The sequence below is a fragment of the Harpia harpyja genome, chromosome 2, assembly GCF_026419915.1.
Source record: "Harpia harpyja isolate bHarHar1 chromosome 2, bHarHar1 primary haplotype, whole genome shotgun sequence".
Taxonomy (NCBI): domain Eukaryota; kingdom Metazoa; phylum Chordata; class Aves; order Accipitriformes; family Accipitridae; genus Harpia; species Harpia harpyja.
Window position 1 is genome coordinate 4,630,820 of NC_068941.1, and position 144,179 is coordinate 4,774,998.

Here is a 144,179-nt window from a genome sequence, read left to right on the forward strand (position 1 = left end):
CTGGCATTACGGTTTCCTCTTCATTAACACATCTCTAACTATGGTGACGATTATTAGCAGAGCAGCAAAGGAAGTGCCTAGTCCAAACTGGAGCTCCTAGCTTTCCCACTCAGGTGTGAGAAGATATTCTCCTGCAGTGCTCAGCCTCTGCAGGTAGGACAGTGTCGTGGGAAAGATTCCTGTAATCCAGACACACGAAACTGTAGCGTTTTCCTTTGCCCTTTTATTACACAGAAGAAGGATGGCTATCTGCCCCAGAATTCAACTTGTCTTGGAAAAACAACAAAGCTATGAAGGAATAAATTATTAAGATAATTAATTAATCAACAGGTGGCAAATGAAAAAGGCAGCCAAAATGAAATGGAATTATCTGTGGACAAACGAGTCATTTTATATTGGCTCTAAGCTTTGTAATTGAAGGTGCAAGAGTGCAAAACTTATCATTGGAAGAAAACCAGAAAATGGATGTACTTAAGGTTGGGCATTTATGAAAGTAGTTTTATTGCACGTTACCAAATTTTATAATGTCTTTATGGTGTCACTGTTAAGTGTCCAGATTTCTTCTTGTTTAATGAGTAAAATAAAAATGTGCTTAATGTGCCAGTATTAAATAGGTCCATGGGAAAGACAAGGCTGCAAAGGATATTTCTACTTTAGTACTCCGTATTTTGTCAAATGATGTCTTATTGGAAGACATGGAAATAGAGAGCAAAGAGTGGGTCGTTGGTAAATGCTTCACTTCATTCTCCCCTGAGCTGAATTCTCCGGGGTGGTCTTTCTGAAGGAGGACAAAAATTAATTTCTCTTTTACAAAGGAGCAGCGTAATGACTGGCACAAAAATAGCACTGACAGGCCCACGTGCAGGTGTATCAGCGACTGACTGCAGAGAGAAGGGTGGTAAATGTCACAGCATGTAGTTTTCTGACAATTTCTAATAGCTCTAGTTTTCAGACGAGTCAGAGCTGTAAAGCCAGTGAGGTCTTAGTGTAAATTTTATAAACACAAGAGCTTACACAATTATCTTCTTTGAGGATTTCCCTTTAAAATAAGCTTTTTTTTTTTTTTTTCTGACTTAGAAAATCACCGTCAGAGCATTTTTCTGATTTCTGCTTCTGTTCTAAGCCCATTTATTGACTCAACCTGTGAAAATCACCAGTGATGCTGAAGCAGAGGACCAGCTACAGCAGCTCTGGGCTTGGGGGGTCCTCTGTGCCAGCTTGGGGTGTGAACACGTCTGTTTTGGGGTTTAAAGAGCGTGCGTAGCTTTCTCTCACCGGTTGCAGCAGGAGGGTGGGTTCAGCCCTGATCCTCTTTTTCCTGTGGGATCACTGCTTGGCTGCCATGCACATCTGTCCTGCGGGGCCGGAGTGGATGTGGTTATTAGTGTGTGATTCTGTGATTTTTGGACTCTTTCTCTCTGCACAGTTCACCTCGTTGCCTGATTAGTGGTTGGCTCTGTTACATGAACGTGCTAAGACTTCAGTAAAAGTGCTTGGGGTTTATGAAAATATAGAGCTATTCTGGAAAAAAAGTCTGCAGCACTACAGAAACGGTGATTTAGGATCCGCACTAAAACCTTCAGCTGCCAAGCAGGCTCCTGTGGTCGTAAAAATTCTCCGTTATACAGATGTTTCCCACGCCAGACCAAAAACACTGTTGCAAGATGTTACCGATATAAAACACGTCTGTCAAAATTTTGTGTCTCAGCTTGTCCCACATGAGGGAAAAAAAACCCTTGCTTCTCATGAAATGGGCTTTAGGAAGACCACAACAACATGGTCTGTGTTATAGCACTTACACTATAGTTTCCTACAGTCATCCAGGCAAGCCTTGAAATATTTCTTGTTCAGCCAGATCTTCTAACATGGAGGGAAAGAAAAGAAGTGGCTTCCTGGCTGTGCCTCTGACCTTTGGAAAAATGAGTTTTACTGTTGCGCTAAGGTGCTTGTCCATTCTGATTGTTCCGGCTGCTTTGGATTGCCTCCCTGTATCTTCCTAAGCTGGCAATGTTTTTATCTTGAAGTATTGGATCATATCGTTTAAGAAGATTGAAGGGAATTAAGTCTCCAGGCTCAAGTCTCTCCCCTTCCGAGCAGCTGACAAATTTTATTTTGTTCTGTGTGGCAGTTACTGGAAATAGCTGAAGTCTGCAGAGGATGGACCAGGATCCATAAAATTGTTCTTCCTGCTTAAGAAGACAATTGATAATTTAACTGCAGCTCCCAACTTAATGATGGCGTATTTACACACGGTGCCATCCAACTCTGCCTTGCTTCAAAACTGAGTAGCTTCCCTGAATTGATACTGGGCATCTGAACAATCGGAAAAGCGTGGAAATAATTCAGAAAAGCTAGCAACATCAAAGAAAACCTCAGCATGCTCCTAGTACTCGTTGTCCTAATTAACTAGGATATTTAAAAGTAATTAAAGCAAGTATGGTTTAGAAAATGAAAGATGATGCTTACTTGGGAGATCTGCGTTTTTTCCTCTGTGAAAGCTAGGAGCAGAAGAAATTAGTACAGAAAGAAGATCAGCTGGTATTGAAATTTACAGGTAAATAATAGATCTTGATGATGAGAAGTAGCCCCAAGGAGGGTGGGTAGGTGGGAAGAAATGGAGAGGAAGCAGGGTACAGTATAGCAAGGAAGAAGGCCTTTTAGGAGGAGAGAAAACAACAAATATCTAAAACTGGAAACTTTCTCCTTAAATAAAAAATTCATGAGCCCTGTATATCCACATAATAAACAAGTGTAAGTGAAGACTATTTCAATACATATTTTTATTTTCCTGTATAAAAAGCCCTTGCTTCAGTTCATATTGTTTTTTATTGCCAGGTGCAGCATAGAAATCTCATGCAATAGTAGATGTGATAACTCTCAGGGACTTGGTAGGCTCTTAATCTCCTTCCCAACCCTGCGGAGCAGATCAGAGGTCCCCTCACAGAAGGGGATCCACCTTCAGTCCCTGGATTTAGACATGACCATTAAGCAACCGCTCCGGTGACTTTTACATCTGGGTATTTTATGGAGGGGGAATCACAAAGACACAGACTGCCAAATACAGCCAGGGCACTAAATGTAGGACCTCTTAAACCACATTTGTGGTGTGCCATCTTAGATGTGCCTCGGGCTGCTGGAAGGCACGGATTCCCTGCCCAGAAATGAACCTGAGCAATAGCAAGTTTGGCTTTGGATCTCGATCTGAACGTCTCTCCAGCTACATAGTGCATGAGGAATTTCATATCAATAAAATCACTGGGGTTATTCCAGTCCCTAGCCATGATGTGGTACCCGAAAAGTGATTTTTGCCACCTTTTTTTTTTTTTTTTTAACCAGATTGCTTATGAAATTTTAAATGCTTCACGTTGCAGAACAATTTTTCTTTGCTTACTTGGTGTGATTACACAAAGCTCTGCAGGAAGATGTGCTGTAACTACAATGTCATTAAATAACATTTTCTGTTGGTGGGTTTATTCTCTCCTTCATGAGAATATTTAATTGTCATTGGTGCTAATGGGAATTGTGTGTCTTTCGAGGGCATGCAAATTAATACTGAGATGATTCCCTGGCCAAGGCAAATGCAGTGAAACAGAAGAGTATTAAAGAAAAAAAATCTGTAAATAAATATCTGCCTCACAGTAAGTTCTGTGAAAACTCATCCCCTCATATATCCGGCTTTTTCTTGTAGTTCAAATCATACTATGAAGGGAAGTTAAATTACCCACCAGGGAATGTGTCTCACAGATAAGTTCTGCAAGACAGCAGAGCATACACCAGAGTTAGAAAAGTAGCAAGTACAAAGTCAGTTGAATGGCATGCAATTATCTCCCAAATTATAAAGCGCATTTTTCAACCCCTGTAGATTTTATGGAATTGCAAGTTAGATTAAGGAATCCCACTCCACCCACTGCTGACCTTCCTCTGGCTGAAAATAACCTCTGAAAAAAAAAAAAAAAAAAAAAGAGGGATGATTCTAACTACCAGCTCATAAAGCTAGTTGACCTTCTGTGATGAAAACAGGTTTGTGTATTAACATGTCACATTCCTATTCCCAAAGAAATAGGAGTGCTATAAAAGTAGCCCATGTTTGGTTAGAGTTAGCTGTACCAGGACAAATGGCTTTGTAAACCCGAAGTGGCAGATATGGGTTTATTTAGATATTTTAAATGTTTTTCTCCCCACCCAACAGCTGCAGCTGACAGAAATGCAAATATCAATCTGGTTTCCCTAGGAAGTCTTTAATTCTTCATGAATGGAAATATGAGTATAAATTACATGTAGAATTAATTTCTGTAATTCTATAAATCAATTTCTAACTGGAATTTGGATATTTACATGCATGAAAAAGCGGTCTTCCTCTCCTCACAAACTGCATATAGAAAAAGCCCTCTTCACAAACAGATCAGCTCAGAAGTTTATTTAGTGCTTCTAGGTTTCCGGTAGTCTGGGAGGGAACAGTCTGATTCCAGAAGCTAGAAGGGAAAATGCAAACCTTAATGAACTTAATAGAAGTGGTAAATCTTTGGAAGAACTCCGCTATCCTTTTAGTAGATAAGATTCAGGCAGGAAACTCGACTGAGCATGGAAAGATTTCTGTTTTAAGCAAAACCCGTTCAGGTTCATTGGTGGGTTTCAGCCACGATTTCCACATGGCTTCCTTTCCTACCCAGGGAATATGAAGGAAATACAAGAGGTGGCCAAGAAGGGACAGGGATCTGTGAGTGACAGGAAAAAACTGGCTGTATTGTATTTTTTTTTTTTTTCCCAGTAATCTCTTCATTTAGCTGTATAAAGGCATTTGGGACCCAAAGCAGCACACAGGCGAATGTCTGTAAGGGCTTTTAAGGGTGCCTAACTGACTCGGTTGATAACAAATAATTATGATAGAAAGCCAATTGCTTTTTAGTTTTTAAGGGTTTACAAGTAATTTTTTTTGAAAAGAGACTTAAAGTCCTAAATTATTTTGAAAATTTTACCTACCACGTCCCCCTTGTCTGAAAGCGTCAAGCAGATCCGGAAAGAAGGCAAAACTGGTATTAAGATGTCTGTAATGTCATTTCTGATTTGTTTAAAGATAAAAGCTCTAGCGAGGCGTAATTTGCTACTGTGTAAGGGTTATACTAAGAATCCTTGGCTTTGATATGATTTAACCTCCTTCTGACACAGATCTGTAAAACAAATGAATATTTTGAAATAAAAAGTGAAAGCATTATGATATCTTAGGGGAAAAAAATATTAGTATCTCGTAATTCTGAGCACAGGGTTTAAGCCACCTTCAAGGCAATTTGCATCAGCTGAAATCAGGTCCTTTTAAGATTCCTCAAACAGGGCAGAGAAAAAGCCTGGTGTGATAATTAGAGAAAGAGCTTACACAGGGCTGTCTGAATATCCAGACCTCTCGTTGAGTGCAGGCGGGTCATACTTTCAAAAGGCAGGCCCATAAACGCACGTTCCGCAGCGTAACAAACATAGAAGTGTCAGACTTGCCTGAATTAATGTTCCCTGCCTGGGAGGTGGAGGAGGAGGAGGGAGGCAGAGGTTGAGGTCGATGGCACTTCCAGCGCCGGTGCAGCTGGGGCTGTAAATCCCACGGCGTCGGGGCCGCTGTGTCGAGGCCGGGGGAAAGCCTTGAGGAGTTGCCGAAGCAGAGGAAGCTGAGTCAGTGCACCACTTGAAATATATGGCAGAGGTTATTGAAGAGCAGATTTTGGCTCGGAAAATGGGAAAGAGGATTTAAGGAAAGAAGAAAAGCGCTCTCTGTAATACACCATCAGAAGTGTTTATTCTGCGGCAGTGAGAAGAACCAATAATAAGGTGTGTGCACATCAATTTTTTAAAACAATTCCAGCAAATACAGACTTTGACCTCCCTCACCACCCCCCCCAACAAAAATACTTTGAGTGATCAAAATTTATTTTGATTCCTTTTTCTTCAACACCAAGTATTTGTTCAACTGGATTTGCTGTCGTCACGTAGGAAGGGAAAGAAAAAGAAAAAAAAAAAAAGAGCTTGGGCAAGACAGTGAAGTTTTTCCTCAGCTCTATCAAGAGGATGTCTTTTGTTTCGAAATACTACAGAAATGATAATAAGTCTTATAAAAGTTATCCAGTCACTGGAGCACTGAACACTTCAGAATCTGTGTCGCTTGCAAATCCTTATTTATTTTTGGTAGCTTTTCTAGATAGGATAGTGATGGAGGAATCGAATCCATAGACAGGTCCACGCCTTTGCAGTCACGCTAAAAGGATGAACTGGAAGGAAAAGAGAGAAGATAAAGACAATGTAAGAAATGTTGTCTGACAGGGAAATTCCTATCCTAAGAACATACACTTAAATAAAAAAAAGTCTCCGAAGCAACAATTCCTGGCAGATGTAAGCAGAGATGTATGAACTAATATAACGATGGACAGACTGACTGTTAAAGCTAGATTTCATGATCCGATATCGATGAGGATAAATATGGTGAGGTGATCGCATGAGATTTCAGCTCTTTCTCAAAGAGAGTATCCACTGGTAAGAGAGAGATGGCACTGCAATCCAAGAGCTAAAAAGGCAAAGCTAAATTGCATGTGCAAAGAGAGCTTCTCCTGACACCAGTGGCAAACTTAATCTTACTTAACTACAATAAAATTAGACACTTAGTCTCTGCTGATTTATATACCTGTGTTGTACCTGTTTTACACAGCTGTCACATGCTCACACACCTATTATAAACATCAATTTTAAACCCATTATAAACATAATTTGCTACTGATGGAAACTAAATGACTAGTTTGGACTTGATGTCTAATTTTAAGGTGGCCCAGCTTAGGGGAAATGAGCACCCTGCACCCAATTTATTCTCGGCCAATCATTCTGGAGATGAATAATGTTCCCCCGTCTCACGAGCTCTGCCCGTTGCGTGCTTTTCAGATGCACTACGCTGGCTCAAAATTTAACACGAATGGGAAGGAAAAGGAGGAGGGGGAAGAAAGAGGAGAAGATATTCAGCTTCTGCTTTTGTATTCAGAGCACGTCCCCACTGCTTTATTATCACATCAGAGAGTCTGGACCCATCAGCGCTTTCATTACGCAACATTTTCCTCCCCCAAGAATTTATAATTCCGCCATCTTAATTTGTTTTGGGGACACTCAGCAGTCTGATTCCCTATCAGAGAGAAAATCTGTTTTATTAGAAAACATCTATGAGCAGTTAATCCGGCAACTTTATTTTAGACCTTGAGAGGTCAATGCATAATTTAGAAGGTTTTGGATGCCGTTCTGATTGCTTCTCACTCGAAGACAACCTCGATTATACAAGCTTGGTTTTCTGAGGGCCAAAGTCCTGCTTTAATCATCAAATATGCTGCCATAGACCCTGATGCCTGTGTCTGGCCCGTAGGGTTTTCCATTTCTCGTAGCCAGCGAGGCAGGAGGATGGAGCGGAGAGGGACCTGCGTGGCACGGCGAGACCAGAAGTGCCGCAGCCCCACGGGGTGCTGGAGGTGGGGGACAGCTTGAAGCTCCAACCATGGCAGAGCACTGACCAAGAGAGGTGGTGGTGGTGGGGAAATAGCTGCTCAGTGATCGTAATCAAATTAGCGATGGATTTCCAGCAATGATAGGGCTACGTGATGCTTGAACCACACAGAGTGTGCCTTATGAAACCGGCTCTTGGGGGCCAACTGGGGTCTGCTGGAATTAATAGGAAGACTCCCACCGGTCTCCACGGGCAGTAGGTCAGGTCTTCAGTGCAGCAAGGCTCCTTCAAACCTCTGCAGGAATCCATATTTCCAGGGGAATGGGAGCAAACTGCAGCTGCAGCCCTCCAGCATGTAAAACTTCTATTGATTTACAGCCTGCACCACATGGAGGTATTGTGGAGATGATTCCTGTAGCTTATGAATAGGAAAGAAGGGCCAGCATTATCTTTCCCAGCTACAGCCCCCTTGCCATGAATAAATGTTTCGTTTTTATTGCATTTGTTTTGCTGGTCTTTAAGAATCCCAACAATTACGTGGTCAGCGATATGAAAGGCATAAAAGAAATCAAGATCATTTACAGCTAGTTCACAAAGGCTCCTCTATAATACGTGGTCCAGAGATAGTCTGTGTTGATGGGTCCTATTACAAGTGGAAGGAATGAAACTTTGAAATACTGTTATTTCATCTTTATATGACACATAATGAAGTCAATTCAAATGTCAGTTTTCAATGGAACACGAGATCTCTCGCAAATGTGATGCCCATTCAAACTTAAAAAATAACAATGAAGTATAAAAATATCCAGTGTGTTTTAAGGACATGATGCTATTACAGAGCTGAGAGTTGGAAAGATTTTTTTTTTTTTTTTTCCTAACTGAAAAGGTAAGAACAAGAAATACTTTTCCAGATTTTACGGTATTTGTCTCATTTCCTTGAAAACCTCCTGAAGCCAATTTCATGTTTACTTAGCTTTTAATCAAGAACTTATGAAGTCATCTTTTAATTAATGATGAGCCAATTCTAATGTATATTAACAGCTAAAATTTTATCAAATGGTTGATTTAGGTATTCTTCACTGACCAAGCCTTACTTATCCAAAACTCTCATCAGACTAGTCATCTTTGGCACTATCAATGCTAAAAGTTAAAAGAGTGTGAATTTGCAACAAAGTATGTAACTGATTTCCCCCTCACTCCCTGCAAAAAAAAAAAAAGCCCCAACCCCCCACATAAGGTTCGTTTTATTTGGCATTTAGTTTGCCCTAGCTCATTTTGAAGAGTCCTCCTGGTCGAAATACGAGAACTAGAAAAATTACTTCAGGAAACCAAAACAAAATCAAAGCCTTCCCTGAGACCCTCCCAGCTCCCTCTCATCTTCAACAACTATAGTTGTGAGATAAAACGCCATCTCCTTTTCAGCTCACCTAATTTTAGACCTATACAGCCAAGCCCTTCCTCTGAACGAGTTGTCTATTGTCCTTTAACGATCAATAGAGAGGAAGAGGCAAGATTAATCTCACTCATTTAAGAAGTCTGCTTTGTGATGAGATGAATGGTGTCCTAGAAGCGCTATTTCCCTTCATCACCTATAAAATAAAGTAGATGTCTCACTTATGTGAAATGAATCCCATTTCAATATTTAAAAGCAAACACGAGACTGGGCTTTCGGGCTTTCCTGTACATTCCTGTACATCCTTCTGTGAGTAGGCTAGCGTGGCACTGGTGGGGCTGGGCATGCCATGCTCTTGCGGCAACCGGCAGCCGTTGGGCAGGGGGTACCCGTCCTTGTCCTACTCCCACCCCTCCTGTGGGTCCTCCTGCAGAAGGAGTGAGGGCCGAGGTGGAGAGCAGTATCACGAGGGGCCGTGCGGGGACTTGGTGCCGGTGGCACCTCAGCCTCTCCTCCGTGCAACCCCATGGGCTCTACGTGCGGGACCAAGGAGGGCAGTGCTGGGACTGAGAAAAGGGCTGGAACGCTGCGGAGGGAAGAAGCAGCCAGGCACGTTCAGATGGTGGAGGAAAAGTGATGGAGGCCAGGTGAGAGGAAAGAGCTGGGAGCAGGACGGGTGGTACCAGGATAGCTCTGGGAAGCACTGGACTTGTCAATCCAAAATAAGCTAGTGTCATGATCTTGGTGGACAGTCTCAGGGTTTAGGAGTTTGGAAATGCTAAGATAGCTATCTACATGTATCAACTGGTTTGAAGCCTAAATTAATTCGTTTAAGTGCTCTTGAATACCATAGTCCATGATGTGCACTGATTTGTGCTCCCTGAGGCTAGCTCTCGCTAATCTGAATTCATGGTGCAACCCCAACGTCCAGTTCTGTCTCCTGAGCCAGGAGGTAAGGATCAAGTTCGTGGGGAGGGGAAAGCACAAAGCCTCTGCAGCACCTGAAATAGCTTGTGCCTGGGAACTAAGACGGGGAAGTTTGAAAACTAAAACCTACTCCGTTTTGCACTGCATAAAGAACATGTAGCAAAGCTTTTGCCAGCTTTTGTTTTCTTGAGAAAAAGTGTTACGAGGCTAAAATGCCTAAATGGTATTTGTTCCCTCAGCTTAAATTTCCCCGCGAGTTTCTGCCCAGTCTTGTCGACCTTGCCCACACAGATCTAAGAAGAAAGAGCAGTTCATAACAATATTATGTTTTTGGTAAACAACCCTTTCATTTACTTATGGGCACAAAAAGCAGACATTTAAAACTAAATGTATGTCTGATCTAGATATACAGTAGGTAGATATGCAGGCACAAAAATACATCCATCATATATGTATATGTGATATTTAGTGGATATGCTTGTCCTTTCAACTTGATTAAAAGAAAGAGTTTATTCAACAGACTGTAGTTTGTTTTCAAACCTTAACAAATACCTTTGGTCATTAAAGTTTCTTTTCTGTAATAGCTTGCAGAATGACACCCTAAATGACTAACCCAATTTCTTACTTTGAAGGCTTCAGAGCAAAAATATTGCTTTTCATATAGAAACAAAGTTGTTGATATTAGGTTATTGTCAGTAGACTGCTTGCACAGCCTGCTTAGATTTTAAAAGGCTTTGATAGTGTTTTAAGGAGTCCTATGGCATTATGACAAAATATTTGATATGATTTCACATCTCAGAGCTCTGTCACAGCTGCTGTAGGAACCCAACAGATGCGATGAAAAACCTTATCAGGGTGGCAAAGTAGCCACGTCCAAAAGACAGGTAATGGATTTCACTGAGACCTGGGAGGAGGGCCACCTCGCTGCCTTGCACCTCGACAACCCACATGACGCCAGTAAATCAGGTTATATCTTGTTGTGAAGGGAAAAAAAAACCCAGCCCAACAGAAGAAAGAGCACAGACTGTCATCAGTTATTACAGGAACCCCAGGGAAGCAAGTTAGGTGAGAATTTAGCCCACCTCTTTCTAGGGAGAAAGCAATGATGGTGCATTAATACTACACATATCATAACCGTTAGGGATCCCGACTGCAAAGTGCCAAATATCCCCCTATAAAACTATAGGAAAACTTGCAGGGTTGGGGGAAAAACCAGCGAAACCAAATGTGGAAAACCCCAGCGGATGACCAACCTCACAGTCCAGTGAGAGATGTTCCCATCCTTTGCTCGTGTCCTGACAGACTGCAATTTGTCATGTACACTGAAGTCAATCCGTCCTACACACAGTTTCTGGTACTTCCTGATGAACAGAGGAGCTAGGCTATGCACGAATCCTGGTCTGGATAAAGAGTAATGCCACGTAGCTCTGTATTATTTCCTGGAAGCTGACAAAAGGGTTCGATGCTAGTAACTGTCAGCGCGTGCATATAAACAGTTGTCGGGTTTCGGTTTTTTTATTCTTTTGTGTTTTGGGTTTTTTTTTGTTGTTTTTTGGGTTTTTTTTGATAGAAAGAGTGTTATTTATGAGGTCCTCTACTGATGATCACAAGTGAGTCGGAGAAGCAAGGGGTCTGACGGTGAAGGAAATCGTCCTTATTTGGGTCCTCCACCCTTGCATGCTACCTGACCTTCTGCAGCTCCTGTCTCAGCCAGGAGGGCAGGGGCTGCCCCAGCCTGTGCAGCAGCTTGGACAACTCCACGTTGTGGTCTCTGTAGTAGCTTGACAGAAACGCTCGAGACTGAGAAGGGTGAAAAAAAAAAAAACCAACAGTCAAAGAAGGAAACCCACCCAACAGCAGATTTCGGCAGGTGTTCCTGCCCAGGAGCTATGCACTGCTCCCAGAGAAGGGGTCTTAAGAGGGGGCAATTAATATCCTGTCATTCAAAGCTCATTAAAAGTTTCTGATTTTTAAAAATATCAAGCCAATTAAAAAAAAAAAAAGGATAAATCAGTGTGTTTATTTTAGGAGTCAAACACAAGGTCAATATAAAAAAATGTTAACTTAAATCTCTGGAAAGCCCTTACCTCTTGGTCCATTGGTGGGTATTTTCGACCTTTGCTTTTTCCCAGGCACTTTGTTTTCCCTCCTTCCAATAACTGGCACCAAAAGCCTTTCTGAGGGTCAAACCTATAGAAGATTATATTTTTTGAAAGACCTCACTACAGAAGAATCTCCCAGCTACTAAGACATGAGTGTTAGCCAAAAATTATTGCTGCACATATCTCTCTAGATGACTGAAATACTGAGGACAGAGTGGGAAACAGCTTTCCCCTCTTGTGAAAGCTCTGAGAATTTATTTTTTTCCACAAATTTGCCTTGGGAGTGGCTCAAGGCAAAAAGCTTCTCACATTTTGCTTTGCCTACGCTAGCTAATTTTTATTCTACTTGTCCAGCATATAGGGTACAAATTTTAAGCATTGATCTGTAGGATGCCAGTCAAGGTCCTGAGCCTCAGTCTCAAGGATTTTACACAGCCCCACTCCAGACTGTGACTCATATTTTATTGTCTGGTTTTGGTCAGAGATTTTATTCATGTCAAACTGCTCCTTGTATCCTTGTGGGATGCTAATGTTTTGATCAATTGACACTTGAACAAAGAACGTTTTGTTGAAAAAATGACTAATCAGCTCTTTTCCTGGAATTAGATGCGCTATAGTCTCAAGGACATTATCACCTGTGCTGAAGGAAAGCTCTCCATACAGCCAGCTGGAGCTGATGCTATTGTAGGTCAGCACTGTCAAGGTGAGAGTGGTTAAAAAGGGCAAGCGGATTTATTTGCTGACTTCAACAGGTATAGACTCAATCCCTAAGTCTGTTTATACAGAAAAGCGTGTGATTGTTGCAGGACTACAAAACAATGAGAAATATAATATTGAAATGTTTTATGTTCATTTTTGAGTGAAATAAGCAGCGTTCAGGTCTACCGAAAGAACCGCTGGTTGGTTGTTGATAATTTAACTGCACCTGAGCAGTTGGTTGTTCCACATCATTAGATCTAAATATCACTTTCATTCCAAAGATGGCATTATAGCACAAACACTGTCTTAGCAGTCTTATCTGAAATACGCAATTTGATTTTGATGTCTAAAATTCAAAGGTATAGGAATTTTAGATTAAGGCTTTAAAACACGTACTCACTAAGGAATGAACAACACGCAGTGTTAAGTTTTGAATTTATTGCTATGGGACTTGCAGCATGCATAAAACATCGAAAAGGTTCGCGTTTCTGCTATTCAGCAGATGTTTGAAAAGGATGAAGTATAATTGGCTGGAACATGGAGTTAATTAGTTACAGACTACCTTTTTGCCCTGGGTCTATCCGTACGACACAGGTGTACCTGCAATTTGCTGCTGTACATAAGTGAACTAATTTCTGGAGAAGGGTGAACCTTCTTCATATTTTTTTTCTTGCCCAGCCTATTATTGCAGGCCTGACCCTTGTTTCCTAAATTGTCTCAGTAGCTGTATCAATTAAAAATAAATAAATCATTGATTAAATGGATATATCGATGATGGATTCATTTCTACTTTGGCCTTTTCCATCTGCTCATTGCATGGTGAAGTACTTTAGCTGGCTTGCACTAATTTCCCAAGAGAAGCAACAATATAGTGTGCTGGCTAAAAGGAAAACTGCAAAACTGTGCCCCAAACAATATTTCTGCCTCAGAAGGAGCATATTGAACATTATTAAGAGAATGTGCAAATTTGGGCAGGGGAAAAGAGGGTAAGACAGCTCCGGCTGAATTCAACCCATTGTGTTCAGGTATTATGAAGCTCTCAGGACTCCTGAAAACGTAATTGGGCACAATGGAAGTATTTCTTTAAAAACAGTGATAGCCTTAAGGCTAAAGTTAAAAGTGAGGTTTTAAAAGCACTCAGCAGAACCCTTTTCTCCATGTCCAGTTACCTTTTCTTCCCTTGCAGAGTAAGCCTGTGGGAGATGCAGGGTTGAAGCTGGACACCCGTACGCCCACCCCACCTCTCGGAAGTCAGTACCCGATGCTAGAGATGAGGAAGGTGGCCGCGAAGGCAGGGCTAAGCAACACCGCCGTGAGGATCTTTCTCATATTCCCTGACAGAATGTAGCAGCACTCCAAGAGAAAACATTTTCTTAAGCATGCTCCCCTAATCCTGTGTTTTCCTTCCCGTCCTGTTGTTCACATGAGGGAAAAGGAGGGAAATCTCCCCCGCGAGGCTGGATGTGGAGCTGCCTCTCTGGGCAGAGCGTGGCGTGATGCGCCAGGCTGGAGGCAGCGGCATTTTGGCAGCCCTTTGCCAGAGCCATGCTCTGTCCTGCCTCCCTCATTTGCTGCCTGCGGAGAAAAACGAAGGAAGAAGGGAACCACTGGCCCATGCTACCCCGGACCGTGAGTCATCTGAGGGTGTTGGGCATGAAATACATCGTCCTAGCAGTCAGTGGAGCTTCGGTAGGGCCATGCTGTGATTAAAAGGAAAGGTCTTTTGTGACTTTAGCCCCATGTGTCTTAGGTTTCTGTTCATTAAGTTCAGATACTTAAAAAAATTAAGCCCTTGGTTACTGCCTGTGAAAACGAATGGGCGGGGGAAGATGTAGGAAACATCTCTTCAGTGCCGTAGTGGGAACTTCATGAAGACCACTGACTAGTTTCCCTCTCCTAGCACTTTGTGCAGGGATCCCAAAGCCTTTCTGTTGATGGCATTATGTGTAAAAGCCTTGCAACATTAGTTGATTTTCCCCCTTTGTTTTCACTACTCTCATAAAAAGTGCAGGTCATAGAGTCATAGAACGGTTTGGGTCGGAAAGGACCATTAAAGGTCACCTAGTCCAACCCCCATGCAATGAGCAGGGACATCTTCCACTAGATGCGGTTGCTGAGAGCCCCATCCAACCTGGCCTTGAATGTTTCCAGGGATGGGGCATCGACCACCTCTCTGGGCAACCTGTGCCAGTGTTTCACCCCCCTCATTGAAAAAAAAGTCTTCCTTATGTCTAGTCTGGATCTAGGTCCTCTTCAGCATTGTGTGTAAGAAGCAACGACCTAGTTGCCCGTCTCAGCTGTGGCTCTTACTAACCCGGCGTGATGTGCACTTCTCTCCAGATGCCCGAGCCCTGCCTCTGTCTCCCCTCTGCTCTCTTTCCATGGCTCTGATTAGTACCTTCCTTCTGCCTGGCTTGATTTTACTCTCCTATAAGACATCCACATAATTACTCAGGGTGATGAACTTGTTGCTCACTAGTGTTTGCAGGACTGGGTCCTTAGGCTGCTTTGTGACAACTTTAAAAATGTGTGGTATACAGTTATTAGGCAGTAATGACTAGGAACGATTCCATGCAATCTTTTTTGCTTTGACAGTCCTACCATGAAGCAACTACATTGTTTAATGCATTTTTCTCTTCCATCCTAAATCCGTACGGAAGTGTGTGCTTCCACAGCACATTTGCATTCTTGATGCCTCTAAACAGTGATTGCATAATTTTATAGATCTGTTTACAATCCCTTTTTCCTGTCCAAACAAATATGAGAGGCCAAATTTTTTCCTGGTGTGTGACTCCACTGACTTTAATTTAGTTACAGAAAGGAAGATAGATGTGTGTGGGTGTGTATTTTTGAAAACCTAGCAGAAGGCACTGCAGATGTGCGGCAGCAGTTGTTCAAACATCAGTAGTTCAGCTGTGTATTCAAACTCCTCCTCTATTCTGTCCGCTTCGGAAACCGATGACTTAAAAAATTACATTCTGAAATCCAAAATTTTTCCTCTAGAAAAAGATTTTGGCAGAGGAACATTCTTAAGACCTAAAGAACAACAAGCACTCAAGTCTCACTTTATATTATATGAATAACAATAACCGTGCCAGCAGAGGAAACATTAAACAATAATCACAGGCAGAGAGGAGGCGGTGTAGGGTAGGTGGAAAGTCCATGGTCTCATTTTCCCCCAGTTTTTGTGGTACCGTCCTGCAGGGAAGTTGAGGTACAGGCTTTTCTACTTCCCACCCCACGCGCAGGCTTGTGCTCTCTGCTTGCACACGGACTTGGAAAAACCTCCACCGCAGCCCACGGATATCCCAGGGCTCTCCCAGCCCAGCGCTTCTGGCTGGAATGAGATGATGCTCCTCATACGGAGAGGCTCAGTGCAAAAGCCTCTTACAATTTTCTGCCGGACTAAGAGGGGAGAGAGAAGTTCAGCCCGCTCCCGCCCCTGCAGAGACTCTGCCTTCCTGCGGGGAATTGAGAAATGTCAAAGAGAGAGTGCCACACAGGCCATTAATCCCCTTTCATGGGGAAAGCCTCACCCTCCGGGTAGCGAGGATGAGAAATGTGATCCAGGCTCATCACAGCTGCCTTTGCTAGATCTGAACCCGAGGCTGTGGGCAGTCAATCAAAGGGCTTTCCCTAAGTTCAGGGGACCTTGATTTGGGCTCCTGCAGAGCGCCTGCAGTTTGGGCACCGACACGCCAGGCCGTGAAGAGTCAGGCTGCTCAGTCTGAGGGTTTTGTGCTTCGCAGGCAAATACGAGCTTCTCCCCATGCTCCTGGTGCTGCGCTTAAGCCCGGCACTTCCAGGTTAGGGATCTACTATTAGTAACTTATAATTTTACCAAGCGTACAGACTAAATTCTGCTGTGCCGTGTGCCTGGCTACCACCGGGTAAAAGGTCAGTAGAATTGGCTCAACCATATACGAAAATGGGCTTAGGGAATGATATATTTGGTCCGCGTTAAAAGCAAACAATCAAAGAAACCATGCAACCAGATGAATCTTATCATACTGAGTGCTTCTAATCCACTCCCTGTCATTAGACTCCTATCTGAATGTGATAAGAACATTTAAGCCAAACTTTTCACACCTGACACTAAGTGGTCTTCAGCTTCTGGAGACTGTCATAAGGTTCAACAGTCTGATGTGCAAACGTGTGCTGAACTCTTACACGCACAACTCACATCAAACGAACGTTACATTTTAAACAGTGCGGCGACGAAAGCGAAACTAGGTACCCTGAGAAAACAAGTCCTGGACATCTCCGATCAAAGACTCAAACTTAGCAGACATTTTTTACATGAATCTGGGCCTTTGTTCTTCATCTAATACAAGATACGAGCAGTCCTTTGTTCTCTATGTTGTGCAAACTAGAGTTTGCATGTGGAAATGCATGCAATCATGCAGTTAAATTCTGTAATGTATTATATGTATACAAGTTAAGGGAAAACTGGACGGGCGTTAAACTGACTTTAAGAAAACCCCAGACTCTGCAAAATTATCATTGTTGTAATGTGGTTTTTCTTTGTTTGTAATTAATGATCAAGTGATCTTGGTAGGAGGGGATGTACACCGTGATCCCATAGGGCAAATAGATAATAAAGGAACAGACTCACGTTAGAGCTTCAGAGTAATTATAGTGAGGAGAGACTCCAAGAAACTTCTGCACTTCATCCATCACGGTAGCTGGGTCACTTCTTAGCTGCTGTCCATCAATAATAAGCAACTGTAGGGGTAAATATGCTAGCTATTTAGAAACAGGACTAAGGTTAATGAAAGAATGACATTATTTCCCTTCTGTGACAACATGGATTTAAATTAGCATGTGACTTTGTACAGTGCTAATAATCATATGGATGAGCTTCTTTTTAGATTTGCCTTTTACTTTATTATGTTGAATTTGTATAGGCGGGCACCTCGTAACTCTGTGTGTGCACATTGTTCAAATGCAAGTGTTAAATCTCACAAGCCAAACCTGAGTGTCAGAGAATTCTGAGAAAAAGATATAAGGAAGGAATGTAAAAAATATTGTTGAGGTTTACAACGTGTCCATAGAAAATCTGGCATGGAATAAGAAAAAGAACAAACAGCTCATATATATATCCTAGAATTAAATGTTCAGAAACTATACAATTACATGTTCAAAAGTGATGTCGTGGCAATTTATTTGAAACTCACCACCAGCCTATCAACCATATAGGCTTGCAAAATTGTTAGCAAAGGGGTTTTTTTGTTTTGTTTTTAATTAAAGATTGATGTCATGTAAAGGTACATTTACCTCCGGCAAATGTTAAGACAACGTATCAAAAGTTTACGGGAGTACCAAGCAGTATTACTAATAACTATTCTGGGCAGATGTGTTTTATATTTATTGTGAGGGCTTATTATGAATTATTAAGTTTTTGAGTGCACAGGCCGAGTGAATGCATATTACTGAGTGCCCATTAGTAAGCACTGTGAGTGCACTCTCTGTGTGCACCTTATTAAGAATGAGTGCATTTTGTTGTGTATCTTGTAAAATTAATCACTGTAACTATGAAACATGAGTGGTTACCGGTTTTACAAGAAATATGTCAATGTGTCCCTGAATGTTTAATAAGAGGGCTGCACTTTCTCTTCGCTACGGCAGGAGGAGAGAAGTATTTATGAGAGGGGGCAGCAGCCCCAGGTGAGGGCGGAGAAGGGGCACAGGTAACAGGGCACGGGATGTTCGGCACCCTTTGTGTGCTCCGAATTTGCCGGGACAGCCCCTTGTCCTTTGGAGGAATAAGTTGGGATGTGGCGGCCGATGAGGAGACGTGCCCTGTTTGCTCCTAGGACAATACTGCCTGGGGACGGCCCTTGCTGCAAGCTCAGCTGCTTTAGGCAGTCCTCCTTCCCCATTTATGAAGGAGTAGAAAGGCCAGAGATGAAAGAAGAAAGTAAATGACTAACTGAGACTTTCTCCTTTCTCCTGGAAATAGGATTGACCTGCTTCTCCTCTTTGTAGTACAGCTGAGACTGTATAAAAAGAAAAACGAGGATTGCAAAAAGACAGAGCTCCTATTTCTTTTTTTTTTTTTTTTTTTTTTTTTTTCCAGGTCCCTGACTAAATAGGCAACACTCAGTTCTACCTCCTTTCAGCAAAATTCTGTCCCACATAGAGCAATCTCTGGAGATACTTGTTCATTATGCTTACTCGTTAAATACTCTTTTACAACTTTTTCTTACAGTAGGTAGACATATGAACTGTGCTATGGACCGTGTCCACGGGTAAAGAGTGCCCAGGCGTATATTTTGTAGTACTAAAATGCTTGCTTTAGGTTCCTATCTGTAAACAATTTTTTTAGTAATGGGAATTTTCTTTAGGTCTATGTGTTTATGTAAATTTTTCATGGGAGATTATAAAAGACAATTCAGTAAAACATCTGAAGGAAGATGGGGCAAAAGAAGGAATTTCTGCTCTAACACTGAGGAAGGCTAATTCCATATCAGGATCAAACAAATGTGAAATTTTCTATGAAAGGGAGTGAGTGGGAAGCGGAATGATATTTCTTTTTAGAAAAAGCCCTGGCATTTTCTTAATGAATTTGTCAAACCTTCCCACAACATCTCATGCTGCAGCTGCTTGTTTCTTGGGACCCAGAAGCCTTGACAACCTTGGCTGATCCTGGAAGGAAACCCCAAAGTCCCCCATCAAGCCCATGTGGCCACAGTTCATGGCATTTTCCTGTTGCATCTTTTCCATCAGAAGACAGAAAAATCAACGCACTTCTGCCAAATATCCTGATCTTGTCAAATCTGCATTTCCTAACAGCTAAGAGTTCCAGTGGGAAATATCCCATCACCTGTAATCATGAGGCCATACTGATTTGGGGACTTTCTGAGTCGATGAGCTCGGTGAAACAACAGGTTGGAAATTACCTGTGAAGCAGGGTAATGAGTTAACCATCTTTCAATATGGACAGCATACCATCCGGGTGTCAGGCATCTCTTCTGGAGAGTCCTTATCTCCGAGGGTGCCCAATGGCTGGATGTAATGACTTCATAAAAATTGAATTTCAGGGCAGCGGGGTCCTCATGGGATCGCTGATGCTAAAGGGAGATATTTAGACACATATCACAAGGATGCTGAAGATTAAGCTGTAAGCCTCCTGAGGGCTGTGCTGGCATGGCCAGCCCAGCTGCAGCCCACAGCAGCCCCTTGGCTCCCCACCAGTCCCACTTCTGCTGGGTGGGAGTGGGGGACGGGCAAGGAAGCAGGATGGGGCCACCATTCAGTCAAGGGCCCTCCCGGGACAGGTGGGAGGGGAGCTGAGGAGCCAAATTCTGCCAAAGTAGGCACAATTTTTTTTACTGCTTTGCATTTTGCATCAGCAGTTGTAAAGGTGCAAATGAGATATCAAAAAGGGTGCAAGTTGCAGCCCTAGGCCATGTTTTGTTCCTTGCAGAACTCATAATACCAGTATCAGAAATGGTGTATGTTATGCTTATTGTGACATCATAAATTTGTGTCTGTTTTAACACTGCTTTTAGTATTTCCTTTATCTGTATGACTACACCATGTTTTACATGCATGCTTAAATGTCTCTTTAAAAATAGCTTTTTTAAACGGTGCAGACTTTGTTACGGAAAGGTGTGGGCTCAGTAAAAGGCAAGAAAGAGCATCCTAGAGCTTCTTTGGAAAAACAACAGGCTTTCTTTTGTTTCCAAAGAGAGAAAAAAAACCAACCCCAACTCTCCAGACACAGCTCTTTAACTCATTGGAAACTTTAGAAGACACTGCATACATTTATACACCACCGCATATTGCTCAGCTTACATGCTGGAGGATGGGATGAGGTACCAGATTCTCAGCATCAAGAGCTCTGATTTTCTAGTTAGGCCATGCTCATTTTCCCCGTGTATCTCCCTGGGCGAGGAGCACTGCCTTTCCTCTATGCAGTGTCAGCTGTAATTGAGATTAAACTCTTTGTTTACAGCTGGTGGCAGCTCTGTGCTGAGAAGTTTCATCGTTTATGACACTGGTGTCACAGGTGCCAACTGCAAAAGCTGGCATTCAGCATCCTTCCACTTCTACGCAGCGCAAAAGCTTTGCAATAAATCCCATTCTTGCTCAAGGACACAAATTCCCACTGATGTTGGCCATCATCCCCTGCCATTGGTTTCACTGACCTTTTCTCAAAGGCAAGGTCCGTACCTGGTACCAGGAATAGGCCCGGTCAGATGGGTCGATGAGGATGGTGATGATCTTGGCCTTGGGGATGAGGGAAGCAGCTCGTTTAGGGGCTTCCTCAGAATGGAAATAGTTGGCACTTTTCTCAAAGAGGAGGTCGGTGGTGACATTAGGAGGAGTGGGGAAGAAATCCATGTACCTGGGAGGTGAAGATATTCGTTAGAATTAGCAGTTTCACAAATGGGTCATACCCCTGTGCTTCCCATTTCATGGTAGGTGAAAAGGTGAATTTTCAGACATAATTCTCAAGAAGCAAAATTGAATTTCTTGGCTCACTCTGGAACTGGAAGAGGTGGAACACATCTTGGCTCTTACATGGCGCTGGTAATAGCTAAAGCCTCCATGAAGTCAGGTAATCAGCTTTTTCCTTTGATGGATGGGATTTTTGCTAACAAGTTCAATGTCAAAGGGATATCTTTCACTAGTTTGGAGTGAGTTCAGTTTTAGCTGCAGAAAAAAATGGGAAAAGCTTCAAAATGTCAACTATTTAATTTTAATATTGTTGAAATATTTCATTTTGGAACTAACAAATCTTTTCTTTTAGACGTTTTCCGAATGCAAGATTTGCATTTTGGCTTTGAATGGCATTTTCCACTTAAAACTGATTGGAAGTAAAAGTAAGTAAAACACAAGGTTCAACTGAAAGGGTGAAGAATTCAAATGAAGCAAAAGATGAAATTGTTTTGGAGGCATTTTTCGGTCGCGTTAGTTTTGCTGAGCACTCCAGGAACTTCCAGTTTTGGTGGGACTAACTGTTTTTCGTGTCCTTTCTATAGAAAGGAAGTATGTGGGGCTTCACCGTGCGCACAGAACCCTACTGACTTTTGAGCCTGCAGACCAATTTTGGTGAAGCGTGGCAGATGAGGTCTCCGAGAGGCCAGCCTCTTCCTCTACATGTCGTGCAAAGGGCTGCAGAGGAGAGACACTCCCCGTCTCCGCTCCTTCTTCTCCGAGTGTGTTACACCATTTACTCTATGATAGCCACAGGTGATCTCTTTCTTTATGCAGTATGGAAAAACAAATGCCAAACATTTCTTTCCCTCTATTTTTCGTGACACCTTGAACTGAGAAGCTGTTCTCGCAGCTGCGGGGACAGCCTGCTTTTATCGGTCAGCCTCGTTTGCTCCGCACGCTCTCCATGCCGTACGTGGGCAAGGGAAACCGCTCAAGATTAATCTGTTTCTGTGTAGCGTGGTGTTTGTCTTATATTTCAGTTTTCACACAAGGAGGAGAACAGCTGTTCCCTGTGGAAATGAAAGCCTTACCAAAATGCCTTTCTTAAGCAAAAATAGTAAAAGCAATATTTAAAATTGTGATAGGAATACCAGCTGAAATGCTTTACAGTGGGTTTTTTTTCTCATGAAGAGAAGAATCGAATCTTACTTCATGAAAAGTCGCTTTTGAAGAAAAAGAGTATAATTCAGTATGGATACAGTTATGAAAAGACAGAGATGCTATTCAGCGCGAAGACAGACATCATAACTAAGTTGGCTATTGTATTCATTTGTGAAAAAAATAAGAAAATTGTTATTGTAATATCTAAAAAAAATTAAGGACTTGATTAAATGTCCCATCATTACAAATTAGTTTCTTTTTCTGTCTGATAACGCCAAGCATAACGAATTCATCGAGTAATTATGTCGATGTCATACATGCTTCTATAACTGTTCCGTTGTGATTTACCATGTATTAATAATGAATACTTCTTTTTTTTATTCTTCTTACCAGTCAATTCCCTTGTGATAGTTGTTTCCGTTGAAGAACTGAACTTCTTCAAAAGTTTTTGGACTAGGGAGATTGCTGATAATGGAAGGATGCATCAGAAGAAATAAATAAAGAGCTGTTGTTCCTACAACAACAAAAAGAGATGCCATTAGGAAACAGAAAAAAACCTCTTTGACTTTGTTCATTAAAGAAAGTACTTTAAATCAATGCACGCTGAGATATACAGGAAAATTAGATTACCTTTTATAAGAAAGTTGCCTGTTGATGAAAGGCCTATGTAAGCACGAGGGGCTTTCAGAGGGAGGGGGGAATACGTGCAGACTTCTCTGCTCATCGAACTTTTCCCATTTCCAAACTGAATTCTGCTCTCCGATGCAAGCATGATATTGCTGTTGATGACATTGCTTGCTTGACTGTGTATTTAACCAGTGAGGGAATTTGGCCTGAACACATTTGTTTTCAAACTGTTTATGTTGCACAAAACTTTTCAAAAGCCCTAACTGTGGGATTATGCTTTTGTTGCTCCCAGAACCGCACTTTCATCCTCTGTGTATTTTTCCTGGGGGTCTGCTACTGAGGGATAAATCATCTATTTCAATGCTAACAAACCCGTATGTCATAAGTATGCTTTAAAATCCCAGTAACAGTACTATTTTGTTATTTGTTTGACAAAAACAACTGGAAATTATGTATGGTGGTAAACGAAATTTTGGAGAATGTGTCTTCAAACTTGCTCTTCAATGATTTCATGCTATGCAAGCTATCATTGGACTATGAATCAAGACCTGCTGTCTCTGTCACTGTCACAGAATTTCTATATGATCTTGGATTAGTCATTTATTTCCCTGCCTCAGCATCCACTTTCTGTAATATGTCCACAACTGTAATAGCTATCTTGGGAGTGGGAATATGTGGCTTAATTAAAAAAATGCCCCGAGACCCTCAGAGGCCTGCAAGGTGGTAAATACATTTATTGTCAATTAGGTTCTCAAACGACGTTGAAATAACTTGTCAAAGAACTTAATAACAATCTTAACACAGGGCTGCCTGACAGCATGGGTTTTTTTATTGTGAGTGAATGCAATTTTACTATACAAACAGTTACCCCTTTCTGTTGGCAGTGAAGGAGTTCCTACCTGAATCCCGTAAGGATCAGGAGTGTACCATGCCTATAGCAGGGAGTTGGCTTCAGTTTGCAGGACACAAATACACAGATACAAAACTGGGGGAGCTAGCTTCGGTTACAATTTCATTACTTCTTACCTGTTTTCTGGGGTCCTATCACAAGAAATTTGGGTAGGTGGTCACAAGTTTTGTCTCTGGACCAAATATCCCGGTGTCGTTTATCATCACACGGATTCTGAAGAAGAAAAGGTGGTTGTGTAGATCACGCTGAGGCTATCCTAAATGTTTGCATGCACGCGAGTCTTTGCAGGATCTAAATGTTATGCGCTAATGCCAGAGCCTTACACTAAGTAGTAAAATCCCACATTTCCTCATAAGAGTTTGCTCTTGACAGATACTGAGCACTCCGGTATGGATCCATGGAAGCATTCAGGTACACAGGGACCAAACTCCTGGGTATCCTTCAGGACCAATCCTTCCAGGGGTCCCAGTGAAGTCAGTAACGCTACACAGTTGTGCAAATCCTGGAAGGATTGGTGTCAAAATCCACACCTTGTGAGATGACTGCATTTCCTTCTCTCTGTTAGTCAGGCTCATTTAAGAAACTCAGAGTCCATAGGCACGTAGGTAGGCACGTATGTGGTCCCTCTGACTAAAATTCAATGTCTATATAATGGTTTTGCATGACTGAGGATTAAGTTCAGTCATTAGGAAAAAAAGAAAAGAAAAAGAAGAAAAAAAAGATTAAAACATTGATTTAATCAAGTTTTCATTTGAGGTTAAAATGGAAACCTCTGTTTGAATAGCTTCAAGGCATTACTTTCTTAGGTGACAAAATGGTTTCAGATGCATAGGACTTAGTGCCGATTTTAATTTACATAAGAACCCAGAAGGAAGGACAAAATAGAAATGTGGGATATTATTCATCTCCTTATCTTTCTACTACCTAAGAATGCAAAATAAAAATGTGTGAACAAAAGACCCTGCAGAAAAGGTTAGGATTGACTGCTCTTTAAAGCAGTTATCATATAGATACTGCTTTTGCATAGTATTGGCTGGTAATAGAAGATACAGCTTGCTAGTGAATAAAGTTAACAAAATATAATGGAAAAAAATCATTAACTGATGTGAATCACTGCAGCTCCACTAAACTCAATGGAAATATTATAGATTTATACTTCTTTTGCATCTGGGCCAAAAATAATAGGGAAATATTTTGCTCCTTTTTGCCGGTGTAAGCCTGAAATAAGTCCACAGATCTCCGTGGTGTCACTCTGGATTTATAGCTAAAAGCACAGCATGGCACATCATATTCAGAATAAGATATGTGTAACAATGATTAGGAAATTACAGTGTAGAGATTACAAGCGGCACTATTGTGCATTTGAAACAGAGACAGAAAATAGTCAGTCTGTGCAGAAACCTTTTTCCATTCTTAAAAGAGCTGCCCGTTCTGTATTTGCTGCGCTGACCCTTCCTGCCCTCCCTTTTCCTCACTGTGTCATCGCAGGGGGTTCAGATGTTGGGAGATCCTCCTTGTAGCTGCAGTGATCCAACATCAGTGATTCCTCGTCAAGGGGTGCAATGAATCGGCATCGTTTGCCTGGAGATAGCTCTCGCTATCAGCTGGCTGTGGGCATCTTACCGATAGCGCGACACTATTAGTTAACACGAAGCGGTGCATCAGGAAAACTGCAAGGCAGGAGGGATGGGAAGGGAAGCTTTTTCTCACATAAATGGCAGTTAGGTGCTTTTACCGTGCCTGATTTGGGGTGAATGGAAGCTAAGCCATTTCTAGTCGAAAGCAGTGGCCTCTCAAGAAAATTTAAATAATCTAAGAAGGCATCCAGGAAGAAATATTGTATCTGAATGTGAAGTGGGATTTTTATTTTTATTGTTTTTTACAGGAAAAGATCCTTATTTCCACAAGCGGATTGTAATTGGAGGAGGAAGAGGATGGGACATCACCTGCCAAAGAGGGTCCGTCTGCTCCGGGAAGAGCTCAAAGTACTTCTGAGCCAGCTGAACGGGGGGCAGCGTCTGCAGTTTCAGGTTAGTCGAGCTCTTAACAAAGTTGGCCAGGTTCGCAAAGGTGTATAAGCCCAGGCGGTCGTTCCCGTAATTAGACAAATGGGTCATGAAGATGCTGATCTGGGAGGCAAGAGAAACCTTTCAGTTGCAGGACAACAGGAGATGGCAGCGTCTGGCTGGAAGGGCAGGCACGGGGGCTCCCGGGAGCTTTGCCGAACCCTCTCCCCCCCCCCCAACCCCAAAAGACAACGATGAAAATGTTAAACTACTTGCACCTCCTAGCCCCTCTGTGAGGGTCAAATCTCCAAACTTGTCACGTATGCGCCATTTCTTTAAATTCCCCCTGCTTATCTGAAGGGATGTATCACTCACGGGCTCCCCAGGGACTGACATTCAGGAGATGCTTTCTGAGATTTGTTTTTATTCTTCTGTTTTGACTTCTTTTTACAAACAACATCAAAATTTATGCATGCCTCCTGTTTACTTCACTGTTCCTTATCCCTGGACAGGCGTCTGGGAGGTGCTGGCATACGTGACCCCTCGGTTAGGATCCCCGGCACCTCCGAGGGAGCCAGCTCTCCGCTCCTCAGACGTGTAGGCAAAGCTTAATTTCAGGGCTGCTCTTTATGGAATTAACTTGCAAATCTGACTAATACGCTGCCTCCTCGGAACGCAGGGTTGGCTAGTTTGTTTAAAATGGCATGGCTGTAAGTAGGTGAATAAGTTCTGAAACAGAAAAATTTCAAGCTTTGCTGAATGATGATATCTCAGCTAAATATCACTGTCATTGTTTTCTCCTTAAAGCCAATATAACTTCTGCCTTTTTATCACCCTTACTGTGGCTCCCCTTTACACGGCCACTGCTTTGTAGATCTCATAATTTCTTTCAGAGGGATAAAGACAATTTGTAAGAATAATGTGAAGAATGTATTTCCCAGTATTTTTTTTACATGAGGTGATTAAACCCAGCTCTGCAGCTGCAAAGGCCTGGTTTATCTGTAGATTGTCATTATTCAGTTTTATGAAGATTTTATCAAACTGAGTGTTGGTACTTGACTGTTTTACTCAGTACGTCGGCCTAAGATAGGATGCGCAATGACCGTGGAATTTAATTACACTGTTATCAAGATATAACATACTAGTGGTAACCGAACAGCATATATTTTTCTTCTTTTTCAGCACCATCTCCAAAGTTGACAATCAATAACACGTGGCAGGTTGCAAAAAGTACGAATTAACTAACGTGACCACCGCACTTAAACAGGACGGCATGTCAGGCGGTGCACTTAATGATATCGTGCTTCAAGGGGGCCTTGACATGAAGTAAAAAATTAGAGGCGTAATGTCGGTTACAGCAAACTCCAGGATATGGCGGTGGGAAGTTTAGCATTTTGCTGTCCTGCCATAATGCAGGAAATTTCCAGAAAAGGAAAATAAAGCATCGGCTTTGTGAAGACCACGGGCAGCGATCCATTCACCTTCAGGTCGGGCTGGGTTTAGGAAACGGACACAGGCTCAGCGCTCTGTCTCCCAGCCTTTTTGTGCCTGATTTCAGTTAGGTAGCTGGTTCATAAAGTCTGGGGAGGGTTTGGTGCCTGAAGACTGGCAGGAGCAGGCTGAGCCTGCTCAGCCACTTGTATTACCTGCATTACCCAGCTAGGATGCAGGTCTGCAGGCAGGGGTAGGGGTACAAGCGACACATATTTTGGGGTCTGAAGCACCTGACTCTGAAGAGAATAGTCATCAGCAGTGAGGACACCTGATTCCCAGGTAAATTGCTTGCTTTGCAGCTAGGGATCTATGTCCAGGTGAGTCTCTTTTTGGATGATAAGGAATGGGAAAGGACAGCACAGCTGGGGGCTGGGTGTGGGCTTATAAAGGCAGCAGAGAAGGGGCTGTAGGAGAAGTAGTATGTGCACCTTCTTTCTTTGAGAGCTGTTGCAGGAGATCTGGGTCTCTAGCACCCTGAGTGCGTGCTCAGGTCAGTGAGCTTTTTTTTTTCTTCCCCCTGTGTCTCAAGGGAAGCTGGATGCAGTTTGAGTGATGCCTGGCAGAACCCAGACAGGGGGGACAATGTTTAGGTTGCAGTCTTTCGAAGCCTGAAGCGTACGTTAGGTATGCTGGAGATGTCAAGGTATATGCTGTCCTTGCCAGGGGTAGGTTATGGCTGGGAAACCAGGTAAGCTGTCCTGGCATTCTGGGCCCTGAGTTAGAGCCCTGGAAAAATGTGTCTCAGCTGGGTGGCAAGAAGGTTCTCCAGCAGATAAAGTGGTGGGAAGCGCTGAGTCTCAAAACTTGGGACCTTCACGCCTCGAACAGTTGCGAAATGCCGTGGTGTCTCAGGAAGGTTGTTATCACTGATCTACGTGGCTCAGTCCTGCTGACTGTGCAGATCTTTCCAAAACAAACCGCTGCTACCACCTGAAGATGAAGTTTGCCCTTCAGGACGTTGCTGCTTCGCGGTCTCAGGCTTGAGCTCTAGCAGAAGAAAGCGCTGCTGACAAAAATACCGTGTCTGTAGCACACCATGCTGTCCGGACTTTCAACATAACCACAGAATAAAAAGCCACAAGCTTTCCGCTTTCGCCATCTTGCTCTGCCAACGTGGTGCTTCTTTAAGCATCAGCCCACAATGTTTAAAAACATGTCCATTAGTTTGTGAAATTATTGATAAGGCTTTTAGTACTTCTATAAGGTGAAGATGGATGGAGCTTCGGAGAAAGTGTCCCTTATGGGCCATCTGCAGTGTGTTTGCACTGTGCCCACTTTATTCCACAAAAGGTAATTTATTCTTCACTTTTATTCTGTTCTGAGCCTCTGTTGAGCAAAGATTGGCAACTGTACAAGATCTTTATTCTGTCAGCTTGACTTGGGGGGTTCCAGTGCCTATGTATTTTATGACTGAAAGTGTTTGATGTAACTGGAGTGAACACTAAAATTGCCCTGAACTTTGTCCATATGTTGTACCCTAGAAACTTATAAGCGAGGTAATGAATCATCTTCTTTGGGTTTCCAGTCTCCTGAGCTTCTCCCCCACCCCCAAATACCCCAAGACAAACATATCCTTTTTAGTTTAGGGTTCAACTCCTCAAAATGTGACAAGTGCTTCCTGCAAACTATTTTTAAATGATGAAAAGGAAAACACTTATAGGAAATATTGATAGAGAATATCATCTTGTCTCTGAAGTGTTTTTTTGATAAGTGGTAAAGGGTCTGTCAATGACATTTAATATTATTGCAGCAAATAAAGTATGCAAGTAAATCTACTTGCTTTTTTTCTTTTTTTTTTACACTTGAATTTGAATGAGATTTTTTTTTTTTTTAATGTAAAAAGGTACTTACAGGAGATGGATATTAGCTTACTTTAAGAGTTTTATTAGGCTGCAGTCCAATCCCAAAGATCCAATTGATCACTCTTTATGGAGTCAAAAGATCTTGGATGTCTCTCTTGACTTCTTTTGCTCCATTGATCTTTTTTGAAGCGGAAAAACCCCCAAATATGATGCATTGTACATGGGATAAAACCATATCTAATTCTTTGCCATCTATCTCCAAATCAGTTGAGACAAAAGGAGATGGGTATTAACTGTTTGTGTTTACAGCGTGGATGGACACAAAAGTTTGTTTTCGTGCCGATGCGTAAATCCATAGAAAATGCAATAGTCTAGAAATATGCCGAGCTAGCATAATGCTGCTGCGTGTCTTGAGGCTGGTGCTGGGATACACAACGCTGTCGCACTGCTTTGCCGTGCTGCTTTGGTGGACCCAAAAAGGCTTTAGAACCAGCCTTGAGGTCAAGAGTAAGGGAACCAGTGAAAACCGAGGGCTGTCCCCTCCTGTAGTGCTCTGAGCAAAAGTGGTGAATAGAAGAGAAGGAGCTTTTTTTTCATACTTTCTGTGACAAAAAGCAAGCTACAGCACACAGGCTGATGCTAACCAGCAGGCAGCACTTCATCAAGGTAGGGATAATGCTTTTATGAGGGAGGCGAGATGCCGCTCTGCGCAACGGTGCGGTACAAAGGCAATAAATTGTTTCAAATTCCTGAGGCTGGGGAAAGGGCTCTGGCTGCATTGCATTACTCTTAAGGTTAAACTAGCATAAGCAATGTGTGTTACCCAAATGTGCGGAGAGGCTGAGTAAAATCCCCTGCTGTCAGAATACAAACTATAGCCAAAGTGCTATGGGAAAGGAGGTCGGTTGTGTGTTACTTTGGCACTGGTCGTGATCCCCCATTGGTGCCAGAACACAGATGCTCTGCGGGACAGCAGTGTTCAAATGATGCTGTAGTTTGTATTGATGCAGTATCTTATTAGCTTCGGCAATTTATCTCTCCCTCTGCCTCCGTCACTGTGATTGCTCATATTTTGAGAGGTGCGAAGGGGAAAGAATGCTGAAGGTGTGGGTAGGAAAACTTTCTTTTTTCTTTCTTTTCTCTTTCTGCCATCCACCCTCTGATCCAGATCTCAGTCGCTGCTTCCCTCTCATACCCTGTAATACGTTTTTCTCAAAATCACTTTCCCTTTTCTGCAGTTGGGGTCCTTTTGTTACAGAAACACTATTTTTAATTATTTTTTTAACCCTTGATTTTATTGTAAGAAACATCCACAGATTTTAGCTGTGGCTTTCAAAGACTTGCACAAAAAAGAGAATTCTGAGATTTACATTTTGCTGGTGACAAAACTGCGGCACAGAGGGATGGTGTGATTTGCAAAGAATTAATCTCCCGCAGGGGAGCCTGCTGCTGGGCTGGTCTGCCCTCCCTAGGGTGACCCACACAGCACTTCCAGGAGCATCTTATTTATATCTATATTAAGTGGGAATGAATGGAGAGCTGTGGCCCACAGACTGTGGAAATTCTGATTTTACTATTGTAATGGGCTTTTTTCTCCTCATTTCTGTTGTCTGCTCTGTATTAACATTTCAGAGATGTCCACAATGGTCTGCAATTTCTCTGCTCAAAAGAAAGAGGTGGGAGAACAGTGGTCCTAAATTTCTCAGACCACCTGTGCAGTTAATATGCCATTCCGGTTGATAAATCATATTATTCCCATTAGACTGTGTGGGCAGGGGGGAAGAAAGGGTATTTTACACTTCCTCCACCTGACAGAATCCAACAGAAGCTATATCCTACATCTGGCTATTTACCAGCTCCTCTGCTCCTAAACCATAATATTTGGTTAGTGACATATTAACAAACCTGAACTAGTCATGCCTATGATATGAGTTTGTTTGTAAACTAGTAACAGGACCACCACATCATTTTACTATCTGGCTCTTGTTTCCAGGGCTTTTTAATATCAGTTATGTCCAGAAATTATAGATATACAGCACATTCTTTATATGTAAAGTTTGTATGTGCATGCTTGTGTTGTATACATAAAATGAAATCTAGATTAGCTAGTAGAGGAAAAAAAAAAGGGCTTGTTTCAAAATTATCGGCATATAAACCATGCTAGATCTGCTTGAAGTGCCCCGAAACTGCATTCTCTACTCAGAGTTAGTGCACTTTCTCCAGATGCACAGCCCTATGTACCTATTAATGCAGAATATGGAGGTTTATTTCCTCCTGTAAGTGCCAAACTCGGTACAGTCTTGGCTAAAAGCACTCGGTTTTGGACGAAGGTTAGCTACCTGTCTCTGGAGGGCACTAGGAGGCTAGTCTGCTCTAAGACTGGAAATCATATTTGTCTTTTTGGGGGAGGATCATCCCTGAGAACTGCAAACCACTGTAGATCCTGCAGTGTGGTCATAGCTTTAAAGAGAAGTTTGCAAAAAGTCTTGAACTATGGTAGGATGTTCAGACTGGCTGGGTGACCCACACCATGCTAGCAATGGCCAGGTAGCTATGAAGATCCCGTTAGCCACTTAGCTATACTTTCAGAGGCTTAAATTCCTTACTGTATGTGACTGCCAGGAACGCAAATATCCTGAAGGTCAAAGGGTAAAAGTGACTTCCAAACCCAGGACATATTTGCTTTTAAAACTCTATCCTTTGTGTGTGTGCATTTGTTTACTGCAGGATTTAGTTTATTCTATACATGCAGCTTTGAGTGCAGGAGTGTTTGATGTTTCACTTCAAAGCTGTGCCTTTGGATGACTGAGGGTAAGTCCTACCCTCAGCTGGTGTGAATCCCTCCAGCCTGTGTGAAATCTGCAGTTGTGTTGATTTGTACAGGAGCTGATATTAAATAAGGCTGCTTCCTCTGTGCTCCCCAGGAGCCCGTGCTCCATAGCCACCAATGTCCTTGCCGTCTATCCTAGTGAATTAAAACAATTATGAAATTAGCACAAAGCTGCTGGTTTCTCCTTGAGAATAAAATATGCCTACATGCTAGAACAGAAATTCCTGGGAAAAGGACTGTAGAATGCTCCAGCTTCCAGCTGAAGTGTAACCCAACCAATCTCACTGGCGTACCTGGCCAGTCTCAAGGATGGCTATCCAATACTGGGAATCAAATATTGGCTGATGCCTTTATGTTGATATTTCAAAATATGCCTATCCATCCATCTAGCACTTGCAATGAAAAAGTCAGTTACAAAAGTTAGGTATAAATGTGCTCCACCTCACCCTCTCAGCCATTCAATATTTAAATAGCATCAATGTTCCCTTTTAGGTCCTTTCCTCCTGCTCGTCCTTTGGCCCTGCCCCGTTGCTGGAAAGCCCAGCAGCAAAGATAGGTCTCACGTGCGAATCCTGCTCCTCTAAGAAGAACTTCACTGTCTTTAACAGCTTTTTTTTTTCTTGCTTCTGTGCCTCTTAGACACAATTTGCAAGAAGGGAGGAATTAATGCATGCAGAAGAAACCAGGGGTATAGCTCAACCTTGTGCAGAACAAAGACATGTTGGGAAATATATGGTGCAGGCATCCTGTTCTTGTAGAAATGTGGTAGCATATTTACTGCTCTTCTCTGCTCCTCTCTTGCATGAGTGTTTCCCAGAAAAAATGAATTTTGCTATTCCATCTCTTTCCATTGTGCTCAGAAAATGCTGTACAGTTGCTCCAAGAGCAAACTCTCATAATTGGATCTAGATGGCAGTATGTTGTATTTCTGAATGTGTAAATGGGATGTCATGGCTGAGAAATGCAAAACTGTCAAGTGTCCATTTACTAATACCAAGTAGCTCTATGCTAGGCTGACCACAGAAATACCTCTTTCAGTTTCAAGTGTTTAATATATTTCACATCCTGACAGCCTCCTATTATGGATTACAGACTTTTCTTGTACCTTATGAGCCAGAGCCCCATTCACTGATAATGAATCCCAGAACACTCGGGCCCTTAATGCAGCTGTTTGTGCAGTAGCACGAAAAGGAAGCTGGGAGTGAGATTTTTTGTGTTGACAAAGCACTAATTTTAATAATGACAAATTGTTTCTCTAGAATTCAGCACTATTCATATTCATGACCCTTCTGCTACTGAAGCAAAATCATTTATATGCCTGAAAATCGCTTTTTTTACTTTTACTCTATTTCCACTCTGCACATCTTTTTATATTTTAGCATTCTTGACAGGATAATCAAATATTTTCCAAACATGATATCTCTAAAGAAAGCAACAAAGGCAGTGTTTGGAAAGAAACATTTTTGTCTTTGATTGAAGGGGAAACAAAAATGTCGAATGGCATTTTATTTCCCATGCCCATATTCATTACAGTGTCTGTATTCCACCCAAAGTGCTCCCAGCCATGGGAGGGGAAGCTGCTGTCGATCAATGGTGGTACGTGGCCTTGGGACAGCTATACAAACGCTGTAGCGTATCTATGTTGTTTTAACATGCCCTATTTGAAGAGCAAAATGGTTTCTCATTTACCCAGGAACACTTTCTACTTTTCCATTATTTAGTTGGTATGATTAAATGAATTCTTTATTATTGACAGAAAAATCCTGTGCGTTGTTCCTTTCCCTATGAGAATAAAGTTGCTATGTTTGTTTTTTATTCTTATTTTCTAATATCTACCCAAGTCTCACTTCTAAAATAAAGGCTAAGTCATGACCACATTCCAACACAGCAACTGTTTCCCATGTTGTATACATCTTTGATACCCCCGACACATGGGGTCCTAGATGAACAAAGCTACTTAGGAGGTTCCACTCCATTAGTTCTTGTTGTGTTGTTTTTTTTTTTTTAAAAGCCTGCAATTAAAAAAAAAAAAGGGTTGTTTTTTTGGTTTTTTTTTTTTTTTACTATTAGGGCATGCTTTCAGAGCCTGTGAAAAAATAACTGCTGCTGTTGATGACTTTATGCAATCAGTGCATAACTGCATTAGAGTGGAAAAACTAAATGGATTTTTTTATGTCTGTTCATTTGTCATACTTGTAGAAGTGATCAGCAGTACATCTAATTGTGGCCAAAGTTTAATGAATTCTGTGCAAATGCAGTGCTACCGGTTACATCTGTGGGCCCCATGAAGTCTTTGCAGAAGTCTAGAGCAATTCAATCCTCCTGTTATAAGCAAATATTTTCATTTTTAAGCCAAATTCATGATATAGGAATTTGTTTCATTGCCATCTGTGTTTTCTCATTGAAAAGATGTCTTTAGACTATAAACTTCCTCTAAAAAAAAAAATCTATTCAGTTCAGACTCAAGAATAATCCCAACTTCAAATTACACAAATGAACCAGATGAAAACGGATTTGTGTACTATTGTCTTAAGTCAGATTTGTACACCAACCATTTCTGACAGAATAATAAATGTATCATCAAAGAAACAGCTCTGAGAAGTCTCAGATGGTTTTGGTCTTCAGTTTTCAAAGATGATCAAAGGAGTTTGTATACGGAGATAGCTATCAATAACCCATTTCCTTGATGATATATGTTGCATGCTCCTTGTTAACTTCTATCAAGCAACTACAAAATACTGGTCGAGGCTGTCAACCTCTTTAGTCATAATCCTCTGCAGATAAAAATCAGTTCAGCTTCAATAATTTTCTGCCAATGAATAATGTGAGTATTCCTTGGCATCGGTTTACGATACCAAATTACATCCCACTCTGGCTGCGTCTATAGAAAATTGTGAAGCTTTCTCTGTGACCGCACTGAAATAATGATAGTTCTCCCTTACTGTTCTTAATGTTGCAAATATTGTTCTGACAGTACTGCCGTCATAGCAGGAGGGCTGGCCTGAGCTGATGGGTGAATGACCACCGTGGGCCAGCATTAGTCCAAGATCCTCTGCAGCATCTTTGAGTGGTATGCCGTAGGCAGCGCCGTCTTACAAGCCTTGTATTTATCACAGCATGGAAAAATGCAAAAATAATTCTAAATAATATGCTGTGCTTCCCATGTATACGTAGGTAAAGTAAAATTTTTGCTTTTGGGTCTGTGGGAGTGAAATAACGACAGCACTGATCATTTGGACCTCTGACCACAAGAAAGACATTGAGGTGCTGGAGCGTGTCTGAAGAAGAGCAATGAAGCTGATGAAGGGTCTGGAGCACAAGTCTTGTGAGAAGCGGATGAGGGAACTGGGGTTGTTTAGCCTGGAGAAAAGGAGGCTGAGGGGAGACTTTATCGCTCTCTACAACTACCTGAAAGGGGGTTGTAGCGAGGTGGGTGTTGGTCTCTTCTCCCAAGTAACAAGTGATAGGATGAGAGGAAATGGCCTCAAGTTGCGCCAGGGGAGGTTTAGATTGGATATTAGGAAATATTTTTTCACAGGAAGGGTTGCCAAGCATTGGAACAGGCCGCCCGGGGAAGTGGTTGAGTCACCATCCCTGGAGGTATTTAAAAGACGTGTAGATGTGGCACTTAGGGACATGGTTTAGTGGTGGACTTGGCAGCATTAGGTTTATGGTTGGACTTGATGCCTTTAAGGGTCATTTCCAACCTAAATGGTTCTATGGAAATATGTTACCCTAAAAAATGGTTTCTAAGCTCCAAGAAGGAACAGATACACCAGCTGGAAGAGGGGGGACACTGGGCACTTACAAGAAATCTTACGGCTGTTTCCTCTTTAGGACCAGTATGTCCTGTGCAGCAGACTGCCTTATCCTTGGCACTGCATCATTTTGCTGAATCGCAGCTCCAGGCAAATGCTGGATCTAAAGCTCTCCATGGGGATCACGGGGCTGGCGCTAATTAGTGCTGCCCAGCAGCTGCGAGGAGGTGGGGTAAGAGCTATGGGTCAGTCGTGTTCTTCATGCAGGAGAGTGGGCTGGGGCATCCAGGCGAGAGTTGTGAGTGACATGAAAACCCACTGGTTAAATGAAGTGCTGCGTTGGATGTGGAGGAAAATATTTTACTCCCCATTGCACACGTGTATAGGGAGATGACAGGTGATAGCTGGGTGCTCAGGCTGGAGCCATGACCATCAACCAGCCTGCAGGCTTTGCTGCTTCTCCCCTCACTAAGTTTTCCCACTGCTTGGCCTTATTTCTAGGGAAGGGTCAGCTTTGCTCTCTTATTTGTGCACGCTAGTTCATAAATGCCTGATGTCTAATTAAACAATGACGTGTTTTAGTAGCATGTAGATATTGCAGATAATCCGGGAGGGATCACTTTTTAGCATAGATTAAATATCTTTGCAGCAAAACTAATTACTTTTCCAGAATTTCCAAAATATCTTATGGGGCCTCTTACTTGTGTGAGTGGAAAACAGTCAGAAAATTTCTTCTGGTTTAACTTTTATTTTAATGGAAATTAACAGCGCTCTCATTACTTTGAAGAAATCTAAATATGACGCTTGTGTTTGAAGAAATATTAAACCTTAGGTAGGTAGACCGCAGAGAGTATGAGGCGGTATAACTGAGAGAGTTTGCTCTACACATGTAGTACCTGCATGCCTGCGATTCCTGGAGAAGAGGAGGAGACTCTGCCACTCAGGAATCTGTGTAAACAACTAGACAGCATTCAACCAGGGGAGCCAGCAGTGGCCAGGCTGCCAAACAGCTAATAACAGTGGTAATGAATATTTATGAATGCTGCATTTGAGCCAAGCTGTGTGCTTGACTCTAGTTTCTCTGCGTACACGCTGCGGGTCACCTGGGAACGCTCCGTCAAATTTCTTTCACCTACAATGACCTGGGATTAAATTTTGTCATCTCACAGCTTGGAGATGTCCCCTGGCTACTCTGGCAGGTTCTAGAGAAGGCAATATTTCTAGGCAGGATGAAACTAGTCCTGAAGTAAACGGGGACTTTAAGGTTGGCAGACTGGGCACCTTAAGAAACAAAGCATTTGCTTTAGCACTGCAGGTGCATAATGTATCGCTTGGGGGCCTGTTGATGTTAATATCCATAGAGGAAGCATGATATTTCACAGATCACAGTTCAATACAGCAGCCAAAGACGTAAGCTGCTCTATTCTCTTCAATAGGACATCAGTAAATTCAATAGTAGCCTGACCCTGTGGCAGTGCTGGGTTTTTTTCTTTTTTTTTTTTTTTGTTTTTTTAACTGCATCTTCAGTCATTTTTCTCTCTATTGACCCTTCCAATTAATGAGTTAAAACATAATCCTCTGAGCTGGCTGAACTTTGGGAGAAATGTGCTCACATATCTGTTAATGGCAAATAATGGTCAAAATGATTATTAGTTTGGATAAGAGTCCATAAATGACCGTTTCTTTGACATTTCACTTTATAGATATACTTAAATAAGATCTGGTTCTAACTGTGTTTCGAACGATGGAATGAATTATGTCTATTATCATTAATGTGGCACTTGATAGTCTCCAGGTAGAGGAAGGGAAAGTCTCTCAGAGCAATATTGACATTCCCTCTGGAAATTACTGCCCAGGACCCTGCAGAGCACGGAGTTGTAGAACAACCGTAAATCATCCTGTTTAAACTGACCCCCCTTATAAACACTGAATAAGAGTTTTCATCAGGATACTTTCTTTCAAACTGCGAAGAAAGAAATGCCAGGCAAGTTGATATAGATTGGAGATGCAGGAAATTTATCATTTGTTTTTATAACTGTTCTACTGTCATGTTGCTATTCTAGCAGTTTTATGAAGAGCTGACTGCTCTATGTTATAGAATATTCATAAATGATGATTAATTAATCCATTTTGGTGGCCTACTCCGAGCAAACAAACCTCAGAGTTAATTTAATTCTCCACTCTTGGTTTCAGAGGAAAAAAAATACAGCGTTTTCAGTTCACTAGAGGATATAATATTCTCAAATCAGCCACTTTCCAATTAATTTTGAATGGCGAACACAGCAAGGAAATTTTGTTCTTGTCCATTTACTTCTATTAAGGATTCATTTTCGAAAATCAGAGAATTCTGCGTCAGCTCGTTTTTACCTTAAAGGCTTGCTCCTGACACTTTAATAAATTATCGTATGGTGTGTGCTTGAAGGTAACAGATTCTTTTTCTCTTTACCCAATAACCCTCTTGTTGACACACAGTCATTTGTTACTGTTTCTGCCATCACCTAACTTGCTGGGAAGTAATTCTGATAAAGTACCAAAACACATGGTGTGGAGTATCAGCTCAGTATAAGAAAGAAAGAAAGGAGATGTGTTATCCTTGAAATACTTTCTTCATGCTCTGAGTTTCAAGCTAATTATTTTCTAAATATGCTGCTGAAGGCTTGAGCTTCCATGGGATAATATTTTCCTATACCAGCTCTTTGCAGCTGGGGTAGCCATGTGGGAGGAACGAAAAAAGAATGATTTACAAAGGGGAAAAAAGATTCAAAAGCCTGAGCAAGGTTGGAGTGGATTTAATCATACACCTGGAGTTGGAAGATAAAAGTGGCTTCAACTTTTACGTTTGTATAATAATATCATGTTATCAGTGCTTACAGGATTTCTAGTTGCAGAAGGAACTATCTTTAGGGGAAGGGGTGATTGTGCTGTAGATCCAGGCACTTTTGCAGCGTGCTATCTTTCAAAACAAATGTACGTCGGTTGTACTGAACCTTAATGTGTGCCGTGGCAGGAAGAAAACAGAAGTGTTTACGATGCTGAACGTGCATGGGATGTAAATATTTTTCTAAATAAAGAAGAGGTGCTACCATCTCCTCAGGCAAAAGCTAATGACTATGTCCTGCAGTGACGCTGCCTGCCCAGGCAGCTCTGGCCGGGATGCCCCTGGGATGGCAACCCCGTGGTCCTCCTTACAGGGACGAGTGTCTGGCCACTCTCTTGTGCTTCACTCTAACATTCACTTAATGCAGTAAAATGGTTCTTTACATTGTCCTGGCAGGTTAATGAGCCCCTGTACAAAGAATCATAAGGCCCAGCTCTCCCCCTTTTTTTCATTTGATTTGGTATGGTTTTGACCATTAAGACAAATTCTGACATAGCTGGTTAATAACAAAATTCCCTTTTTAATTTGGTAGAATGATCATATCCCTCTCGTCGTGTTGGAGAAGGACATGCCTGTCCCTGTAGGCAGTAGCCTGCTAATTATGGCTCAAGGGGTATTGACATTTTTGTAGCGGGGAGGTCGCTTGCTTTCTTTTTCCCGTTCCTGAAATATGCTGAGATGCTCTGTTCACAGGCCCCTTAGTAGAACTGCATTATGAATTATTTTTGCATTGCAGCGTATTTCTTACAATGCCCAAGGTTATTTTTTATTCTTTCTACAGCTATGCTCAGAGAAACAAAGCAAATAAAAAGAAAAACATTATTAACACTCCAGATGTTTCATAATAACACTCCCAAATCTCTTGTGGAAGGTATAAATTAACCCCTCTCTGCATTTACTTTTAATATTCTACAGCAATAACGTGTGCTTCTCATCTGTTTTTGTGATGAGTGAGAGCAGGAAACAAGAACAAAATGTTCGAAGTATGGCACTTGCGGGACACGCAGAATCTAGATCTAACAGACTGGAAATGAACAATAACCCTTTAGTTACGGTGAGAATTTAAAAATGTAAATGCATTTAAGTGGCCTTCAAAATTAAAAGCATCCCATGACACTTACAAAGAATTTGCCTATTTCTGCAACGTGTGATCACGCCTTGTTCAAAGTTAGAATAATAATGTACCTTATTATGGACTGTCTGTAGCTTCTCCTGAGTTGAGTTCAAAGTTACCTTTCAATCAGAAGTCTGATTTCACTCCTGACAACCAAATTCCCGCAAAAGAAGCTAATCTTCCTGAAATTCATATGCCACATTTCATCGCGGGTTAAAGCTGCTTAGGGATGTTTGACTGAAGTAGGAAGAGGAGTTTAAAAAAGTGTTTATCTTTTCCCTTTTTCTGCTATGTTTCCTTATTTTAACTTCAAAAATGGCTTAATCAGTCAGTTGGAAATATATCTTATTTTGTTGCCTTTGCGGACAAAAAACGTTTTGTGCACGGTATGCATGTGTCTCTAGATACTATGTGGTGATGCGGGTATAAATCTAGAGTAAAGAGATTTTTAAGAAAAAAAAAATATATAAAAATAAAATGCAGGAATGGTATGTGCAAGTTCTTTATGGTGGAACTATGAAAAGAAAACAGTGGGAGACTGAATTAAAACACCCTGCGAGAAGAAGGGGAAAGGAAGAGTTAGCCCAGCCAAGTTCATGCGTGTAACAAGGAGGTAAAGGAAGGAAGAATAGGAAATGAGAAGCATCTTGTGAATTAAGACACTGGATATAAGTAACAATCTGATCCTTGGTAGAGATCTTCAATTTAACCACCTCTCTAGGGATATCTGACCTTCTCGGTTCAGGCTACAGAAAAATCTTAACTCGCTGTGTTCAGCTGTGACCAGGAGAGACATGGGAATATCTTGAGATGGTGGGGGCCTCATATTAGGTTTCATTTTCTGCAAGCTTTTCCACTGTTTGAATGTGGCCAAAGTTTGGGTCATACTTCACAAGGAACTTTGCCATTGTGTGCACAGCAAGGTCTACAACTACTTTGGTTTCAGCGTTAACTTGACATTGTGTCTCGGAAGGGGTTGGTGGCTGCAGAGCTGCAATGGGGCTAGAGCAGAAAATAGGAAGGGCACTGCAGGAAAGGGGGTGGCAGTGTTAAGGGTTATCCATTAGCTTCTCGAGGTGAACAGATAATGAGAAAAACATGCACCGGACTGGCAAGTAAATCCAATTAACTGACTACTCAGCTGAGCAAGTGGATCTTGCTGGTTCCTCTCAAAGCCTGACGCACTGATTTTTGCTTTAGTGTTTGACTGAGGTGCCTTTTGTGCTGTCACTTGTTGGCTTAATAAAAAGCTCTCTGGTTTAAAGAGTTGGGGATTTTTTTGTGTTTTTTTTTTTTTAGGAGAAATTACTCTCTCGCTCTTGTTTGTAGGGGCGATAATATTTAGGGCTGTATTTATTAGCTTATCTTGGCTGTTAAACGTTTATGACTGTTATTTATCGTCTGTGAAGCAGGGGAGTAAAGGAGACGAACTAGAAAACAGATACTGGAAGACCTTGCGGATGCTGAAGATGTGATATATAGAACAATTTGTAAAAGCATGCTTTAAATATGTCAGAGCATTTCTCAGGAGACTGAATGAAGGGCAACGGTCAGAGAACATGGACTGAACCCACTTAGTTTTGAGCCTGACATTTGGAGGTGGAAAATCCTCCTTAAATTTAAACTCCAACTGAGTTCCCTAACTTTTCTTATGAGAAACCTGCTTTTTGCTGCTGAAGAGTATATCAGTTTGGGAAATGTATGTTATGAATGTGAGGGTTTTTTAATTATAAATTTTCATGGTTTACATTTTGAAGCAAAGCAAGGGATTTGCTCTTTTCATCCCATTTGCTTGCTCCACCTCATGCTCCGTGTTTGCTCATGATAGCAGATGATGTGCCCATGAGTGTGCCTTAGAAAAATACATTGGCACGTGACTGGTACGTCACAGCTTTCATACCAAAGCCCTGTTTCAAAAGAAAGAAGGTCACTTAATGCAGGTTGATTTTAATGCCAGTTAACTTGTCTTTCTCTACCGAGTATGTCAAAGACAGAAGTCCATGTGAAGTTGGTTAATGTTTGATTGGAAGGTATTAAAAAAAAACCCCAGGGACTGGGGCAAAGAAAAGGAATATGGTGCATCATTGGTGAAGTGAACAAAGAGGAGGGGGGATTTTACAGCTATGTTCTGTGAATGGATAAAGTTATTCTAAAGCACAATTAAGCTAAGTAAATAATGAGAAGTAGAATAAAAAAAATGCTGAAAATGACTGAAATGTTGAACTCCTTGAAATGCCATAGATTTTTTTTTTTTATAGTTATGTAACTCAATGAAGCAAACAAAAAAACCAAACCAACTTTGAAAGAACCTCAAAGCACTGCAAAAAGGTAGTAAAGAATTGGGGAGGCTTAGGAAGAGAGAAAAGGAAATGATGCTGTTTGAAATGGTTTAAGAAGTAAATAAATTAAAAAAAAGCCTTAGGTTGACTTTGTTTTTTCTGTTGAAGCAGTGGAATGCTGTACACCTGCAGAAAACCTAAATATTTTTTCCACAAGGGATGGGGTTGCTACAATGCTGGTCAGAACCAGAGAGTTTTCCATCACATTTATGTAGCTGGATAGTGTTATATTCAGATTAAGGACATGGTATTCTTCTTGTCTGATGCTCTCTGGTATTAAATTCCTGGCTTTGAAGATATGTCTTGAATAGCAACGTACTTTCTTGAGTAGTAATGTACTTCCTTGTTTTAAGATCTAAGTGCTGTCACAGCACGGTGGTAAGAATCTTAGTCTTGTGAAAAGTCTTATTTTACTATCAAAATTAGATTAGGCACAAAAACAGTTTTGTAAAACTTTTTTTACATTTATGATTGTTTGAAGTTTTAGATGTCTTTTTATTTTTTTTCTCTTCCCTTGCTTATTTCTACTGATTGTGGTGGTTTTGCTGTTTTATTTTCACCACTGACATGGAATTGCTGATGCTATGACTTTTAGGAGTTCTGTCCTAATTGGGATTTAGTCAATAACTGATTTTTGATCTTGTTTGTCAAACCACAAAGTAAATAACATTGATGATGATGATAACATAACACTGCTTGAACATCTAGCTTTGGTCTGGCAAGGGAGAAAAAAATCTTTTGGTTGAATGTTTCATTGCTTTTCTTGTACCAAATAGTAAAGGAAAACTCCAAGAGCACAGTAATGTCTCGTTTTCTGTCCCAAACTGTAGGTGTATTTCTTATTTGTAAATACATCTGAAGGTCCTTGTTATTGTTCTAAGTCTCCAAATGAATGAAACCCTTCAGAGAGGAGCTAGATTGATACATTTCAAGAGTTGTACTATTTAGGTTTATTTCAAATCCAGTCTGTTTGCTGAGACTTTTTCAGATAACTTTAATGAGCTTTGCCTTGAAGTGTTTATGCAAAGAATAAGTACCCCAAACTCTGGACTTGAGCAGCCTTCTGCATTAGCTGGATCCTGGAAAGATCTGGCTGAGATTCTTGTAACCCTCATTAAAACTCAGAAGAAAGTTGGTTTGATTTCTGTCTGTCTTGGTGGAATTTATCCCTCCTCTGCATCCTACTAAATCATCTCTGCCAGACATGACTCATCTTTAGGTTTCATAAATTAGAAAGTGAAAATATCTCTCTGAGCCACAGAGTATTCAGTCGAAGCCATTGAAAAAAAAAAAAAATCCATTCGAAGATTCCCTTGACAATCTCTCTGCAAACTCTTTATCCTAATGCAATGTCACTTGGGCATTTTCTAATTTAACCATCTATGTGGTATTGCTTCATGGAAGTGCAAACATTTTTGGTATATGAGCTTAATATTTATTTGTAATACATTTGCTGAAATTGCTAACTCCAACCTGAGTAATGGATGGGGTTTCTGTAAACCACTTGCTTGTCAGGGCTCAGGAGGGGAAAAAAGAGGATTTGCCAGTTGCCTTCACTGGTGGCATGTGTTAAAGTTAGGAAAGGCTGGCAGATACTGAGTTCTGGCCTTTTTCAAGATTTAGTTGCAGGTTCCTTACCTCATGCAAAAACTTCATTATCTCGCACCTGCTCCCTGCTGAGGCCACTTTGTAAGCTTCTCACATGTGAAGTACATGGAATATATACTCACAGAAGAAATAGTGTTGCAGTCAATGTACTGCAATGTCAACGTTACTGCTCGCCATTATCATTGAGAATTGCAGTCTGACCCTAAATTAGTTGTAAATAAATTCTTCCTATCTGATACGTTATTGCTGTTTAGTAAATTTGCTTCCCCACATTTAATTATTCTTGAAATGTGCTTCAGTAATCAAGCTAATTGGAAAAAAAAGTATTTAATCAAAACTTGATTATTTAAGTTGTGTTCCTACTTCCACTTGTTTGGGGGGATGGGATAAAAGATTATAAATTAATGTTGTAACAGCCTAAGGAAACATGAACTTCTCTGTGCTATCTTTTACAACCCATCTTCACTGCTGAAATCCTGTTAAAAACACAACTACAAATCCAGTTACTGTTTTGTGCCTGGAAACCCTGGTCTACATCATCCAGGCGAGGCATTTTACGGAACAAAGCAGAATCGTAGTGCAGGTGCCGTGCCCGCGCAATGAAAAGAACCATGATCTACTACTTGTTTTTTAACTCTGCTGGGGGCTGTTTCAGTTAGATGTGATTGATCTGTTCAATGTATCGATGCCAATGCAGAAAGAGCATTAGTCGGTGGTTATAGGGTTGAAAAGCAGGCAGTAGTCCTCCTGGAAGCCGGCATTGATGTTGACTTTGGTTCTGTTGTGCTTGGGCTGCTATTCATGCTAAAGTTTATACATCTACTTATCGTGCATCTGTGTCTCTTCACCACTTATTCACAGACTTTCAGGTTTCTGTTTCTTTGCCCCTGACATCTTAAGCTAGAAGACCAGAAATAGCTGACACTTAGTTTGTTTTTAGACAGCTAAAGAGCTGTAATCCACGGCAAAAGGTGGTGTTGTGCTGATTTTAATCAAGGCTCTGTGATTATTTCTAAAATTTGAAACAGACTAAAAAAGACTGTCTTGAAGTGTGTGCGTGTGGGAAACCTGTAGTAATTCTATTTACCGGAGGGTAAAATATGACTTTTCACTTCTGGAAGCCTTGCCTTAAACTAACTGTGGACATGAACTGAACTATTCTCAGCTGCACTCTTGTCCTCCCTAAGTAGTGAATATATATGTTAGTGTAAAGCGGCAACCGTTGGACTGGTAAGATGAAGCAAGGAAGCTGGTAAATCCAGCAAGGAGGCTGGTGCTGCGTGGTGAAGGGAAAGAGGGGCCAAACTGCAGTACATCTTTGTACTTTTTTAGCTGGTGTTGTTAGTCTACTTCTTAATAAGCAATAGATTCACCTACACGTCTCTTCAACAAGGCAAACTGAAAGTGAGAGAAGTTGTTTGGTTTTAGTGCTCCAACAGCTTTGGTCATTTCTGTGCGGCGGTAGAAGACGCCTTACAGCAGTGATGCTTTGTGTGTAGGCGGGGGTATGAGATGTGGAGCGTGCTGCTCCTCTGTATCCGCTCATGGAGTAAGCTCATGCCTGCATCGCTCCCACCACATCGCGTTTCTGCACATATGGCTCAAAAATAGAACGCTTCTTTTGTACGTCTGTTTTTTAAGTGTCTGAAATAGTGCAAGAACTATGTTGTTGCTTTAGAGGGATGTACGACACCGGTAATGCGTGTTGCATAGTGAAGGACATAGAGCAAAAGAGTGGGGAGATATGAGGATTGAAAGTCTGCTGCGAATGGTGTTGAGGTTGACAGAGAGCCAAAGCCAATGCATCCTTGTCCGGACTGGTTTTTGAGACCGCTCCCTAAAGTAAACCACCCTCAAAACCCAGGTCCAGGGTTTTGATTTGGAGGAAAATTGGTGGCTGCCTCCAAAAGAGAAGCCAGGAGCGAACAGGCACTTGTGCAATGTGTGGGAGACCAGCCCTTAGCGTAGCTGCTTTGGGTAGATGTCATTGAACTGCACAGCTCATTTTATTTTTGGTTGAAAAAGTATATTAGCAACTACTTATGGGTTGGTTTGTTTTTACGGGGAAAGCATCTAGATTTTCGATCATCTAAAGCTAAAATGTTGTTATAGATCACATCTAACTTGGAATTGTTGCCTAACTATTGTTAGGGTCATCTACAGAAACATACCAATGTAAAAACTGGCAAAGGGAACAAAAAAACCCCACAGAAATGAGACAAGCAACAACCACAAACTTGCTCAGAAACTCTCTCCTAACTTTTAGCCTACTTGATGATCAAGAAGGCACCTCATAAAATGATAACAAAATGATTGTCTGCTGTAGTTGTAGAAAGGACTCTGTGAAACCAGATATTCCTCTTTTTGGTTTGGTTTTTTTTTTGTTGTTGTTGTTGCCCCTGTGCTTTTCGAACCAGGTGGGGGTAGTGAACGACACTGCACCGCAGGGCAGATAACTAGCTGCATAAGGAGATTTCTAACCCAGTCTTGGACTCTGGAATATGATCTTTTATGGTAATAACACACATAATTTGTATGTCACTTCAGTTGTCATGGTAGCCTGGCAGGGCTGTGAGAGTGCACATGCACACATTCTCTTTCTGCAAGCAGAAATAGTTTTATACCATCTTCACCCTCCAGAAGAGCACACTGCCCCTGCGGAGGGGTTTCCCTTTCCCCTTGCTGTACGCACGTAACTCACACTAATGCTGGTGGCAATTGCACACACCCGCTTGAGACCAGAGCCCGGCGAGCAGACTTGTGCAACCATGTGGCAGTAGAATTTATACGAGCTACTCTATTTCTGCGAATCTCCTCCACACCAGGAAAGAGTCTGGCCAGTGTTTTTAAAGAGTAAAAGAAAAATATTTTTAAACAATGTGAAGAATGCAAAAATAAACAATGGTACAGGCAATCTCTTTCCTGCAAAACTTGAAGTAGGCTAGCTGGAATGATGTGTAAAGCAGCCCACGTGCTGGGGGGGATGGTGCATTCTGGTTAGGATTTTATTGTATGGATATGGTTTCTGTCCACGGACTGCATTAGGCATCTCATTCAGTATGACTCAATAACAACAACAAAATTTTAAATTATGATTTTGAAAAAGCCTTTACATTCCAAACAGTTGTTCTTTTCCATAATCCATTTGGAGAGCACACCCTGGTTTACACTGGACTGCTTGCGGTAAACCCCTGAATTGTGCTCGTGGTAAAGCCCTGAACTGCACAGGTTGATATTCAAATACTAAGGAAGCTTATAAGTTAGTAGATGTATTTGAAAATCCTCTAGGATATAAGACGGGAAGTCCCTTGTTGCTATTCCAGTTTGCACTGCTGCCAGATTGGAGAACACAGCACATTCAAAGCATGTTTTTTTTATTCAACTGAATTTGCGATTGGCCAGTGGAATAGGCTCTCTATTGATCCTTTTCAGAAGCTACCATAGATTTTTGGATATTAATCTATAAACTTTTTCAAATTAACCACGAAAACACTACACCTTCTCTTACACTGAATAAAAGAAAGGTCTTCCCATTTGTTCATTTGTGTGCTGTCCAAACTTGGTATTTAAAAAAAGAAAAAAGGGTGTATGAGTAGAGATGACTTTGTTTCCTACTCACACCAGTTTCGTTCTGAGATAAGGCTAGATTTTGCTTTTACTGTTGTCAGTGCATATTTCATAGGGTAGTGTACCAACCTGACTTGAATGATGGTGGGGTTTTGTGGTATATCTTACTTCAGCTCACAGATGATTAAATTATATTTCTTCCTGTCTGAATAAGCACTTATATTGGAACAGATTCATACTTAACTCGGAGTTAGGGAAGTGCATGTCAGTATTTCACTTGTGTCGCTTAGCTCAGTAAAATACCAGTTTTGATGAGGTAAAGATAGAAAATCATAAAAGTGGGAGGGGGGAATCAAACATTAACAGTATAGAAGAGCTGTTCTTTTCAAATACCACCCAATAATATATATTGCACTCTCAAGTTAATGGAACATAGCTTGGTCAAAACAATGACTTCATGTACAGAAGAAAATCAAAGAAAATCTTCACTCCCCCCCCACCTTTTTGTTGGAAGACGGTCTTCTCCGTCATGAACATGACAAATGCATGATTAAATCTGGAATGCTTTGCCTGCCATTACATATTGCCTTCCTAGGAAAGGTCCTGTCTCTGCTGCATCACTCCTGAAACCTAAAAGACAGACGGTGGCACAGTTTCTCTCAAGAATTCTTTGTGTCACGCTCAGCAAGGCACCAAGAGCACCCGTCTGTGCTGCAGGACCTGTCTAGGGAGAAATTTGGCCGTTTCTTGGGGAAGCAATTGGACCCGGCTTGGGGAAACCTCCCGCAGGGCTGGTGCAAGCAGCTGGGGATGTTAGAACTCCCAGAAGGAAGATGCTCTGGCACCTCTGAGGTTGGTCCTGCTTGGGAGCTGCCTGGAAAGTCCAGGCTAATGAATTATGGAGAGTGTAATAAATGGTGGCATAGGCCTGTCTGATTCCATTCAAAGTTCAATAATAGCCTTTAAAATAATTTTTAGACTAATTGAAGAGCTACTCTTCCCCATAGCCTCAGCCTGTCTTTGGAAAGAACGTTTGGATGCAATCGTTTAAAAGATCCAAAGGCTGAAATTTCTAATGAGCACCTGTGAGCTTGTGCCTTCTTGCTTATTTGCTGTCAGTAAGAAAGAAAAACCTGCAACTAGGGAAAAAATGAGTTGTAGGGGAGGAAGTCAGGGTGGCCCGAGCATGCTCACAGGCTTGGACACGGTGATCGACTGAGGAATTTGGGCTATTCTAAGCATCTCTCCTGAGTAAGAACATTGCTACAGACTGCTGCACTGCCTAAATCTGAGGAAATCTTCAGGTAAGTGAAAGATGCACAGGTTATTGATCAAAGTACGATAAAGCTAAGGATAAATTCCAGTAGCATCCCAAGACAGTGATAAGCCAAGTTACACCTAAGGAAACCATGGGAAGAAAAGCCAGCCTGAGAGAACTGCAGGTAAAGGTAAAGAACAGGGATATTTTTTATTCTCAAATTCGGTGTCACATGTATCGTACAGAAAAATTCCTAATAGAAATGTCCCATTTCTTTAAACCCACTGAATCTTTGACTCGGACACCAACTTAGCTCCCCAGCCAAAATTTTTACCTACAAGCATCTAATTATATAATACTAAAATCTGTATTTAGGTCTTTAAATAATTGAAGTGACCTGGATTTGAGACTTAGCTCCACCTGAAGTTTCTTTACCTCTGCAGAGAAGTCAATGAGTACTGCAATTTAAAACCACTGAAAATTAGGCCACCTGACAAGACATGAGACATTTATCTTGTGAGTAGTATAGCATGTTTGGGTGGAACAGTAAGAAGGGAGGACAATGGCAAAAAAATAATTGATATATGATTTTTTTTTTTTTTTTTTTGTTCTTGTCCTCCTTCATTCCACCTCTAGGCTGCTGTCTTAAATGGCACCGGTTTGTTGTTCACAGGCAAGAGAACTGTGACTTCAAAATATAGCATTTGCAGTCAGGTAGCTTTCCTCCTTGATCCTTGGTAAACCCAATCACTCCTATGCACCCACCTACATTGTGTTGTCATACGTGTGTGTGTGTACGTGTATATTAGCGTAGCGCAGTTCACACCGCTTTATTAGTTGAGAGACAAAATTGTGTAATAGCTCTGCAAATCTTTAAAGTCTGTGGCACTTTTGAGTAAACCATATATATGTGCGTTTATACATATGTAGGTGGTTTACATGTGCACACATACATACGTATATATAGTTTAAGGTTCATGTAATGCTGGCAGGGAAAAAGAAATGCAGCACTAAGCAAAGCAAAAATGTTCATTAGAAGGCTGTGTACTGCTTAGGGTAATTTTTAGCTGCACAAAACCTGTTTTCAAGAGCCAGTGGTGGGGGAATGACATCAGGTCTGAGCCCTGGGGTTTCCATTGAGCTATATCAGGAGTGCCTGAGGAGCCAAGCTCATGGAAAAAAGGAAAAGTGGAATAAGATCACACAGTTTTCTCTACCCTCACTGGTTTCTTTCCGTTTCAGTTAGACAAGTCAGCGCACACTTCTCTCACGGGGACCAGGCTTCAGGCTGGAAACAGTATGGAGCTCAAATGAATGCATTTTCTAGTAACTTGTTGCATACAGTTGTAGTTAGAAATTAGCAGAAGATGTTTTGCTCCTTTCCTCTTAAACTGCTTGTTACCTCTGAGCAAGTGGTCTTGATTTTTATTTCTCAAACAGGATCAAAGAAAACTGATCTCCTTCCCTCCCTCCCTCCTCCCCATTAGTCAGAGTGTCCAAAAAATAGCAAAAGAAGGTACCTACGGGATTCAGGAGAATGGTGAGGAAGAGTTCACCTCCTCGGATACTTTTGTCCAGCTCCTGAGGGCCCCCAGGATATTCCTTGTAAAAAATAGTATGAGTGAAAAGGCCACAGGTCTGTCGAGGGAGCACCTGAGAACAAAACAACAGCACTGTTGTGACATTAACTTCTTTCTGCAAACTTACCCTGGTGCAGCCACCCGAATCCCTCCAGTAACTCAAAGAAACAAAACTGTAACCCTTTCTGCCTCTGCGCTCTGGTGTTTTTATTTATGGGCTCCTTTGTGCCTTCTGTAGTCTTGTGGTAAGCAAGCACGGTCCTGCAGATGTGGAGATTTCCAGATGCCAGCTCCGAAAAGCTGCTACACACATGCGCTGAGCTTTTGTGCAGACCGTTTTATTCAGCTCATATGCTCATAGTAAGTGTTTGTTTCCTGGCATTTGGAAGAGGAAGAAAACAAAAAGCCAAACCTCTCTTCCCTTAGCAAGGTTGGTTTATTAGCAGATAAATAGCGCTTCCTGGCCATCTCCTCTATCTCAGGCAATTAATCTTACTGTTCTTGAGACACTGAACTGAATTTGTATTCAAGGCTGCGGACCACGAAAGACCTGTTGCTTCCTACTTTCCTCAGTCCTGAAAACCATACTGAGCCCCTCATGCCTGTTTGTGAATTGTTTACGGACTGGTGGGATGCTCGCATGAGACCAGCCTGAGGTCAGCTACCTCTCCCACCATAAATCAAGAGGCTGTGTGTCAGAAACAAGCCAGCTAGCAGGCGAGGGAAAACAAACTCATCTCGGACAACTAGATAGTTTAGTTACATCATTAGCTAAGTACAATCAAATGGCTCTGGTAAAGTAAGGACAACTGTCAGGGCTTATGGGGACTGCCTAATCCATGCAGAGATGTAATTCACCTGGGGAAAGCCTTTTGTTTCCCTCCAGTCATGTTTTTACTTTTACTCAGTTAAAACAACAAATAAAACCTGCATTCAGCAGAGGGTTTTAATACATGTGTCAATGCACTGCTGAATTTGAGTCTATTTCAATAGTAATTGGACTCTGTGCAGTAACTTCTTGGTTTTGATTAAGATGTTCCTTTTGTTTTGTTTAGGGGATCACAGTTTTGACTTCATATGCATAGGCAATATTCAAGTCAGCTGGGACTTCAAAGCATCCTGGGACCTGCCCTTAAAATATTTCTAACTTCACTTATGCATATTCAATTTTTGTGTTTCACCTATCCATAGGCTTGCAGCTGGCTGGTTAGACAGGCCAAATAATTTTATAAGTTATCCTGCCCTTGATGCGGTTCAAGTGTGTATGTGAGGAACCGTGTCTCTCCTCACACAAACGCATGGCCTGGAAGAGTCGGGCACGTGTCCGGTCCCTGGCTCCGAGAGTTTCAGAAGCAAAGCTCGGAACGAAACCTTGGCCTCAGAGAAGAGTCATCCCTGCTGGAGGAGATTACTTACACCTGCTCACCTTCCCAGGTGGTGGATTTCTAATCCTTTCATGCATAAAGATGAACCAGAGCTTGAAACATAGGTCTTAGGCAGTTTAATGAATTTCAAAGTATGCATTTATAACTCAGTTGATAGTTGATGGGACTACAAGTACTTTTAGTTTCTGAGGATTACATTTGCAGTTGCCTGAGTTTGTGTGACTTTTTTTTTTTTTTTTAAACTGGCTGCATAACAAATGCACTATTTTGGCACCCTTACAAAGCCTCGATCACAGAGAATTTTAATGATTGCTGTAAAACTTGAAGCATTTGGTAAAAATAGCATACTTTGGAGTCACTTAAAGTACTATCGCTATGAAGCATGGAAATGCAGTGTACCATGATGCCATTGTGGATGAAGCCCCGTCTGTACCGTGCAGGCTTCAGGTGTGGGTATTCTTCTGTGCTGGTCACTCGGATGTGCCAGACCTTCTTCCAGGCCTCGTACAGCTGGATGTGAACTGGGTAGACTCCGGAGTGGTGCGGAGCCACTGCGTACCCCATGCCAGTCGGTATGCCGTGCTCCTGCGACACAGCAGAGGGAGGAATATATTTAGGAACAGGAAAAGAACATGTAATTATTCAAAGCTTATTTTTCCTGCAGGCATCAGCATCGGAGCTGCTGTTGTCCTTGGACCGACTTGTATCTATTTGTATGTAGCACAAGCTAAAAATGGGGAAGAGATGAGGGGAACTGGAATTACAGTCTGATAACTGCAGAGTGATAAATAATCCTCTTGGATTATGTTGCGTTACTGTTACATGGAATAGATTTGCCTGCCTGTTCATTACAGATTGTGTGTATTTTAATATGCATCCTACCTGTTTGGTTCTTTTTAAAGGTAATCCGGTAAGCTGATGCTGCTTATTTACTAAGCTATCAAACAGCATTAGAGCAGTAAACAGATGGAAAAAATTGTTGTAGTGACATATGCGGGATTTTTATTTCCTATTTCTGGAATAAGAGCAAGATTCCTTCCTGATTTAGGAAAAAAAAAATATCCCCCATAGCTTCTGAATCTGCTTATATTTTCCATGGTATTAAGGTAGTAGCAGAAAAAGCTGGACTTTGACGGACATCTTTTTCATTTCATAAATATTTATTCAGCTCAGTTTCTATGAGGAAATATGTGTATTTACATGAATATAATCTATAGGTCATCTTGAAAATATCTTCTCATGGCCCAGTGAGGTAGTTAATGTGCAGGCAGAAGGAATTAAGGAAGAAGCTTAACTGCAAGTGTGCTGGGCATGTTCCCTTCACTGCTGATGCTCTCCTGCCTTTGTTTTGCTCCTCATCCCTCTCGCTTCCAGCTTAGCATGGGCTGTCTGTAAACCCCATCTGATGACGAGGCCTGATAACCACATCCATAGAGCGGGATATATTTAAAAGAGAGCAAATGATGCGAAGTGTAAGCTGTACATGTGAAAATGAGGTAATTAGTTTCATTGGTCTGAGTGACCATTCAGAAACGCATCCAGCGTTTATCATCAGCTACTGGCAGAAAGAAAAGCTGCGCTCTGCATCTTCTCCTGCTGAGGCTCATTTCCAGCAGGTCCAGTAAAAGCCCCGTTCAACTCTTCCATGGCATCTCCACGTTGCAAGGGTGTCCCGCCGCTGTGGCTCTCGCTGGATCCCTTCCCACGCTCTGGGTGTTTACTGAATTAATTTTGCTCCCCGTACTACAGGATACATCAGCTGTTTTCTGTTCATATAAAATTGATGTTCAGAGGGAAATGGCTAAAATGCGAGACAATTTTTTTTATGCCTTTTTGTCCTTTCTCTTGCCCACATTATCCAAGAACTGTTGATTACTTTAATTCCAGGAACAGCAGGTTCTGCTGGGCATCTTCAAGTACTTTGCAAAGAAAGGTTTTTGGTTCAGTGACAAAAATTAGGTTAAATCTGTAGGGAACACTTGTTCATACACCATATAATGCAACCACTTAAAATTATCCATTCGTTATCAGTAAAGATCTTAGGTTACTGGCTGATCTTGAAAAAAAGAAACCCAAACTCACTACTTTTGTAATTTACTAGAGCAAAATGTAATTTCTGCTTATTAATATTGTTACCTGCCTGAAAGGCTTAGTCAGTTTAAGGGTGAAATGAGGAGCAGTTCTATAATGAGAAGTGTTAAATCGCTCTTTTCTCTATTTTTTTCTTGCCATGAACATGTATAAAGGAAAAAGCTATGTCTAAAGGTTTGTGAAAAATCTGGCCATTTGTTACTCTGCTCGAGTAGTTTACCATGCTCACGCTGTCAAATACGCTGCGTTAACTTAAATATACTGTATTAACTTGAATCTACAAACCTTCACCAAACCTGTGTTAGGGAGCATACAGACACATAAATGTAAGGCAAATGTGTCCTGAGCTAGATAATGAATACTGCTCCAAATGATATGTCCGAAAGTAGGTATCTGGATGAATACATGCAAAATCCTGTTTATCTACTTACTAGTTGCTGCTGGTATTGCCATAGCAACAGAATGGTGAAATGGTAATCTGCCATTCACAAATAAAATAAGGCAGCTTTTCATGAGTTCTCAATATAAAAAGCTACTATGTAGTTCATCACACAAATACATGTCAGTCACTCAGATACCCAATATGACTTTAAGAAACAACTAACAAATAACCAGATTTTCTTTGGTCAGTTCTATGTTCAGTTTACTTGGGCAAATTAAATGTTGTATGTCCTCTTGTAGTGATCTCTGTTGCTCTGTTTCCTTTTTTCCTCTCATTTTGTTATTAAATTTTGTCTGGGATTGAGAACTAATGTCTTAAAGGAGGAGTATACATTTGAATCTAAGCTATTGGGCAAAATGGGAGATGCCTGTAGTGAGTATATTTCCTTCTACACTCAAAGGAACATAATCCTACAAGATTTTATTAGGTTATCTTTACATTCAAGACTTCAATTGATTTTTTAATTTCAAAATTTTTTCACAAATTTTGTGCATGTGTTTGTCTAGTTTGGAAATTTTCTGGACCTTTTTGGCACTGAGAACAGCAACATCCCGTGCCATTGCACGCTTAAGCTGGGACCCCAGAGCCATTAATTTGAACAGGTTAAATTTGTATTCTTATTTTACTTGTGCGTTAAAAGACTTTCAATTCTAATTTAAATGACAGTGTAAGCTGAAGCTGCAGCAGTGGATGAGTTCAGTATTAAAGGAGAATCACTGTTATAACCTGTGAGATGGGGGAAGATGATTAAAACAGTCATTGCATTTTTGGCAGAAAATTCCCTGAGCTGGTGCTACTTCCCATGCATTGGTTTGCACCATGGAGCGGGCTGGGAGCAGACCTTGTTTTAAGGGCTAGACCAGACTATAAGATGTTCTCCAGAAGCACACCTCGTGTCCTCCGGGCACCAGTGAGCAGGGGGTACGTGGATCGGTCTACCACCAGCTCAAAATAACCCTCTCTCTGATGCCTGCATGCGGCCAGCACATCTGGCCAGCAGCAGCCGCTTCGTGTGGCAGAGCGCAGGGAATCTGTCTCCTGCTTGTGGTGATGCACCCGCGCCAAAGCGACAGGAATTGGAAACTCGTAGAAACTGCCAAAGCAGCCTGGCTTGTCTGCACACCCTCCAAAGTTACCTTGCCCAGAGCCCGTGCGTGGGACAGGTACTTCTACGGGTGATCTGAAAGGCTGAAGCAATCTGCCAAGGCTGCTTATCTCTCTCAATTATCAGCTTCGGTCAAGCAAGAGAAGATTTGCTTGAAACTCCGAACCTCTTTCGACCTTCCTATTTGTACAGAAATGAGCTGTGTTTGCCATGAGTCAGCATGTGCTGTGTGTACTTATTCTGCATTCGCAAAAAACCCCTCAGCTAAAGGAAGGGCAGGTAATGCAGGATAAGCACCGCTCTCCAGAAGGAGGTATATTCTCAACAAGTAACTTGGCATTCCTATAGCAGTTTTTCTGTGAGCAGACGTTGGAAACTTGAATAAAAAACGTCGTATGGAAGATTGACTCTTTATAGTAGCAGGATCTTGTCCAACAGAAAACCCCCAGTTTTTGATGCACCAAATATTCCATGTCCTTGTTAAAATGCAGTAAGAAATAAAATGAAACAAAACCTAAAACTGTTATAACACAACTGGCATTCTGGTTCTTAAAGATCACTGGTGTTTTGTTTTACAGAAGCATCTAGTATTGGCTATTGTCAGAGAAAGAATAAAAAGGCAACCTTTTATTTTAATTTATTAAATCTAATGTCTACTGTAGATCTCATCATACTGTCAGTTGAACTGCAGGATTCCCTTCGGTGTAAAGACTTTTCTAGATGAAAAAGTTAACAGTACAACCTCAGATAAGTTTGCTAAACCTTTTGACTTTGTCCAACAGTAGGTGATAGAGTAAATGTAGTACTTTTTAAGATGTTACCTTCCAAAGTTAAAAGATTTATATAAGCTTTGCGTATTTTTAGTACTGCGATACATTTCTAACATTGCTGCACATGGGTGAGATTTCCTGTAAGATTATATGTTACTATGCCAGTTTAAAATACTTAGGTTTCTTTTATTTGGTAAACGAATCTGATACTTTCTTGCTTGTCTGCAGTCACAACAATATTGTGTTGCATTTTATCCTTTATGGACACATGATTTTTGTTCTCAAGGGTTACATTTCTAGATAATTTTTTTTGAATAAATATTTCAGCTTTCAATTACTTTTAGTTCAATTCTAACCTTCGAAAATCTGTTTAAAGGCTCTCTAGCTAGACAAGACTGTTCAGCGAACGAGAGGTGATTGTTACTGAGATATAGAGGCTCTGCGTGTTGGTATTTGCTCTCGCCATTGTTTTTTCATCTCCGTGGCGTGCTTCCTTGCCACGCGGCTATACAATGCGCCAAGCAGAGAGTACAAGGGGTCTTAACAAAGCGGGTTTTCGGGTGTCGGCATCAGATCCGGGATTGATAGGGGCACGGGAGAAGCCAGCTTTTCACCAGTCGTACATAGGAGTCTCCCAGATATCACCATGACTCCTGCTCTAAGCATGCTTCTCTCTGTAGTGGACTACCAAGAGGCGGAGATGAGGTTGGGATTTAAGATCTTAAGTTTCTGAGGATGTGAAATGAAGAAAGGCAGTCCAGCACTGAGGAAGTTAGACATGACTAGGAAACGCATAGGCTCTGCATGTGTGTGGTACTAAATAAAGCCGAGAAATTAGAGGCAGTCTTAGAGATGCGCTGTCAAAGCACACTCCTGATATGGACAAAAGCACTAATGAAGATGGACTATTTTGGAAGGACCTTGAAGTTAGGCAGAATAAATCTCATCCTGTCTGCACAAGACAATGTTATCATATGTATGCAGACCGTTTACAGAACAGTTTTAGAGGCAATGTCTAGTAGGCATCTCTCCTTCCCAACATTAACTACAGATATTAATAATGGGACAAATTAGACTCTCTTTTCATCACATGTAGATACTTTGCCTTTGATATGTGGTCACTGGTCTTCATGTTCTTGGTATTTAATTGGTATATTAAAAGCTCATGGTTTCTTTGTGGTTTGGGCAGCTCAAAAGTTTTAGGCAGAGGAAGTGCTAATGTGCAGCTGTAGTTGGTTTATAAACAGGCGATTGAAGCCAAGGAGTGTTAGGCAGGCTCTGAATTGATTTGTTTGTTTTGTATATGTGTCTCTCACTTCATATCAGATCACAGCTACCTTTTTACAGTCGATCGTAGTTTTTGCCCTATCTCTACCGTGCTCACAAATGCATGTGCTCACAAATGAGCACAGAAGATAATCACTGAGCAAACAAATCAAGGGACAAAATAGAGCTACAGGCTTTGACTTAAATATATTTTTCTTGTTTTTGTCAGATAAGGATGTACAAAAGGTGGGGGGGAGGAACGATATCTTGTGATTAGAGGATGGCAGTGAAAACTTGGTTCGTTTTATTTTTGGAATATGTATTATCAGACTTCTGCTTGCACAATTTGTTTACCTCTTTGTGTATCAATTGCATTGCCTATAAAGAAGGAGAATAATACTTGAGATATCATCAGTTTGTAAAATTTAATCCAAGGCTTAATCCATTAGTGTCTTTAATGGATTTTGGGATCTTCTGATAGAAAAAAAAAACCCCACAAAATATGATTAAGTCAAACCCAACTGATAATCAAAATAAATGTCATTTGCCATTTCCTTAGCCAGGCTCTGAAGCATACCATCCATATTTACGTAAAGAAGACAACACTGGGATAGCAAAGTTCTGGGTAGTCTGCAACTTACTTTACCAGAGTTAAATCTCTGGCTCTTGTTCCTCGGAGGTAGAGGATATCGGGAGTGCTTGAGAAGAGGTTTGGCAGGGAGGGCTGTGGGAATGGGGCTATGGATGGAGGCAGCTGTGGGGCCCAAGGCTCAGGCATGTGTGGACAAGGATTTTGCCAGGCAAAGCTTCCCAGGCTGCCTGCCAGATCCAGAGCAGTGGGGCAATAACATTTATGAAAGATGTGAGAAATTCTCTTCCTCTCACCGACTAGGCATGAAACAGTAGAAATGATACATATCTCAGTGACACATAAAATATAATAATTTGGAGGGCTGTTGTTAAAGGCAGTCTCCTGATTCACAAGCAATTCATATGTAAGGGAATCCTTTAAACACTGTTGATTTTACTAAGCCCCAGGTAGAGAGGTATACATATCCGCGCTGAAATCAAGGCAGTTAGATACCTAATTAGCAATTAGTTGTATGTATACAAAACTGTTTAGATATCCTATTTCTACATCTGCTTTGTGATACAGCCATTTGAGGCAGGCTGCAATTGTAAGCCCCCACTTTATAGAGCATCATATGAGATGTGGATATATCAGAGTAAAACAGAACGAGCTCTTATTTAGCTGCCAGCTGTAACACCTGTATTTCTTGCCTGCGTTCAGTAGACTGTATGTGTACGTGAGCTCCTGCAAACCAAAGATTATGCATACAGTGTAAGTACAAGAGCCAATAAAAATTATGCTTGTGTACATTTATAGCTCCATGCAATAATATCCATGAAATACTGTTTCAGGTGCACTGCCTTGTGTTTATTAAGCTTGACTTTAATCCACAATACTCAAGAGAAGGACATTCCTTTCATGAAACCTTTTCCCTAGTGAAAACGTCAGTCCCAAGCCTGATACTCACTTCATGGAGAAACAGCTGACTGTGATGGGATTTGTGTGCAGGTTTCCAGACAGTGTGATCTGATTTAGCTTTCTTCTAAAATGATAAAACCAGGAGGAGCCAACAGGTCTTAATGAACAGAATTTTTGTGGTGGTATTTGGGATCTTAAAGCAACTTTGTTCTTCTCAGGCATAATGATGGGCTCTCCCATCTTGAAGACCCCATTGCCTTCCTACCCATGTTTAAAAAATGAATGAAGAAATACCACAGTAGGTGAAGAATGAATGTGATGATACTTCCAAATAATTACTGCAGCTTTCTTTACAGAAGCTGACACAAAGTGTCATCTCTACTTGAAGCTTAAAATGGGAAATGCGAGAGAAAATGGCATCAGCATCAAGCTGTGTTCCCCTGAGTATAATACTAAATAAAGACATTAAAGCACAAATAAAACATGTATAACATCGAGCAGATTTTCTACGTGTTGCTCTAGATCTCTAATTTAAATTTGGATCCACACTGTGAAGTCAAAGAATAATGAAAAGGGGTTTGCTTTATCTTTGGAGGACTTATAGAAATGCAGCTGCAGAACAGGGAGTTTCTTTCCAAAAATAAGACATGATGCTGAGGATGAGAAAGCAGGAGAGGATACAAAACTACTCTGAAGTCATGGCTGGGACCTCTCTGATAGCTATCAGGAAGGTTGTCATATCAGGAAGATAAATTTCTCCCACAGAGAGGATTTCACAGGAAGCCTTTTGAAAAGAAATGTTCTCATAAGTAAATTGTACAGCTCATATAGATTCAAGGTTAAGAGGTTGGTACAACCCCTGTCCAAATGTTAGCAGGAAATAAAACTGTAATAACAGCAGCCTTTCACTGACATCAGCTCCTTATTTATAGGCACCCTAAGGAGTCTCTACACTTCAGTAATGATAGGGACATGGGCTTTATCTTTCTGTAGTTGAAGTTGAAAACAGATTCTATTACAAGCCCTGTTTTCAGGCCATGCTATAGATTTTACTCCTAAAGGTTGTTCGACCTAGAGGACTTCACGTTTCCTGAAAATACTAGGAGAATTTCCCCATAGGTTTAAAGATGAACGGACCATGTATTTTTGAGATACAGATTATTTAAAAAAATTACTCTTGCATTTAAAATCTCAACTATATTTGGGTCTCTGGGCCAGGCTACACAAAAGGCACACACAGGCCATGCCAGGAATGAAGGCTGACAGTAAAGCAGAACTGCAGAAAGGAAAAGAAGTCATTCAACATGCTTCTGTACTAACACCCTGCCAAGCAGGAGATGGGAAGCGGCGAAGTCTGGCAAGAAGAGTTAACAGTTAAGCCATTTTTAATGAATTTTCTTTAAAGGTTGTTAGGAAAATATTTTTGTAAACAAGGGAATAAATTGCTTCCAACTGCTTGTTCAGGCATCTGCCTCTGCCCGTTCCCTGATGCTCCTTGGCTCACGTGAGGGCTGGGAGGAAGGGGCAGCTGCTGGCTGGCCTTTTGGAGCTGCGAAGGGCTGAGATTTGCGTTCCCTGAGCAGCAGAGAAAGCCCCACTGTGTCACTCTGCTCTTTTGAGTGGCTTTGGTTGCTTGGCATTTCTATGCCTTGCCAAAGACCACACAGCGTCTTTTCCAAAGTGAGCATTTACAGAATTCAGGTTGTCTTTGTCATGCTCAATAAGCAAGTAGAGTTACCCTGAAAGGACTCTAAATGGTTTTCCACCTGACCTTGGAGAACAAGTACTCTGAGCTCTGGACAATGCTAGGAGGATAGCTCTTGTAAGTTAACAACAAAAATGAGCAAAAATGAACCATCATTATCTATAAATATTAGCAACAGGTCGGCTGTGTAAAAAGCATATTTTCAAGCAGGTCATCTTTAAAAAGCACAGTGAAATCCAGCAGCTTCACTTATTTGCTTCATTAACTTCAAGATTTCTCACAAACCATACACAACATTTAGGGTTCACTGCAACTTTCTCCCTCCCCTATTGAGGATGTTCGCACCAGACTTCAGGAAGCTGATAACCTGTGTATAAACCCCTTCCTAAAGCTTAAAAGGCCAGCTGATATCTGCTGAGATTTCACTGCTTCTGGTCCCTGTGGTCTCCCAAGGTTGCTTGGGTGCAGGGCTACTACCTCTCCAGAAAGCCCGTGTCAGAGAAAAAGGCTAAGACAAAATTCAGCCCAGATTTGAGTGGCAGAAAGGCTTTTTTGGGGCTGAGTTTCCAATCTTGCTGCCTTATTTGCATTTCTATGTAAATATATATATATATATGTATAATATAGATAAACAGAAAAACAGCTTGGAAAGCATAGCTATAATACGCAAAGGTATCCTAGTGAACCTTTTGGTAACTTTTACTCACTATTGCAAATTCTTTGTTGAGGATCATCTGCTCCACCAGTGACGACTCATTGTGGAAGAGGTGAGGCTGCATATGACTCCACATATGGGGAAACCACCAAAACTCATCCACAGATCTCAACAGCAGGTCATCACCTTCATCTTCCTCTTCAGTCCCTTCAAAAGAAAGAAAGAAAGAAAAAAAAAAAAGGTAATAGAAAACCAACAGTAGAAAATGCCTATAATTGTTTTTGCAAACACAGAAGAGGCTGCCATAAAACCTGATGTCCCTGGCCTGGATGTCATGCTGTGCTGCAGACAGGCTCTACCATATCACAAAAAGAGTGAGGTGAATTACCATGGGTGGTAGCTATCCCTTTCTATTCCTGGCACAGTGTTAACTGACAGTAATTCGAACAAGAATTCGTTTTCATGGGCTGATTGTTGTGCTATGTAATGCACTAGGAGTATTTAGAAGTTCAGGCTCCCCATAAGGGTGGAGATTGGATGGACTTGTACCCACCAGCTTTGGGCCTGCCAGGCACTGCACTGTTGTAGCTGGTCAAAGCGGCATCACGGAAAGCTGTGTGCCAGTCTTGCCAACACCACCCCCCCGTTGTAGCTACCTCATTATTAGCCTCAGTAAATTGAAATCTGATAATCTCTGGTAAAGTGTGAAACCAGTTTGCAATAGTCTCAAAATATAATTAGGTGGAAAACATGAAGCTGTAATGGCTAAGGGGTTCCAAATGTTTCCTATGGTTCAGTATTTAATTTCTGCCAGGTTCAATCTTGAAGTAAAAACAATAAAAACTCCTGCGTTAGCGAAGAGTATCTGCTTCAGGCAGAAGCAAGGATGTGTGGTTATAACAAAGAAAACCTTCCATTTGAGAAATGGTACAATGCTGCTTCCACCATCTGCAGACATATGTCTGCAGTGCTTTTGCAAATTGGAAAGACAAAGTTACATGTCAGTAACTTCACTTTCAAATTACTCAACAACATTCGGTTTATTAGCAGCCTTCCTTCTTGTTCCTTTACCGTTTAAGTGCTTTTATTTAGCTTCAGTCAAAGAAATAATTGTCAAAATCAGTCTACTGATGCAAACATAGATATCTTATCTTCTTACAAGCCTTTCAATATTTTGCAAAACTCATTGCAAGAAAATGCTCCGTGGATGTCACTGTTTACTTTTGTGGCATGACGCAGGAACATACAGAGATGGCTGTTCAGTGCGTGCACTTCAGCTCTTTATTTTTATTTTTCATTTCTGCAGTGTTTTTTGAAGAATGCTACTACACAAGGAGAGCATTACTTTGAAACTTTTTCCTGGTGTCACTGAATCACTTTACTCCCCTCTTTGCAGCACTCTGCAAGTTCTAAGAAAGTTGCTCCCGCTGATGGGAGTGTTGCTGGAAGAAGAAAACAACCTTGTTTTCTAGGTAATTCCGTGTTGAAAAGAAAGGACCGATGGCTGCTCCTTCATGCAGAACTTCTGCATACTGCATCTGTCGAATGACCGCTCTCTTGTTTTTTGGGGCGTGTGGTTCACTTGCAGTCACCCAGGCACGTGCAAGGGAAATGTGATCGGGAGAGGAAACTTAACATAGGCTTTCAAAACAGGACAGAATAGAAAGGGATAGGAGTTTGTGAAACCATTGAAGATCTCTTTGGTAACCCAGAGGTAGAAAACTGAAGGTGGGGATGAGAAGGAAAAAAAATGGTTATTTGAAATATATAAAGAACTACAATCGTTTGATATAAGATTTAGGTCAAAGTATAATTTAGTGCCTTATTAACATTTGAAGTAGAGTATGGTTCTTGAAATAATTTCATTATTAAAAACCATATTTTAAAGTCCTATTTTTTCCTACTAACTTCTTTGTAAATTTAGATACAACTAATCAAACTTTGCACTTTTTTTAACATAACAAAAATAAAACAAGATAAAGCAGTTTAAACGAACAACCCCACCCTGTAATGGCAGAGCTGAAACAGAAAGGTTGCAAGTTTAACATTTGGTGGTGGTGTTGCTTTTGAGGATAATTTTCTTTACAAGCCTTTAAAAAGAGTGCTGCTTGATTTTATAAATTCTTAAGTAGCATTTTTCCCAAAAAATCTTATGCAAAGGTTTAATGGAGTGTTTGGTGAGTGTTTATATTGTTTAAATATTTTTGCCCGATCCTTTATTCAGAGTATTGGAGGCAAAACAAGGAATTCTGAGGTTTTAATTTCTTGTACAATCAACATTCTTTATGTAACTTTCTCTCTTTAAAATTAATGTGAAATCTGAAAAATGCAGTAGACCTACAATCAAGGAGGTGAACGTATATCTGTTTTGAGATGCAGCATGCACTTTACCCAGGTAAGTCATAATTCAAAGTTTGTTTGTGCATAATAAATAATCCCATATTTTAAAACTACAACCATAACTTAGAGGTCTCTTGAGCTCAAAACTCAAACTAGGTTTGAAGTTGCTCTCAATAATCTTATAAATCTTAAATGCAAATCCTGAGAACATCTTAATTTCTATTGCCACAGCATGAACAAAGTGGAAGCGTTTGCTAAAACTGCATAACTAATAGGGTCTAGTAATTTTTTTTGCTAATAATGTTATGTCTACAGTGCATAGTTTACCAGTGCCACAGAAGGGAATGGTGGTGGTGGTGAGATGATGAGCAGTGAGGCTGATGTGTCAGCTATTGTACTTGTGCGCAGGCATACCAACTAGAATTGGTATTCGTAGTACAGATGTCAGCAACATCTTTTGATGAAAATGTATAACTGTTTAATCTGCCAACACATTCCCACGCTCATCTCCCTCCTGTAGTTTTAAAATGATCCAAGTTTTGGAAAGGAGAGCAAAATCACACATTAAGGAAGTCAATAAGGCACAGCAGTTGCAGTGCGCTAATAAAACATGTTGAATATCTGACACTAAAAGCCTTTCTGGGTAAACAAGCCACATTTACAGTAATTAAAGAATACCTTTCCATGTTTTATTTATAATGAGTCAGTAAAGCGTATATTGCATGGAGAATACTTTGAGACCTTTCCACTAAGCTGATATGACAAAACGCTACCACCAACCTGTAAATGAAGTGTTCACTTAAAAACTCAGACACATCGCTGAGTACAGGCAGCGGCAAGTCCCTTAATGGAGGCAATGACATGCTTCAACTCATTAAGTAGTTCTGTGCTATTTTTGTAAGCCTTGAGAGCCTTAGGAGGACAGGCACACATGCGCGTTCTCCTATTTTCTCTCTCTACAGCAGCAGCAAATCTGAAATTGGTCAGCATTATATCAGCTGGGCAAGAAAACCTGTGACAACAATATGGAGGCCATTGGGATGAATGAAATAAAAATGTATTGGCAGGTAAGGGGTTTGATTTTTGTAGAAAGGCTGCATGTTTTGTGCCAGCCACTGTTCGGTACATCAGAGTATTTATAATAAATTATCTCTTTCTCCACCTCCTCCCCTCCTTGAATTACCTTTCTCTGCAGTGGACACCAGAATGACTGATATCAGCTTTACTCTGTAGATGGCCACAACCAGCAGCATCCTACTTCAGAGTGGCTCAGAGCCTTGGGCTATTTTTCTTTATTTTGCTGTATTACGTGTGTGTCCAATTAATCTCCAGAAGGAATAACTACACAGGCAGCTCAAGATGAAGTGAGGAGAATACTGAAGTTCTGTCTCCGAAGTTGCTCTCTAATCACAGGTCTGCCACTGGCTTGTTATATGACTCCAGGCAAGTAATTCCATCTCTCTCTCCCTCTCATTTTTCTCCGGCTCTCCAGCCTATATCTTTAGCCTGTAAGGTTTCCTGGGCAGCAGTTGCTTAGCGTTATGTGCTTGCATGAGGGGAAACTGGCCCGGACTTTGAAAGTGACAGTGATACAAATACATAATTTTGATTGCCTTCCCTCTACTCATCCCTCAAATGCTTCTTCATTTCCCCTTCTCCCAGGGACCTCTGTCCTCTCCTAATGGGTGGTGAGACGGACACGTAAGATCTGGGTAAGCCCATCTGTCTGGTGTTCAAATACCAGCAATGAAAAGGGGAGTACTGCTATGCCTACGCTGAAAGGGGTGACCTGCCTTACTCCACAGCTACTTCATGGCCCGTGACAGCCGGGACTGCGTCGTTCCTAGCTTTAAAACTCACCCTTCCATCCTCTTGCTGCTGTAATGCCTCCTCTGCTCCAGATAAGCTTCTCGGCTTCCCTAGCATCACTCGGTGAGCGTCACTAAATGTGGCTGAATGGGTTGACAGCTGAGGATTTTGGAGCTGGTCTTCAAAGGTGGGAAGGGTATGGGCTTTGGAAAGGAGAAGGACAGGAGGTGTCTCCTTTGAAGTGAGTTGCTGAATATGTCTTTTTTTTAGCCTTAGCGGTACTAGGGAGCAGCATGGCTCAGTGGCAGCAGAGGGAAGCCTGAGTGGAGGTGCAGCAAAGTGTTAAGGAGAAGGCAAAGGAGGAGGGGAAAAAAAAAAAAAAAAAAAAAAGGGGCATTGTGTTGTGGACAAATGGAGCAAAAGAGAGAAAGAGTCAGGAGGAGGAGGAGGAGCAGATGTAAAAATGCCTAATCTTCCACAGAAACACAGTGCAAGTGTGCAACTTGTTACTGCACAGAGTGTGAAAGCAGTAGGGTTTCAATACAAATTTCTTTTCATCTTGTTTTCCTTTTATCATCCCTCCTGATTTGCAGACCACTAAGGCAGATTATTTTTACAGTCATAACAAAATCTTGTGCATCCCGTTCAAACACTTCTGCCTCTTCAGAGGTTGTAAGCCATGATTTTTCCAGTCTTTTATATTTCATCATACCTATCATAGTGGAAAAACCTTAGTACGTCTTCTGTGAAATTATAGATCACTTAGCAGCTACTTTGCCTCCTTTCTAACCTTAAGATTTACTACCACACATCTTTCAGAAAAGCACCAAGGGCATCTACATGTTCCCGAGAAGCTCATCCGTAGCGTACCTTTGCCCCTTTAGATGCTGAATTAGACACTGGATGCTAAAATGGTGGAGCATGTATTTCCCACTGCTCCACTGAGTCAACGTGTTACTGAAAAAGGGCATGTTTAAAGCTAGGTTTAAGATCCTGTCACCTATTTAACTGCAGCTACCTGAGAGCATGAAGTTCCTTCTTACCTGTGTGGTAAAATTTTCCTGAAAATCCAAGGTTGAAGGTAAAATTTGCAACCTGAGTGCGCAGTAAATTTTGAGTCTCTAGTAAAGCCTGAAATAAATAAGAAATTAACATGCATTTAGAAAAATGAATATTAATTTTTGGAATGCCTCATTTTAAAAGTTGTGTCCATCTGAGGAGATACAAAAAAGAAGATCCTGTTAAATATTTCACGTTTTATTTCGGGCTCATGCTTTTTTATAAGACTATTACAGTGAACTTAATTTGTTCCATCAGAGTTTGATGGTCTAGCAATGGTAGTAATAGTACCTAAGTAAGTGATGGTTCTGTAATTTGGAATACTTTGTTTGCAGTGATGTGTGTCAGGGCTCGAATCCAGCCATTCAGAGGCAGCAATATCCTAAATCACTAAGTCACCCACGCTTTGGGTTATTAATGGGGCTTGATGAGATGTGCTTAAAACCCAAAGTAAAATTAGGAATACTACTTGCCATCCAGATGTGGAGGCATTGGGATTTACTTACCTGCAGAAACATTTTTGATTGTGTCTGAATACCAAATTCAGGCTTAAGTGTGAATGAGCAAAACTCCAGTTTTGCCCTATGGTAGAAGTAGTGTCCATGTCAGAAATTAAACCCCTGTTTATTTTTATTCTCTCCTCCAAGCAAAAGATAAGACCAATCTAAATGAAATGGAGGAAAAGGGTAATGCTTATAAAAGAAATAGGTGTAGTCTTGGTCACCTATCCGTTTTTTCTTGGACATATTTCCAGCCACTAGAGAAAGAAAAAAGATGGTTCAGCCTGCATGAGCTATCTACATCTACTGTTAGTTGTTAACTCTGCCCTGCTTCTAAAGATAGTCCTCGCTGCACAGATACCTGTCCACTTTCAATCACCAGCCCATGTAATTTGGACGTGCTACATATGTGAAATGGGTAGTGCGTTTATCTCCCTATTGGTCTTGCCAATGTTGAATGGGTTACAAGCTCTATTTTCATCAATTTTCTGTCTCTCCATTATGTGGCTCTTGAGAACTTTTCCCATTATCTATTAATAACATTTCTATTGATCGAATGTTCATGTTCTTGCACAGTTCAAAGACAAAATGAATGCAGTGTTTTACATGCAGTCCAAGTCCAGCTAATGTTTCTTTTCATTTGAAAAAATTACTTTTTTTATGGTCATTAGTAATTTCACTTAACATTACAGGAAAATAGTTTCACCTTTTTGCTCAACCCACTGGTCTCATTTAAAAAACAACAACAACAACAAGCAGCTCTACTTGTGACCATAAACCAAAAGTATCGCCGGTCCAGCGTAAATGATGAAACCAGGTTTTAAGCAGCTGAGATGCAGACCGATGGCCTGTGGAATCCTAGTCCAGAGCAAAGCTGAACTAAGCAGGTCAGGTTTCTGTGGTCTCACGATGTCATATTTCCTTTGCCCTGCAATGGGTCGGGAGGTGCTGTCAGCTACTGTCAGCATTTGCTGTAGGACATTAACTTCTTAAAGTTACTGACTCCCTCCTAATTACACCGATATTTGGGCATCGTGCGTGTTGGAGCGCAAGCCTCTTCGGAAGCATCATTTGCTAACAGCCGTCTTCTAAAGAGGCATCATTCGGATGCCAGGCAGCTCGGGAGTGGAATACAGAAGATTGTCAGACAGTGTGCATCTGCCTTCGTTTTCGAAATAGAAACATTTATTGGGTGTTAAGGAAGATGTAAAACAAAGATAGTGGTTATCGGCTACAAGAGTTACCAAGCAAATTCCTTTCCTCGCTAAAGGAAATAAAGCAGTCTAATGACAGTAAATCTTGTGCTTTAGCAGTAAATATTAAGATAGCAGTATGATTTCCAGCCTACCTTGCCAGACATTTAATAAGTTGGTTATTTCAATCCTGTGACAATTTCACATGTGGGACTATATTTACATAATAGATAACAACTAAATGTTCACTAAAATGTAAAACCTTAGAGATCAACACCACTGTTAGCTAAGACGTTGAGGAAAATCCCCGGTTGGTAAAAACCGACACTAAATTGACACCAGTAAAGTCACAAGCATAGACTATCTCTAGATAGACACGAGCTATCTAGAGCATTTTATATATGTTGAGAAAGACTGATGGGCTGAGCAAAATCAATTCAATTTTCCTTTGAGGAAAGAACATCTTGAGAAATGATTATCACTTAACATAGAGCGTAAGAAGGTACAGGAAACAAACATCATTATATCACTTCAGTTTTTCCCTCTGATTTCCCCTCACACTCATGTCTCAATAAGATGACAGCACTGCAGGATAGGCAGAAGCCTTCCAGCCCAGTGAGGTCTCATTAAAAACACAGAGCGAGGATTAAGATGTAAATCCTGTAACCTGCAGCGTGTCAAGCATTTTTCTCTGTCTAAAGGGCAAATCTGTCACTCAAACTGGATTTGGCTTGGTCCTAAAGACTTTTTTAAATTGCAATTTCCATATATGCATATTAATTTATATAATATGCAGCTAAACTTCATTTTCGTGACCCCACCTAATTTTAACACTAAGAAGATATTGTCAGCTAAGTCAGTCCAAACTTATTTTGTCACTACTTGCCTGTTTGTAGAGGTGGGGTTAACGTTTTCCACATCATTAATATAAAAACCCAATTTCTGTTTAGGTGATTAGGGCCCGCCTTCCCTATTTTTAATAAATATATATTCAAAGAAAATTGCCAATGACTCGTACTGCCTTCACTGGTAATTTTGCACGGTAAATAAGGAGAACTTTTGTCTCCCGTAGATACAGACCTTAACAGCAGGCAGCATAGAGAAGTGCCGTGGCAGAAGGGCAGACAACTTTCTTCCGTCGCCCTTCTCGCACTCTCCTGGGTGGGTGAACCCCTGCGTGTTTGCCCATTTGTGAGGACAGCTGCAAACGCTGCTGCTCGGGCAGTCCTCCTATTTTATCTATTTTATGTCGAAGGGTTTTGCAGGATGGAGAAGGGCTATTGAATTTTAACAGCTGGAGATCCTACCCGAGGCCAGGTGCAAACACAGCTATTTCACGCTCTGCCTGGTTCTGCCATGGTGTCCCCAGCTTCTCTTGGCAACCCTCCTTCCCTGTGGGCTTACCTGTCCCTGTCCCATCCCCGTCCCCATTGCATGCTGACCTCGGGACTTTGCTGCCTTCACTGGGGGAGAAATGGTAGGCACTGCCCACAACTTCAGCAGAAGGCAAATTCATACAGAGGAATGTGGATTAAAAAAAAAAAAAGCATGACAAATCTTGTTTTGTAGAGAAGATTTTTCTCCTGGATATTTCATCTGACCACAGTATTTAAGTTCTATCTGCCAGTGTGTGTCTTTTCCTCAGAGTCAGTGGGATTACCTTTTTTTTTCCTCTGAGTACTGGGGCTTAAAAGAGCTGTAAGTGGAGGAAATCTACTTGCATGTGAAAATACAATCAGCATTCCCCATCGAACTCATAGGGGTGTGGTAAAGCAACAGCTGGAACCCAGTGTTGTTTTCTTTTTGGACAGTTAAATAGATGATGCTAAATAACTATCGTTCTCCAAGGAAAGAACCGTGGAGCACACCTGCACATGGACAAACAGGCATGCCTCATTGCCAGGCTAAGCAAGTGCGCTGGTTTTTTTGTTTGTTTGTTTGGGTTTTTTTGTTTTAAGCTAATCCAAGCTGGTCTTTCAAATACAAATTTCAAATTTCCAATATTTGCCTGGAATCTCTCAGAACTCCCAGGTTTCATTTTATTGATTCTTTGCTTTGTCAGTGAGGCTTCTCTCTGTGACATCCACAAGATACAGTTTCTTCTTTATATTGCATTTACATTCAGCAGTCTTTTACATTAATCCATATAATTACCTTTTGTAGATTTGAAGCTGCTGTGTCTTTATTCTTTGTAATTGGTGCATCTATTAAGAAGAAGTGATATTTTCCTGCTATGTCCTTGTTAATTATAACTCTATCCTCCATTTACATAATAAACTTTTTGGGGCAATTTCTGCAGTAACATTTCATGCCTAATAGGAAGTAATTTGCTTTCCTTTATTAAGTACATTAAAACTTCATGCCCCAGACATCATTGACTGTAAACATTTGATTCTGCTCAAATTTAATGCACCAAGGCATTTTGCTCTGCCATATTAGGTTTATTTATGTGCTATGTTCTGGATTGTTAGCTGCTAATGAGACTTCGGCTCTTACTGCTCTAAGGCCTGAACACTAACCTCATTTTAATGAGTTCATTATTTGCTGCCTTCTGAATGGAAGACAACAAATTTTCCTTTTAATTAAAGGTCAAAACACCTCTGGCTAAGGAATGCGTAGAGGTTATCAAATCCTTAGAGAAGGTAAAAGAATGACTTTTTCTGATTTTGATGCCAAGCATGGGCAGGCCAGGCTGAGGTAGAAGGTGTTTCTCTGGGGACCAAAACTCCAAATCCAAGCTAAGTGATAACAACGTTAAAACGTGGTACTAGTCTTCCCAAGACATTGGAAAAAAAAAAACCCAAACCTGAAAGTCAGCCAAAGTAATTAAAGAGGCTTTACTCCTAACCCAAAGGTCTGTGTGGATCAATAAAACTGCTAAAGCATGAGCCCTTCTTTGCATGTGCAATGATTTATAGGGTGCAGAGGGCAGATGCCAGATTAATTGAGCCAACAAAAACTAATATTTCTTATCGGGGAAAGTGAGGCAAACGTGATCAAGCTGTTTGTAGTGAGACAGAGGTATATGCAACCGTGTGTTTGTGTGTGTGCAAATGCACGTAAAGGGGATTGGTGATACCTTTCTTTGAAAATACAGAGGGGAAACGTTAGTCAAACTAAAAAAGGATTAATTACAGGAATTAATACACAGATCCTTGTCCTTCATCTAGCATTTTATACCTGGTCACCATCTTAAAGGCAGGCTCACAAACATTGGTTCGTGTGCCTCTTTCGAGAAGCTGCTCACATCGCAGGTAATAGTGTTAAAGACAGGAGGGGTATTTGGGAAAGAAGAGACTGGTGTCTATGAGAACAGCTAGTGAAAACTTAAACTCTGGTTTTTGAGGAAAATCCTAACAGTTTGTGAAACATAGACATTGTTTAGCATGAAAACAAATTGTCAAAATGTCCTTATAACAGCTCTAAACATTATTTCTGCAAAACTGAACCAAATTCCTGACTTTTGCAGGTGTTTCAGGGACCTTCCCAGAAGTTGCTGAACATGCCTGAGAGCATCAGGAGAAGCCTAGGAGGGACCCAAGGTTTGCAAGACTCAACATTGCGCCGATGTGGAACAGGAAGCCCAACGTTTTATTTGGGGTCCTGGTCATATATGTGGCCTTCCAGAGGCAATATTGCGAATGTGAATTTTGGGAACCATCAAAAACTCAAGGTCTTGGAGGTTCCTGTCTCTGTGGCAGGGATCTCTGTAGTCACGGTGCCCAGGGTCCCTAGCCTCTACTACTACTACTACTACTACTATTACTCCTCCTCCTCCTCCTCCTCCTCCTCCTCCAGTAGGTAGAGCTGCCCAAGGAAACACAATCCCAAGTTGCTACATAGCCTGCCCATGAGGACTGCACAATGTGGAGGGCGGATGAGAAAGGATAATAGTTCTTCACACAGTTTGGAAGGAGATCAAGGGAAGAAGGGGAAGTTAGATATTTCTGCTTTTCAGTGTATCTATAATTTGCTGTCATCATGAATTATTTTATTTCCACAGATTCATTTTAGGAAGCGCTTCTGGTGCGGGAGGATGTACCAGTGTCTGGCATCCCAGGGTTACATGGCCAAGGTTACGTTGCCCCATCACCATCTGAGGGATATGACTGAGAATCTTGTCAAAAATGGGCTAACTTGCCATTACTCAAAGTCATACATTTGGGAATGGATCCTAGTGCTGGGTAGTGATTCCACTGTTGCAGGTGGTTTTTTTTCTTTCGTGTGTGTGTGCATAAAATATATATATGCTCACTATATGCATATTACTATTTTTTTATATGTATTGTAGATGTAAAATATGTGCAAATATATAAATGTAGACATTCTTTACATTAAAGCTTTCTATACGTGATTTTTATATACACTGCCTAGTAAACAGGATTTTTGCTTGGGACAGGTTGCCCAGAGAGAGGCTGGGGAATCCTTGCCCTTTGAGATATGATCTGATCTAACTTTGAAGTTACCTTTGCTTTGAGCAGGGGCTTAGACTAGATCACCTCCAGAAATTCCTTCCAACCAAAATTATTTTAAGATTTGATGAAAATTTTCCCTGTATTTTCCACTTCAAGATGGTTTTCTCAGGCTTCTATGGTACATACTTATTGTTAATAGCAAGAAGTCTTTTAATGCATTTATTCATTTTTGTCCCTAACATCTGTCCTTAATGCTTTTGCAGTTATATAGCCCTGAGGTTCATTCCCAAGCTGTTCTGTACAGCAGTTTCCTGGTGGTCTGTGGAAAGTTGGAGGACTACAAAGTACTAGTTTTGCTCTTGATTTCCAGCTGAAAATCTGTAGAGAAAAAAAGCAAAGAATACTTTCTGCAATGTTTCTTTCCACTGCAAGCAGCTGCTGTCAGGATGTGATTTTTGATTGCCTCTTCCCACTCTTGCTCCCTCCCTGAAATCTATGCTAGGAAAAAAATCTGACAATGCCTGATGTGGTCTTGGCAATCTTCAAAGCCAATGCAGTCTTCATAGGACTACCATGAGATAGTAATAATCACAGTAACCATCATAAGGACGGTGTGAAATGGCTAGTCACTGTTCTTCTGATAGGAAAACTGAATTTAAAAAAAAGCGATGCCTAGCCTGACATCACTGACAGGGTCACTGCAAGACCAGGACTGCAGGTTCCTTAGTTTCAGCTTTTGGTTTGGAGCACAGATTTCTGCCGTAAGGGGGACAATCAAACCGGCTGTAGCTGCCCTTCTTGAAACACATTTCAGTGAAGAATTTATAAATCCAGTGAAGCTGAGTCATTGATTTCTGTGGGGTGAGGATTTCGGCCTACTTCACATGCTTATAACAGAATTTTAACAGAAAATTCTTTGATAGTATAGTGTAGGAATTATAAAGAATTCACATTATTGACTTACTGGCTAGATTTTGAAAGGAGTTTAGGGGCTAAAGTTAGTCAAATCCTTAATGGGATTTTGAAATCACTCATACTATTTACCCTATGCCAAAACTGATTTGAATAGCTGTTAACCAGGTCCCGGATCAATGGACGACTGTCAACCCTCGCAGATTTACATTCCCTCTTAAGACACGTTTCACCCAGCGCATTATACAAACGGCGTAATACCCAGTGCTGGCTGCAGACCGCTCGCCACACCCAGCAGGGCAAGCAGGGCTTTGGCCGTTGCCCTGCCTTCCTGAGATATGGGACTTCACTTCTTTTTGTATTTATTTCGGTGAAGTACTATGCTAATCTATAGTGCCATATAAATAATTAATAGGAAGGTCTCTGATGGTGCTGAACACAGCCAGCTCTGTCTGCAGATCTATTTTTTATTATAGAGCTATTACTTGAGTCTGTTCAGCATTTCCCTTGAGTAGCTGTCTTAGTGTGAGGTCTGAGAGGATATGTGGGTTTATTTGAAGCGAGAAAAAAGTCATGTTTTGCACTCATATGTAATATGTTTATTGCAAACAGAAGAATTTATTTTTCCTTTATGAGTGGAATACCCAATTTATCAGATCTACTTCTGCTGCGATTTCGTAACTCTGTCCTAAAGTCAGAATACTGTCAGGAGTCTAACTGCATTTAATTCAGCACAGAGGAATGCATCTGTTCCAGTAAAAGTTCAGCCAGATTTAGCTGAATGAGATGAATGGGGGGATATTGCACCAAATTTACTAGCTACTCATGACTAACTGGCTAATAATATCACTTGAGAACTCAGAGGGTGGTTTTTGGTTAAGTATTATAGGGGAGATGATGCTACGATAGTGACATAGATATCCCGGCAGTGAGAGAGCACCTTGGCCAACTGCACATGCGTGGGTGCGGGCAAAGAAATAGCCATGGCAATTGTTCAGTCTCTCTTCTTGGAAGAAGGAATCATAGCTATCCATCTTGTACTTGTTAGAAGATCTAACAACTAAAAGCTCAAATGAAGAGCAAGGGGACAGTCTATCAGGGCAAAAAGTATAAATTAAAAATAAAGAGCATTAATCAAAAGCAGGGTCTATTTTAACCAGGACCACATAGATAAGTAAATGCAATTGCTTCCAATTCTCCAGCATTACCTGGCTGGGGAAGGTCAAAGGCATTAGGCAGGGCAGTGAGCAGCCACAGAACCTGCTTCTGGTACCATTGGAGCAGGGTATCGCCGCAGTGGTTACCCGCTGGCCGTGATTGCTCTTCTGTGTCCGTGTTAACCGCTGAAAAGATTTACGGCCTATTTGGGAAATCACTGAGGGTCTTTAATATAAATCACTACTGATTCTGAAGGATTTTTTAGGAATACTAACCAAATCTGCTGACAAATCCTGGAAAGGGAAAAACCAGCACATGCCCAAGGTGAGAACGGGCAGTTGATTCCCCGTGGCAGCGGGACAGCCTGCTGGCTCTAGCCCTGCTGCTGACCAAGCTCCCTCCCTGCAGGTTGCGTGCAGCAGGGACAGAAGCCGGTGGCTCTTTCAGCAGGGCAGTGAAAGGGCTTAGAGCTTATTTCTTATCAACTCTGATTTTTCAAAAGCTTAAGCATTTTCAGCAAAAGAAGTCTCTCGAAGAAAGGCTATTCAGGCTTCGGAATCGGGAGGAGGTAATCTGCCAGCTGTAGATGAAGGATTTTCGGTCCAGTTTTTAAAACAAACAACACGATCAGGAATGCTTAGTCTAATTTATATAGCTCTCGCATCTTCTCCCAGGCCACCTGCCCACTCAACAGAAAACTGTGGTAAGTATTTTGCTCTCCGAATGAGATTACAAGTCAGGTACGGTGTCCTTGCAAGGGCATGGCCCCTTCTTCCTTGTTTGTAATGTGACAGCAATATCAGCATTTGAGCCAGAATTTAGCAGCTGTAGTAATAGCTCAGCTTTCTGGGAAGGAACTGAAGAATCTACGTAGTGTCCATCAACCTTTCCCCCTCCTGTTGTTGCAGACCATGCTGGAAAATATGCTGAAATGTGAGATTTCCCTACTATCTCTCTCTCCTAATCTGTTCAGCTGCAATGGTTTTGTTGCCTCCAAGCAGAGTCAGTAAAGGCGGCCCCTCATTAAGAGATGCTCCTCTGAGAAAAAGGTTGAGTCTGCAACTTTCTCTGCTGGTTCCTTCTCCGTCTTGGACATAATGGTTTATTTGTCTTGTGTCTGGATCTACCTCTGAACTGGGGTCCCATACTCTCCCCCCCATCTCCAGGATGCTGCCCCATTGCTAAGCTGGTTTCTCCTGGTTTCTCACCCAATGCAGGCTTCAAATGACAGTTTGGAGAAGGGGCTGGTCCCTGTTTCCCCCAGCATGGAGGCAGCCAGCCCCACTGCGTGGCGTGCCGTGAGAGCCTTTCCCCTGCCAAGGCAAACGCCCCAACCCTTCACAGAGATGAAGGCTGTTTCTCTTTGCAGTCTGATAATTTTGCAGGCTGCTGCCTGGGGAGCACCAAGTACAGCCTTATGCTGTTTTCTGCTGTTTTCTACTCCTGTCAGAGGCTGTGTGGTCTCTAAAGAGCAAAAAGCCCCAGCTCCTTTGCTCCCTACGGCTGCAGTTCTGCTTGGCCGGAACAAGGAAAGAAGAGATGCTTCTTGCATCTCGCCCTGTATCCACATCTATGTGAAGCAGGCGGGGTTTGGCTGTCTGTAATTCTGTTGGAGTGCTCGCGTGAGAGAGGCTAGAAAGGCAGAGGCAGAACCATCACCCAGGTCTGTTCAGTCACCAAAAAAACCCCCTAAAATAAGTAATGAACGGGAAAAGCATCTCGAGGCTTTAAAGGGACAACGTCAAGATTTAAAATAGTATGTTAATAAAAAATTCATGTTCAGCGATCGTGATCCTGTTGCAGTAAACTCTACTGGTGTCAGTCATTGTGCTGCATATCACTAATAGTAAAATACAGAGACTGGTATTTAAAATTCCTCTCACGTAATGTTTGGGCCATGCCAAAAAAAGATCAAAGTCTCCCCTTCTTTGGTACAATACAAATATATAGTAAAGGACAAGTAACATTAACAACTGCATTTTCTTTTAGTTGTATATGCTATCTTTCTTCCTTTTGTTTCTTGTTTGTTCAGAATTGCTTCTTTAAGCAAAAAAAATCCCCAACTACACAACCCCCCCAACCTGTTATAGGTGGGCACTCGGTTGTTATAAATTATTTAACGGCTGGACTAATGGAGGCTACCTTCTTTATCTTCTTTAATTTATGGATTTGGATGTACTAAGGTTTAATCAGAGTGGTTTTCTGCTCCTTTACTGCCCTTGGAAATCATTTACTTGGGTAACCTTGTCATAAAAATAAAAATTCCTTAAAATTCTCATCATGGACATTTATCTCAAAATTCTGAACTGCTACCAGCAATCTCAAATTTCTACTTCAAATTTATTGCTTAAAAACTAACTGATGTATACGTTTTGTGGTGCAATTAAGCTTTTTTTTAAACACACATTCAATCATAAAGGAGAGATTGGAACAGAGGTGATATATTAAAAATTCAGGTCTGTCCTTCGGTTTTCAGAATGGGCGTGTTTGGGTGATGATGGATATAACTAGTGGCTTTAAGAGGGTACCTCCATATGTTTAAATGAAGAGCTTCTAAAGCTTTTGGCCTGGGAGGGGGAACAAGGAAACCACAGCAGTTACTAATTCCTCTGTTCCTGCTGTCAGTGGTAAAAAATGGGAACGTCCAAAATATCCAAATGCAGAAGGACAGAGCAGAAACATGGCTCTCCACAGCATTTTCTTGTCTGTAAGCAGATATATTTAAACCCATATACTCAGTGTGCAGACTTTTCCAATTTTGTTGTCTTTCTTAGCATTAGTTGCTATTTTTCTTTATGACCCCTTCTAAAGTATGTAATGGGAATCTCAAATCATTCATTCAGATGATTTCTATATACCTTTCACATCACTTCTAGCACCTATACACCAGCTGTGTCTGTGGTCTGTTATTTTTTTCCCATTTGCAAGTCTGTCCATTGCCCACCCTCCCTGTAAAAATCAGAAACCAGGGAGTCTAAGTTAATGGCATACCGAGAAGCATCTTAGAATCATTTAGGTTGGAGAAGACCCTTAAGATCATCGAGTCCAACCATTAACCGAATGCTGCCAAGTCCACCTCTAAACCATGTCCCTAAATGCCACATCTACACGTCTTTCAAATACCTCCGGGGACGGTGACTCAACCACGTCCCTGGGCAGCACAGAGTGGCTGCCGGGGCAGGCACAGCACTTCTGCCTTCTGCTAGCAACTACACAACCCCAAGTCCCTGTGGACTCCATAAACACCGATGGTTGTGCTGAGGTGCCCCCAGAAGCTTTGGAGATATGTGGAAGCAAGAAGACAGATGGCAGTCGTTGTCCTTTCCCTGACTAGCCTTGCCTATCTCTTTCACTATGCAGGGGGGAGAGGAAGGTAGATCCTGAACAGGTAGAAAAAGTCACACTTAGTTGTACTGTAAGTGAGAGCGTACCTTGCAGCAAAGTGATAAAACCGTTTTCTGGCATTCTTTTTGGGCAAAGTAGAAAATGCCTTAAGATTGAGAAAGGGCTGTCTTTTAAATTATTGTGGAATATTTCTCAACCGAGTTACAGGTAACGTACCCGTACCACACAGTCTCCTTTGCGTTTACTTCCAATGATCTAGGAACGCTTCCGTTTTACAGAAAGCCCAAACTGTATTTAATTGATCTGTCTACTTTTACAGGTTCCTTTTTATCCTCAGTGGATTGCAATTAGACATCTGGCTGCAGTCTGTAAAAAGCATAACTCTGCTGGAACTTGAGTCCCTAAAATTAAGTAGGCCCACAGAAGTCTATGGCAGCACAACATTTTTCTTTGTTCTTGAATAAAAGGATAGCTTGCTAGGAAACTCCTATCACCCAGCTTTCCCTGGTGGAGCTGTGGAGACTTCCATGTTTTCATCAGTTATTCTGAAAACTGGAGTTTGCAAAATCTTGACAGGTAAGGATGTGCTTTAAAAATCATTAGGATTGATGTTGGTTTTTAATATTTTTGAGATGTTTGATACTTGTCTAGCAGAGCTTAACTTTTTTGAACCTTTTTCCTTCTTCGTGATGCTGTCTTGCATTATCTAGGGAGCTCACTTCAGTGTTTTGATCGTGTTTGTTAACCGGAATTGAAAGTTTCTGCAAAATGAGAAAGGAATTGCAAGGCAAATGTTCGTGCTTTACACCACACTCATCTCTTTTACCGGAGGTCAGGCTGCTTCTGCCACCCCTATGTCCTTCAAGTTTAAAGTAGAGGGAGATAAAGCCTGTCTTGTCCTTGAGGACATGTTCAAAATCCCTCCATCCAAGAAAATCCTCCTGCTTACCACTGTTTTATTATGCTTCCCAGCTTGAAGACAGCATAGTAACTTGTCCAGAGAAGGAAGCTGGAAGATGCAAAGCAAAACAGCAATGCCCATGGTAAGTTTCTACTCAATTCTCTTGAATAGAAACATCAAAGGCCAGTATGTTCTTCAATAAAGTCAAGCCAGATCACCAAATGCGGCTGACAAATTTGAAATCAACCATTTCAGAGGTTCTGGTAGGTTAGTTTTTCATAAAACTAAGTAATTTTAGGTAAAATTGAGAACAAATCTCTCTAAGAGCCAGAGGAAATGCTTCAGGTCATAGATGTATGGTTAAAAAGTATCGCCACACCTTTCTAAAAAGCGGGAAAATTATACTCAGAACAAAACTGAAGTACTGCCCTTCAGATCACTCTGGATTAGAGACTTGAAAAAACCTCAAACCTGCACCCTTGAGAAATTGAAGTGGTACGACGTATTTGTCGAAATGTATGAAGTCTTTCAGCCCTTCCAGTGACTTCCTAGGAAGGAAACTTCTGATAACATGGAGCCCTTCTGCCTGGCACCACAACCCAAGGCAGATCCAAGGGCGGCAGAGAAGTCCAGGCTTCTGCTGGTTGTGACAGATCAAGCTGGATGCCCGGATTGCTGGATGAGTTCCTATGCCCTGTGTTATTTAGGTTGTCACGCCAAATTATCCCAATGGTCCCCTCTGACCTTCCCAGCTTAAACGTCAGAAGGGAAGAGGACCGGCTGGCTCGCCAGGCTCTGGAAAAGACCCTAAGCGAGGACAGTAGCTGCTCCCTCGCCCCATCAGTGGGAGGTCTGGCAGGGAATTTCAGCCACGAGAGAGAAAAAGAGGTTTTGGGTGAATTTCCTACCGTCTGATGGAGCTCATCCCTTTCTAGATACTGCTAAATCATTCGTGACAGGGACGACTTATCCCCAGGGCTTCTAAAACTGCTTCTGACAAACAACCTTTTTTGGTATTGGAATGCATTGAATTTCCCCAAGCATCGTGCATCTGTGAAGTATTTCCTGTTAGAAAGGTATGCTTGTGCTCTCTTCAAGCTCCTCATCCCTGATTTTGTAAATTGCACAGGGCGAATGCTGTGCTGTGCCATAAGTACACAAAGTGAATTATTTGGAAGGGAGAGTAAACATTTCTAGCAAGCATTTTTTAATCAGAGAGTGTTTTACGACATGCTTTCTTGGCTGCTTGGAAGAGAATGGGAACATAATTTTGAAATTTCTTATACTTTTCCACAACTTGTCATTTGTATGGAACGCATTCCCGTGGTACATAGAGCCTTCCACAGGGAATAATTTTTGGTGAAAGATTCAGCCCACACCCTAGAAGAAGGGTATGTCTTCCAAGCGTAATAATGTCTGATGACAATAATACAGTAAAAATCAGTGTTCCTAATATTTGCGATCCTTTCATAAGTCTCACAATAGTGGAAATTTTTGGTTTTTCTCTGTTCGCACATATATGAGAACACCAGCTGTCAATCTTTATGGTGAATAAGTTTCTAGCACTTAGGAACAGTGAAGAAAGCCAAGCTCACCAGCATCTTAAATGCTTGCATAGTATTATCTCAGAAAACAAAAGATGCACAGAAAGGTTGGGGGGGATGTTTGTTTTGGTTTTTGCTTAAAAAATATTCCTTGTTCAAAGCCATTCACACGCGTTTTGGGGGCAGGCAGAAAGTGGATTACTGAGCCAGTTAACTTTTAAATCTAATTGCTTTTGATCTTAGTCATTATAGGTAGTACTTTTCTCTCTAAATATTCCCATTGAAAACTGTGTAGCTACTTGCGGTGTAAAGTATGAATCCATGTAACTTAGGATCATTAAACTGAGAAAAACATGTTCAGCAAAGTATCAACCTTTTAATTATAGGTGTTACACTAAATTTCCACTCATTTCTGAAGTGAGAGGTTCTATTACTCTCCTAGCTGTAGGAGAGTGCCATAGTTTGATTTTATATGGGAATAGCTGTTTAAAAATCATAAATACTGGATTGTTCTGATGGGTTTTACTTGGCTAATGCTCTGCTACCCAAATGAGATTGTTTGACAAGGTGCACATTGAAATCCTGAAAAGAATTTGCAACTGTAAGATGAGAAATAGCTAAAAGGTGGGCGGTATTTTTCCACTGCGGGAAATCTTCCTTATTCCTCAAGGAATGGGCTCTGCATTCCCCCTTCTTTGCCCCCTCTCTCCTCTGCTGGCATTTAGCACACCTCAAACCTTTGCCGTCTGAGGCTATAGCACCAGCAACCAGCCCCTGAAGTTATTAAGCCCAGGATATTTCTATATGACGAATATCAGCTGGATTCGATCAGTTTAATGGCAGAAGAATATTAGAAGACTGGTTTTAACTGTCCTACAGTGAGCTCTTTCCAGCCTTTTGCGTACATGTAGATCTACAGGCACATACCTATGTCTATATATACTGTGATGAACTGTAGCTTTTCACATTTACAAGCTCGTCCTCTTATACTGGCATAGCACAGAATATCGTCCAACATAGCAACGCAGGAAAGCGAGGACAAGTACTTATGAAAGTACATGATTCAGCCATAATTTTTTCCCCAACGTATTTAGTCAGTTAAACGGTTTCAAGTGATTTTACTCTAGCCTGGCGAGCACTCAAACGGTGTTCAGCCAGCACCGCGCTGCCCTGTTGTACCCTCATGTCAATGGACGGACTTTGTATTGCCTTCGGAGAATGCCCAGTGCAACATACAGGGGCTTGTTGGCCATGCTCCCAGTGTAAACCATGACAATAACTGTAAAAGAGTAATAAATGCCCTTTTCTAAAGACAGTTTCTTTCCCCCTATGGCTTAGTCCACCGTAGTATCAACTATCAACACAGGAGGGAAGAGAAGGGATCTTCTTCTTACCCCAGCCCTCACGAAATCTTGAAAGGAGAGACAAAGAGTAAGTTGAGCATAGGTAATTTTACATCCAAGTCCCAGCCGAGATGCTGAAAATGTCTAAACCTCCCTTTGGTGTCATCCTAAACTCCTGAAATCAATGTGTGTATCGTCGACTCAAAATGTTTCCTTATATTAAGCAAACAAATGACAAGGTGTCACTAGTCTGAGGCTTTGCCTTTTACTGCTGAGCTTTGAAATGTACCTGCTGCCTGAAGGCTGAGAGTAAATCCCCTCTGGTCTTTAATACAGAGCTGCTCTGTAACACCCACCTTGCAATATTTACAGCAGTGATGGGTAGCTTTTATTTCCTGATAACGTACTGGCAGCATGTTCCCAGTTACAAGAGAAATAATAGTGAAAGCATATGGGGAACCTTATTCCCTTTCCTAATAACAAATACAGTGGAATTACACTTTATAATACCGCAGACATATTTGTTTATGATGCACATAAATCTTGGAATATGTTACTAGGAAGACACACGCAGAGCTTTTTTATTAAAGAATTCACATTCTGCAGCTGAACCTATTTTTTAAAAAAGAAATGCATTATTATTATTAACCATGTAGAGCGTAGCCTCAGCAGCTCACACTTACGCCTGGAGCTCCGTTAAAGATTTCCTAAATTAATAAGATTATAGAGTATTTAGTCTCTATTAATTATAGATACATATAGATTAATGCTTATTTACCCATGTATACTCAACTAATTTCCAAACATTTGTGCTAATTTGTTGAAAAACCCACAGTAAATATTATTACAAAGGAGGTCGTCAGTCTTTAAAGCCCTTGGGGATTAAATACGACTGGAAAATGGAGAGAGCATAGCCCCGATCCAGGGTCCGCTGTGATCCTCATCCCTTGAGCCTCTCTCGCACGTTCTTCTGTTCTTCACCACGCTCCTTTTGCCCTGGTACAACCTGCCGCCCGTGGCATCTTACAGCCCCTTTCCCATCGAGGATTCCTGCCTTTCTTTTCTCCTGGCACGTTCACGGCAACAAACCAGGCAAAGGTAGGGGGTCTGGCCTGTCGCCTTCGCTTCTAGCTTTTTTATCTGTGCCTGTGGCTATAGGAGAGAGGGTGGGGGGAGCACCCAGGCACCCCAGAGATGGCCAGCTGTGGCCTTCCCCCTCTCCAGAGCCCTGAGATCACGGTCAGAGCTGCTCTTCCAGAGAATATTTTTGAGGCCAACCCCCCCTCGATGTTGAACTCAATATCAAAACTGCTATTAACTAAACCGATCCTGATCTTGGCTTTGTATCTAGGCTATCAGTGAGCGGGCTAACGTACAGACCTACAGACTTCTGAGGAGTTTAAAAACCCAGGGAATGGAAAATTATACTGAGATCTACCCCGTTAAAACAATTGGACCTCAACCAAAAAAGCACTTGTGCTTTCAAGAATCACTGACAGTTTTAAGAGCCAATATTTCATGAGTTTTGGGGAAGGCGAGCAAATACGGTATGCTGTCAAAAACGTGAATTCAACCGTTCTTTATACAGCCTTTACTTGAAGGTCTGATGTTTTGGGGTGAAAAGCATAGGTCCTTGAATCCCGTGACTTTGATTCAATCTGATTCAATCGAGGCAGTTCAAGTATAATATTGAGACAACTTTTAGAAAATGCTTAAATGTTGCTATTTTGGGTTTAATATGTAACGTAAAAGTTACATTAATAATTCTGGCTTTTACATAAAATGAAGAGGCAGTAAAAACCTGACATACCCATTTCCTGGGATATTCTCATATTAAAAAAGTGTCTCAGCAGAGTGTGAATTATTTGCATTTTTTAATTTCTGGAAGATCAGCAATTCCAAAGCTACATTTAATTATGATCTTTTGGAAATTTTTTTTTAATATTCTTCAAACTGCCTGCTTTTCCTTCAGCCTGCCAGAGCAGATGAGCTGGCAGATAATAATTTTCTTTAAATCACATTCTAGTGGAACATTCTGCATTTAATAAATCAACATTTTGCCATGGGAAACTGTTTCACTGGAGCAGTCCAAGTTGATCGAGTAACAAGAATATAAACTTCATTTTCCCCTGCCTTGCCGCTTTGCCATTTTGGAAGGATTTTTCACCCATTTAGTCCAAGGATAAATGGCTAAACAGGTTAGAAGGAAGGAAAACTTAAAATCCTACTCTCTAAATCTTTGCATTTCACCATACCTTGGTCAGAAAGTATTGGGAAATATATTTAATTTGTGATTTTTTAAAAAAAAATAAATGCAAAAATGCCAATTAAATGACTACATCAATCAAAAAAAGAAAACTCTCTCAGATAACTAATTCAGCCTTCTCCAATCAGAAGTGTTAAAAATAGCGTGGATGTCATGTGCTAGAGAAGCTGAGTGTATATCATACCATAGATACCACTTAGGTTTGGGGGCTGTCTGGATAAGAACGTGAACAGCAGATTAAAGGAGTCCTGGTACTATGAAGAAAGAACAAGAATGTAGAAAAGAGTAAGATTCACAGAAATTTAGAGAAACTGTCATGGCTTGGTAAATGGTATTTATAATTTGCGCTCTTGAGGGGGAAAAGAAAATCATCTGTGGCTTTATTTCCTCAAGAAAACATCTTATCAAAGATTAACAGTGAGGTGATGTTTTGCTAATAGAGTATGTCTGGGCATGGGGAGGCATTAGTTTCTTTCAGGTGAAAGTTAAAATAGCCGGTCACTGGTTCTGGTTTTCTAAAATGAGCCAGAGGTGGGATAACGGCTTTACCGCTCAAACTTAATGGCCTCAGAAAGGAACAGGCTATTCTAACCTTTGCAAGCTTGTTGTAAATCTTACTGCTAATTAAACAAAAAAGGGGATTTTTTTTTTTTTTAAAGGAACCCAGGATTTAGGAGACCCTGACTCACAAAAAACAAATTAAAAAAAAAATAAATAAGAGTTTCACTCAACTTCATGAATTTCAACTTGTTGACTACTTTTCTTCCCAAGCTGTATCCAAGTATACTTTAAGCTATCCACAGAACAACACTTGTGGGCAGTGTGGACTGGGGTGACAGACCTGGGTAAGGCAAACTCTGGACTCTAAACAGGCAAAGTCGCTCTTAAGAAGGACACCACGTTGCCTTAGTAGTCTTTCTGTGCCAACCTTAACTGGAAATGCAAAAGCTTTTTATCGTTTGCTGTACTAATCAATGGTAAATGCTGGAGTTTTAAATCAGAAAACTAACACATGCAATGTGTTGCAATAAATCAAATCCTAATGAACAAAAACACTGTTCGGAAAGCTCCAGAGTGTTTTTACTAATACACTGGTTTGCAGGAAATTATGAATAACTTATCCTTTCATTTTCTTGTTAATTTTGAAAATGAAATTCTATTAAGGTTAAAAAAAAGTTTTGTTTTGTTTTCATCCTGGCATTACTTGAGAGAAATTCTTAACTTTTATGAAATATTCTGTATGAAGTATTGTAACTGTTGAAATTATGATTTATCATATTTAATATTTCCATTAAAAATTTAGAATTTTGTCCACGTGAAATGATGCTTTTAAATCACTAGTCTTACATTATACTATTATAATTTCCCATGAGACCAAAAATTTCTTTTGTACTTTGTTTTGAGAAATGAATTAATAGCAATCAAAAATCATTTTTATGTAAGTGTTGTAGAACTAGAGAGGTTTTTTTTACAATGTCGTATTCAATAGTAAAAACAAGAATGTGAAAAAAAATGATTTTAATAAATGAAAAGACACTGATACTGTAAGGTCCTATGCAGGTGAATCTCATAAACAGTTAGAAACCTTGATTTTAGGACCACTGTATATTCTGGCACAGGTAGAAGGCTAATTGTAAGGAGAAGTATTATTTTATTAGGACACTGTGTCCAGAATAAAAGTTTGCCATCAACATAAAAATTTAACGTGTGGCTTCCTCTCTGTGGGTGACGATGCTCTATGGGCAGTAGTCCTCAAATTACTTCTGCTTCTTATCTCTAAGAAAATCTCTGTAGAAACATTGCCTTGTGCATTTGGCCCATAAGGAACAAAGTTTTATTCCTCTCACCTCCTGTATTTATGTAGTAATTGTGTTTGCTGCCTGCAGAAAATTATTACAGTAGGATACAAAGCTATGCTACATCCACATACATCACTTGGAAAGGGTACCAACGTGCATTCAGAATAGGCGCCGTAAAAGGGACGTGTAGATGGCAGCACTAATAAATGTATGGATAAGACATTAAAGGCCACAAAACGAAAATGAAAGGTAAGCTAAAACTGACGTTGGCATCCTGCTACTGAACTGAGAATAGGCTGGCAATGAAGAAGCAGGGGGATTTACTGGAGAACCTTGCTGCTGCTAGCATGTGTGCGACAGTAAATAAACAGGAGCTCTCCCGATCTGGCGAACGAGTAATTTGTACTGGCAGCAAAAACGCACGAAAAGAAGCGAGAGTCGCTCTGTGAGGGGGTTCAAAGGAGCGGGGCAGCAAACAGTGATCTCTGCAAACGGGGTCAGGGTGCCCCGTATAGCAAAGTGGGGGGTTGCATTGGAGACATATTACCATCTAACCCCCAGCAGGTGCTTCCAGGCATGCATGCGGCACACAGCAAAAAAATAAAGCCATCTCATAAAATTCCTAAGCAAGGGAGCTCTGGGAGTCTATGGAAAGGGAAGATTTTTCAGGAACTTCCCAGCACTATGGTGTCCGCGTTTTCACTGTTTTGTAAGTTCATGTGAGCATGGGTGAAGTCTCGTGGGTGCTGCAAACTGATAGCCCCAAATAACATCAGCACTGTGGTGTGTCTTGGTACAAATATTCCCAATCAACCCGAGTATGGAAACAAATGAAGCAATGGAAAAAGAGCTTTATGCTTATGGCTGCGAGCACTGCCCTGCTCGCTGAGCACAGAGAGCAGGCTGCCTCTCCTCCTGGGACGCTGGCTGTGGCATGCACCTGTAGCATGGGCCATAGCAATGGAGAACAAGGCAATATCCCACATATTTCTGGTTCAGCCTGCTATATATCTTGGCAATGACAACCCCCCCCCCCCCTTAGAATCAGCTGAAAATATAATATGTACTGGAAGCTGACAATACAGGTGAATGGATCAGCATTCAGCACTGCTGGTGCAGTGCTAACCTGGTGTACGCAGGTGTTGGCCTTATTCAGGAGGTTGGAATATGGAGAGTCAATCATCTGCAGTTTCTTACCATCATCCTTTGAAAGCCCTAGTGATACTGCATTGCCACAGGGTCTGGAATAAAGCGAGAGACTGATAGACACCATTCGGTGCCCAAAACTCCCAAATACCTGTTCACAGGAGCCGGCATTACAGCTATGACAGGTGTACCTACCAGACCCTCCCAAGACACCCATTAAACGCTAGCAAATAATAAAGGGTTTACCCATCACTTGCCATTGGTGCTCTTGGTTTTAAACTGGAGCACCTTGATTTGTGTCTCCACAAAGGGTCGGAGAGTTGCCATGCCAACAGTCATAGGTCAAAAACTGACCATCAGGTCTAACTAGTCGGCGTCTGATGGAAAGCCACAATGCATCATATAGTGTTTTATTACAGCTCGTGCTTTCCCAGCAAACTCTGAATGCTTTGCACAATTTTATCTTCTTTTGCTTGGCCAGTCACCAGAATATTATCTGGTGACATAAACATAAAAGGCGGGATGATTTTCTCATCAAATTTGATTCTTTGTGTGTGTGCTTATGATCATTGTAAAAAAACCCAAGAAACTCTGATGCACAGACATCCCCTTCAGTGGTGAAATAACTTTATCAAACTGTCACAGTTTCAAATGTTCAATGAAGTCATTAATTTTTTTTTGTTTATTTATTAAAGTAGCTAGACACAGACCATACGAAATTTCCTAAATAAAATAGCTTCTTGCGAAGTGAATTTCTCCAGATGAATCAGTGTGTTTGTATGCAAAGCACTACTCTCGACAAACTCTGCTGAAAGCAATATATGACTCATTCTAACTATTCCAAGCTATGCATGACTCATGTTGAACAATGGAGTCAGAAGGTCATTTGTTCTTATGTCTCTGTAGAAGTATTTGGACTCCGTATATGTCCAGGGGAAAGGGAAACCCTTATGAAAATTGTCCAGCCCTTTGGGGGAAGCCTAAATCTTCCCACAGATGAATGCACAGCTCACTAGAGGCAATGGTCACATCCTAGGTTTTGACCAAAGGCATTTTTTTCTGAAATGAAGCAGGAGGTTTAGCTTGAATGTTATCCTATTATCCGGTATCATAATCTGCTTACGATTTACCAGTTTTGAACTTCCGCATGCTGGCATGTGATGTTTACCTTCAGGAATGATAATTAATAGACAGTGTCCATCTATGGGAAAGTAATTTTGCATTTTAGAGGGACACCAAGCCCAGTGTTTGAGGTGCAGCTCTTGCTAGACTCTTATTCTGCCCTCTGCGTAAGCTGGAATTTGGTAACTTTTACCTAAAAGCCCTTACATTACTCTGCCTGCATGGAAAGAAGACAGGTGGAGACGTATAACATTAGAAGTAAAAGCATTAACTGAAGGGGTCTATGGCCATATTCATAAAAGAGACAAAGAAGATCATAAGATTTAATTTGTGTGAGCGTATGAGTATGTAGGTATATGTGTATTTATATAGATATATTTGTCTAAGAATTTGAAACCAGGCATAGGTGAAGATTTGTTTTCATACTACATTATGATACAGAGGTGGGCAGAAAATGCCTAGTTAATTATTGCTAAATATTTTAAGTTTCGAAGTTCTCCTTTTCTCTTTGAGATTCTCTCTCTTTTCTCTTTGGCCATCTTCCATCTACTCACCCTTTTTCTGAGCATCACCATTTTCAAATCATTTGAATAATGCCAATGATATTAAATTGAGCTTTTGCTCTAAGTGTTGTTTCTTCTGCTCACATTTGGATGACAAAGGCATATTTAAAGTTACTTAAGTAGCACTGCTACTAAAGTAACTGCATTATATATGGCATTCATGGTAATGTGTTTATTGCTGCATCAAGTGCTTCTAAGGCAATAATTATGACTGCTCTTTGAGTCTGCATTGGCTAGCCTTTCTAGAAAGGTATTTGATCATTTCATAGAGTGTTACTTTGCTATACAGGAAGCAATTGTTATTGCTCCTTTTTAGCTAATATGCATTGTTTTAAAACTCAGGTTAATGTAGGCCTCTTGAGAGGTTGATATAAAGCAGCCATGTTTTTTGGCTCCTACGGATTCCCTAAATGTTATGAAAATGATATAAATTAAATTAAATGAAGTTAAATTAAATAGAGTACCAAGCATATCCTGGAAATACACTCCAGTATGATACAACCTGTGACTTCAGAATTATTTTGGAGAAGGGATTCGAGAAATCAGTATAAATCCAGGGAATCAGTGGAAGTGTAGACAAAGGAATGTGTCACAAGACAGCGACGCTGAGCACAGGCTGTGAGCACTAGATATTTCTGAACTAGACCAGTGAGTAAAAAACCCTGGCCTTTCTATATTTTAAAAGGTATCGTGCTGTTTTTTAAAATTTCAGAATTGTTAATCTTTTTTCAAATTAAGTTCTATTGAGTTCTTACAGTTAAAAAGCTGGAAGAATGAAGGATGATTTTTCTCTGTTTTTGTTTTTTTTTTAATTAATTTGCTTGCTTTGTGAAAGAGTAAACTTTTTTCTTTTGGGAAAAAAACCCGTTCAGATTTGCGCTAATTCTGTGGCGCTTGTACAAACAATATCAAATTGCACTGCTTGGAGTCTTATAAGCCTACAGACAGAAACCCAGTGTGCTCTCCAGGACAAGAGAACATTCACTGAGTTTTCAAACATTCAGGAAAATCTTGCTTAGACCATGTGATAGAGGTACCCTATTAATGTGTGGGATATATGGAAGGAACATAATTGTCTAAACTAACGAAATGGAAGAGTTAGAAAATTAGAGCCACCAGAATGTGTTTTCTGGCAAGCCTGTATAAAACACTGTCAAGACCTACCACATCTTCAGTGGGAAACCTGGCAGATGAGAGAATCCCAAATCTATTATAATTCAGGCAGGGTACTCAGCCAGTCAATCCGTCAGGCCACCAAGGAGAAAAATAAATGTTTTGCTGATGGCAAAGGAATTGTGTTTTTTAACTACATCAGTACTGAAATTCTGAATGAAAGAACAGCCTTTATTGAAACAAAAAAAGTCTGAAATGTTTCGTGTGATGTGTCTTGACAAGGCACTTGAGCAGTATTCAACACTCAAATTATTGCAGAAAGAAATGGGTGATTCAAGAGACCTCAACAAGGGAAATATTGAGGGAACTGTCATCTCTGCTGAAGCAGAATGGAGTAGACACTGCCGTTTTTAAAAAGATTGTCTGATTATTAAATTTTTCTTATAATGCCTTCTCAGCTGCTTTTAAAATTCATTTTTAAAGTCTTTAAGACCATCCAAAAGTGGGAACTCCAGAATTTCACTTCATTATGTTCTTCACTGCCACTCTGAAGTGCTTTAAAAGGTGACATAGGGGCAACACAGCCTATAATGACTAATGCTTGGCTGTCTCCTCTAGGTTCCTATGCTCATACATTATTCCGTTTTTAGTTTCTCCCTGTATTGCCCATTGGTGTGGTTACTTTACTGGCAGGAGTTTATTATTATAAAAAAGCTATAGGGATGACTATTGTATCTCACATTATCAGCAAAGAAGTGATTGCTCTTTGCAGCTTCTGCTGAAGGAAAAAGCCGCAGATGAATGAACAATAAAAAAAGATTTGTGTCTAGTGCCTATTTATAGCACCAGGAATTTCGAATTTCGCTCAAGCCCTGGGATTTTGGAGACTGATATTGAGTACATTTGGAAATAACCGGATGCAGATTGAGGTATTGGGTTGCTGTAACTTCCATCATAATCTTCCCTACAGTTGGGTGGGAGTGCAGGATGGGTAGAAGAGAGTAGAGCATCCAGAGAAACTCTTCAGAAACCTGAGTTAGAAATCCAAGTATCCATTGTAATCCTCCCTAACTCTTAATTCTGGTCTTGACCACTGCTGGCCAATTTCTACGGAAGGCTGGGCATATTCTGTGACACTAGATGCCAAATTCTGTGAAGGGGTGCAGAAATGTGTTCTTGTCTGTTAAATAGAGCTTCCTTATCCACATGCCCGGCATGGGTCTGTACCACCAACTCCAGACAGCAGGAGAGGTAAGGTATTGCAGCAGAACTGAAGTAGGAACGAGCATTGGACTACAACAGTTTATTAAATTCCTTCTTTCAAAGGGCATTTAGAGTTTGCATGGAGAGGGAGGAGGGTTTGCACACAGCAGCATGGACCCACCCTGTGCCTACCTGCAGTTTTGTACTATCATTCTGCCATGCCTGGTGATGTGGCCCAGACGTTTCTAATTATTCCACCTGAAAGCAATTGTCCTTGCAGAAAGATCAGAAAAAGCATATGCTGGAGAGATTCAGTTATTGAGCTCAGCCTCCTGCTGAGCCAGTACTCTTTAATTTGGAATTATCAGAAAAGATGCAACTCCAACATGAATTCTTGTCTTTAAAATACTAAAGTGAGCAAGAAATCACAGCCTTTAAGTGTTCAAGGCTTTTTAATGATGGTGAAGGTCAAAGACAAAGTGCAGACTTGCGGAATTGAGGAGGTGTCAGAAACTAATGTAATTCTTATTTCCACTGAAGTAAGTGGACTGAAGCTTAGAGTGGAAGAAGCGGGGAGAATGGAGACAGGCTATTCAGTACTGCAAGGAGAAGGAGGGACTGCAGTCAACAGTAACACAAAGGACATTCCCAAGCATTGCTCCATCATTTTATAGTATCTCAGAAAGCACAAGGATGCTCCTGCCCTTATGGCAGCAATTAGAGGGAATACAGAAAAGGGAAGCGTAGCGTTTGGAGAAAGGGGCTTTGTGATACGATGGTGCTGGGACGAGCAATTTCTCTTTGATTACCAGCTCCAGCTGGGAGAGCGGTGGAAGAGAGGGAAGCAGGTGGCTCCTGAGAGAGTCCACCTGGAAGAGGCTATAGAAAGGAAGCTGTGGTGTAGTACAAGTCCTAGAATTATGAGGAGGGTAGGAAGTGAAAGGTTAATGTGTCTTTGTTTAAGAACCTTAGCTTGTACTGTGGTCTTGCAGGGTTTTTTGAATTAACAATAGAAAGTGTATTTGTGAAAGGTGCTAGTCACTGCATTGAGCTCTTCCGGGAGTAAACATTGTACTAGCTCATGCTATAGCAAAAAAAAAAAAATTAAAAAAAAAAAAAAATTTTAACAAGTTCTTACTACCTGTTTGGGTAATGCAGCTCTGTTTGTGCTCAGTTAAAAGGAAACTTTTAAAAGTAGAAGTTTTGTATTCTTTATGTATGGCAATCCCAGACACAGCATAACCAGATGTTTCTGGGGTTTTTTTGCTAAATCACTGATGCCAGTGATCCTGGACTTGTTGTGTGGCTAGAAACCAATATAATTTGCAAGTACATGAATTCAGTAATTCTGCAAATTAACTGATGAATTCTTGAGTCTTTTGTCTTCTAAAAATCAAGCAGTGAGATAATATATTGGCAGGAGGGAAAGGGAGAAATTCATTTGCAGAGGCTTGCTATGCTCAAGATAGATCTCCGCAAAGCTTGGGAAAATAGCTTTTTGTGGCTCTGCTGAGTTCCTGTTTAATTACTTAGCCAGATATGACCTTGTACAACTTCTGTAATACAGGGCACTGGGAGATCTTTTGTGGTAAACAGAGCCCATAATAACACTCTAATCTCTGTTTCTCTAGCTGATGCCCCCCTTTAAAAAACTATATATATCCCTGAAGCACCTAATTGAGAAATGGCTCTGTGGGGGGATAAAAACGTCTGATAATTACACAGGAACAGTGTTACTTGTCTTTTTATTGTTACATACAAATACTGTTATCAGAAGACTCATTTCTAGTCGTGTGTCCTTTGGGTTGGCAGTTATACGTTTGGTCACTGGAAGGAAATGCCTAAGAGGTTGAACAGAGTGATGTTACTTGGGTGTATCTTTCATACACTTTAGGAGGCGTGTAACTGTTCATTTGCAGTTTTCTTGTGTGCACCTGGGAATCTGCTGTGTATGAAAGTATTCCTAAGGGACGTGGGTGTGCGTGGCACCTTAGGAGAGCCTAACAGAGAGTCTGTATAACTCTGCGAAGTGAACCTACGCTGTTTGCAGCAAGAAATGCTAAGAACTGAAGGAATTGGAGAAGTAGTGATGTGGCATAATGCAGTGGGTTGTACTGTGATGAGAAATTGTTTAATTACAAGCACTGCTTTATATGTTTCTCTTGTTTTGGTTTTGAAAGCACTGTATAAATAAATATTTTCTTTTATATTGGTGATGCTGATGTTTTAAACTTGCATTGCAGGGGACAGGATGGAATGAGTTTTGAGGTGCATGGGTGCATGACAATATAAATGTGGACTGTGGGGTTTTTTTTATTTGGTTTTTTTGGGGAGGAGGGAGGGTTGTGTGTTTTTTAGTGCTAAATATACCTGTAATATGCAGTTCAGGAAAGAAAGGAGATGGCCCAAATTCTGCAAGTTTTTGTCGAACAACATACAGAGCCTGTGCTAATCCCTCTAGCTATCAGAGCCATTCACACTTCCACCCTTTATCGTACTCTTACAGGACAAGCACAACCTGCCCCTAAATCTCATGGTGCCTCCACGTGTCAGAAACAGCCTCTCACCTGCCGTGAAAATGCAACCCTTTCTGAGCAGCTGGCCACAGCCGCTGCTTAAAAATGCATGGCAATACTTTGACATCACTTAAATATCAGCCTCTTAAATATCGTCTCCCTTTGCTATTTTTGCCTTTCAAGCAAAGAAGCTGCTCTGCCTTAAGGGGTGAAGGCAGGCCCGCTGGTTCTTAATTGCCCCCTTCCCCAAGTGACTTGGGAGATCGTTCTCTAACTGGCTGCAATCATCCTTTACTGTAAACTAACCAAAGTACACTCTGATTTCGGTGTTATGTTCATTAGCAAGCATCCTGTTTTGAATGTTAATGTATTCTGGGAATGTCCAGTCTATTCGAATGGACCGATTTGCGTAGCAAGTCTTTCTGAAATACCCCGAGGAACAAACCTGTACTGGGTAACTGATTCGAACTGAAACCCACAGTGTTAAGGACAGAATATCAATGGATGGTCGAGTTGCAGAGCGGATTTACATGTGAACATCATCTAAAAGGCAGATAAACTTTTTATTGTCCCCAAAAGAGCGCTTGATGGGAAGCTTGGTTCTGAGCCTGTGCCTGCAAAAGATTTCTCCCTGTGGTCAGTGTTTGTGGCATGATTTCTTGTTTGAGGTGAAGAGGGGATTTATCCTGTGAGTGTCGCTATTGGTGGTTTTGCAATGGAAGTGGGCCGCTAATTTAGCACTGGAGAAACGTGGGAAGAATGAAAGCTTCCCTTCATACCTTGACTCAGGCATAATCCATGAAAAGAAGGCTCACCACACATTCCTTTAAAAAATAATTTAAAAAAAAGTCTGAATCCTAGAAGATGCTTTTTCTTGTTATTTTCAAGATATTCAGCAGCATGGACTGCTCGCTTTTCAGATGGGTAAATGTGTGCAGCATATAAAAGTGACGCTGAATGCCTTTTAACAGCTACAGTTCTGCTATCCAGGTCTTACTCAAGCCCCTGGATGTGGAGTTTTCTGCCGTGTCTCCTATAATGAGCAATGAAGCATGGCTGCTCTGCCAAGCACAGGTGGAAAGGTTTGCATAGTAATGTTGTCAATTGCTGGATAATAAAGGAGGTGACTTGGGTTTTTTCTGCCTAGTGAGATTATTCCAGTCAAAAAGTATGATTTGAATTTCCAAGTGACTCTGTGTGGACACTGGTCTTATAGTAATAGGGGCTTTTTAACCAACGTAGAATAATAGACTTCCTTAGTGGAGCAAACCACATCAGAAAAAGACGCTTTCAAAAATGTGCAGGCGGAAAGCTATTGCTGCAAAACTTGTTCCACAATTGCCTTTTCAGTTAATTTCCTCTTATATACAAGCCCCTTCTCAGAGCATTTTACCATATATTTCCGGAGAGCGAGCTCTTGATCGCTGAGCTTGTGCACAGTGCTCGGATCTCAAGACCCTAGGCACTCGGAGTGCCTGGTGCTAGAAATCAGCCCTGATGAGCATTCATATGCCTGGTTTGGCTAATAGAATTACCCAAACTATTCCGATGTGCAAAATTGTTTTCATTGTATATGAGACTACTGCTTTTGCTGGGCATTTTGATACCTCTCTTAATGATCTGGATGAGGAGGCAGATGAATACAGAATTGTAGAAATGGAAGTAAGAATTTAGAAACAAAATAGAAATCTGCATTTAAAACCAAAAGGCTTGCTTATTGCTCATGAAAGCATTGGGCTATTTACAGGAAAAAACCCGCTAGAATAAAGGCTTGAGAATGTGATGTTGCCTGCTTAGGAACTTCAATTAATCTCTGAATATAGTGATTCCCACATGTGGAAAATTGCAAGGAAATAACTGTCATGCTATTGAGTTCTGTCTATTCTTTCCAAGTTGCACACATCTTTGAAAATTACTCTGAACAAATCTAATGGTGTCCCTGGATATTACAGACTATGAAAATAAGTTTAAAAGAGCCCCCGAAGAATAGTCTGTGGGCTTTTCACCGTATCAGATGGTTATGTCATTTGCTGAAGTGTAGGCTATGCTTCTATCATGTCACTGGTAACTTTAAATGATTATCTGCTAGTCTGCTAATGAAAATTATCCTGCTAATTCTTGTAAATCAAAATGTGACTATAACTTTTTCAGGTTTTTTTCCCTTTTGCTTTTTCTGTTCTTTTTAAATATAGTGATAATTATGTGAGATTTAAAAAGGCACCCATCTTCTCTTGTTCTGTCTACTTTTCAGAAATAGTGAAAGAATACAGAAAATGCCTATAAATGGTATTATATATATATATGTCACATACGTACATGTGTATGTCTGTATGTGCATAGGGAAAACCAAAGTAATCCAGTGTAAACGTGTGGTGTTATCTAAAAATTCAGATATCTCAGCAGCAAACTTGTTCCAGACACAGAGATCCTTTTATTTAGTTTAAAGAAAGATCTCCATTATGTGTGGTATAAAAAGTCTCCTTTGTTACCCAGGTGCTCTGGGTGAAGCCCTTGAACAGAACCTATAGAAGCAAGAGGCAGCCAGTACATTCACTTTATGCATTACCGTATGAGGCCATGCCTATGTATCGATGTATATACACATACGAGAATGCATTTCTGGATGTATGTGGGTAAACAGACTTTTAAAGTAATCTCAGGTTATGGTTTCTGTATCTGCTAGCTATACTTGTGCACCTGCAGCCTTTACTAGGAAAGCTTTTTCAAGCTTTGTCTCTTTTTAAATACCCATTTGCACATACATCTATCTGGGATGGTATCCCCCAATTCTTGTCTTACCTTCACATCGTTGACGTTCATCCTTGTTCCCTCCTTCCCAACAAAGATGTCATCTATGTCAACCAGAATGTACCTATCCAAGGACAGCGTGAGCTTCTTCGCCGACAGGAAAGAAATGGCATCAATAAAGATCAGTTTGTGCAACCAGAAGGTCAGGTTGTTTCCAAAAAGGACTCTCTGAATCCCGTCATGAAGCCCCAAGTCTTGGATGACAGTGGCATACAAAGCGGCCTTTGGCAACGCCGCGGGGGGCGGTCTGGAGGTCTGCAGTTCGGTTAAAAGCACAGGTTGATAGGTGGAATGGTTAAACTGGAAAACTGTCCAGTCTTCGCCAGGCAGTGGGCCTTTCTCAACCCTTGGTGCTTTGGTAATGTGCAGCAGGGGAGACTGAGGGTTTACCACACAGTCTTTGAGGGCTACGTTATTGTAAAGATGTAATGGCAGTCCTTTCAGTTTTGTACTTGGGGAGCTGTTCTCATTGGCTTTATGAAAACCAATTATGCTAACACTGTATTCCACACAGTATTTTTCCAGAAGCTCTCTATTCCATGAGTCCATGGATACATACTTTAAAATATTCTCATATATAATAATGGTGTATTTTCCTCTTCCACTGTCTGTGAGGGGGGGAATATCCCCCTTAGCTGGTGCAATGACCATGTGATACTGAAATCTGCTGGACTCGAGGATGACTATGATGTCTTGCCCCAGCTGGGAGTACTGGCTTTCCACAAACAGAAGGACAGTGGGATCAGTTTTAGATGGATCAATTGGCTTAGCCGTTTTCAGCTCCACGGACCTATATGGCAGAAGCTTGAGGTCTTCACACTCAGCTTCTCCGGTACTTTCCACGAGGGCCATTTCCTGCTTGTAGCCGGTGTAAAGGTAATAGGCAGAAATGACAATACTTGCCAAGCAGAAGGTCGCTAGGAGAATGACCAGCGTTCTGAAACTTCTGCGGAGCTTCACGATTAGATTCATCTTTCGCAGGACTTCCAACTTCTGTTGGACTTGCTGCTCTTTTGGTGTTCTTTCCTAAAGTGCCATCGGAATGAGGAGATGCAGAGGTGCCGATTCCCCTCCCAAGACGTTCATGTGACCATTGCAGTGCATTTATGAAGCCGTCGGGGAGGTTATAAAGCTGTTGGAGCGGGAAGTCAAAGGGTTCGGAAAGCTAGATTGAAAGAGGTTTTCTCAGAATGCAGCAGCTGCCAATAATCAATGAAGAGGACTCTTAACATTATCTGCAACAAGAAGCAAAAGAAAAGTAAATAAAATAAAATCCATAAAGCAATTAAAAACACATGTTAATAAAGACAGTGATTGATACTGGTAATTTGAGTTGAGGGAAGTTTAAGAACAGGTCAAGGAGCACTCACCGTCACTTGCTTTCTTGATGCATTAAGATAAGCCGTGTTAAACAGCTCTCCCATATTCTTAGGCTATAAAAATAAAGTCTAAACATAACTTTTTGAGGGCACGTATCTCTTCATTTATGGGCATTTCTTATCTAAAATGCTTCATTGCTATTGCAAATGGGAATGACTGAAGGTTGCGGGACAAAATTAGGACCAGGTAAATCTTTGTTAAATGTCGGGCCGTGCTCCATGTCAAACTCAAACTACATAACTATTTTGAAAGGGGTAACAAATTCTGTGCTGGACTGTGAAACCAAAGTGAAAGACATGAGAGGACTTTGAGGAAAGATTTGTAGGACTTTTCTCTCCAGTTTCCATTCTGGACCTGGAGTGATCAGTACTTTACAGTCCGTTTAAGGACTGTCTGGAACAATAAAGATTGTGCAGGGATTTTCCAAGCGAAGGAGTACGCTACTAAAACTGCAGAGTGCAGCTGTGCATGCCTCTGCCTCCATCGGGGATGAAAGGGAGGTGGTACGTAGCATGAAAAGGAGCACAAGGGAGTTGCTGGGTGGGCACGCAGGTGGGCCTCCTGGGCCATGGTTGCCTCCAGCTAAAGGACTGGGGCTTTGGTCTGCCCCGGCTGCGCTGTACGGCAGGAGTGCTGGGTGCTTAAACCCGACTGCCTGGCCGGCTCTGAAGCCCTTGTGCAATTCCGGGTAGTTCTACTTAAATTCACGAAAACTTACCGTTGATAACACTAAACCATGTGGCTCAGAGGCAGTTAAAACTAGCTGAATAAATAGCCCATGCTGCTCTATGGATTGAAATAGGAATTAATATCTTTCTGAATTATTTATATTGTTTACCTATTGGAACAATATGAGACTAAACAACGGATGATTTTTGAACTGCAAGGAAGAAACACTCTTTCCAGGAAGATACTTGTCAGTTGATGTGTCCTCCCCCTTTAGCTCAAATTACACTTTTGAGTTTAATTCTGAAAACTATTCGTTCATCTTCAGCTTTGCACCTAAAACTGGAAAATGCTTGTAAGAAATGTATTGAAGAAATTTGTCTAGCATATTTTATGACTCTGGTATACAGTTCTAAGGAACCTCTTGATTTTCTCAGTTCAGGATCTTAAAAATGCAAGTGAAAAGTTTTAATTTTGTTTCAAATGCCTTGTATACCACTCTTCTAGTGTTAGAGTACTCTACTGCTTTGGGGAGCTTATCAAGCAATGAACAGAATGCTGAAGTAATTGTGAATTAATAGGTCTACTTGCTTGCGAGAGGCTCGTTGCTGCTCTCAGTTTAGAGAGGGGGAGTTGCTTCTGAGGCCATTTGTGACTTTGCCAGGTTCAAATTTTTATGTGCTTTACTTTTCTCAGTTGGAAGCTTGCTAGGAGATTTTGTACCCCTGTATTGTGGGCTACTCCATCAGTGACCCTGCTGTGTGTCACACAGCAGTTGGCCAAAAGGTGAGCGAGGTGGGTAGTTTATCCACGGACAGAAGTGAAGAGAAATGAGAAAACTGTTCTGTATTTAGTAATGTCTTAGAAGGGAAGAAATAAAAAAAGAAATCACAGCTATCACTAGGAAATTAAAATCAACCCGATAATTGTCAGAGTATTTGCCCCCCTTTGGTGCTTCCCTTCTTCTGCAGTTCTCTCTGCTTGCTGGGATCTCGCTTCTTATTAAACCTCCAATTAAGATTTTATCAAAAGATAAAACTGGATCAAGCGAAGCATCCTCTGCGAGGCCGCGTTCCAGTTTTGGTGACGTTGATGAGTCACTCAGCCTGACTCTAAGCGTTTATCAGATCAGGAGAATTGCCCTCCGTGGGAAGGGCAGCCTCGCTGGGTGGGTAATCTGCCTGCAAAACAACTAATTGCAACAAGCCTTAGTTTTGGTAGCATGAGATAGGCAGGTATCTTGGAAACAATAATTAACCCCCCCTCTTGGACTCTGCATCCTCTGCTTGCTTTCAGCACTAGAGGGCAATATTTTCTTGCTTTTTAGCAGACAGCACCTGCTCTCACCTCGACTCACAGAGCAGACAGCCCTGCCTGCAGGCAGGCTCTTTCCAGAAGGCTCTCAGAAATCCTCAAGGCGGGTGAAACACCCTAATTAAGACTCTTATGCTTAAAAATAATTAAAAAACAGGACTTCTGCTCTAAGAAACCTGCCACTAAATCACACTGAATGCTTACCAAATATCTCAGCCTACACCTGCAGCACAAGGGAACAGCGTGCAAGGAGACCTAAAATTGCACATTTTTTCCTCACTGTTCTGTCCCGCTGGATGTCCCAGGCAGTGGTACTGCAAGCTGTCAAAATAATACACTTCATGAGCCAGATCTTTGCTGCTACTACTGCGTGTATTGCTAAAACATGAGAAGCAGCCCCTGACTTTACGCTAGCCAAAACAAAAACGTGGTTTTCATCCCAAGTTATTTGATCCAAATAACATTGGTAAAACCTTTTCCAGTTAAAATATTAGTAATCAGATTTAATATAAACTAGTATATCTTTTGTATGCGGATGTTATAACAACTGCAAGTATTCACACTTATCTAGATGTTTAAATATTAGAATTGATAAGGAATTTAAACTTGCATGTGGAAACCTGGCATTGGAGCTGATCTTAGTTTGCGCATTGTGTTTGAACCGCTCTGTTGAACTGGTTAGACTGTTCAGTAAAAAAAAAAATTAGTGTGAAGTAATTAAAGTTCATGAAAATAAATCAGCTATATTAGCCATTAGTGGGACATTTTCCAAGGCATAATTGGAAGTTAAGTGCCGTTTGTGCCTTTGAAACTCTCCCCCTTAAAGTTCAACAGCTTTATATTCGCTCAGAAATTCAAATATCTTTGGGTATTTCTGTGCTATATTAATTTGAAAAACACGGAAATAGGCCGTATTTCACAATTAGCATTACTAATGTAGTTTCGTTTCAGAAACCAGTCTTTGAGGTCCTGTGTTCCTGTGGTCACTGGTCACTATTCATTGACTCTTTAGGGGTAAAGCCGAAAGCTAGGGACATTTGATCAAGGAATCAAGATTACATTCATCCAGAGTTAGTCCTTCAGTAGATCCTCAATCTCATGTTCAGGTGACTTCCCAGACACGGGTCCTTTCCCCAGACAGAGCAGAACTCTGCAATATAACTCTGTTGTGATGCCATAGCTGTCTGCAGGAACTGTAATTTTTCTTTAATTCAGGCAGCCAAAGAAAAACAGAGGCTTAAAAATTGCTGCCTCCTTGCTAAATAATACTGCTTGCTTCCCCATAAAAATGCATTTGATTGATGATTAAAGCATACTGATTTTGAAGATGATTGATTGGGAGATTAGGACTCAACTATTTAAAATTGATAGCACAATACTGAAGAGAAACAACCTCTTATTAATACCATGTGTTAACATTGCATCAGGAATTAAAGCTGATTCTCTCATCGTCCAGTTCCTATGTGCAGACCTTCTCACAAGGCTCGGTGATTTAACAAGCATCTTGACCAAATTAGGTGTAACTAATCAGTGGGGGGGAATACAGATGTTGCAGAAGGCAGTTACATAATGCAAAGGTAGCTGTTAATTGCTAACGAGGGAGAGCTGAAATAATGAAGTTATTGCCTGGGTAAATAGGGAAAACTCCATTAAGAGCGAGAGTTGCTGTCTTCCATTATCCACCAGGAGAAAGAGGTGATGAGCGAGCAGTTTGGCTCCGGCAAGAGGCCGGTGGTGAGTACTTGGTGCGTGGGCTGCCAGCCTGACCAAAGGGCAGGGGAGCCCGGCCTCACGGGGCTCTTGTAAGCGCTTCTCCTTTCCTTACCTCTCCTCGTAAGTAGGCTAAGGATCTGTGATCTAGTTCAGCATTGTGGGAAGTGGAGGCATTGATGTTAAGCAAAGCGTTGTGTTTATCCACCCTACGGATTGAGCTAATAGGCTTCACATCTGCAGCAGGTTAAGAGCGCATCGATGAGCAGAGGAGCAGGACGCTTGTATCGCGGCAATACAGTTGTTCCTAGTCTCCTGTCTGCGCCAGAGTCCGAGGTTGTGTGGAATAGTCTGGGTAATTCATCTGGAGGCAGGCCAGAGGTTTCCTCTCATCTTATTCCAGCATAAATCAGAATGTCTTTATTTTCTATATATAAAACTTCCCTTTAGGCTAAAAAATGAATGTAAACTCTTTCCTCTTCTCCTTCCTTTCTAAGCTTGTATGAGTCCTGCCATTTATTAGCAGCCCAATGATCCATGATACCTACTTGCTACTCCTTACATATGACTGCTCATTCAATACAGAAACAAGCAACCTGATTTGAGTGAAAAATGACTCCTGTTGACCATTAGCAAAAGTTCAGGGTTTCTATTCACTGTAGAGGAAAAAACAGCTCTTTTTCTCAGAAAAGTTTCCAAGAGACTTTTTTACTGAGCTCAGGAAACTTAGGTGCTTCGTGAAAGTAACTTTTGCCTTTTTCAAGCTTAACAGAGTTGCAATGTGTTTTGTGTTTACAAATGTGGCTTTGCTCATGAGGGATGTTGATGCCAGCTGCTCCTAGCTTACCAAAAAGTTTTAGAAAACTCTTTTACCTAAGATAAGGACAGCTTCTCAGCTGGTAAAAGCTGTCGCGGGTCTTCTAACTTTGTTCTAACTCTCTCCTATAATTTTAGCGGAGAGGCTGCTCAGCACTTTCACCTCTTTTGTTTGTTTTCAATGCATAATCATCTGTAAGTTAAAACACCAATTTTTCAGTATTTTCAGCAATTTGATCAGTCTATAGTGCACATATAATCTTGTGTGATTCCAGAAAGCTAAATGATGCAGAAGTTGAAGTCGATAATCAATGAATATAAAGCAAAGTGTTTGAAATACCTCAACTTGTGCACTCAATGAAAGCTGGCACAATCTTGTGAATGAAACAATACCTGGAAGCTAGCTATTTGACTCTTTTGACTTCAATCTCTTTGGCTTTAAACTTTTCCAGATGATTTCAGAACTTGGAGCTTTGAAGAAAAAAAAGCCTCCCTGGTGGAAAGGAGGCAAAAGGCATATTTGGAGATAGGTTTTACACGCGTACATATTCTCAGACATGTGTTCACATATGCACCCCCCCCACCTCTTGCTATGTATATGAGATAGTTGGGAAACATGGTGTAAAGGTACCTAGGAAGTCTGTAAACTCTTTGCTCTTGATAAACTGATAACATCTGATTGCTGCAGACAGATTTGTGCAAAGCTTGTCTCGCTCCAGGACCACCAGAGTTGATCTGTTTTTATAACGGTTAGTGTTGTCAAGTGTGATTTGAAGTATATTAACGGAGCGGTTTTCTTTATTTTCAGCGTTTTACTTGCCTTTTGACTGAGTAGGGGAATTGTGATTAGAGAAAGCCTTGTAACAATTTTTATTCCTTAAACGCTTCTGAAGGTATGCAAATAGCCACCATTGACTCGCCACAAGTCCCACTTTCTTGAACACGTACAATAGATGCACCGTCGTAACAGCACATAAGCAGACATATTTTGTTCTCATTAATTTATGTGATCTGAAGTTGCTGACTCACCAAGTGTTTTTTTTCCTATTGATGCTTTTAGGCAGGTAATTATAACCTCTGCTAATGAGACCCCTCCCCCAAGATATTCTACATGAATCAGTGGGACTCTTTTACAAATGTGAACTAATGAGTCTATAAGGAAGGTATTGCTCTTCCTGCAAATCCTCCCTCATGGAATTGTTGCCTCCTTTGATTCTCCAGCACATATGCAAGACTTCACATTGCTTAACTCGTAGTAGAAATTTCTTCTAAGACTTAACCAGACTACACTTCTGGTGAATGTTGCCTGATGTTCAGCTTTAATGAGTCAGAAGAAAAAAGAGTTAACTTCTAACAGTCCCATGGTCATTTGGACCACCCAGAAATGCACATAAATGTCCCATCTGTGATGTTTCAGTGACATTTCTTCCAATTGTCACAACTGATCAGTCTCTAACATGTCAGCATTTTTGAATATAAGTAGTTGTAATATTTCCTCAGAAATCACCAACTGCTTATTTTTCTTGAGTGTCAAGTGTAGAAGCTCCTAGAAATCAGTGATAATTTAAGTATAGTCTTAGGAGGGCCATGCACGAAGACAGAACCTATATATATATATATATATATATATTTCTTGTTTCTTGACAGAGTGGCTCTAGTCACCATCGCAATGGGTAGGTGTTAATGACCACATTAACCTTTTGTGCAGCTCCATATGTGGCAAAAATGTTGCGTAGTGATATCAAAACACATCACTTTATCAAAATATACCAAAACATACGTAACATTTTGATGTCATCAGACAAAACATCTTAGTTTTGCGGCCAGAGTTAAAATAAATTTAAAACAAAAAAGTATCTTCTCAATGCCGTTTCCAATAAACGTGTCCATCTTGCCTGAGTGGTGGTACTAAGATCTATCACTTTTTACCAGTAACTCACCAAAAATTCAAAAAAGCTAAATAGCATTACTCTTGGGTACAGGCCTGACTTTTTCGAGGTCATTTGGTAGACCCGTGGCTGAGCTGGAAGCAATAGCCACTTGTTCTTGCGTAATGCCCTTCAACAGGTATGTGTCTTTACAACCACCATGACATCTGTAGAAAAGTGACTGAACTACCAAGGATGAAAAGAAGGTTTTCAGAGATGATCTGAACGTCAGAAGCTTATTGCTTAAGCCATGATGACAGAGCCAAAATGTCAATGCAGAAAGCTATGGCTGAAAACACAGCAGAGATTCCATGGTACAAAGTTGTGTGTGACCTACAGGGTGGAGTCCTTAGGGCTGATGCTTTGCTTTCCCAGTGGGATTAATGGAGAGTGCAGGTGTAATGAACATCTTATGGTTGCCCCTTTTGTATGAAGCTGGTGAATAAAAGCAGGCTTCACATGTTTTCCTGAGGTAGCCTGCAAAACATTCCTCCTGACTTGATGCAACAAATCTTCTGATCTCACTTGGTTAATGGCTCTTCATCACTTTTCAATTCATAGTTTAATGCTTCAATGGAAGCCAATTTGAATTCATTTAACTTTTCAAATAAAACTTTTGTGAGATGCTGTATCAGATGTTTTATTACAGTCCATCTATTCCGGTACTGTTTTCTACTTTTATAAGGCTGTCAATTAGCTATCCAGTTTCAATAGAATGATTTGTGTTGTGAATTCAGTTGAGAGACAACATTTGTGTAATATAATGGCTGCCTAACTATAACTCCTTGAAGCCAATCAACGCAATAGTCGAACTCTGTACATCTTGTTTGATGATATATGAAAGCTAAGGCATAAAAAAAATGAAATCTTTTTATAGTTCTATTAGCATCTAAATAACTGCAGATTTTCTTTATCTATTTTGAAAATTTACCAAGGATTACAGATTTGCTGGATAGCTATTGAAACTTTACTTTTTGGAGATTTCTCACACAAAAACAGTGTATAAGCTTTCTTTTTAATGAAAAGGCCCTTTGCCTACAAGACATAGTCACAGGCTCTGGAATAGCTTATTAGAGGCTAAACTCTTTGGTCTTTATACTTTTTTTTTTTTTTTGTAGTAGCTAACGGTTTCCCACACTTTCTGTTTTCCTATTGCTTTTATGGGACCTAAAAATGTTAGCCACCATACAAGATAATTAAAATGTCTCCACCCTTATATCAATGACAAGATATTTCACTGAATAACATGTTTTGTGGTATCTGTATCCTGTCACAGGGACTAGTTGTGAGAAAGTCTGATGCGGTCACATCTGTGCTAGGACTTAAAAGGAGGCCACTAACTTATTTCAGAGAGACTACTGCTGTCACATAGTCATGATCTATTACTACTGCAAAGGAAGTCTGTTTAAATCCAGATAACAAAGATTTTGTACCTAAACCCTTAGAACAGCACGTTTACCACATGAAATTTAAACAGAGGTTTATTCTGAGTTTACTCAAGCCAGGTTCCAGCCAGCCAGAGACTGTTTCCAAGCGCTGGGTACATTAGCTCTCATTATAACAGCTTCCCTATATTTATTCTTTAAGTAAATTCTACTGGAGTCCCCTCTCCCCATCTTCGTCCTCGTTGGCTGAAGGGTTTTGTTGTTATTGAGAAGATTTGGTAGAAAAATGGGTAGACTACACGGTGAGTGAGTTTGGTCCCAGCAACCTCTGATCAGAGTAGGTGTGTGGGCTAGAGCATCATCTAAGCCATCAGCACTGGTGACAACCTGGCAGGTCTTAGCCAGCAAATAGTGCTAATGGCATGTAGAGGCTTTCAAGTGAAGTAAGGTGAACAAAGTGAATGAAGACAGGGTGACCCTCCGCATGCCCCTTTATGTGTGTGTGTGCTTCTTGGACTTCCAATTGGCATTGTTCTAGAGGAAAATTCAGTTGCTTCCACCTTGCTCATAAAATACTTGCATTTATCACTGCTTTATTACGTGACAGTTTGGGGGCAGGAAGTTAAGTTTAGAATGTCTCTCCTGTCTTTTTCATATATATTTGAATTGCGTAAGTTAGAGTCTTAGTCCTAGACCAGGTTCCAGGCAGTCCTTCAGAAAATTCTGGGTCTTATTACCAGTTCTTTAAAACTGGAAAGATTAGCTTTTTGTGGCAACCAGCTATGGCTGCACATGTTGTCAGTAAAACTAATCTAGATGGAGAAACTTCATCATGTACTAAACATACTACAATACCCAAGAGATTATATCTCACTTCAATGTATTTAAGTATTTCAGAAACTGCCAAGCAGACGAGATAGTCCAACGAAGTTTTATGGAAGATATTAATACAAATTCAACTTCTTTTTATCTTGAAATGATTGGATGGGTATTGTTTGCCTATCAAGAGGAAAAATGCCTAGTGGTGAGAGGATAAGGCAGGGAGCCGAAACTTTGAGTTCTGTCTCTTTCTGCCACCAACATCATGTATTGCCCTCTGGAGGCCACTGATTTTTTTCAGTACTTCAGTTTTCCTGTCTGCGTTGTGGAAATAATACCCTTTTCTACCTTTACACGGGCATTAGCTGTAAAATGTTCTAAGATGATTCATGTTCGGTTCAAATGTATATAGCATGGATACTGCAAACAGTGCATTTAAGAAAGCCAGTGCAAAATTCATACTTTCACGTGCAGTCAAATGTATTTGCAGTGCTTGCTTCCTTTTTCTTCTTATTCTTCATACCCTGGTTAAATTTCTTTCTGTTTATTTCTGCCACTGGTTTATGGGGTTTCTCTGAGAAAAGCCACTTTGTCAGTCAAGATCTCTTTTGAGATTTCTGGTGTGTCATCTGTGACCTGTAGGTACTGTTTTCCTTTTGGTTCAAAATATAAACAAATGTTTCCTTTCAAAAGATCTATTCTTTGTTTTGTCTAGATAAAGTTCAATTTAGAAATGCCACTAGTAGGATAAGGGTTCTACTTGGGAATTCCAGGGATTTTTTTTGTTGAGTCACGGTAAGCTCAGAGACTGGAACTAGAACTAATACCATTAGAGCTATGTGATAGAAGAGCGAGGTTTTGATTAACCTGTTGCTTTCGTGAAAAATCTCTGCTTATTGGACTACTGAGGCATTAACTTATTTTTGGAAATGTGGGGTGGAAAAAAAATAAAAAACCAAAACCCAACTTGTTGTCAAAATCTTTCTGAACATACTGCCCCTGCACCAGGCTGGAATTAGTTATGTTTCTTTACACTCTTATTCCCTCCTGTGCACTGGGTGCACAACTGTACTAGATTTTCTAATATGCATCTCCAGGATGCATCTTGGAAGACGAAATCCAGCCTGGCTTTCTGGTTTATGGAAAGGGCTTGCTTACAAGCCAACAAAACGATGTCTCATTAGTTGACACAATGATACATTGTAGTCCATAAAGGTCTGTTTTAGACAGTACATACGTAGATTTTTAATTTTCTGCCTGAATGTAAATTTCTTCCATGGAGGAGAAAGCCTTTTCAGAGGTACTTTTGGTTAAAAAATCTGAAGATGCAGAATGACTGCTGCTGATTCATGCTGGCACGTGGAGCTTGCTCCAAAGCTGACGAAGAGTTAGTCTTATGGGAGTCTGAGAGTGTCAAGTGTTTTGAGGCATGCACTGCTCGCTCCGCTTGTCATGCGGACAGTGTGTACCACAGAGGTCTCTTGATCTTTAATTGTGATTTTTTTTCAGGTACAAATTATAGTAACATGTGCTCCTGCAGGTAATTTGGAAATAATAAGGTATGGGGAAACAAGACTCAGTTGATGTTGTGGTAGATGATGTAGCTCCAGAATCACTGCTTTTCAGTTACTAATGAGATAGACCTTAAGAAGGAGGAATGGGCGCTCTACCAATTCAAAACAAACCTCAGTTGCTAACACTAGTTACTGGCTTGTACAGTGCCCTGTGCAGGAAAGGATTGCACACGATGTGTGCATGCGTGGTTCCACCCTTAACAGTGCAATTGTAGGAGGGCAGAAGAGCGAAACCATTTAAAATGACACAACAAATACAGTTTACTGACTAGTAATGAATAAAAATGGCCTAGTCCATTATACCAGCTATTTAGGTAGGTAGAATGCATGTAGTCTGGCAAAAGTATCAAGGGAGATGGCCCTGCTTTTGTTTAAATTTAAAAAAAAAAAAAAAACAAACCTATGAGAACTTTAAAATCAGAAGTGACCAGTAAGTGTACTTTCTGTATCTTACCCAGAAGCCTAAATGCTACTGCGCCTTCCTCTCATTCCAAAAATTTCTCTGTGACTCACTGACCACCTGCCCTCCCCTCCGGTGGTTTAGGAGGTGATAAATATCCCAGTGCCAAAGAATAAATTCAAAGAATAGCCTGTGGCTCTGGAACTTGAGCTCTGGCCTTCTCCTTGCAAAATATGGTCCCATGCAAAAGGAAAGGATGTGGGATAAAATGTTCCCTGAAACTAGAACATAGAGGTGGGTGCATATTTCATGACAGACTGTTTTAACTTTCCAAACAGTCGCTTCTTTTATGGCCAGCAGCTACTATTAATTATTTATCAGAACACTTATTTATACACTAAAAGCTAAGTGCAATCCTTTCAGTGGAAGCCTGGCAGAGTGTGGGTTGAAATAAGTAGCTGCGGATAGTCCTTCAGGAGGATAAGTTTCGTGCACAGTTCTGCTCAGGGAAGAGCCTGTTCACATTATTCTGTCTGCTGTGTGTCTGATAATGATATATACGTATGGGAGATTAAAACCCAGCCATTAGTAAAACTCTATAGCTGTAGATGCATCAGCCCTGAGCATTAGCTGGGCATGCGTTTCTCAGCGCTCTTGCAGGCCGTGACAGGATGGCAGATGCTCCTCTCATCCCGTGGCCGCGTAAGGACTAACTCTGAACTTGCAAGATTGTCCTAGCCGAAATTCTGCAACAGCAGCCTTGGGTGCAAAAGCACGCACTCTCTAAGTTTAGCTGTACCATGGTCTGGGACAGATGCATCAGCAGCTATACGTGTACAGATTTTAAATTGCTGTCTGCATTATGCTGTCTGTTTTGGGGCTGTGCTATGGAATACCTTGTCCTAGCATGTTCTGGGGAAGAACAGAAACTTGCATGGTAGCCTCCACGTGGCATGCTGAAGCAGGGAAAACAAAGACGTCCCTAGGTCGTGAAAAGCAAACCAGAGATTCAGCAGGTTTTCCCTTGGCCAGGCTAAGTAAGATGAGTACAACTCTTATTTCATCAGCTTCCAAGGAAGAAGAGCGAACTCCTTCCTTTTTGCTTCTTTTCTCATGAAAGAAGCCCACCCTGCCCTGGCTTGTACTTCTGTATTTGCTCTGGCTCTGCCAAACCCATCCTTCCAGCAGAGGAGGGAGGATTAGTTTGCTCCACTTGCCCGCACTTGGGGAAAGCAGTTGTGACCCTTCCTGTAGCCAGAGGGGAGGAAATAGGTTTAAATACTTCTCTGCTCCTTTCAGAATTGTGTTTAAATCATCTCATCACAATACATTACTTCTGCCAATGTGCCAATGTGTTTTCTTCATCAAATACTGACATGGTTTCTACACTGTTGTGCTGTTGCCATGTGATTCTGGTGGCATTACTATTTAGATAAAATATTATTAGTTTTCTATAGCAACTGTTAATTTCAGAAGAATCTGTGATTTCATTGTAATTGTTACTGACAGTTATTGTAATAAATGTTTTGGATTGATGTGCATGGTTTTCATTTTCTTCCAGCATCTGATTTTTTTTTTTTATAGCTCAAACAATTTTTCTAATTTAAATGTTGACATAGATGGAAAATAAATTCTGTATTTGTATCCAGCACTCTTCTGGGTGGCTTATACTTCTTGAGGGGCATAGCTTTAACATCTCAATAGGAGAAGCAGACTTGTTGCTGTGATATGAGCATTCTTCAGCCTTTCTCAAAATATGAAACAGGACACTAACTTAATGCTCCAAGCAATTTCCAGCACTGAGACCCTCCTCCTCCCATAGTCCAGCCCCTCAGCCTGCTTTAATGGTCCTCAGCTGCATCCCAGGCCTGAGAATAAGGGATCTGCTAAACATTCACCTTACACTGTACTCCTTAATCCTTGCAAATGGTTTCAGACCCAGGCTCCCCTCACCTTGGAAAGTGTGGAGAGCCCTTGGCTTGTTTTAAGCTCAGTACCCTGTTCCTGAAATGATTCCACAGGCTGGGGAAATTGCAGCTTTCTGCACAATTCTGAGTTATCCTTTCCTTCAGCCACCCAGGCCCCAGCTTGAAATGCTTTGCTGTTCTTAGCCCAGGGTTTGCTTTGTTAAGAAAAGCCCATTTTGCAGGTATGGAAAGCAGTTTCTTGGGTGCTCCTAAGAAACGGAGGCATTGTGAAAGCTTTGCAAAGCAAACACTTGATGGAAGCAAACATCAGTGTATACATGCAGCTGAAGCTCAGCCAGCCCTATGGTCATAGAGGCAGTCAAATCAAAATTGATTGTGGGCTAAATCAGAAAGATTTGGAACAGAAATGGTCTCTTTTTTTTTTTTTTTAAGAGGTCATGATATTCTTTCCCTTACTGCTTGTAGAAAAATAAAATGAGAAACAAGACTTTTTCGGGTGGCATATAGTTAAATGTAATTTTTTGTTTATCTAACTGAGAACTCGGTCACAACTACTAGTAACTCATCAGCATTTTCTTTGATCAGTATTGCCCTGGGTTTGCAATATGTGGCCATGTTTTCCTTAAAGTATCTCATTATACCTCTGAGAATTCCTGTACTGTAAGCCTTCAAAAAAAAAAAAAAAAATCTTTACTATTAGCATATTTTTCTCCCACTCATACTGAATGATAGTTGAACTTTGGAAAAGCTTATGATTCCCTGCATGCTGCCACATCAGCTAAGTTTAATCAGTGCCATGACAAAGAGCGATATAGCAGATATCACAACCTCTTAATGTCCATAAAGTTTTAATAGGACTTCCAGAACTTTACAATGTGAGTTAACAGGGTGTTCAGACTGCAATGGAAGTATATGTGGGGGCGTGTGTGTGTGTGTGTGTGTGAGTGCAAGTGATCAGTCACTCAAGCATCCTGCTCTGTGCTTAAATCTAACCCTTTGGATTTGATTTACTCCAATAAAATGAAAGTTAGAGGAGCATTTCTCCAGCCTCACAGAACACAGTGGTGTCAACAGGACATTAAGATACTCCTGCTTTCATTTGAGGCTTTCAGACATTAGGCATTTATTTATTATGAATCAAAAAAAAAATGGCCATGTTCTGAGGAAATAGCACAAAACCTAATACACAATCTTAAACTTCTGCACAGAGCAATGCCATTAGGAACATCTAATCTAATTGAGCAGATCATATTATTTGAATTGATACGATTCAGAAGAAAACTGGAAGCCAAGAATTTCCTTAGTTAAATGCAACTTGGCATTTCCCCCCCTTCTTTAGAGCAGCATTTTAGAAAGCGAGTCACACAGTGCAGCTTGGCTGATGGTAAAATGTGCATGATCAAAGTATACGGACATGATGGGGCAAGACAGTGAAGCACCTGGTGACATTGCCAACTATTTAAACTTTACGAACAAGGAGATTCTGCTTTTCTTACACAAGCTGAAAATCCTATAGCGGTAGGATCATAACTAAAAACTACTGAAGAAACGGGGTGAAAATGACTTATTTCTGTTTTTATCTTTTGCTCTGGTAACGTTCAGGTAGAAAAGGCAGAATAACCTGCTCCACGGGGTAGGCCAGATCCTGCAGCATTTATTCACAGGGAGGGAGGGTCCAATCAATGTGATTAAGAGCTGCAGAAGTTAGTAAAAAATTACATGGTACATTCCTTGGGGAAAAGAGGACTTAATGAGTGTGGTTTTTGTATGTATGTGCGGTTACGTTAGTGTAGTGCTTGTAGGAAGAGACTTATTCACCTCTAAACATTTCTCCTTTGAGTGTTTATTCCCAGCAGTAATGACTTGGAGCCAGTATGTCAGCTGTAAGATAAAAACGCTGGGCTGCTGCTGTGCTCTGACTCTGTAGTCGTCTGAAGAGCAAACACTGATTTCTTCAGTTTACCTCTCACTACCTGAAACAATCCTTGCTTCCACACTATGAATGGTCATACTGTTTTAAAAAAACAAATGTTGCCGACTGATGTTTGGATATCAAACCGCTGGAAGAGAGCAGACCTGCAGGTCTTGGCTTCCTCACAGGACAATTACTCTTACTTTAAATAGTGCCTGTTTACTTTATAGCCATGGAAAGCTTTTGCATTGTCATTTTAATCCACTAGTTTTGCTTAACTTCACTAGATGGTAGCAAATAAAAGCAAAGTATATGGAGTAGACCAAAGAAGAATTGCAACCTTATCCCCCTTTTTCCTCACATAACTTCCCATGCTCTAACTTCTGTGGTCTTTCATATATTTAGTCAGACAACTGTTTCCCCTCGGAGGGCGCGCATCCCTTTACATCAAGGGCACTTGCATGCAAACATGGCAAAGACTATCTCAAACTTCCAAACAATCCTTTGAATGCCAGGCTCTAGGCAGCTTTCTGAAGTACTTACTATACATAATTAGGTTCCAGGCAAAGCATTTCACACACCCTGTGGATATTTATACCTCGCCAGGAACTGTTTTCCTGTCTCTGAGTACAGGCACTGTCTATATAGTCCTATGAATATATAGCCAGAAGTATAGGTTAACGTAGCAATATGTGCAGAAGCTGAACAATAGCTTACCTAGAGAAGAATTTCTCTTCCTAGTGTGCAGGAAAGAGACATCTGCTATTCAAATCTCTTCACATGGCTCCAGGTAAACTAGGGAGAGTTTTCAATTGAAAGCAGCTGTCTGAGCGGCATCCCGGGAAGGTTCCTCTTGCTCCAGCCCCAGTAACTGAACTCTACCGGCACAGTCACATCTCATTTATACACAGACTGTCCTTTTCAAAACAAGCAGCCAGCTGGAATGATTCAAACCTCTGTTCAGCACACCGTTAAAAATGCAGCTTCCTTCTTGGACATGGGGATTACACCGGGGAGCAGGCAGGCTACAGCAAAAAGGCTGCGAGAACTATTTAATCACCCGAATACCAGCTGCTCCCGTTACTACTGCCGGTGCCGCCGCTGTGCCTCCTGTTTGCTGTAGTCAGCCTCCCTCTCCCTCGTATCTACAGGAGTATCGAGGCGGCTTTGCAGGGTGGTGATTGGCAGAAGCGGCCAATTCCTCCGGCTAATCAACCCCCAGACTTTCAAGGACTCGGAGCTGCTCTGATGTTATTCGAACCGAGGGGGGATGCTTCACACGAGGACGTGGCGATGGAGGCTAATTCGGAGATGAGCTGCATTCCTCTCCCACCGCCGTGATTGATTAGATGCTCCGGGAGGATATGCATAATCTGTCATTGTGCAGTTGGACCACCTCCCCTCCTGCCTGCCCGCCCGCCCAAAATGCGGGAGGAAAATGCTACTTCCAGCTTCTGATTTTACACCTGGAGCCTGTGACCGAAAGCCTGGGAAAAAGGAAAAGTTGAAAGCGTCATTTTCCAGCAGGAGAACGCTTGAGCCCCCCGCCCCCCCCCCCCCCCCCAATCCCCAGATGCCAAAGAAGGCTCAAGAAAATCGCAATACTAGAAGACTTTTTGGTTCCTACTCTTGTTAGGTCACTGATAAGATCACCCGCTACACCAAAAGGTGGGTTTTAACGCATGACCAAAATCAAGCAGAGGTCACCCAGCAAGTTGGTTACAAATGATCTCCCTGACACCACCTCTGGGTGGATACGAGTAAACATGCGGCGCTCAGAGGTGCAAAGTATTTTCCTACTGTATGCGATACAAATTCCACCTATTTGTTGCATAACTTCATATTAAAATCCTTCATCTCATCCAGCTAGAGATGAAACCTACCTCCATAGCCAAGAAACACAATTGTTATGCGACTTTAAATTGTATTACAGAGGAAAAACTAAACACTTTCTATATTAAAAAAATTAGATTTTATACCAATCTAATTTTCAATTTTTGCCAGCTTGACACCTTTCACTCCAAAACCGTTCTTTGTACGATACGCCTTGGAATTGAAATTCAGCCAGTTCTGTGCAGCAAATGTGAGGAGAAAATAGTTTTGTTCAAGGAGACTGGAACAAACCCATTCTGAGATGATGAATGACGCTGTAAACTCAGATTTGAATCATAGGAGGGTCAGCTCAACCTTTCGTGTTTCCAAAATAGTGTAAATAAATGGTTTCCATGCAGTTTACCATTTACATCCTTCAGCTGGGACCTTCTACATGAAGAGCTATTTGCTCTCTGTGAATATCCAAGTTTCAAAGATGGTAGATATTCCTAACTGGGGACTAATTTATTCTTTCTGGCTAAATTAGAAACCGAGGGAAAATTAAAATTCCAAGTATGTCGGAGTCATTTCCTGCAATTTCTAATTACAAAGCACTCGCTGGGGGTCTTTAACAAATGCCTTACACCTATGGCTGGCTCTGGATTTGAGATTTGTTTCCCAAAGACTGTTGCGAAGTGTGGGTGTGGGGTTCCCACCACAACGAAGTGGTGAGCGGGTGCCTCCTTGCATCCTGTGCGAACACCAGAACTTAAGTCAGGCTGTACTCTAAAACCTCCAAATCAAGTGAGAGAGTCTCTTCCCAACATAAGGAAGACTTCTGGTGCAATTGGTCAAAACCCACAAAAAACCCGCGAGAGCTTCCTATTACTAATCTGATGCTACAAAAAGTCCAGATGTTTTGTCCCTCTTTCTACTCGTATACTTGACTCCTAGCTGTACTTCGAGCACTGGAGACGTCCCCGTGAGTGGAAGGGTTTGGCCGCGGGGTGCGAGTGTGCTGCAGGATGGCTCTTGGCTGCCGCCAGATGTGGTGGGAGCAGCCGTCTGCCCCTTTGAAGCCGCTGCCGCAGATGTTCCCAGGGCGGGCCGGCGGCCAAGCGGTTACGCATACCGTTGAGAGTGTATTTTAATTCAGATGCTGAAGTCACTCTTTGAACTTAAATCCTTGGCTTAAGAGCATGCTACGCTAGATGAATTCAACATGAAGAAGCATGGCTGTTGATTCATGCTGCCTCAATATCTGTTTGCTTTGTTAGCAATTCATTTTAAGTGGAGGATCAGGAGACTTACTATGCCAGGGTCTGCCCTTATTAGAAATGTGTAGAAATCAGTTGGCAGAATTGCTCCAACTCTCTGTATGTAACAAAAAGAGCACACCAACCCTTGGGAAAAAGATAGTACAATTTGATTTGTCACTTCTCTCTCCTTTGGGTAGTAGCGAGAATTGAACGCTTCTTGCTCGGACACAAATGCACTTGAGTTACCTAGAATGTCCTTCCAATCTTGATATTATTGTCATGCTCTGCTTTAGGGGAAAATATACATGAAAGAAAATAGGACAGCAAGAAACAGAAAAGAAGTATGGGTGGAGAGAAACAGTAAAAAAAGGGAAATTCTAGTAACAAAACACCATACTAAGAGGTGCCACTTTTATGCTAAAATCCTTGGCACAGGATGTGTGGTTTTCTGAATCTTACCTGCAGCACAGATTTTGCATTAGCTAATGGAAATTCTGCATTAGTTAATAGTTGTGTGATTTATTTCCGCCCCGTATGGATAGGCGATCACAACTGCCTAGCTCTCCTATCTCAGTAGTTTAGAAGTTATAGATGAAACCTACCAGTACTTTGCCCAAAACTGGTATTACCTTTCCGAAACATGGCTTTTTGGGTTCATAACTGTGGGTTTGTTGGGGGTTTTTTTGTTGATTTGTTTTCGTGGTGGGGTTTTTTTGTTGGTTTGGTTTAGGGTTTTTTTTACTTCCAACTCCCTAGTGGAAGTGAGCGTTGCTTTGTTCTGGCCAAATTTTCTTGGAGCTTACACGCATTGCAAGACGTACAAATGCTTTACTTTTCTAAACCTAGTGCTTTCACATAGACCTCTGCTTAGCACTGCGTAAGTTAACAAGACTTTGAATCAGATTCTTTTTTTAAAGGGGCATCTGCATTTACGTGAAAGACAACTGCTGAAAATTCAGCATCTGTCTCCTATTTAGATGCTTAAATCCAGACTCTAATGCTCATAGTTATCTACTCTGAGTACTATACTATCACGATAATGTCTGCGCACGGATTTTTAATGTATTTATCTTCACAGCACATTATGAGGTGGAAAAACACAGTTCCTGTAGTTCTGTGCTTAGAAACATGATACAGAACAAGCAAATGCTTTCAGAAACTAATACGTACAATATACGGTATCTCCCTGGTTCACACTTCTAGACTATTTGAAAACTTTCATTGAAACATCTGGATTGATGTTCTGTTGTTATGTCGGGTTTTTGTTTTCTCTGATTGCTCCCAGTTTTCTCACCTGTTATTACAGTGTCCCGATGACACTTTAATAGGTACTCCCTACTTCTCCTTTCAAAAACTACCTTGCAGCACGAAGGCTGTGCTTCAAAATAACGTTGGCTACAATACATGTAACTGTCTCTTCCAGCTAAAGACGCCTTTACGGTCTTTATTGACAGAAAGATGGCTTTTGACGCTTAAGTTCATAATGAGTTTAAAAGAACAAAAAATGACTATTGCTGAAAGGACCAGCTTTTCCTTGAGCTGTGGAGACATCTTATGAACTTCCCTGTAATTAAACAACGGTCTGCCTTTTATTAAACACACAGAGCAGTTCATCAGCTGGTGTAAATTGTCAAAACATCCATTGATTTCAGAGGAACTATGACAACTTATAAGAGTTATAGATTAGTCTCTAATTTTCTAGCAGCTCCTCAAGATATGCAGAACTTAATTACACTCACATCAAAAGTGCAAGAAACGTAAAGGCATAGCAGAACGTGTTCTTTTTAGAGTATTCAAAAATATATTTCATTAAGAAAAGTCTGTTTGGTTTTTTTGATGTCTCAGTTAGTTTTTAGGGTTTTTAATCTGAATATTTTGGCTCTGACTCAAAATGTGTTAGAAGTTTTATACACTCAGAAACGTAGGGATGAAATATAGATACACTTGGAGCCGAGTTTCACGCATCACAACTCAGTTAAGGCATTCATGTCTTCTACTGAAAGTGCCTGCCTTGTCACGGGTTATTTTTATTTCCCAGATGACAGTGGAGAATATGCTGCTAGTAGTCCACTTAAGCATGAAGCACTGATTTGAAACAACATCAACAGCAAAAATGATGCAAAGTCCTACAAGCAAAATAAAAAAATATGAACCAGATTCCCTGACTGCTGACTTTCTCCAGCTACACAGTTTCTGTTCAGCTGCTGTTATGCTCCCCTGTTTATGGTTGGACACACTTCTGCAAATGATAAAGGCAAATCAGTGCATACCAGTTCTGTAATGACCTTTATCTTAAACTTTTATTCCTTTGTAAAATAACTTTGACATCCTAGTGTGTGTCTGTTCCTGTGAGGTTTCGGATGTATTAGTTTCAGAGAGTGTGTTGATACAAGCTAATGTTGAAATATCTGTTAAACTAACATACATTCATTAACATCGAACTTTAGAGCTGCTCCACATCTCTCTAATTACATTACTATTTTATGTCTTAAGTGCTTACTCAACTATAAAAATATAAACTCTGGTCTTTTAAGTACTGTTATCAAGATACTATCAAAGCAAAAAATGAGTTTGTTCTGCTTAATCCACAGTCTGATCTGCGTCACCTCTTCCTGAGTTATCAGCTCACAGTGACACCGAGACAAGGGCTCATGTTGTGTGAGAGAGAAGCATGTCTTTGTGTATCCATAAAGCCTTCTGGGCTCTTTCCCACAATTTTCCTTACAGCATCCTTCCTGGGTTCAGCTTTGGCCTGAAGTCAGCGGAGAGCTCCTGGGAAGTGAATGGGGGTAGGCCTGGAGCTTAGGAAGAGAAGAGCTTTTTGCCAGGCCACGCTTTAATGCAGCAGGAGAGACTGAAGCACCGGAGAAGGTTTATGTTCTGCTCAGCCCCGTTGTGATTTGTGTTTGCACCTGTAACACCTTAGCAGTGTATGGGAGCTGTTTCTCATTTGGCCTGTTTTCACGAACACTGTTCTTGTGACCTCCCTGCTGATAAGCAAGTCAATCTATATTTGTAAATCCTCACAAAAACTATACTAAAAGCAGGTCCAATTCATCCAACTGCCTCGCTCAGAAAAGCTTGCTGCTACCTCCACTGCATTGCAAACTGCTGTAAATATAGATGTTTGTCGATCTAGAAACTCTGGTAGCGCTCCCATTTCCCCTTTCTGTGGATGCACGAAGAATCATTTACTGTATTTTTTTCTCCAGTGTGACTCACAAAGGTTATCCTTCACCAGAGATCATCATATAGCTTCTCTCATCCCCAGTACTGCAGACAGCAGAAGTGTTGTCACCCTGTTGTACATCAGCTGTGGTGCTGTTCTCCAGTGCCCACTCACAACAGGAGTTCAGGGGAAGTGACTTATTTCAATGAGTAACACATTTTGTACAGCATTGCTTTACAGCAGCTTGAGGAACTCCTTAGGAGAAGACTGTGTAGTACTCTTCTCCAACATGAACTTTAGCAGACCTATTTACCAGCTCCAGATGTTCTCTGGACAACCCGCCATGATTTGTGTTGGCTTATGATTTCCATAAAATGGAACGAATCCCCCTTGACTTGCAGAGTATGCCTTGCAATGAGGGATGTGCAGAAAATGCCCAATTCCACTCTGCCTCCAGCGAGGGAAGAAGCCAACCCGAGAGACTAGGCGATGCTGCTGGTGCGGAGGGACTGGTCCCTGCTGCGTCACTCTTCCGCTGACGTTCTTTAAACCTTTTTCCATTCTCCCAGTCCAAACCTAGTGGGGCTATTTTTGGAAAAAAATAGAACGAAGGGAGGAAACCAAAATGTGCTGGAAGGAAAGGTCTGTAACTTGGCCGTTGGGGAGTAATATATATCCTTCTCTCCGCTCCCCTTGCATTTTAAGGAGCAATTATCTAACAAATTATGGTATTATTTTGGGAAAGAAAGAGGTAATTCATTCTTGCTGCTCTACCACAACGCTTGGGACCGTGAGAACAATTATCTCTGTGTAATGTCAACTTTCAGTCGTCATGTGCTAGCTGCATAGCTGAGCTTCGGTGGCTTTCTAAATAAAAAGAGAGTAATGGGGTTGTATCACTGCAGGATGTTGTTTTCCTGATGGATAAATCAGCAAACCAGTACTTCAAATAAATTATTTGATGGTCCAATGGTTAACAGCTCATGCAAGACCACAAACAGAATAAACAGTGAAGTTGTAGTAGGGCTGGTAAGATGCCTACAGGAAGGTGACTTCTAATAAAGAGGAATCCAAACCAACTGTTGGCAAAGCCATTATCACAAAGAACATCATCTGTAAAACTAAGTGATAGCATACAAATCTTAAAACTAAGCATTTCTTCCTTGATTATTAAAAATTAAGAAGCTTGAACTCTTGGTTTAATGTATTAAGTGATTTTTAAAATAATTTTTTTGAGTTATTCAAACTGTGGAATGATTCATAAAGTAGCTTAATTAGACCATAGCTCCAATGGGTGTCCCCTTTAACATGTCTACAGAGGCTCTTTAAATACTCTAATCCACTTCTGAATAAAAGGTGAAACCAGGAATGGTATTTTCAAAGGAGAAACTACAAAGAGCATTTATCTTTCTCTTTTTACTTTTCTGTCTTTGCGATCTAGATATCAAGCTTCCATTACATTTTAAGGATGACTTTTTTTCTAGGTTAGCTCTCACAAGTATAGCTTTTTATATACCCTAATTTAAAACTTAAAAAAACCCTCAAAGTGAAAAATCCATTACTAAACCACTTTCAAACTGGTATTCTAGCATTACTGTAATAAATGGATCCTGCTCTACAGTGTTGTTTCACCTCTTAGCAAATTTCTTTTATTTTAGATAATCCCATTATCATTTGTTTTCTGCTTCATCTAGTCCTACAGGAGGAGGCCTCGTGCTTATGAGCTACTTCAGCTAATGCTCCAGCTAGCATGGGAAATCTTGATGTTGAATGAAGCTTCTGTAAATCAGTTTCTGTTCTCTTCTGTGCCCTTCTTTGCAAATTGCTACTGCTCTGAAGCAGGTCAGTGGTACCTGGAGGGAAGCGGTCTTCCCTCTTTTAAGTAAATTGATTTGCTCCTAGTGGTTAGGGGGTATATGAACATTCTGCACTTGAAAGGTCTCCAGAATGTGTTGTACAGCCTTCTGTTTTAAGGAATTGTGTTTGTCTCCCTAAGATGAGTACCTCTGTTAGCTTCAGTGGGATTAATTGTGTTAAGTAAAATAAGTACCCTGGGTCCAATGTTTCTATGTTACAGTGAGCACTAGCTGTTCATTACGGGCACACTTTCGGTATCATAACTTTCAAAACTATGCTGGGATTTTGGCATCCTCTCCAGTCTGGCAGAAGCTCTAGCGTATGCTGGTACACATTTGGAGTGCTCTCCTCGTTTCTCTCGTGGGCCGCAACATGCTACGCTGAACTGCACCGCTTTACAAAGGCCACCCCAAACCATGAAACGTGACACACCACACTAAAATGGGAAGATAGAAGTATTCCCTCTGAGGTTCTGTTTTTAGACCGATGCAACTATGCTGTGTCTCACTGTTGAAAAACCCCCACACAAACCTGGGTTCAACAAAAGGGAGGCTAACATACTTCCAGAAATTGTAGTCTGACAAAGGAAATCAAGATCATGATTTTATATTTACATTGCACTGACTTTCTTTAGAAATGTGAAATCTCTCTGCAACGTCTGTAAGGAGAACAGAGTTAATAAGCTCAAGAAATGCTTTGAATGTCTAACTGCTATTGATTCATTTTTCTTGAGGTAGGAATCACAGAGTTTCAGCACAGCTCTCTTAAAAAATCAGGAGGGCAGCAGAAGGAGGTTTTTTTTTTTTTTGAATATGCAGTACAGTTCAGTGTGAATAATGCACAGTGATCATCGTTCTTCAAACAATCATCTTTGGACTCGGATTCCTTTTAAAAATATATTTTTCTCATGGGAAGAAAAAAAAGGTGACAATATTAAAATGATCAAAGAAAAACATGGGTGGAGTAACCAAGAGTGAGAGAACTCCAAGTGAACAAGCTCTCGATATTTGACTTCACCATTATACTCCTTTATCATGCTCATTTCTTCTCTTCTCGTGCCACTCACGTTCAACAGGTTGCGTTTGAAAGTATCTGTTTCTATCTATAATGATGTTTTGGAGTTGCCCCTTTGCTCTCTGAAGATTTCTGGGCACTTTAAAATAATATTCCAAATGTTTTTTGCCTATTTATACCACTGATGCAACTATTGGGTTGTGTGCGTTTTGGTTTAAGTTTGGTGGTTTTTTTTTTAAACATGGCAGAAAGGCATACACACTTTGAGCAGTGACTCTGTGAACTGAATTTGTCATATAAAAGCTAAACACCAGCAACAGATATATTTGTTACAATACGAAATGTAGGCTCAAAAGGAAGAGATTAAATGATGAGAGGGTAATAGGTTGATTTTCCTGATGGCATGAAGCTTTTATGTTAAAAAGAAAAGCATTTAAGGAAGTAGATATTATACTAAAAAACCCCCAAAAGACAAAAGAACAGCAGCATGCTTATTTCAAATCTCTTACATCTTGTGCTCCCATAGAGGGCAATATTGTATAAAAGATAGGTTTAAGCCATGTATTAGGGATCTGCCAATTCATCTGTGCTAATATACTTCAAGGAAAATTACTGTTACAATAAATTTGATGCTGCATTTCCCTTCAGTCAGGCTCTGACTAATACACACAATAATGCACACCAAACCACATAACAGAACCTCATTAAAGGTGAAGGAAATTAATTTTGTAGATTACCTAATTGTAGGTTGTAATGGAAAAAACCGTCACATTTTGGCTTACAATTTTCTGTTCAGAAACTGAGTCACAGGACATGCTCTCTTTTATTAAAGTTGGTTGAACAAACCCATAAGAAAAAGGACACAGGTTTGTGTCGTCAGTCCTGGGAATAGGATTTGGAGATAGATGTGTCTTGGGTACAGTGAAATCATCTGCACTTCTGTATTGTATCTGGTATTTTTTTCCTGTGGAATGCATGGGTGAACTTACCATAATGTTTTAATTTACTTTTGTCCTTCTCTGATTTTGATGTGTTGTCAGCACAAGGCCCTGGACTTCAATCTTTCTCAGCCTCCCTGGGTAGCTGAAGCATGGAAAGAGCCATGTCCCTTTAAAATAACCTCATATATTAAATTTCTCTCCTGTCCTTATTTACCTGCTTCACAAGCGGTACTGTAGAGTTGTGTCACAGTAAGTTGTTCACATTGTCTACGCTGGACATAAGTAAGGGTATGGAGGTCTAAGTTCATGTATAGTGATTGGAGCGGGGCGAGTTCCCCTTTCAGAGGAATGGGAGCCTCATAGTTACATGTCTGCGATTAAAAAGCATTTAGTGTCCCCAGTGTTTCAGGTAATATTGTTTCAGGCGATGACAATAAAATTCGTATGAAGAACAATCCTTTACGAATGTCCTTAAATGATTCAGTCAGATTGGAGATGACTGTGATTAAGTCTTAAAAGGTGATAAGTTCCCAGATTTCAAGTGAAATCAGATTGGTTGATGTATTGATGAAGGCCTCCTGAATTAAACAGTAATAATTACTGCTTTGAATAGCATACTGTTTACCTTCAAACCTCCATTAAAAATTAAGTTTGTTTAATGAGAGATACTTGCTTAAGACTTAAGGGATCTATTCTTTCAATTCATTGCAGTTGACTGGCTCTAGGCAGAAAATGAGATGTCTTCTTTGGAATGTGTGTAGCTCACTTAGGGCCAGGATTCTGTATTTTTATTAATGTTAGCATGTAGCTCCTTCTAAGAGTTAAACCACTGGCTGAGTCTAACACCTGAGGTGAGTATGCCTCACCTCAAGGTCTTTTGACCATCTGGATAGAAAGGCCTGTCAGAGGTTACTGCGCTGCTTCCCCATCTCTACTCACGAGTTGGCTTGCAGTTGAGCTGACAGCATGTGTGTGTATGGGGGGGGAGTGGGGAGGGGGGGAAGGTGGTGCCCTGGGTCTCAACTTGGCACGATACGGCTGAGCTGCAAGGTGGGAAATGCACCCTGCAGTCCTAGCATGGATGTGCCCACAAAGAGCCCTTCCAGAAAAAAGATGCTTCTCGGATGTAGACGCAGGCATCAGAATTTGGGACTACTGCACGTTGCTTTAGGTAAATACGAAAAAAATATGTGTATTCTCCACCATATTATCTCACCTAAGTTGTATAAGTACAGTGATGGTTATATTTGTTTGGTTTTTTTTTTTTAATCTATATTCCAGTAGTGATACTAATGACAAACCCCACTGTAAATGCTATAGTCAACCCTGGAGTTCAGTCTGTGGGGCTTAAGTCCATGTCACTACTTGTTTCACTAATTGTTTACCAGTGTAAGTGGTCCGGGGAGGCTTACAGTAGTTTCTCATTGCTGTCATCTCATAAATCTTTATGGAGTAGGAAAGAAAAGCAACCAACAGGAATAGATACAAAAGTAGTTCTTCTGCCCGTTGTATATGTTTCACTGCCCCTATATGGACGTGAAGCCTTTTTCTACCTGCCAAAGAATTGTAGCAAAACAAAGGAGAAGAGAAAGTGTATTTTAGGTATCTGTGGTATGATCTTACTGGATGTCATAGCTCACTGAAGATGGATAGAAGGTGCAGACTGAATGCAGAAACTGCGTGAGAATTGGCTGTAAAGAGGTAGAGCTCATTGGGGACGGCACTAGATGGGGATGGATAGAGAGGCACTGTAAGGGGCAAGAGCAGTCTACTGACAAATACAGGGGGAGCAGCAAGTCTGATGTAATTTCCACCAGAAAAGTGACAAAATTTCCTAACTAGTTCAAGGAAAAGTTCTAAGTGGGACGCTATTCAATAAATACTAATGGTATTTAGTGCCATTAGTGCTAACACACTGAATAAAACATTCTAAGATGTCTACTGTAGAAAACTACTAACGATAAAGAAAGGGTAAGGTATTTCTTCTCTCTCTCTCTTTTTTTTTTTTTGTTCTTATTCTCATTTCTTTTTTTCTTATTCTTTCTTTATTTCCATATAGCAGCTCTAAAGTCCAAGAAGACCTGTTCTTCTATAACGAGAAATGCCAAGATTAATCCTGTTCCCAGTAGCTGGCTTGGAGACACCCCAGAGATACAATCAGGAGTGAAAAAAAAAATCTTTGTCCAGAACTTGAATAGGGGCTATCAAATATTTTGGTATATAAATGCATATATATATATATATTTATTATTATTATTATCCTGAATTAAATTTTCCATCCAGATCTCGTATCTGAAGCCTGGTCTCCACCTGGAGGTCCAGAGGCAGCTGTAGGGGCTCTCCCCTTGCTGCCATGGAATTCTGCCCTGGCAGCCAGCACCTCCTCTCCGGAGCCATATGCCTTATTTTCTGCCTTCCACTACTTCGGGAATCTGGAAAGAGCGGGAAAGAGCGGGTTGTGGCTGTCTGTACTAGCCAGGCTCCAAAAATAGGTAGGGTCAATGAAAGAGAAAAATTATAGATCAAAAATAACAATTAAAACATGAACTCCAATATATTTATTTGAGGCTTTCTAGAATGACATGTTTTTATGGTCACATAGACTGCTGAAAGGGAGGATGAGAGAGCAGGAAGCTTAATATTTGCTTTGCAAATATAATTTCTGTTTAGGGCTAAATTCAGGCCTGACATCTCAAATGTAGTGTCACTAATGGAAGTGCATCTGACCGCACTGGATTCAAACGTGGTGTTGACAGACGTACACGTTACCATTGAACAACAGGTAGCTCTAAGCATTTAGTCATGGGAGAGAAAAAGAACAAAGAGCTTCCTGATGTACAAAAGCTCTCAATTTCCTTTTTTCTTCTTTCTTTACTCCTGATTTGCTAAATGAGACAAGAATCAAAAAGGGTCTGCTGTTTTTTTTCTATCTCAGATTCTGCTTTAATGGACTGTAGTCAACCTTTCCCTTCCTACTTTAGGCTGGGCTATACTCACTTTCTGATCCTCTTTCCTTTCTCCCTCTTCCAAGAGTTGTCTGAAAAACGTAATGATCTATGAGAAAATCCCCAAGACTATGTAAACATATGAAATTGTTCCTTTTTTTGACAGAATGCAGATTTTAGTAAATTCCATCTTATCAAAGCACACATTTTTCCAAGATAGATTTAATTTGAAAAATAAATAAATAAATCTTATAATTGGAAACTCCAGCTTTAACTATAGCACAAGTACTGGCTTTATCTAATACACCTGTGAAAAAACATGAACACTTCATATTTTTTAACAGCTTATTATTCAATAATCAATAATTCTCCAACACTGTTGTTCTTTTTATTGTTGTTATTTTACTCCTAATAAGTTGTCAGTAATGACATTCCAACGCAAAATGCATATGGAAAATGAAGACGTGTCAACAGCGTGTATTGAAAAATTATGTAAGTCATAAATAAGAGCACTAATTATGGCAGTGGATCTATCTTCCATTAGATATGAATGAGGTGTGGAGTAAGGATATTAGTATTTTCTTCAGGGCTCTGCTCTGCATAACTATAGCCAATTTGCATAACCTCTGGGCTTTGGATAATCCCACTGTAACATGGACATAAGAATTTTAGGTCCATTGTAAAGCTCCGTAATTTTACAGGCTTTGCACAGCTTGGTGTGAAGCATTATAGCACTACTTCTACAACAACTGAAATGCTGCCAACAGAATTACAGTTGGAAGAGGAAAACTTAAAGAGAGATTGAGTTAGTAATGGAAAACTACATAGTAAAGTGCGTCCTAGAAGTTTAGTCATGCAAAAGATTCATGGAAGTTATAAGTTTTGTTGTTGGTTTTTTTAAGTCATAGCAGATTTCTGCTTTGCAAGGATGGGGTAAAAATCTCTTTAAGAACTTCTCATTTTGACTTGCTTTTCATGGACTGTCAGGGCAAGAAAAATTTGAGAGAAAGCGTAATATTTGTATTTATGGTATAAGAATAGGGAAAAATTTTCATTCTGCACAAGACTGGAGGAGAAAACTCATTTGGGGGCATCGCAGAAGCTCGCTGTCCTGCCTCGTGGCCCTGCCAGAAGAAGAGAACCACCTGTCCTCCCCTCCTTGTGTTGCAGCTCTGGCCCCAGTGGCACAGGGGACATCGGGGCATGATCGCCTCGGGGCGGGGGGGGGTCCTGGGCACCCTTCTCCCCAGCTGGGACCCCGCAGGTGGTAGGAAAATCGCATGGGGTCAAGTACAGCAAGCTGTCAGCTCTTCAACCTCTCATCCAAAACGCTGGTGGTTGGAAGCCCTCCAGGTCATAGACAAGTGAAGCCATTACGTTAACAACCAGGAGGTCTGTTCAGTCATTTCCTGCCTTTTTTAGCCTAATCTTTGCCTTTCATAGGCACCGCAATACGTCTGACAGAGATCCAGCTTCCATGAAAACATCTCTTCCGCCTCACGCATTCCCGTGTTAACGAGGAGCACAGGGGCGGCTGAAAATCACAGAATTTGAACACAGATACATCGGAATGCTCTACGCGTATTGGAAACAAGCCAACACAACTGCAAAATCTGCGATGGCGTATTTGGAACTACTTTTTTCTAGTACAGGTTTAGAGGCCTTCTAGTGTGTGTTTGGGAGGCTGACAGCTCGGAAGGGAGAATGGGTGAAAATACGGATAAATCTGACCAAAAGATCACTTGTCATTAACTGCAATGCGGGGATAGTGAGATTCCAGTTTGGTAGAAATAATTTCATTTCAGGATAAACCACGGTTGGAGGCTGTACCTGGTATAGTATACCTTTTATGATTCAAAGATCTTTTGTGTCTGTTGAATTTAATATATCAGCAGGAAAAAATACCCTAATTAAAAATATAATAGAGAATGCAGAAGGATTCAAGATTAACTAAAGAAAGATTCAAAAAAGAAACAGTTTAAAAGTCTTCATTGATTATTCTCCACTGCTTTTCTTGTTATGTGGCTACATAGGCGTGCAGAGGAGATGTTACTAGCAGGAGATGCTATTTAAGTCAGCATTTCACATCCACTTTTCCAGACACCAAGAACTTGTAAAACAAAGATGCAAATCTGAGATGAGTCACAGCCTTAAATTCAGTTCAGGTAAACAGGAAAAGTCAATGACGTGCCAAAACACTGAACTCTCAGTCCCTCAGCTGTCCAGACAGAGTTCACATTATTGTGCAGACAGGGCCCATAGCCTTAAAACAGATTTAAAAAATCACAGTGGTTATTGCTAGGATTTATTTGATGCGATCACTAAAATTTTCCTGAGTCAGCAGCCAAAAGTAGGTTTATTCTCATGCCCATTGTGGGAACCAATTCTGTTTCATACCAAAACCCACTTCCATTTCAAGGAAATGCTAATTTAATTTAAAAACTAAATTAATTCTCCACCATTCAAAATTCTGCTCGCCGTTTGTCCATGACCAGAGAATATTCACAGAAAACAGGCTTACTTAATTGTAATTCAGGACTGCCACACAGCTTTCTGTACTGAAAGAATGAAGCAAACAAAGTCAGCTGAAATAGAAACAGGTGTTTCAAAGCCAGCAAGAAGATATGAACATGAAAGCTCTGCTATTAGAAAGCAAAAAGCTCATTTTCTCAGTGTTTAAACTTACTTTTTTTGTCGTTGCTATGCTACCATCTCTGCACCTACTTTATGGCGCTCTGAACCAGAGCAAAAAAAGCCTTTTTTTGAAAAAAAACCAGGCCTGAACTAAACTGAAAACCAATGTGAGACCATCCTATAAAGTTTTTATAGTGGGTAAAACTTGATATTCAGCAATATTTAAATCGGTCAGTCTGAGGGATCAGCTAGCCACTTCCTCCCAGCCCACTGGACCATTTTTGTTTTTCCAACACTTTTGATGTATAGTATCTTTTACTAAGCTTATACCACCAATGCTAACATTATTTGTTTCAGGATATAAGCAAGTTGCAGCTACCGATGACAATAATAGCTGTTATACCCTTTAATATACACGAAAACTGATCAAACTCTCAGTAAAAAAAATATTTGCATAATAGGAAAAAAATAGCCTGCATTCAGATGATATATCACAAGAGCGCTAGGCAAGCACACTGGTATTCAGAAAGCAGAAAGTCAGTACTAAGCCAATGGTCTGAAGATATTCAAAAGCTTTAATAAGCATATTGGTGAGATAAGAAATATGGGGAAGAAAGAGCAGCCTTTGGAAAACCAGGAAACGCAGTCAGTTATAAGCATAAAATTGTCATGATAGATTTCTTTCAAGGACACATTTCCAATAACCCTTTTAGGGAAAATAAAGGTAACATTAAAACAGAAGGAAGGAGAGTCACATGTGAAATAACGAATTCCACGGAAGGGGAAATGGTGGTAAAAGACCCGAGCACTGCAGCTGAAGAAGACTTAGAGGGAAAGGGGATGAATGTCATAATGTACGCCTGCACATCTCTAGTCCTGGTTCAGCCAGATAAAGCAGCACAGCATAGCTTTGGTCACGGCGGCACTCTGCCGGCTCATGTTGACCCGCTCTCCTAGAGCCCTGGGGCTTAACTGTGGGCTAGGGCTCTAACGCAGACAAGCAAGGAAATCCTGTTGTTTAAGGCTTAGGCAGCTAAATGCAGAAACCGTGAAGCATTATCATGCAATGCCCAGTGGAAAAGAGGTGGACAGGCTCATCTCATATGCCTTATTTGATCTCCAGATTGATTGTTTCTGTGAAGTGAAAGTAACTAAAATTGCATACCGATAGCTCCAACTCACTGCTCTCAAAACACCTCAAAAGAATCATTCCTCGTGGAGGAATATTCGTCGTGCTGAAAATCCTTTCTCTTTTTCCTTCCTCTTCTACACATCTGTGTGCATACACACATGCTTGCACTCGGGATCGTTAATTCCTCTTTATGCCTTTGAAAGTATTCTCCCATGTGATTCCTCAGTTTATCAAGTAGATTTGCTATTTATCATATGGCTGTCACTTCCATGCCTCCATACTGAAGCAATAAGCAAGGGACGTACTTGTCTATAAATATCTAACTACAGTGACAATAAAGATGGTGAGGAATTATGGAGTACTTAAAAGATGTAATGGACTGAAACTAGAAAAAAGAAAATTCATTTTATGCATTAAGAGAAGAGGCATTCTTAAGGGAAGGTCAGTCTTACAATGGAATAACTTATCTAGAGAAAGCTCACCATCACTGCAGAGGTGATGGTGTGAATATTAGATATGGTACGTGAGAAAATATAAAAGTATAGAAAAATAAAGCTGTAGTAAATATTTTGTAGAAAACGTTAATGCACTCATGAGCAGCCGGAGGGGAGAGCCCAGTATTTCTTTTCCATACTTTTGCTACTTAAGATTCTGCTCTTGCGACACTAGTAGTTGTTAATAGCAATGGGAAGGGAGGCAGAACAAGATGATCTAGGGGGCCCCTTTCAGCTTTAACATCTACAGGATTCATTCGGCTCCCTCTTGGCACAGGAGTGAACTCACCCTACTCTGATTTATATAACCAAAGTTTTTATTTTAATACTCTTGCATGGAGGGAAAAATATTACAGCCTGACAGGAACTTTAAAAAGTTACTTGCCATGTGAAGAAGTGCATTCTTGCTGTTGTCACCAGGTATTGCTTATTTTCTGCCCACTGGCCACAAGTGCATTAAACACTCAGTAATGGTAACACCAGTAATAAATAATTATCGTAAGCTGCAATATATGCTGTGCAAAGACTTTTAGCCATCATAAAGATTACTTTCTGTACTGTCAGATTTCTGTACTGTGGAATTACAAGGATTTATTTTACTGAAAAGAAAAAGCTGTCTGCTGATAAGATCACATATCAAATATATGCAAAAATGTTCCCTTTACATTTGGCTAAGGCAGAGACTGCATTCTTCTTCTGCATCCTAATTTGGAGACCCAAGAAGTGTAGCAGTGCTAACGTAGAGAGCGCCTCACCAACTTGCTTTCTTTGCGTTCAACCACACAGGACCATCATCTGTTTCTTCCATTCATAAAGTGCACAGAGAAGGGGAGTAATTTTTATATAGGACCAGAGTGTGCTTCGAACTAAGATCGGTGTGCAGTCTTGGGTATTTGCTCATCTCTGGAAAACTGAAAAAGTCAGACAGGAATAAAACCTGGCCTCTCTCTTTTACTCCTAATATGCCCAGTGAGCCAAATGATGAAGGGAGTGGGAGGTGGAAAAAAGGCAGTGTGTCCTTCTGTCTTTTCTTGAACAGCTTTGTGGAGCGCACACACTTCCCAAGGGTGAATCCCTTGCCAAGATATTAACCGAAACCATTTTCCTGGGGGATAAGAAGTATCTGTCCTAACTCAGATTTCAGTAGTATAAATGGAATAAATGGAATGGACAATTTTCCCGCTCTTCTATTTTTAAGATTGCCATATCTGGGAAAAGTAGAGGTTTGGTTACTAGGGGAGGAATATCATGAGGTGTTCTAAGTGATCATAGCTTCGTTGACTGTACTTTCTGAAAGAGAAGGATATGCCCCAGGGATTTTGATCTCCCCGTGCTTTCCAGACTTTCCCCTAGGATGGTAATTATTTGCCCAGTGCAGATAGACACATCCAAGACGTTCAATTTTCAGCAACTGGAAGGCAGCAGGTGTGGATAAACGTTGTTATTTCCTGTTTATTTCTTGATTTCAGTCTTTATTTTTCCCAGAAGAACTTTCTTTTGTGCTTTGTTTTCCTCAGTGATACACAACGGTTTGTAAGCTTTATCTGCACAAAACAGACCAGACTCTGTTCCACTTTGTAACATCAATATACTTCTCTCCCCTTTTAAAACTTAGTCAAGAATGCATACAATAAGAATTTGTGAGGTCCTTGCATAGTGACCTTTATATCTTACCTTTTCATCCACCCCAGTCTAGTCCTTAAACTCTCTACTGTCTAGGTACTTTATTACACATTCCTTTCGAGTTTATGCAGGTTTCGCAGATTTCTTCCCAAGCAACCCGTGGAAAAGCCCAGGCAAATACACCTCAGTCTTAATTTCTTCCATCACTGACTAAAGGTTCATACTTGGGACTGCTTTTTAATTTTTGCCTTTTCCCCTGTTTCTGACCCCAGGTTATAGGGCTGCTGTATTTCAGGTGGCCCGATTGCTTTCTGAACTCTCAGTCCTCATATTCCAACCTCCCTTCCCCTCTTCCAAAGCCCTTAATATCGATTAATTCAGACAGCTGATCTCATGATACCCTCTGTATATAATTATACCTTGAGGTTTCTCTGGAAACAAAACTACTGCTTGTTTGGTGCTCTTGATGAAAGTGCCTTCCTGCCTAGAGCAATGTATAGGTAATTAATTAGCAGCAATATGCTGCCACAGGGAGGGATGCTGCCGTGCTTGCCTGAGGAGACTATGTACAAGTAAGCTCCTTTTCCCGTAAGCCAGGCTCCTCTCATCTGGAGACACTGGTGTTTAAGATTTAAGAAATTTAAGAACTGGTCAGGAGAAATCGTGAAATAATGGCATACAAACGAGGGATGAATAAAGCAGATGCCGGGTCTGCATTGCAACAGGCTGTGTAAGCAGGGACGTTGTCAAGCCTTTTCAGTGAGATACACATTTAAAGGCATGGCAGATTCAGTAAATTGCTGTTGTAATCTGTAATTGTACAAGGTTTTAATAGTCTCGTTTTCTGAACTAGTAAAATTTCAAATGGAATATCAACACTCCCGTTTCACTGCTTTTCCTATGAATTTGGTTTGAGACCATAAGCTTTTCTCTCCCCGTTGACTAATGTTAGGTACTTCAGTAGACCTATTAACACAATATCTCCGTGACAAAAGAACCACGCCACTGGCTAAAACGTTACCACAGTCAGCTGCATGACACGTGATGCTACCACACTACATTAAGTGGCAGCTGCCACTCCGAGCCCATTGCTGAGCAGAGCCTGAGGACTGCCACGCTCCCTCTGTAGTCCAACAGCAGCAAGCGTAGCTGCACAGACAGCAAATTTCCCCCTCCGTCATGCCCGATAGCCGATGGAGACCGGTATTTTTGTCGGAGAAGGGTCTGAACTTAGAGACGGGCAGGATCCAAGTTTTGCAGCTACTTCCTCCCTTAAATCATAGATCAGAGCGGAAAAAAAGAACAAAACAAAGGGAGATGGGGACGCAAAGATACACTCTGGCCGGTTGTTCCCACCATCATCATCCTTTTCCCAGAAATGAGGAGCGGCCTGGGAAAAAACGCATCGTGCTCTTCTTTCCAGAGAGGCTGAGCTCTTCCCCTTGTCCTCTGCTGACGGGTTGCTCTTCCCTGGGCTGAAAAGCCTGGCTCAGATGCCAGCATGTACGACAGCTGAAGGCAGCCTACTTGTTCAGACTATGTGCAGGTCAGAAAACTTGCCAAAATGTCCGCATCGACTTTATGAGGGAGTTGAAGGGAGCAGATATGACAGCTTATATGTGTATGTTCTTTAACTATAGTCACTGTAAGTAGGTGTAAATTGCCTACATTTTAAGAACACTTTCTTGTTTTCATTGACATGCCAGTGAATTTCTGGCAGTTTTCTTAAACATGATAATTTTGAAAAAAAAAAAAAAAAAAAAAAAAAAGGCCCTTCAAGGGAACTCGCACATCAAACACAGCTTAATGTAGTGTTTAAAAATCCATTTGGCCTTTATCATTCTTTTTGTTCTGTGCCACAGTGTGTGTCCTGAGAGCAATAGCCAAATTAATTGAGCAGCATTCCTAGTAAATGTAACTAATGCCTGATTTAATCACATTATACATTGTCGCCCCCTTTAATTTTATACCTCGTTCCTCTAGGCTGAAGCCCAGCATCTTGTTTGCGAATTCGGATTCGGTTCTGAAATTAGCTTATGGTTCTTAACGATTTTTCTTTCACTGCTCCTCAAAACTCTTCCTCTGTCAGCCTGCCTTCAACAGTAACACGTATGACAAGGTTTTGATTTTTTTTGTTCCTAGGCCCTACTTTATTTTGTTCCACATCGCATGAAAAGATCCCAGGCCAGGCGCATAGAGTTAGGAAAATCCTTCTGAATCTCATGGGTTTGTTCTTATTTTTCTTTGTAATATCTTTAGTCAATTAGACCCAAATTATTGAACGAAGTCAAAATCTTGTCTTCATTACAATGATCTCAGCAAGCAACAGCAAACAAAGAATGAAAAATCTCCAGGACTGCGGGGGCATCCTGCACAACCTGAAGTCCAAGCATCTACCCTTTTATAAACACAGAGAGAATGTGAAGTGCTAATGATACATTGGACAGAGAAAACAGACACCAGCAGGGGAATTTTTTTACCTGCATTATTCCAACAGAGCTTTTGAAAATAATTATGCCTTTTTTATACCATTTCAATAGATCCTCACGCCTACTGTATTACAACTGTGCAATTCCGAGTATGAAATCACTGATTAAATTGTATTCACAGCAAGGTTATTTATTGAAATGAAATAGTTGGGGTGGACACAGAACACTCTTGAGACTAAATTAGCCTTTCACCTATCAATAAAGCACAATGGAGAGAGAGGAAGAAAAGAAAAGAAAGGGTCCGGATTCCAAATTATTCTACTCTATTTGCATGTTTGAAGAGTTACAGGTGAGACAATTGTGGTTTATTGCTGTACAGTGAAGCTATTTAATAATATTTCACCTTTCACCAGCTACCCGGAGTTGCGTTCATACTGGAAGGCTCAAAATGGAGGGAAAGGTAAAAGGGGCAAAGGTAGAAATGGTGTTGAAAAACATTAAGCTGAGAAGCTGCTGCTGTCCCAGATGTGAGAGGGAGCAGTCAGAAAGCTGCCAGAGGTCGCATCAGTTGGGTTTGTTCCTTGCCTGAGCAAAGCATGTGCTCGCAAGTGGGAAACAGGGTAAACGGGGAAGTGGAGGGAGTACAGTTAAAGCAGATCTCCTCTCAGAGATGAATCCGTCCTTGGAGCTGTCGGATGTGATTTTCTGTGCCAGCCCTGGTGAATATGACCCTTGGACCTTTACTTTTATTGTAGAAACCTGTCATCAAAATTGATGGAGGGTATCTTATGTCCCTCACCCTCCACCACCGAGTTCTTTCATATTTGAGCCAACTGTGTCAGTTCATCTTGTGGGATTATGAGCTAGGCAATGAGCATTAGTCAAAACAGACCGTTTAAAGCAACAATTGCAGAACACTTACAGCAATTAAATTTGGAATTGTGAATGCAAACATCAGGACCCTGGTTTTCTAAGAACTCGTATACAATTGGGAAGCAACCTGTATCGAGAGTGCTAACTGTTCGATCAAAATGTGCTTCGTGTTGAAAATTGGTTGCTCATGAATAATCCGAAGCCAAGGAATTAAACATTTTATCCACAAATAAGACTGAATACCAAATATCTAACTTCAAAGTGAGTTCCTTGGTATCTCCTGCAAAGAGCCTGGAAATATTACCGAGTTATGCTGCGTTTTCTCAGTTGTGTAACTCGCCACTGTACTCGGTACAGCTTACATATGGAGTAAATCAAGGTGGTTTTGCTAATTTCTACGTTCCACGTGCTCTCCAGAGCCAGGCTTAGCATACAAGAAAAGTTTACTGCCAGTGTATCTGAAAAAAAAAAAATGTAAAGATTGGAAAAACTTTATCTTTGGCTTTCCCCATTAGAAACTAAACAAAGTTGTAGCTACCTCAAGTTTTAAGACATTTGTGGTTTTGGCTCCTCAGCTAAAAGCATTTTCAAAGTAGCTGGTTTTCAGGAAATGGATACTCAGCACTTTTGAAAGGCCTCTACAACGTCTCACAAATTGGGCATCAAAACTTCTGGGACTCAAAATCATCACTTGCTGCACAGTCTCAGTTCTTGTAAAATGAACACGAATGTATCAGTGCAGTGTGGAAAATGCCGAGTGTCAGTAAGGAGGGTTGTGTTTTCATTACACAGGTCTCTCCTGATTGGTTTGGCATTCCATGGGAAGCTTATTACGGAACTGTTCAGCTAGAATAGTATGCAGTAAGGTCTGTTACTCTGCTCAACCTATAGATGTCATTGCCCTAAAGGGAATTTACTCATCAATTTTTCTAGGAGAAAATGGGGCTAAAGTGAAACTGCTTCTGTGTAAGAGGACCTCTAGCTTTAATTCCAGCTAAGGACACAGCTCCAGCTCAACCGATTTTGCTATTTGAGCTGCACCGGTATTTCACAGCAGCCCTTAGACACAGAGAACTAAGTGGAAGGGTTTCCTGATAACTCACTGCTCTAGCATTTAGGTAAACTGCTAGTCCAAACCTTCAATGCTTTTTCAGGGCACACTTTAACACCTTCTACAGCATGCTGTCCTTTGCATGCATGTTTTCTCGTGGCAGTGCCTTCCATGACTACTCTCTTATGCATAGGTCCCTAAAAAAGGATGAAAATTACCCTGGTCATATTCATAATCTCTCATACATAATCCACTCAGTATTGACCTTCCATTTCATCTTGTTATAGCTAATACATTTGTGATGGTCACTATGAACTTGTTTTGGAGACTTCAAAAGCATTTCAGATAACAATAATGTTTTTGCAGTGCCTGTTATTTGACTTTGTTGAGTATGAACAGGGAGCCACTGTTTCTACATTATATACGACTCTTTGCTTTTAGGCATTTTATCAGGCACTTAAATTTTAACAAAATGCTGGTTTCCACCTCTAAATCTCAGGTGAAAAAAAGACTGTGCTAAAATCCCCTGGATTACATGGGTGTCTAAAATACGGTATGACATATTTTCGAACAGGCTAAGAAAAGCCCTGAAATCAAATAGGATCAAATGGGGTTGTACTTTATTTCCTAAGAAGTGGACAGCATGTCTGTTTGTCGCATTTTTATATTGCCACTAACCCAATATTAATAACCACATGATGCAGCAGTTCCATCCCATGTTAGCAAATCAACATACCTGAATACAAATATCTGTGTACATGACTAAAACTTCAGAGCAAGTGTTCCTCAAGATAATTGAAAGACCACTTTTTTTATCAGAATTACTTAACAAGAGCTGCATTGTTTACAATGATTAAGATGTATTGACTATCTACAATAATTTTTTTTTTGCACTAGACATTTTGGTTCTTGACCGTACAAGAGGAAAATTGTAGTCAGTCTCCTGCATCTGTTCAGCCTCCTCAAAGCAAGCAGGCTTCTGCCCAGCCACACTGTGCTGTTATTGAACGTCACCTAAAATGACACCTGAAAAGCTGCTCCTGGAGGATTTGTATCTACACTTAGGACTGCGCACATCCATTTAGTGGGTAAACAGGCATTTCCAGGGATACTTTAATATCCTATTATTCTGCAAAAACAGATACAACAGCACTTTTATGGGTGAAGCTCAGAAGAGTTGCTTAATTTTTTTCCTAGATGCTTACATAAAATTTTCTAAACTCCAAGAAATATATATAATGTTCAATCACGTGACAGTAATAGTGGTGCAATGCTGACAGAAAAGGCTGTAGGTATACATCTGAGAATGTAATTTTCAGTTTATCTCTATTTACTGGCCCATAGCAAGCTATCTTTTTTTCTCTCCCTTTCCTTTCCTCCCTCCTGTTTTTGTTTCCTTTTTATGGGTATTAATTTGCTCTCTGGTGCTTGAACACTTTCTCTGTGTCCACCCATCCACTATTCTTGCTGTGAATATGTTCTCAATTAGTGTTCTAAAATGTGGACTTGTAATTATGACATAGTAGGTGGAGAGGACTGAGGAAAAACAGTACTAAAAGGGCATAATTATATTCAAAGGAAACAAAAGAAAAAATGAAACTTCAAATGTTCTCACTTTCCATTAGGTTTTACCATTGATTTCTGCATTAGCACATTCACAGTGGTTCTGAGTTTAAAGTTAAATTATGTTACCCATTAGAAGTAGGGAGCTTTAGACCTCAGTTCAGCAAAACAATTTTACTTAAACATTTAAAGTGAAGCATGTGCTTGATTTTGCCTTTCAGCTAGAATTTTAATAGGGTTGTAGAGTTTTACAAGAACAGAATTTACACCTCAGTTTCAATCCTGTCATGGTTTTGCCTGGCCTGAATCAAAGAGTTTTGACAGTGTCAAGTCTTACAAAAAACTGAAAAAAAATCAGCAAACAAACCATATGCAGCAATATTTTCCTTTTGGAGCTGATTTGGGAGTCTTTATGTAATTGTGGTTAATGATTGTGGATATATCAGATAAATGAGATAACTTTGCTCAAGGTGAAGAATAAATGACATCTGCAATGAAATAGAAATCTCGAATACAGCAGAATAAAAATTGGTAACAGCCTGTTGTGAAATGCAAAAAATAGACCTCAGACTGCTGTATTGGTGTATGCGGTACATATTTACTTCCTAAAGCCCAAAGAGCAGGGTCTGAGCATAACTAGTTGCCTAGAGAAAAAGATGAAATCTGATCCCACGGTGTTCCTTATTAAAGAACACAAAGCCGAAGCAAGAAATATGGCTAAAATCTGGAGCTCACAAAACTCAAATGCAAATATACTTTTAAGAAAGACTCCAAGTAATTTTTTTTATTCACTTGCAGAATGATAAAGTAACTTCCCCTCATTGCTTAATGTCTCTGAATCTGATTATTTTTGCAAAGGTGCACTTTACTGAAGCTATTGATCTCAGTGCCAAATTAACGTGTTATACAGGAGTTAATACGATTTTGTCATAATGGTTCCTGTTGCTTGTAGATCCATAAACATAATTGTACTCTAAAGGAAGAGATACAGTATTTTTCAAAGTGATTAGATGACATTGTTTCAGTGTCACCGTTTCAGCAGAAACCATGACTATTTGCCAGAAGGAAAAAAAAGTACACTGCCCAAAATGCTGCTTGAATTAGTTCTGTGATGTTTGTGTTCTAGTCGTAATAATGAAAGATAAGAAAAATAAAACCAGCCAGATCTTCTGAGTAAAATCAGAAACTAAAATTATTCCGAAGCATATGGATAACTAAAAAAGAAAAAAAATCTGCATTTCTGGAAGCGTGGTTACTGACTTCACTCTTATCTAGAAGGGAAAGAATGTGGCACCCGGATAGACGGAGTTCCCCCTCAGTTTCCTCCCCACTAAGAACAAGGCAGTATTGGAAATTTATTGATGAGGAATTTTCTTGTAAGGTTCCTGTCTAGATTTCTGTAGAAATGAAGCCCACATATTTTCTGATGCAGATCTAAATTTTTGAATACTTTTCTGCACAGACCACAGGGCTATGTCTAAACTGTGTTTGGTTTCTGGTTTGTAGAATTGGCTGTATCCAGGAACACTCACAGAGGTTTGAGGGGCAGAGATCAAGCAGGAACCAGTGCCTCTTCTGTGAGGTCCTCTGGCCATAAAGCTGGTTTATTTTTCCCTAGAATGAGGCAATAAGCCAGAACAGAGACTGTATGGACATCAGGAAATTTGACCCTCAGCTGGAGTTCTAGTGCTAACTCTCCAGTCAATACATAGGAAAATCCCAGAAGACCCTGCTGAAATTCACGTATCCATTTCTAAATTTCACAGGACATGGAAAACAGTGCAGAAGGCTGCAGTACCACTAAGGCATTCCAAACTTGTAAAACAAGGGAAAATAAATGCAGCTTAAAGTAATACCAAAAAAAGCAAGGGATGTACCACACTCGGATTTGGATTATGGGAAGCTGTTCTAACACTACAAAAAAGCAGAAAGATAGAAGCAAAAGGGGAAAGTGTCTGTGGTTTACTGGCTGTTCTGCCTAAATATAAACTTCAGTTAATTTTTAATTTGATATTCGGAACAGAAATATTCTGAGCATTTCACTAAGTAAACCCTACAGGAATTCAGGTGGTAGCTGGATTTTAATCTGGATGTGATGAAAGATATAAATTTAGATGTCCAGAGTAGGCTGGAATGTGATTTCTCCCATAAAGAAACATATTTAATGTGGGTGCTGACAGAAACACTAATACAATTGATGCTGCCAACTTACCACCCAACAAAAGCAGAAAAAACACAAGGAACAAGCCTGCTGCTTTGACTCATTTGAGAGAATGAATCTTATTATTCCCCAATAACAAATGCGTTTTATTTTGATTTTATCTGTCTGGGTCTAAAGCTGTTGTTTAAACAATATAACCTTCCGCACAGTATGTTTGAGAAAGGAATGTTTGGTTATTTAGTCTCTGGCATAGAAACATCCACACCGTAGAAAGTTTCCCTATGTCTAGCTGCACGTGTTGAGTTACATTCACTTTAGAAGCACAGATGAGCTCTGTTTTTGATTTAAAAATCATAAACAAGGCATACTAACAGAGTTATGCTGAGCTGGAAAGAATTATCATCTAACATTTTTCATAAAGATTAGTCTATAGAGTGTTCTCATCTAACAGGTTTCGTAGTTTACAGATCTGCAGCATTTAAGGTTGTTGACTCAATCCTTCCCTTGTTTGTTGGTTCTAATTCTTGACTTGCCCTCAGAGTTAAAAGTTCTGCCAAGTTTACACAGAAATGACTTGCTATAATGTTTAATTAGAAAACTTAGTCTAATTTGCAAATGTAACCCAGGGACTTTTTTATCAGGATCAAGAAATAACATCAGGTAGATTCTTTCAGAGGTTTAAAGCTGGTCTAGTTTAGCTGTGGAACTAGCCTGGCTTTCCTAAGTGAGCTCAAAAGCAGTTGAAATACCTTCTACATTGTACCAACTGGTCTTTTTGATTCCTGTACCAATCAGAACTGTTACATTATTCCCTAGACTACTGCCACACCAGCCTGACTTTCAGGAGCTGGCTCCTGCTTACCCCAGGGCATGTATTTTGGCTTGAAATTCAACACAACAGTACTTCAGTTTGAAAATCTTTCTTTCTGGAAGATTTTTGCTTGGTTAGCTATTTATTTATTTAAATCTGAATCATGCTTAATTTGTGTAATTAATGTATCTTTAAGTTTCGGGAAAATGTGTGCACACGCCAACTGATTTTGCAAACCCCTAAAAATTCTGGGCAAGCCTTATAAAACCTCATACTACACACTGTTTATTCACTGCTCAGTTGGACACCCTTGTAATGGCATTGACACATCAAGATGCTTGTCCATTTGCTGAATTGATTGTCCAAAACTTCAAGCTTTTCCTAGGCATTAGTACGTTTTTCTCCCTGTTTCTCAGCTATTTCTGTGTCGGGGCCTGGAGCACATCTCCTCGTGCTGGGGGATTGGTTGCAGGGCTCGGGGCAAGCTCGGTGCTCTCGATGGCCGGTCCCACAGGTATGTGCATGGGGAGAGGCTCCTCAACAGTGGCATGGACGACAGGGTGAAAGGAGGTGGCATAGCAGGCTGGTGGCCTCCGTTGCCTCGATAACCAGCCACCCTCACATCATTGCCGGAAAGAACACCTTGACTGGCCAATATGGACTATTAAACTCAAAACCTTGGTCCTTTTAACTTCTGAACTTTTTAGAGCAGCACTATCTTTGCTCATGAAGAGTTGTTCATGGTACAATAAAATTCTCTGTTGATTTTCTTTTCAGTCATAGAAATGAATCACAATCACAAAAATTAGATCAGGTCATTGACCTTAAAAGCTGAATGCAGCCACAAGTGAGAAATAATATATCAAATTCTATAGTTCACAGATTCTTTATGAGAGCAAATTTAAAGACAAAAGAGAACTAAAGCAAAGGAAGATCTAGTGCAAATCTGTAGACTTTAACTTCTCAGAAGGATTCAGAACTCATCTTCCTAGCCGTGTACATGCTGACAGTGCTGTGTGGATGTAATGGAAGGTAGATCGGATTTAAAGTGACTAAAATTGCATTGCTTAGAGAAGGCCAGATATTTTTTCTCCCCCTCAATTTTATATTTCAGTTGTTGACCAGGAAAACAGATCTCATCACAAAAACCCGAATACTTGTAGGTTCTCAAGAGTACTAGAACAACTCCACCTCCCCCCCCCCCCCCCAATCTTTAACTATTTATAAATAGCATGCAACAAATTTTAAGCAAATCTGATCTTTCCTAACATTTTAAAGGCACATTTAAGGTTTAATAGCAGGAACACAGAGAAATTAGGGTGTAGGTTTACATTGCATTAGGTACTGCCTGTTTGAACACTCTTGCTAAGTGGCAAATGTGAAGTTGTGTATATCATTCTGGCGAACCTTATTGCTTGTGAGATCAAAACAAAGGAGGGTCTGATCCAAGAATTCTTATATGAAAGCAAAATCATAAAATAAATACAAAACTTCTGTTAAAAACAGAACTTAAACCATCATACTTCCAAATGCTGTAATTTCTTTTAATAATAGGAATTAATGAGAAAAAGATAAAGAATGGTTTCTGCTTATCCATGTATACTATGTAAAACTTGGAGCCTTTTCACCTTGGAGCCAAAGGAGGGAAAGATCTGATAGGGTATTTAGAAGGATGGCTTTGCAGGAGACTCTGAAGTGACCTCTCTATTGCAGTGGAGTCATACCTACATACTAACAAAAAGCTTCCACCACCACAGATTAGCTTCACACTCTTGTCTGCAGAAATTGTGTCCTTAATACTAAAAGGAAACACAAAGAGGGGAGAGCCAATCTAAAGGAACAGGTCAAGGGCAGGAAAATAATATAACACTCTTATGAAGAGCACTCTGTTAAACATTTTTGTTTTTCTTATCTACATAAGTTGGCTCTAGATGTGGAAAACTGATAACAAACATTGTGTTGCTCAGGAAAACGTAGAATTGATATTGTTATAATTGGCAAGAATGAAAGGTTTTCTCATCTAGAACTACTGCATCTCTGGGATCTGACTTGAAGGAAAAAACTTCGAGAGATGCTCCAGATGAAAGTTGTCTTTAGTGCTGTATAAAGTAACAGAAAGAGAAGTAGTCGTGTGATTACTGTAAGCAGCATTCTTCATACAGACAATTTGCTGCCTCAGTAAGCCCTTCAGGAAGATCATAGAATCACCCAATGGTTTGGGTTGGAAGGGACCATTAAAGGTCACCTAGTCCAACCCCCCCGCAATGAGCAGGGACAACTTCAACTAGATCTGGTTGCTCAGAGCCCCCTCCAATGTTTCCAGGAATGGGGCATCTACCACCTCTCTGGGCAACCTGTGCCAGTGTTTCATCCCCCTCATCATAAAAGATTTCTTCCTTATATCTAGCCTGAATCTACCCTGTTTTAGTTTAAACCCATTACCCCTTGTCCTATCGCTACAGGCCCTACTAAAACATCTGTGGCCATCTTTCTTATAAGCCCCCTTTAAGTATTGAAAGGCTGCAAGTAGATAGTTTTAAGCCAAAAGTAAAAAGGCCAGATGTAGTTTAAGTCAGCTTTTGATTCGGAAAAGCACGTGCTTCACTTTGAGCGTATGGAAAGTCTCATGTCTTCAATAGTATGAAGGTAAAGGACTTAAGACGATTTGGCAGGTCACTAACTTTCTCTTTGTTTGGACACCCTGGACCATTCATGAAAACCCTCTGACATCAGATAAGTTGCATCTTTCTAGAGGAATGTAGAATAAAACTGTTCTTGCTGCTGAAGCCTACTGGTCAAGCTAAAGTTAAGCGAGGTGCATGGGGTATATTAATTTGATGCACTGATGGGAATATAGCCTTGCAAAACTCAGGCACTACAGTTGGAAGAAAGCTGCTCCTGTCATCATATATACTACTAATTGTCTACAAACTGTTGGAGAAAAATAATATTCCGAGTACTGGGACAAGGCATGACATTTGGAAGTATATCGGAAAAGATTTTCTCCTTTGGTGGTCAAAGAAGCAGTTCTTTGTCTAGAACTAGAATCCTTTAAAAGGATGCACACAGCTGGAATTGGGAATTAGTGTGCCCTTTTTGGTATCCCATGCCTCCTCTGAATGTTGATATGCAGGGAATTTCAATTCCTCCTTCTTCCATTTTGGGCAATTTTCTTTCTGTGTAGACTCCCCAGGAAGGGCTGTGACAGAAGCTAACCTTTAAGGAAATTAATGAAGAAAAAAGATCGACGTTTCTCCCTTCCTTGTCCTAGTAAGTGCCCCAGTCAGGCAACAAGTGACCTCAAGGAATTTGGAAAGAAACTGTGTCTTAGCAAGACGATCTTTATGAATGAAAAGTTCCCAGTCCTGCGTTGTGTTCTGTTATTTTGCAATGGGCAGAGGCATATGGAGTCATGACTTGTCTTTCTCCTTCTCCTAGCCATCATTCTGGAGATAGGCAAGTACTATCAGGTCCCTGGTCAGGAAGAGTAACTGTGTTTCTCAAGGTCTTCCTCAGTGCACAAAGGCCATGAGCAATCCATTCCTAAGAGTGGGAAGCAAAATGTGTAAATTTGGTGGTTTTTTTTTTTTAAGCTCCTTGTGACTACTTTTTATATCATGTTATTCAATATTAACTAAATAGAAGTCCTGTTGATGACTTCTGTATAGGATATAGATTAACAGTCTAAAGCTGACATGGATAATTATATTTTAGTAGGAAATAGCCATTATCTGATGCTCTAGAGAATAGAAATCTTTGTCCATACTTTTTCACTACTGAGGATTATGTATGTCAGGTTTCCTGGGAAAAGATGCAAGAGACGAGGTTGCCCACATTCTTCTAAATTTTGAAGTAGTCTTTGGTTGTTAAAAATGTGTTAGGCAGCCTCTCAGTCAGATAGGACAAGGGGAGAACAGATGTATTTGTTTTAATAATCGATAGATCCAAAACTGACGTACATACAATTTGTAGCTATTATATTGGGGACTTTTGTCTGTGCTTTGGCTGACATATGCGTCTTTTATACATTCCTATCAGAAAAAAACTTTGGGCTCGTTCATTTTCTGCAGACTGTTATTTATTTTCAGGAACACCTCACATGTAGTTAATGTCCCTGAATGATTAGTTGTGAGAAGTGTGAGGACATAGGACAAGTTTGAACAAAGTACAGTATTTGTTATCTTTGGCATCAAAGTGGGGGGGTTATTTGCTGGATAAATTTGTGAGGTCACGCAATGCTCAAAATAAACTCTCCCTACAGGATTAAATATAACTTTTAATTGTTATGTAGCTGATATAATATCCTAATCAACTTCTTATCTTGGGTTTATAGAAACGTTATTATAAACATGCAGCTTTAACCTTCATTGATTTCAAGGACTCTGTCATTATCCCATTTTCCAGGGTGAGGTGATTTCTAATTACTGAGCATTCTGGTGCTTAATTTCATGTGATAAGCCTGAAACTAATAGATAAATGGCCTCACTTCATTCTGAGGACAAAATCATTTGTAGAAAATAGAAAAGGTGGAGAAAAGACATCTGAAAGAAAAATCTACAGACAGTACCTAGAAACACACATTTCACGTAGCAAAATATCATTTAAACAAGGCTTGCCTACAATTTACTATTAGGCCACCAAGAAGTTTCTTCACCGTGCTAAAAAAGCTCCACCGAAGGAAGTGATCATTTTGTCTTTTTAGCCAAACATCTAAAC

General features: G+C 40.8%; 1 protein-coding gene and 1 long non-coding RNA gene across 2 annotated transcripts; both read right to left on the bottom strand.

The window, feature by feature from the left end:
* Positions 1-5,760: 5,760 nt before the first annotated feature.
* Positions 5,761-11,323, bottom strand: LOC128153968 (uncharacterized). Its single transcript, XR_008239176.1, has 2 exons — positions 11,033-11,323; positions 5,761-6,251 (listed from the first exon to the last, which is right to left on the bottom strand). It is a non-coding gene; the product is annotated as an uncharacterized LOC128153968 (long non-coding RNA).
* Positions 11,324-11,342: 19 nt separating this feature from the next.
* Positions 11,343-112,963, bottom strand: NDST4 (N-deacetylase and N-sulfotransferase 4). Its single transcript, XM_052813955.1, has 14 exons — positions 112,413-112,963; positions 95,855-97,098; positions 66,001-66,088; positions 60,861-61,015; positions 51,685-51,870; positions 49,845-49,973; positions 25,613-25,795; positions 23,783-23,879; positions 22,520-22,643; positions 20,759-20,933; positions 19,483-19,653; positions 17,196-17,305; positions 11,867-11,969; positions 11,343-11,579 (listed from the first exon to the last, which is right to left on the bottom strand). Exons 2-14 carry the CDS (start codon positions 96,833-96,835, stop codon positions 11,460-11,462), a joined length of 2,622 nt encoding a protein of 873 aa, XP_052669915.1. The 5' UTR covers positions 96,836-97,098; positions 112,413-112,963; the 3' UTR covers positions 11,343-11,459.
* Positions 112,964-144,179: the final 31,216 nt, after the last annotated feature.

Excerpts from the sequence above, each read along its gene's own strand:
- NDST4 (XM_052813955.1), bottom strand. The coding sequence starts at position 96,835 with ATGAATCTAATCGTGAAGCTCCGCAGAAGTTTCAGAACGCTGGTCATT. Across the intron at positions 22,644-23,782 it reads GATAGGACCCCAGAAAACAG|GAACAACAGCTCTTTATTTA; the intron begins GTAAGAAGTAAT and ends TTGTTGTTGTAG. Across the intron at positions 19,654-20,758 it reads GGGCCTATTCCTGGTACCAG|CATCAGCGATCCCATGAGGA; the intron begins GTACGGACCTTG and ends ATCTCCCTTTAG.